This window comes from Anastrepha ludens, chromosome 2 (genome assembly GCF_028408465.1).
Source record: "Anastrepha ludens isolate Willacy chromosome 2, idAnaLude1.1, whole genome shotgun sequence".
NCBI classification, from domain to species: Eukaryota; Metazoa; Arthropoda; class Insecta; order Diptera; family Tephritidae; genus Anastrepha; species Anastrepha ludens.
Window position 1 is genome coordinate 159,151,642 of NC_071498.1, and position 114,445 is coordinate 159,266,086.

General features: G+C 36.2%; 3 protein-coding genes across 10 annotated transcripts; 2 read left to right on the top strand and 1 right to left on the bottom strand.

The window, feature by feature from the left end:
* The first annotated feature begins 1,521 nt into the window (after positions 1-1,521).
* Positions 1,522-86,145, top strand: LOC128855685 (bestrophin-1). 8 transcript variants are annotated; one of them, XM_054090806.1, is made up of 8 exons: positions 1,522-1,989; positions 49,688-49,960; positions 63,680-63,790; positions 67,006-67,747; positions 67,922-68,290; positions 74,306-74,954; positions 75,054-75,101; positions 84,994-86,145. In XM_054090806.1, exons 2-8 carry the CDS (start codon positions 49,890-49,892, stop codon positions 85,362-85,364), a joined length of 2,361 nt encoding a protein of 786 aa, XP_053946781.1. In that variant the 5' UTR covers positions 1,522-1,989; positions 49,688-49,889; the 3' UTR covers positions 85,365-86,145. The 8 variants fall into 8 exon arrangements, with proteins under 8 accessions (XP_053946781.1, XP_053946782.1, XP_053946786.1 ...); XM_054090807.1 differs by having other exon boundaries at positions 1,522-1,718; XM_054090812.1 differs by having other exon boundaries at positions 1,525-1,989; positions 67,922-68,164; positions 84,994-86,142.
* A 14,246-nt stretch (positions 86,146-100,391) lies between these two features.
* LOC128855687 (uncharacterized) lies at positions 100,392-101,852 on the bottom strand. Its single transcript, XM_054090814.1, has 5 exons — positions 101,653-101,852; positions 101,478-101,579; positions 101,367-101,405; positions 101,164-101,286; positions 100,392-101,095 (listed from the first exon to the last, which is right to left on the bottom strand). Exons 1-5 carry the CDS (start codon positions 101,714-101,716, stop codon positions 100,959-100,961), a joined length of 465 nt encoding a protein of 154 aa, XP_053946789.1. The 5' UTR covers positions 101,717-101,852; the 3' UTR covers positions 100,392-100,958.
* Positions 101,853-110,450: 8,598 nt separating this feature from the next.
* LOC128860225 (vacuolar protein sorting-associated protein 16B) lies at positions 110,451-112,464 on the top strand. The gene has a single exon (XM_054097589.1). The coding sequence runs from the start codon at positions 110,728-110,730 to the stop codon at positions 112,087-112,089; it is 1,362 nt and encodes a 453-aa protein (XP_053953564.1). The 5' UTR covers positions 110,451-110,727; the 3' UTR covers positions 112,090-112,464.
* The last annotated feature ends 1,981 nt before the right edge of the window (positions 112,465-114,445 follow it).

Genomic DNA, 114,445 nt, shown 5'->3' on the forward strand with positions numbered 1-114,445 from the left:
TTTATATTCAATTTTGTCAATTTTAAAATTACTATCATTACTAACAGAAATAGATGAAAGCGATAGCTGATGATTCGAAAATGTTGTTTTATCGCGAACCCAACGACCCAGATCAAGCGATTTAATGCCATTGACTGAAATTCTCCAAGAAAAACTAGTTTATATTAGGTTAGTACGACCAAAAGTATGACTAATAAATATTACTCAGTTTATTACCAAATTTCGTCAAAAAACAACGCGACATTTGATTGGATCTTGTGCCTTCACTCTCTATCACAATAAAAACGTGAATAATTTTCTAATGTAATTTTTTTTTTTCAAATTCCCAAATTTTTTGGACAACATTGAGTCCATTGTACTGCACTCGGGTTCCCTTTTTAATTTTCTTTAAACCTACCCGTCCTTCAAAAAAATTTGAGTAGATCTTAAGAGGCAAAGAAGCCAAGCTGGTCGCTTCTTAAGGGGTTATATACAGTGAGAAGGCCGAAAAAAGCGAATTTTCCAGAATTTTTTACTGAGATAACTTTTAAATTTATTGATCTAAAAATTTGTACGCATATTATGTTATCTTTTAACCGTACTTTAAGGCTTAGTATTAGTAAAAATATTTATTTGGAAAGGAGCTACAGCTGATCTCCGGGAGCTTCTCTTAAAAAATACATTTCGCGGTGAACACCATTTCTCTGAACTGGAACCTCTGAAATTAAAAAAAAAAACAGATTTCGTTAAAGTAATGTTAAATATAGTAATTAATCGAAGGAACAAGCAAAATAATTTTTTTTGTCAAAATGGCGGTTTCTCAAAAAAAAGTCGATTTTTGACCACAATTTCGGCCTTAAATTGTTTATAAAAAACAAAATTTATCGGTGAAAAAAAAATCCTTAATTAAATTTTCTCCGTGTATTCTTAAATATATGTACATTAAAAAAAAAAATAAAAAAAATCTGTTTTTTGAAAATTCTAACTGTATATAACCCCTTAATACATCAGTGCCAAAGACCTCAAGCCTGATTCGAGTGAAAGCTGGGCAGACGCACAGAAAGTGGTCCGCCGTCGCATCCTCCTCTCCACATGCTAGGCAGAGTGCCCTGTCTGCGATGCCCACCTTTTCCGTGTGATTTGCCCATAGAAAGTGGCCCATCATCAGTCCAACCAGCCGCCTATTGAAAAGTGTTAATTATTGACTTAAAATTACTAATTTCATTTTGGTTTTACTGCCTCTTTATTATGAGGAATGTTTTTTGTGATGGTATAAAAATAAGAACTATTTCAAAAGTAGATTTTGCGTTTATTAATAAAATTAAAAATAGCTTAGATATTCAAATCTATCTAAAAATCCATTAATTTATGCTTTTAAATATTGCCCTATAATCCAATTTATTACATAAATTGAAATATCAGCCACATTTTGGATAACTCCTTTTACTTATATTATATTATATTTTATATTCCAAATTGTAAACACAAAAACTTTATCAATAAATCTCACTCAGCCGCTCACGGGTTAAACACTCCATACACAGGCTTCCGCAATATTTCGCAAATGCTGCCTATTCAGTCAGCTGGCGTTGCCAATCGAGTGCGGATGCGAGTAGCGGTTTGGCAAAGTGCAAATTGTTTCGGTAGTAAATTTTTAGCGTTGTGTTTATAAGTGTCGTTTTTTTGGCGTTATTAAACCAGTTGTTTAAATTTGTAAATATTTAGTAGTGCTCCAAAATGTGAGTAGTTTAGTGAATTGATAAAAACTGTGCGAAAACATAAATAAGTTATTCAGTTGAGTAATACAATCAGTAAGAGAAGTAAAAAAAAATAGTAGAAAAAAAACGTCAGTCAGTCTGTGCTAAAGAATCACCAGCAACAAGCCAACATTTCTTGTTGTCGAAACGGGAGAGCTGAGGAGAGTCAAACAATGGCAACAACTACAAACAGTGCATTCACTCGACGCTGCTACCTCTGACGTTTGTTTGTTACCACTGATGCAGCTACCATGTGAGTGTACGAGCATGTGCGTGTGTGTGTTTTCTTTTGTTTTTGCGATTTTTGAACCTCTCACTGCGTTGTTATGTTTGGCATTAAACGCGTACAACTGATTCGATCACCTACCTACCTTAAGCATTGGATTTGTGCTGGATTAGCATAATACTCTACTTATACGCCAAATAATTCGTGTCGGAATAAGAATCTGATTTTGCTATGCAAACGGCTTATGGTCGTAATTGTGTGGTGTTTACTAATCAGAAAGTAAATGTGCTAAAAATGTGAAATCAACAACAAAAGACAACGTTTGAGATTTAGTTTGTTACTGGAAATAAAAGCAAACAAAAAAATCTCAAAGTAAAGTGAAAAGCTAACAAATCTAAGTAAAAATCAAACCGCGTGACTTCTATTATTTTATAAAGTACTTCTTTGTACGATATCTTAAATATTCTACTATTGACTTTTGGTGCCCATTTGCTTACTTCTATTTATTTACTCTATTTGTTGTGTGTTGCATGCGAACTTTAAGTATCACTTTGTTGTGCCCTCCATTTTCTCTTCCCTGCCAGCCGCGCGAGTCTGCTTGTCGCTGATTTTAAGTTCCTAGCTGGCTGTCGCTTAGCGTTTTGGCTTGAGTCGCGCGAATTGTGATTTTTATTGATTTTCGCCAACGTATTTATGGTGGTTATTTGTGCAAAAAACGCGTTCTAGTTTTTTTTTTTTCAATATGTGGATTTTTGTGCCTTCAGCAAAGTGCTCTGACTCTTTTCATAAATAATTAAATCTTCGCTTAGTGAGTTGCAATCCAACAGCGATACTTGAATGCAATGCAGTCATGAGTGGAATAATAGCCGGTGAGAGTGTTGTATATCCGGGGGAAGTAAAAAACAGTGGGAATCGAGTGACAAAAATCTGAGTATGTTATGTATCAAAGAATAGCAAGTAATTGTTTTGTGCGGGGAATTTCGATCCTTATAGCTGAGCCGGCTTCTGCATGACTAAGTGCAATCTAGGAGACTCTGTTTTCGAAACATCAAATGTTAAACGAGTTATTTCTACAAGTTGGCGTAAATTAATCGTTCAATTTGTTTTTGAATAACTTTCTTACTAAATAAAAAAAAATTATTTTGAGTGATGAAAATATGAAGCAGCAAATGCTCAGACTTCTTTGTACAAGGTAACGCCAATTTTTTTTGGAAGATTTTTTTTATTAATAAAAAAAAAATAATTTTGAGTGATGGAAATCTTTAGTTCGACATTTGCGCGCTCCATTTCTTGTATGTTGGTACACAGTTGTCTAGTTCAGAAGTGTCAAATAAAATTGGTGTACAAAGCCAGTTGCAAAAATTTGCGCCATCTTGTATAGTTCAGGATACTCCATTTCAAATATCCGCTGAAGCAGCAAATGCTCAGACTTCTTTGTATATACAAGGTAACGCCAATTAATCATACTATTTTTTTTAGAAGAATTTTTTTAGTAATAAAAATAATAATTTTGAGTGATGGAAATCTTTATTTTGATATTTGGACATTCCATTCCTTGTCTACACTGTAGCTGTCTAGTTCACAAGTGTCAAATACGATTGACGTACAACGACATTTATAAAAATTATAAAATTTTCAATAAGTTGATTAATTTTGGGCCAAATCTTAAGAGTTATTTATACAAAGTGACGCAAATTAATTGTCCAATTTGCTTAGGAAAAACTTTTTTAATAAAAAAAAAAATTATTTTGAGTGATGAAAATCTTCAATATATTACTTGTCTCTTTGTATATTGCAGCTGTCTAGTTCACAAGGGTCAAATACGATTGACGTACAACGACATTTGCAAAAATTATAAATCTTCCGATAGGGTGATACAGTTTGGCCGACCTGGTGCAATTCAGGGGAGTCCGTTTTCGAAACCCACTCAATCATCACATGTTCTTGCTAATAGCCATCGTAACTAAGGATGAGCATCAAGGTGCAAATACTGAATATCATTATTTTTCGTTAGCGCCGAAGAGTATAGAATTCTCAATGTTTTTTGAAGGGTACTAAGTAAAGTTCGCTTATTTCCTAAATATCGGCGAAGAATTTTTTTTTTTTTTTTGTGTAACAATCCCCAAAGTCAATGAAAAATTTCAGAAGTACTGCTTGAGAGGACTTTATTCTTCCAATGCTCTACAAAAAAAAAAGCAGATATTTTTAACAAGATTCCCTTTAAAATATAAAAAAACATGGAAACAACGAAGTTGGATTTAAAATACCGATTTTACATTCTTTATCTTACTGTAAAAACGCTGCTATTATAAGAAAATACCAAAAAAATAACTAATATCATTATTAGTTCTTAAATTTAGAAGAGAAAAGAAACAGTGGAAAGATATAGTCAAAAATAGCAGCTTAAGCTTTGTTACAATTTAGAATTTTGTATTAATATTTATTTAAACTTAAAAAATAATTACGTGAGTTTTCAGTTAATTATTTAACCTGTTAACCGGGGAATTAGCTATTGCTCAACTCGTTTCAGAATGGGGACTATTTTGATAAAATATTTTATAATTCAAATGTATTCAATATATAGGCATACCCACTTTAAGATTTAATAGATAAGAACAACGTAGAACGTAATGCGTTCAATATATTACGATTAATTTCCATGACGAAAAATTTCGTCATACCCAGTTAACAGGTTAAATAAACACCTTAATTATAAAACACCTAATTCTCTTTTACACGACAGATATGTTCCCAAAAAAAATTTTTTAAGACGAGAATGAAGTGAAAACTATATTAAACACTTTTTTTTAGAATTCACTTAAGAATTTATTTCGTGCTTACACTCATTTATTTATTTAATATGTGATATTATAAAAATAAATTCTGAAACGGCGAGAACAAAATCTACCCAGTCTTAGAGGTTTTTCCTGAGACTAATTTAAACGCTTCGTACATGTGGCGAAAAATCTCACTCTATTTGCTCTATGAGATTCAACAAAAATTCATAAAATATTGAAAATCGTATTAAAAAAAAAACAATAAGGGTATAAAAATTCGTGTAGAAGAGAATTAGTAGAATGTATATTCATATATAAAATATAAATAACCTTTTAACCTACTTTTAATTATATGAGCAGATATTTTAGAAGCTTTAAATTAGCTTTGGCCTACTCACTTTATTTCGAGCAGTTTTGTACTTTTTTGTTTTTAATTATAACTACTTACATATTAAAACTTATAATGAGTGAAAGCACTAGAGCTATCAACTTACGAGCAGTTTCTATAAGTCCTTCCGAGTGAGATTCATTGAAATTTTTGGGGCGTTCGAATTGAAATTCACTTCGAAAGAACCAACCTCTATAATTTATTTCAAACATTTCTTATATTGTATTTGAATAAATAAATAATTTTTTTTTCATAACTTTAATCTTATCTAAAAACAAACAGCAACACATTGCACATAGAATTGTTTAGATACTATCGTATTTAATAGAAGAACGGAAATTTTCGGCTGGTTAAGTGAAGTTCTAGAGTTAAACAATGCATTAATAGGCTAAGTCACAATTTATTGTATTTGACTTTGTAAATTGCAAAAACAAAATATATGCAATTTCAAGTACAATACTCACTTATTTTATAATTCCAAAAATCCAGGTAAGCCAATGTTTCTAGAACGTATTTGCGTTGGCAGTAAAATATACCTAATATAAGATTTATCAGTATTATGTTAAAAATAATTGCCTCAAACAGCTATCACGTACAATCTATCACGCACCCAAAACAAACAAAAATATTCATAAACTTTTTTTGGCGATTTGTAATGAAAATTTAATAGCAAAGGTCGTTAAACTTGAAAAATAACTACTTCTAAATATCATTAATACATCGAGTTATAAATACTTGAGAATGTCTGATTCCAACCTCCATAAATAAAAAACCTGCTCTTGTTGTGGATCATGAAATTTATTTACTTTACGGCAAATTTTATCGATGTCTGATTATGCGCTTAGTCAGAGCATAATCGGTGGATGCCTAAAGAGTGATTGAGAACTTCTGTTAAAGTACGTTCATATATACTATACAGTGATTAGCAAGAAATCCACAAAAATGTATCTACCCGTTCATATATGGTAGATTGGCTGGAAAATTGACAATCAGCTATAAAGACTATTTTGAAAGATTTTTCTTCATAAAAATTGGTTTGGTGGAATAATTTAGTGTTTGCTTAATTATTACTACTGATATGAAGAAAAGCCAGATATAGCAAGCAATAGTTAATTTCAAATTTTATTAGAATTTGATCTACAAACCTCGTTTCTTTGCTGGCGTCCATTTTTTTAAGTTTTTACTTTGACTTTATCGATAAGAAAAAAAGTTACTTTTTAATATAAGATTATTTTATAATCTCGGAGTTCGGGAAAGAAATTTTGTATTCGATTTTTATTTACCGACTGGGAATTAAGCTCGAAAAAGACTTTTTCATAATTTTATTCGATCGGCTAGTGCTATTTTTTTTTAATTGGCGTGCTAGAAAGTGGTGACCAATGTTTATTTTATTTTTTATTAATTTTTAATTATATAGAAAGGCAAACCAAAAAGAAAGATGGTACGAATGGAAACGCGAACCTACACGTAAACTACATATAATATTATAAATGTAACTACGAATCAGCTGAGTTGGAGATTTCGTGCATTCGCAATTGAATTTAGTAATAAATAAAATATTCACTAAAATATTTGGAATAATTCGATTTCAGTTAACTCGACTTTGGTGAAAATATTAACTGTCATTTCAACCCATCAATCACAATGATCGAACTAACTTCAGCTTACCAGACCTTAGTGGAAAATAAAATTATCGTACGGCCCTAAAAATGGCATTGGGTTATAGGTAAAAACGTTTTTACAATACTTTTTGCGAATATGAGTACTAACAACGTACTCATAATTCAGGTGTTTCAAATAGATACTGTTGTTAATACTTTTTTTTGAAAATTCTTTCATTAGTCGCACCTTGGCAGATAATGACAAACTTCCAGTTAATTTCAGTTATACAAAACGCTTCTCATAAAAATCATCTGCCGTTCAAAGGCGAAGTAGTTCTAACAACATACAGTGACTCACAGCTTATTTGATGCAGCCAAAAAAATTATTAAAATATAAAATATATTTTATGGTATTTTCATTACAGGAAAAAATCTTACTTTTTTATTGTTAAATAACATGTTTTATTTAATAACGGAAAATAACAAAAAGATATGCCAAATTTGAATAATTCAGTTACAGTTTTAAGGTCACAGCTTAAATGATGCACTAAATTAAAAGTATTCAAGAAACATAAAAACATTGATATTTCGATTTCATGATTACGGTTAATAACACAGGCCGACAAAATTTAACCAACATTCAGACCCAGAAACCAGACTATATATTTCCGAAGGTTTATGATGCGCTGAATCCAAATCTGGCCTCAGAATTGCTCTATTAGTTTGAGTTTTCGAGATATCCTAACCTAAAAGTGCAAAAAACCCCATTTTTGCCCATATTTGAGGTTATGTAGCCTTGCAGATGTTTTCTTTCACCAAAATTAAAGGATGGCATCTTTAAATACAATCCTTCTTTTTTCAAATGGCGTTTTGTTTGCTCAAATATTATTTTTTTTCACAGAGATATCGCATTTTGAAATTTTCATGTTTCGAAATTTTCCTACACCTGAAAATCGATTAAGATAACATAGACATGATATATTCGATTACTAATTTTCTTGAATTGAGTCTTATTTTTCTTAAAATTTTGTCTCACACCATAAGTGTGCTGACTCACCACATCCCTACACTATCTAACCTTTGGGTACCGAGTCACACACAGCCCTAACCCCTAGAAACCACCCCTATCATACCGCGAGCAGGCTAACCCACATAACCGCAAGCAGGCTTTCCCACAAACTCCAAATTTACATACTATTAATCCATATATTTCAGGCCCTCAAACCCAAGAAAATTAGTAAGCGACTATATCATGTCTATATTATCTTAATCGATTTTCAGGTGTAGGAAAATTTCGAAACATGAAAATTTCAAAATGCGATATCTCTGCGAAAAAAAATGATATTTGAGCAAACAAAACGCCATTTGAAAAAAGAAGGATTGTGTTTAAAGATGCCATCCTTTAATTTTGGTGAAAGAAAACATCTGCAAGGCTACATAACCTCAAATATGGGCAAAAATGGGGTTTTTTGCACTTTTAGGTTAGGATATCTCGAAAACTCAAACTAATAAATTAATTTTAGTTATCAATCCGAATTTTGCATGGACAGAGAAGCAGATATTAGTTTAAATTATTTCGGATACTTTTCCTTGTAGACTAGTGTAATTAGTGGGGTATCCTTTTTGATTCAGAAGAGCTTTTAATCGGGAATTCATAGATTCTAAAAGTTTTGCTGTATAATCGGAACTAATTTTATCCCATTCTTCCTGTAGTGCGCGTTTCAGATCAGAAGCATTAGAAATATTGTGGTTTCTAATTTTACTTTCCAGCTGTCCCAGATAAGCCAAGTTTTTACAATACCAGACGTATGCTTGGGTTCCTTGTCTTGGTAGAACCTAAACGAATCCCTAATGCCTATTTTATCCACACTTTGTACTAAATTATCTTTTAGCAGATCTAGATACATCTCTTTATTCATGTGGCCTTCGATAAATGTTAAATTTCATGCAACCCCATACCATCACACTGCCTCCGCCGTGTAGAGCGCAAATTACATGGTTGAAGCGCGGTGTTTGGTTTTCTCCAAACGCAGGACATCCCATCAGACCTGAAAAGGTTAAATTTACTTTGATCCGCAAAAACAGCGGACTTCCAGAACGAAATGTCTTTGTTCAAATGTTGTCTGAGACACTCTATTCTTTGTCTACTCTTACGAGCATTAATCAACGGCTTATTCCGGGCAGTCCTTCCATGAAAATTTTGTTCGCGCAGAACTCTACGAACAGTTCCAGGGTTACAGATCTTGCCTAAGTATTTTTCGACTTCGTTCGTTAGCTTTGGAGCGCTTAAAACGGGGTTTTCTTTAACTTTGCAAACGATTTACTTCCTATCTGCATCATTAAATATTTTATTTGGCGCAGATCTGCCCTTATTTTCAATCCTGTTTTCGTGGTGAAACCTTTCTATAATGTGCTGGACAGTTGAGGAACTAATAGCAACAATTTCTGCAATTTTTCGTTGGCTTTTGCCCTCTTTATAATAACGAATAACGTCTTCTTTTCAAGTGAGGTCCGTTTCCCCATATTAAATTATTTTTATTAAAATTTAATTTTTTCAAATTTTCTTTACAAACTTTTTTTGTGAATGACTTAAGACGCTAAGCTCAACAGCTAACAAAATACATTTCACCGTTATTTCATTCTCAGAGAAAATATAAAATGCACTGCATCATTTAAGCTGTGCGCATATTTTGATAAAAAACTGTTTGTTTCTATAATTTTTCAGCAAGCTTTGTTTTTGTGATTGTTCTTTCTGCAGTGGTAAACAGTACATGTACATATCTCATTGTAAGTCGTATACAATTTTTTTATTAAATTTAATAAACATCAAGTCTTTTTCTTTTTTCTAAAAAAGTATTACCTGCATCAAATAAGCTGTGAGTCACTGTGTATTAGGGCGGGTCGATTTAAAAATCGCTCATTGCTCTGTGAAAATCGTATTCTAGGGATCAAAATAAGAAATTTTACCGAAGGAACCATACCTCTAAAACGAATTCTGATGTCCCCCAATTTGGGTCGAACGAAAAATCCCACTTTGACCCATTTAGAGTGCGCCAATCGAGTCCAAATGTATGACCGACCCCCACTAACTTTGGACGGCCGATCCACCCATGCCAGTGGCACACCCCCTAGAACTCCCCTGGGGGGTTCCCCATACAATCATTTCAAAATATCACCATTTTTGGCCTTTACATGAGAAAAGAAACTAAAAAGTTCGACCCAAATTGGGGGACATCAGAATTCGTTTTAGAGGTATGGTTCCTTCGGCAAAGTTTCCTATTTTGATCCCTAGAATATGATTTTCACAGAGCAATAGCCTATTTTTTTGCCTCCCCAAAAATCGACCCGGCCTACTGTGTATGTATCAGGGCAGCTAACACCCATATTTGTTGCCTGGGTTCCATCTCTTACTGACAAAACTATCCAATAAGCAAATCAGTTGTTCACTAATCCGCGTAACAACCATCTGTCACACTGCAATGTTAATCAGAATTAACTGCGCCAGTAATCCCGATTAACACCGCCGTCTGTCTAGGCTAATAGCCGTTTATGCGTGTATTTATTGTATAATATATGGAAAATTTGATATGCCGTTCTCTCTTGCCGTTCACATTTTTCAATGATCACAAACTACTGTGCTACACATTTCCGCGGCAAAGTTCTTGTTCTTCGCTCCTCTGTTGTATGAGTCACTTGCACTGGCAATCGAAAGAGAAACAAAAAACAAGCCAATGCCCAACATAGAGAATTTGAGTGAGTTCTTAATGCTGCTACCTAAATAGACTCACTAATACATACCACCACCGACAGCTCAACATTAACAGCAAAAGTAATGCATGCAAGGCGTGCATACCTCCACTTGTCGGCATGCGGAACGATTTCATTTGCAATTCTGTGGACGCATTCCGAAAAATGTCAACGAGTTGCAGTGGGCAAAGTTACTTTACAGAGAAATACCTACTTTTAATTCAAAATGCAATTCAAAGCAATTAAAATAAATATATTGCGCTTAATCTATACAGGAAAAAACGAGTAGAACGCCTTAGCACACATTTCATTTTTAATGGCCCACAGCAGATAAAATCAGCAGCACTTGCTTCACTGCAATTTAGAAATAATTAAATGCTAAGATTAGCACAGTCGAAATTGACCAGTCTTCTTCAAGTAAATACATATCTACATCTTATTTCTGTACCTAAAAGTTAGATTTGCTACAAAAATTTGAATTATTTATTAGTTCTCCGAATCGCTTACAAATCACATATTAAAACCCACAAATTTGTGTGTATGAATTTGTTTATTCCAAAGTGTAAACGCAAATGGATTTAAGCCAAAAAGTAATGAAAATAAATGAAGAAAATAAGAAATACCTATGTACATACATACATATGTACATATGTACCTACATAGAAGCTTCAAAAAGAGCGCTAAAATTAGCACACGAAAAAATGCCAAATGCGCACGTAACCCAAGAAATGGGCAGCTAAAGCCGGTGTCGTAAATTGTCAAAATATATTAAAAATGCCAATAGCCCAGCGCCATGCCTATTAATTCATGCTGTATGCCATGAATATTATATTTCCTTGATAAGTGTATACATTCAAACATATATTTGGTCACATGAACCTGCTCATAAATCTCAATGCTGCACGAGCTAACTGCTGGGTTTGATTAAAAAGAAGCGATCACTATCGCGAGCTATTGCCCGCTATTACTGCGCGTATCTGATAAAATTTTGCATACTTTTGTAGAAAATCTTTTAAGGAAAAAGTTAACCCGCACAACTTGTACATATAAGGCGGCTAGGGTGTCTCAAAATTGTCTGAAATTGAGGCCTTGAAGTTCTAATTTTGATAAAAGATGAAACTAAAAGTGTAAAACTTTAGCCATGGAGAAGTCCACGCCAGGAATTTGTAAAAATTTTGCAGCGATTGACACGCCATAACTTATATAGTCCATAGCTAATCACCAACAACGCGGCACTGTTTGATATGAACAGTTCAAAAAGTTCCCGAAACAACTGCCAGGTGACGTTTTAAGGCAACTGATCTGAGTTCAGCTCGTTTTTTGTTAGGTTGTCACAGGTTGGTTGAGTTGCACTTAAATACATCTTTTACCGCAACTTTCCCAACGCCAGAAAATTGGGACAATGGGGTAATGGGGTAAACAGAAGTGGAGTTAGTATCTACACTGATGGTTCCAAGCTCAATGAATACGTAGGCGGAGGCTTTCATTCGGAGGAAGTTAGTGCCAGCATTTCCTTCTGGCTACAGGATCATTGTACCGTATTTCAAGCTGAAGTTCTGGCTATCAGGGGAAGTCTGTTGGTTTGAAAGAGAAATGTTCTCACCACAAGAGAAATAAATATATAAAGGGTTTTCCAATAACAGGTGTTATTTTGAAAAGCCCGCTATTTCAGTAGATGTCACTTTTGAAGCTGTCATTTTTGATATTTGACAAGTAGAAACTACGCCATTAATAAAAACGGAACGATACACGCTTAAACAACGCATTGAAATGATTAAAATTCACTATAAAAATGGGGAAAATTTGGCAGAGATGGTTCGTAAAACTTGAACATTTTTGGGACATCGCGAAGCACCTTGTCGGACCGCAATACAGAAATTGGTGAAAAAATTCGAGCTGTTGGGACAAGTTAGTGATGTGAAGAATAAAACGCGAGCACGTCGCTCAAGAACAGTCGAAAATATTGTTGTTGTAGCCGAAAGTGTTGAAGAAAACCCAGATTTGTCCATTCCTCGTCGTTCTTTGGAATTAGGCATTCCACAAACGTCATTACACCGTATTTTCCATAGAGATTTAGAGACTTGAGGCTTATTATGTCCAGTTAACACAAGAACTCGAACCGGCCGATCATCAACAACGTCGTTTCTTTGCTGATTGGGTCGTTGAAATGCATGAAAATGATCCGGAATTCCATTGAAAAATCATCTTGAGTGATGAGGGCCATTTCCATTTCAATGGAACAAGCAAAATTGTCTAATCTGGGGCTCAGAAAATCAAAGAGTTATTGTTGAAAAGCCTGTCTATCCTCATCGTGTGACTGTTTGGTGGGGTTTATGGTCCGTCAGAATCATTGGACCTTACTTTTTCGAAAATGAAGCAGGAGCAACAGTTAGGGCGAATGGATTGCGCTATCGAGATATGCTGAATGATTTTTTATGGCCGGAATTGGATGGTATTGATCTGGACAACGTTTATTTTCAACAAGACGGCGCTACGTGCCACGAAACCATTGATCTTTTACGGGAAAAGTTGCCGGATAACACCTCTTTTTAGAAAACCTTTTATTCAGATAGCCAATCGGCCCTGAAAGCTTTACAATCGCCTAATATGCATGAGACGTTTTGCCCGAACTACCACAGTGCTTTTCAATAAATCATAAATCTGCTCTGGGTACCGGGTCACAGAGACATAGAAGTAACTGTAAAGCAGATGAACTAGCGAGATTGGGTACCACATTACCAATCCAACCAGATAAAGTGAACATACCTATACCTCTAGCAACTTGTAAGCTACTAATAGACAAAAACACCATCAAATCTGCCAACGTGCTATGGACTGAATCCCTGAGCTGTGCAACAAATAGGATAACGTGGCTAGAATGGAACATGGGTCGCACAAACTGACTGTTGAAACTGAATAGGGGGAATGTGAGAAATCTTTTTGAAATTCTAACAAGGCATTGTCTTATAGGCAGGCATGCCATTAAACTGTGAGCACCCTATAACGGCTAGTGCAAAAGCTGTAAATACATTGCAGAAAAAGAGACTGTAGAACACTTTCTATGCCCCACATCCGCATTATAGCAGGTTCAATATTTTAAGAAAAAGCTTTTTGAATAATTTGGCAGAAGTAGCTGATTTAAAACTAACAAGAATTGAAGCCAGATGTTGGTTCAATGAGGACAGTGTAGAGTGAGGAGAGGGGATGGGCCTACAGCTAGCTTAGGTGTGACAATTGGCAACCACTATACCTTCCTACCTACCTAGGTTATCACATCTGTGATTAACATTCCTACCAAAGTTTTATCGCCATTGCTTGACATTTGTAAAAGTTACGCCGTTTGAGTAAATCTACTTCCGAACGTATTTTTGATTTTTTGTAGTTTTAAAAATGGATTTGAATTTGCAACAACGAGTTTGTATTAAATTTTGTGTTAAAAATGGGTTCAATGGTGTGGAAACCATAGAAATTTTGAGAAACTTTTACGTTAATGAAACTCTAAAAAAACAGCCGCTTACGAGTGGCATGAACGCGTCGGCAGAGATCGTGGTTCCATCGAGGATGACGAACGTATTTGCAGGCTATCGACATCGAAAACTGAAAACTGAAAATATCAATAAAGTGAAAGAAAAGTTGATCAATGACCGCAAATTAACATTCAGAGAGCTGGCAGTGGACTTAAACATTGTTTAGGGATCCGCTCAAAATATTATTTCAGACATAGTTAACGATTTTGGTTTCTGCAAAGTTATTCCCAAAGCATCTAAATTTCATGCAAAAAAGGGGCCACCTTAATATCGCCAAAGACATAATTTTCAAGGCTAAATACAACCCAACATTCATCAAATGCATCATTACTGGAGACGATACGTTGGTTCATGAGTACGACACGCAATCCAGACATCAAGTGAGTTAGTGAAGAGCTCCGAATGAACCAAAACCAAAAAATCACGTCGTTTTCAGTCAAAAAAGAAAGCGACGCTTGCGGTTTTTATGCCTTACAACGGTATGGTGCACCAAGAATTTTCGCCAGAAGGTTAGACAGTTAACAGAGACTATTATTTGGACGTTATGACGTTTACGTGAAGCAATTGCCAGAAAAGCAAGGATTTGTAAGAAAAGAACTCAGGTATTTTGCACCATGATTATGCACCGTTGCAAAGGGGAAACCATTATTCGTAAATTTTTGTCCAAGAATCGAATACCATCCAACAGTCATCGAATACAGCTGACATGATCCCCTGCGATTTTTTTCCCGGTTGATCGGGTCAGCTGAAAAAAAGTAATGGGCAAATCGAAGTCGACTCTAATGGCTACACTGAAAATATTATACCAGAAATGTTTCGAAAGCTGAATCAAACGCTGGCCTAAGTGCGTTGCAGTTGATGGCTAGTACTTTGAAGGCGATCATATCACTTTTGAGGAATAAAGTTGTACAAAATCTTAAATTTTCTGCATATATTCCGGGAACTTTTTGACATATATGTAATTGGCGCTTATTACCTTTGTTGGGTATTTAGCCGAGCTCTGCCTCCCATTTGTGGTGTGCGTCTTCATGTTTTCTGAGAAATGAAGTAACCTAGAGCTTTATACCACCTCGGTACAGTAATGATTTATAAGGATTGTCTACCGACGGGCAACCGCTATTAGAAAAAAACTTTTGCTATCATTTGCTGTTTCATGCACGAAAATTCGAATCTACGCACTTCCGAATACTAGTCACGCACCAACCCAATTCGGCTACGGCGGCCGCTAATTTCTTTTATTTAGTGTCTATTGGTTTTTTATAAAAGTTTACCTTATCTGGCATCAAAACTTGGGCAAGTACACAAGGCACAACAGATATCCATTTGCCGTTTGGAGTCGGCTTGAAACTGTAGGTCCGTCCATTTGTGGAACAACTGAAAGGAATATGCGTATACCGCAAATAGAAGAAGGAGCTGGGCCAAATACCTAACAGAAGTGACGCGCCAATTGTTTATTTATTTTTTTAATAAACGAAAATAAAATAGCCAAAAGTGGTCAAAATGCCGCACACTTATTTTATTGCCCATGAGTGTAAATATATGTATGTATATATAAATGTGTTCCACTGAGAAGTAAATATTATGTCATTAAGCGCATGGTGTTTCACATTCGTTCCAAACCATTTAATCTCATTTTATTGTATCTTGTGGACACTCGTACCCATTCAGTGTCACCACCACCTTCAACCGAATTTCTTGGCGTCTTTGATAACAAAGTAACGCCTTTCCTTTGCCCTGTTTTTGTTTTATTTTATCACCACACCGTTATCTAGTTTTTGATAATACGTCACTTTTGAGTTTGAAATGTTAATGAATATTAATCTTTTAAATGCGACTAATATTACTTTCAATTTATACCTTCTTGCCTATGTATGTGTATATGTATGTATGCATGTATGCGTAGATATGCGTGGTTTGTTTGTATTTTGTGAATTCCGATACCTTCCGCGAGAACTTCCGATACCTTGTGAGCATGTTTTGGAAGGTCTGCGTTTCTCTTATTTTTTCCCTTTTCTGCACTCACTAGATGGCGCTGGGCTTGCGATATTATAAAACGTTGTTTTTTTTGTTCTAATAGTCCGATTTGGGTTATGTTCAGAGAATACTACTAAAGGGTTTTCCAATGAGAGGTGTTATTCCCGTAAAAGATCAATGGCTTCGTTGCTTGTGTAGCACGTAGCATCGCCTTGTGGAAAATAAGCCTTGTCCAGTTCAATACCATCCAATTCCGGCTATAAAAAATCGCTAATCATCTCTCGATAGCGCAATCCATTCACCGTAACAGTTGCTATAGCTTTATTTTAAAAAAAGTAAGCTCCAATGACTCCGCCGGACCATAAACCGCACCAAACAGTCACACATTGAGAATAGAGAGGCTTTTCAACAATAGCTATTGGATTTTCTGAGCCTCTTGGAAATGAGCCTCATCACTCAAGATGATTTTTCGATGGAATTCCGGATCATTTTCATGCACTTCAACGACCCAATCAGACGTTGTTGATGATCGGCCGGCTTGAGTTCTTGTGTTAATTGGACTTTATAAGCCTTAAGACCCAAAACTTTATGCAAAATACGTTGTAATGACGTTTGTGGAATGCCTAATTCCAAAGAACGACGAGGAATTGACAAACCTAGGTTTTCTTCAACACTTTCGACTACAACAGCAATATTTTCGATTTTCGTCTGTTCTTGAGCGACGTGCACGGGTTTTATTCTTCACATCACTAACTTATCCCAACAGCTCGAATTTTTTCACCAATTTCTGTATTGCGGTCCGACAAGGTGATTCACGATGACCCAAAACTGTTAGAGTTTTACGAACCGTCTCTGCCAAATTTTCACCATTTTTTATAGTGGATTTTAATAATTTCAATGCGTTTTTTAAGCATGTATCGTTCCATTTTTATTAATGGCGTAGTTTCCACTTGTAAAATACTAAAAAATGACAGCTTCAAAAGTGACATCTACCGAAATAGCGGGCTATTCAAAATAACACCTGTTATTGGAAAACCCTTTATGTTGATTTACGTAAGCAGAAATACTTTTGCATAAAATTTACCCGCCATTATGTTAAAAAATCTCTGTTGAAACCGAAATGTCGGGTCAAGATCGTGGATTTCCACTGTTAAATTATACCATATATGTCTTACCAAATTTCTTACCATCACTACCTTAACATCAACTGTCATTTCGTGGTTTGACGACTCAATTTTCGTTTTATTACGCCCGAAATCAGCGACCTGGTTTGCTTCATGCCATTTTGAAAATTAAATATTAAATCAACAAATTTCCCACATGAGAAAAAAGACAAAGTCGAAACAGAAATATGGCAGATGTTAAGACACATTTAGTGGAATGTGTAGATGTGGAATAAGAGCATTAAATGGTGGTGACACATTTTTGTTATGGTACTGCTGAGTTGACACATTCGACCTTCAACAGACACTTCCCATTAATTGAAAATGTCTTACTTAAAAATCACAGCATTGAGTTAAGTGAACACAAAAAAATTGATTTGGAATACCAAGGAGGGATGACATTCAGCTTATTCAAGAATGCATAGGACATCTTTATCAAACAACGCATTTATTTGCTTCAGTCATGTAATGCTAAACGAAAAAAATTGGGGCGTAAAATCTGCTATGTACTATAAAAGTCAACTCCATTCACTATTTTACGTTGTTGCATAATATCCTTTTTTCATAAATATGTAAATATACGCGACTTTCCGCACGCCTACGCATATTTCATCCACTGTTTGGAATTTATTATTTTATACATATTTTGTACTTTGTTTTTTTTATCGTTCTGTCTACATTCGGAAGCTGTCGCCGTCAATTTCGTATTTCTCTGCCAGACTTAATGGATGTTGTAAAGTTTATTCTTAAGGTACCGTCAGACAGACTAACGAGAGTGCTTTCAGAAAGTCTGTCTAGGGAAAGAAATTTGGAAATTATTTCCAAAAAGTGATGTGAATTGCCTGGCGGTACTTATTGCCACATGCAACACTTTGTGGTAGTGCTTTTTGTGTGAGCGGACGATTTGTTATTCCACAACTGACACACTGGGTCGCTGCCGATGCTTTCTCCAGCCCATAGGCTGTTTTTGGAAAGCTTGGGGTTGCTTTTCAACTTAAATACGGCAATTTCGCTTATTGACGTAGCCATTAAGCTACATATGGGTCTTATCGCTGAACGAAATTCGGGTCGCAACATGCGGATCTCCGGCGAGTGTTTTAAGAGCACAACGATTGAAATTATGGCGCTTTGGAAGATCGGCCGGCTTAAAATTTTGCAAAAGCTGTATTTTAGAGGCTTTCGAACTAAAATCTTAATCGTAGAATCTGAATCTTAAAATAGTCCAAGTAGTGCCATAAGACAGCCCAAGTTGTTGAGATCGGCGACAACTCGATTCTTCCGGATCTCCGGCAAAACTCTCATTTATAGCTGCAATATTCTTTTCAGTTCGGATTGTACGTAGTCTAATCGATCGAGTATGATCCAGTAATGTAAAATTATTCACAATTTTGCCGATGGTTTGCTGAATAGTGCGTTCGGTAGGACGGTTATAAACACCAAAGTTGGCCTGAGCGCGCGATGAACACTTTTCACAGAGCATGGATTTTCTAATATTATAAAATTATTTTCCTAATATAATTTCGCAAAAACGTTTTAGAGGCGTAAGTATTTCCATGATGAAATGTCAATGAATACTGAAAAAAGTAATGTAATTAGTTTGGAAGTAGTCACGCGTGATCTGCCAAAACAACCCTATTGGAAAAAGTACCTCCAATCCGATCATCCTGCGACCGCCGTAGCCGAATGGGTTGGTGCGTGACTACCATTCGGAATTCACAAAGAGAACGTAGGCTCGAATCTCGGTAAAACACCAAAATTAAGAAAAACATTTTGGCAGGCAATGGCAAACCTCCGAATGTACTTCTGCCATGAAAAAGCTCCTCATTAAAATATCTACGGAGTCGGCTTAAAACTGTAGGTCCCTCCATTTGTGGAACAGCATCAAGACGCACACCACAAATAGAAAGAGGAGCTCAGCCAAACACCCAAAAAGGTGTACGCGCCAATTATATATACAGCTGTGTTCAAAAATATAGTAGTGCAGCACCTCACAACATTCATATTCATTTTGCGACATGTTAAACAGTGTTAAATGAACACGTGTTCATTTGTGTTCTAAGAATAGGATGCAAAGAAGAGAATAACCATTAAATCCGGTTAGTTTTACATTGGTTTGTGTAAGCTTTTGATGACTTTCGCGAAATGCACCGAAAAGTGGCTGTTTATAATTATAGTAGTGCTTGGTGTGAGTGGTTACAAACCAATTATAATAATTTATTAGTACAACAAAAAATTTCAATAGTAAGTGTAATGTAGTACTAAATGTTTTGGGGAATGATTTTCATTGGATTTGTAACAATTTTTTATTCTACTGTGCAGGGGAAAGAAATGCACGGCTGATAAAAGAGATCTGATAGTTAGCCTAAGGCAAAACGTACAAGGAAATTGAAAATATTGTTGGCTGCACACCTACAATGATATTTAATGCGATTCATTATAAAAAAAAACCAGAAAATCGAGGTAGAAAACGTCAAACATCCGCTCTCGGAAATAGACGGATTGTGCGCTTTAGCAAGATAAAAACGTCAGCATCATCTAAAGTTCTCAAAAATGAATTGAATCTCTTGGTCAGTGAGGTTTACAGTCCGTCATCGTCTAATTGAGCAAAATCTAAATGCCAGAAGTCATAAAAAAGTACTCCTTTTGACTTGCAAGCATGTGGAAGGACGGCTCAGATATGCAAATGGTCATCTGGTCTGTCCCGCAGAAAAGTGGCGAAACATATTGACGGACAGACGAAAGCAAAATTGTTTTATTTGGTGGAACAGGCTCTAGGCAGCATGTACAACGTCCACCAAACACCGAATATAATCCTAGGTACACAAAGAAGACAGTTAAGCATAGTGGCCTAAGTATAATGATATAGACTTGCTTTTCTTACAATGGCATTAGCCCTATCCATATGATAAATGGCATTATGGATAGACATAATACAAAATATAATGCTACCATATGCCAGTTGGGAAATGCCTATAAAATGAACATTTCAGTAAGACAACGATCCGAAACATACGAGCAAGCTTGTGAAAGATTGGCTTGCATCCGAAAATATCGATCATATGCTATGGCCACCTCAGACCCCAGATCTTAATCCGATCGAAAACTTATGGGGAGATGTTAAGCGGGTTATAGCAACTGCAAATGTTTCAAACAAAGCTTAGCTTTGGCAACAACTGATTTTGTCAAATTCACTGCGCACTGTGAGAAAAACTATCTCAAACTCAATGTGGTATTAATTCATCAGCAGATTGGTGCCTGATTGGCAAAGTGAAAACATTTAATTTTACCATAGCCTACCAAACTGTTGTATTTCCAGCAGCAGTATCAGCCTGTATGAATTCGCCTTGCCAAACTACTTGTCGGTTATTCAAACAGAAAGTAAAAGTGCTTGCCGGCAAAATGAATTAAAAAGGCACTTTTCTTGCCATGCGTGACTACGACTGCACCTTTAGACCTCTGGCAATTGCTTTGCTACAATTACACACAAATACATTTGCGTGCTTACCCCTCTCAACTTCAACTTTTGTGTTCTTGTGAGAGCACATTTCATATTGTTGTTACTGCTTGTAAGCATATGTATGAACATACACGTACACGTACAATACGTAATTACAATAGCAAACAAACAACAAAGCGAACGATAATAATTTCGGCTGACGCTTATCGTTAATAATACAACTTGTAATGTAATACAAAAACTATCGCAATAAAATTATAAAAAGTGGCATTTCACTTCTAAGTTCAATTTAATTTGTGATAATTGTTTTTAATTGTTATATAAATTCATACAGCCAGTGAAAAATACTTAAGAATGATACCCAGTTCTATCCTTACTTTATTATCTTATTTATTTATATGTACCTTATTTTATAAATTTAAAATGTTTTTCTCTTTGAAAAGTCACTCAAAAAATTTCGTGTTTTAACTATGGAAATGTAAAAAACTTATCTGGCTTTAAGCCAACCACAGATTTTTGTATCTTTAATTGGCTTAAGCGATTTTCATTAATTCAGGTAAACAAACGAATTTGTACTAGTAAATATTATTGTAGCTAATCTGAATGTACATAACCGCATTTGTGATAAGTGACACCGCTTCGCACGTGCAACATTTTAAAAGCAAAAAAAAAAATGCTACTCATATATTTATTAAATGGAAGTGTAGGCCGCAAAAATTATATAATATTATTTGCATGGAAACTCAGACTTAATTTAACATTTCTGGTTGAGCACCAATACTATTTAGCTAATTGTGAACCATTGCGCTCGGCTGGTCATAATACCATTGCTATAATTCTCATATACACCTCGTTGCAAAGATATAAATTATAAAATTTTTAAACACTCCATGACTTTTTTATAAAAATTTAGTGCATACTAAAACAAACTCCATGCAATGCATCGCTTCAAACTTAGTAGAAAATTTTTCAAAATTTCATGAAAACTTACAACTTTCTAACCAGAATTTGTAAAACTTTTCTAGGTACTCGGTTTTGTAGCCCATTGCATTTTAATAGTGCAAGTTTTCAGTGACTACAAAATACCGTTGATTTTAAACAATTTTGTTTTTTGTTTTTCGGTTAAAGCTGTATTCCACTGTGGGACACACTCAGGCCCATTGTGATGTTTCGCGAGGAACTTGTCCTTATCTCTCCTAAAACCAGTGCGAACTTTTCACTAAACTAAGATCTTCCAATTCATTAAAAAATTCCATAAAATCCCTAAAATAGTAAATCTACGCCTGGATAGAGCAGGACAATGGCCCAGAAGGTGCGAGATCGTGTTTCCCCTTCCTCATCTAGATAACTTCTACCGAAGTCAAGTGCTTACACAACCATCCTCTGGGCGTGCCAGCCGATTAGGCAACGCCCCTTTACAACTGAAATCAGAGTGCTAAGACTGTGCTTATTGCGGATTTCGGTTTAGTAGGGAGAGATTCTGTTGAGAGATCTTTGTTGAAGATCCCACAGTGTTGGAAGGTATTTACCCGAGATCGCTATTACTATATCATTGGCATATGACACTATCTTGCGTCCCTCAAGTTCCTGAAGAAGATTATTATTGAGGTTCCACAGATGTGGGGAGATTACCCCACTCTGTTGTGTACCCCTGATCGAAAATTTCTTCATGGATGTTTCGCCCAAATCTGCGCTTATCGTCCGCCCGATTAGCATTCGTTCTATAAACGAGATAAGCGCTCTGTTTACTCCCATTTCCGTTAGCGAGTTTGGTAATTGCTTCCGGATGTGTGTTTTTGAATGCACCCTCGATATCCAGAAAGACAGCAAGAGTGTATTCCTTATAGTGAAGTGACTTCTCAATTGTGTCGACTAGCGAGTAAGGCGTTGTTTCTACCGATTTGCGGGATCTCCATTGTGAACTATGGGATCAGTTCTACTGTCTTCATTGCAGAGACAACCTGAAAAGTGTGTCTGCATTAGTAATTCCAGTGTATCTTCACTCATTGATACAACTTTCCGGAGTTTACTGGTCTTGGAAGCGCATTCTATCTTTTGACAGAACGATATTACATTTTCTGTGTGTATTCTTAAATATATGTACATTAAGAAAATGAAAAAAAAAAATGTTTTTTTTTGAAAATTCTAACCGTGTATAACCTCTTCAATGAGTAAATAAATAAATAAATTGATAATAATAAAAACGTATTCCTTTTTTCATAAATCTCATCACAAATCTTAGAAGCAACTTGCCCTAAATATTTTTCAAACTAATCGCTTTACTCTATTGACTTTATTGTTATTGTTATTAATCGGATAAGCACTGAAAAACAAGTTTTAATACGGCAAAAATACTCCAAGCTTTACTTTCAAGGCAAAGGAAGAAAAACTAACAAAGCGTAGTCAATGAACTTTGAGGTAAAAATATTCCATTCAAAGATTTTAAAGTGACTTTAATGAGATAAAAAGTCAAGAACTTCAAAGTATCACTATTCGAAATAGATGCGTACACAACCATCGAAAAGTATGTTCCTCGGCTTCATGTGCAAGCAATCGATATTCGAAAAATCGCCACTAAACTACATACATACATAAATGCTCGCATTCAAAGACAAGAAATTCGTCGTCCTCATTCGAATGAGGTCAGATGTCAGCTGCTCAAATGAGTTGTTGAATTTTATAGAGCAATCTGGTGTGCCACAATTTCAAGTGCATCATTCATTAAGCACCAATCACCATTGAACGTTAAATTTTGCTGGATTGAGAAAATTAATTTTCCTTCATTACTTTGCATCCCTCAAAACCAACGGAAAAATTTACGCCATCAAAACAATTATATTTACACACATACATATTACATATACATACATACACACACACGCACAATATTTAATCTATTTATTTGTTCTCTAATGAGCCTCTCCATTTCAGGGTAACGCTAAACAAGCCGTGAACAAAGACAAAAAAAAAGAAAAACCAAAAAAAAAAAAACAACACAAAGTGTCTGCTAAACAAATGAAATCAGAACTTGAAATGAAAAGAACTCCGACTTACATGGACGGCTTAAAAATTGGCATGATGTCATGTTTTTAGTGCGAAAATTCATTGCACGTCAAGCAATATTTGTAACATACATACATACATATGTAGGCACAACAAAGCCGGCTTTTATAAACACACATACATTCCTTTTGATTTCTATTTCACTTTATTTCCTTTCTCTCCGCTTCAAAATTTGTATTCTCTTATTTGTTTTTGCCTTTAGGATAATTTGCGTTTTCGCCTTTGTCTCTTCTAGGTGCCATTGAGTCATTAATTACCACTCAAGCCATGTCTGGTAACGATTGTGATATTTTAGCTCTGCACAGTGGGATAGGCTTCATAAATTTGAAGGATAAAATAAAATTCTCTATGAAAATACGTGCTCTCTTCCTTCGATTCATTGAGATGAGAGCGTACAATCTAACGTTTGGTGGGAGTTTTTTTAAGAGCTTGAGAACTGAAAATGAAAATATATATAATTGGTGCCTGCACCTTTTTTGGGTGTTTGGCCAAATGAAAATACAAAACAAAAGTGTTGTTAGGATGAATTTTTTTTTTTTTTTTGTTTTTCAGGTTTGTCCGTTCCGCGTCGTTCTTTTGGAATTAGGCATTCCACAAACGTCATTACACCGTATTTTGCATAAGGATTTGGGTCTTAAGGCTTATAAAGTCCAGTTAACACAATAACTCAAATCGGCCGATCATCAACAACGTCGTGTCTTTGCTGATTGGGTCGTTGAAATGCATGAAATTCCATCGATAAATCGTCTTGAGTGATGAGGCCCATTTCCACCTCGGTGGCTTCATGAACAAGCAAACTTGTCGGATATGGGGCTCAGAAAATCCAACACTTATTGTTGAAAAGTCTCTTTATCCTCAACGTGTGACTGTTTGGTGAGGTTTATGGTCCGGCGGGCCTTACTTTTTCGAAAATAAAGCTGGAGCAACAGTTACGGTAAATGGATTGCGCTATCGAGAGATAATTAACGATTTTTTATGGCCTGAATTGGATGGTATTGATCCGGACAAGGCTTATTTTCCACGAGACGGTGCTATGTGCTACAAAAGCAACGAAACCATCGATCTTTTACGGGAAAAGTTTCCGGATAACACCTCTTATTGGAAAACCCTTCATATTAAAATTTGTTTGCTCCAAACCTCTAAATTATATTGATAATCTATAAAGCTGAGCGATGGCGAACTATCTCCTTATTACAATATATAGAATAAGTATTTTTAATAGACTCAATTATAATATATCATTGCATGCTTTCACTTTGTTCACATGATTTATTCATATTTTTTTAAAATAACTTATCTGTATGAATAAATAAATATGTCAGTAAGCGAATATTAATGCGTGTGTTTAATTAACGTCCGCAGCTGAACCATTAAATCGACGCGAACTTTAAAACATCTCTGCCTCATTGTACGCACGCACTGAGCGCATTGGGAGAGCTAATTTTACATTTCTCACCTTACTTGCGCTCTAATTGATCACAGCTCCATTCGGATGCTTTTTTTTGTTTTTGTTTTATTAACTTTCAATCAGCGACGTACTCTTTTATCCACTCGGTCTTATAAATGAAATGAGAATACATAGTATATGCGATTAACCACGTTTAGAATGTATGTATGTATGTGTGAATACAAACGTAGTTTTAGTAGTTTTTGTAGTTTTCCCACAGCAAGCACGCAATGAGGTCATCTTGGTACCGGAATCGACTATCGAATTGGCGGCAGCCAGCTTAGTAGACTCTAAGTAAGCTGAACACAATTTGAGACTACCCACATACATATATGTATATGTGAGTATACATACTTATGTATGTATATTGAAAGTTCTGAGTTGCCCTTTGATGCTTAAAATTACAATCACTTTATCTCAGCTGTTTGCCCACTGGCTGCGTAAGCAAATTATTTGCTTATTTATTTAATATACTTTTTTAATAAATAGAAATCACCACATTTCAGTTGATTAGAAAATTGAACTGAATGCCAACAAGCTAAGTATTTGATTAGCTGACATTTTATTGTCTGTAGTTAGCCCCAGATATAAAGTAATTTGTAAGTGCAGCTACTCATCACCAGCGCAGTGTAAAGTTGACCTCAATTTTATTATTTTTTATTTAAATTTTTTTCTTGCTTGGTTTTGTTGTGTCCGAGTTGACTTGTTTCATGTTGTAGTGCATGTCACCTTTTTGCACTTACAAGCATTTTTGCAATCCACTTTAGTCTGGATGTATATATGTATGCATATACTTGTATGCCCTGCAGGAAAATACACTTATCGGTGGTTCTTTTTTTTATAAGCAAATGGTGAATTATGCATGATTAGATTAACAAAACCAAAGCAAAACTGAGTCTTGTCGAGGAGGCCCTATGCTCCCAAGTGGGGTGGACAAAGAAAAAAAAGAAAAAAATGCTCTAAGAAGGAATTATGTATCAAGAGGTCCTCGTGGCATCAAATTTCCCATAGTTAGGAAGCAAATATGTTGTTTTAAATTTGACCACGGCTTAATTTTATCATATTTGAAAACCCACATTCCAACAGAGAGATCTTTTTTGACTCAAATCAGCAACCTCGTAAGAACTCACATTCAACTCACGAGATTATTTTGTACCTTATCTTTAGATATTCGCTCCAGGGTAGGTGCATATAAGTGCCTATAACATACACACCACCTGGTTCAAAAAGTTCCCGAAATATATTCAGAAAATTGAAAATAAAAGTTTATTCTTCAAAAGTGATATTATCGCTTTCAAAATGCTCGACATCAACTGCAACGCACCTATGCCCGCGTTTGAACCAGCTTTCGAAACATTTCTGGTACGCTATTTTCTATGTAGCCCTCAGAGCCATCTGCGATTTTTCTATCACTTCCATTCGACTGTTTCGGCTGTTAAAACGGGATCCCTGTAGTGGATTTTTGACTCGACCAAACAGAAAAATCTCACAGGGAGCCATATCAGGGTAATTCCATGGCTGTTGGATGGTATACGTTTCGTTTTTGGACACAAATTCACGATTGATGGTGGCACTGTGTGTAATCATGGGCATAATCCACGTGTCATAGCGCCCAAATATTAGTGCTTACTAACTGTTTGATCGTCTGACGAAAATTCGCGGTGTGCAATGCCGTTTTTTTATAACCTTGTTCACTTCGCTCAGGAGTAAAGGACCTCGACAAGTCTCTTCCATCATACACGGTTCTGGGCTGTTTTTTTTTGCCCTGCCCCTTGTGATGTCTACTAGCTCGCGCAACATTGACCTTCAACAAGTAATCTGTGGCCGACCGCGACCTCTGCTCCCTTGCGGGTTGCAGTCCAGTGCCCTTCTCGTGACGCTATCTGGTGGCTTTGTAAGCGTGTGACCTATCCATATCCACTTTCTGTATTTAATTTGCCATAGGATAGTCTCCTCATTTGTTGATTTCCACAGCGCCTCGTTGCTCATGGTATTCGGCCAGAATATTGTACAGATGATGCGAAGGTATTTGCTGACGTAAGATTGTAGCCTCTGGATGGTGGTGTTTGGGACCAGCCATGTTTCACTTCCGCAACCCAATACTGACCTCACACGTGAGCTGAATATTCGCAGTTTAGTGCATCTGGAGATTTACGAACTCGCCCATACTGTATGCATTCGCCCGAACGCCGTCCTTACTTTGACTCTTCATCTGAGTCTTCATCTTCTCTTCGGCGAAGCCCAGATCTTCGAGATGTCTAGTGAAACTTCATACGATGCTTCTTTTGGGCAGAATCAATTGGCTCATAACGTCGTCTAAGACAATGGTGACGAGAAGGGCCGTTAGAATCTATAAAAACCATGAGCATCGCTTTATTTTTTGGCTGCAAACGAAGTAGATTTTTTGGTTTTGGTTCAATAGGAGCTCTCCACTCACTCGTGTGATGTCTGGATTACGTGTCGTACCCATAAACCCACGTCTCATCTCCAGTAAAAATGCATTTGATGAGTGTTGGATTCGGCTTCAGCCTTGGAAAACATGTATTTTTCGATACGAACGCCCTCCCTTTTTTGCATGGAATTCAGGTCCTTTCCGACCAACTTTGCAGCAACTCAAATCATTAACTATGTCTAAAATAATTTCTTGAGTGGATCCCTAAGCAATGTTTAAGTCCTCTACCAGCTCGTTGACGCTTAATTTGAGGTTATTGAGCAACTTTTCTTTCACTTTATTGATGTTTTCAACAGTTTTCAATGTTGACGGTCTAACACTGTGTTCGTCATCCTCGATGGACCTACGGTTTCTTCTGATGCCGTCCTGCCCCTCGTAAACGATTGTTTTCTTTAGAGTATCATTAACGAAAAAGGGTCTCAATATTTATAAGGTTTTCACACCATTTAAACGATTTTTAACACAAAATTTAATACAAACTCGTTGTTGCGAATTCAAATCCATTTTTAAAACTGTAAAAAATCGAAAAGTAGATTTCGGGGGTATATTTACTTAAACGGCGTAACTTTTACAAATGTCAAGGAATGACGATAAAATTTTGGTAGGAATGTTAATCAGAGATGAGGCAACCTAACAAAAAAAAAACAAAAGAGTACTCAAATCAGTTGACTCAGAGCGTCACTTGGCGCCAGTTCCGGTAACTTTTTGCTCAAAGTGGTATATGCATCTATGTATCTGTATGAGTCGTTCCTACTTATTCCTATTTACCCTTCTGTCCGCATCCCTTTTATCTTTTTAAAACGAATGCAGCCGTCATTTCCTCATTGCAATGTAATTTACTTAATACAGTTTCATTTTCATTGTCAGCTGACTTGTTGTGGTTTGTGATATTCATCTGCCAACTCGTGATACTGCAATTTGCACAGTGAGCCAGCCATCACCGCTAATGCACGCGATGTCAATACGATTAAATATTTGTGGTAACGTGCAGTAGGTGGCTATGAGTGTGAGGATGTATTATAATATACAGGAAATTACATTGTGACCCGGTAGAAAAAACCTGAACTAAAGGAAGAAATTTGTGATTCATAAAGAACGAGTACAGAATGCAAAAGTGTCATATCCGAAAACTCTGTGCCCCAATTTCAAGGTCACTATTTGGGAGCGGAATGATTCCGATGCAGGATGGGAGGCCCATAGAGTAAAACCGAGAATGATAGAAACAAGGTTGCGCCCATCAAACGTCACGTCGCATTAGCTGAGTTGTACAGTGTTGCCAGCCATTTGCTCTTCGCAATAAATTTAGTGCTTTTTTATACCCAAAATGCGAAAATTTTTGAGTTTGGTGTTTGTCACTCTGAAAAGATTTTAGTGTTAATCAATATTTGTTGGTTCTTATAAAATTTGATATTTTGAAAGTGAAAATTTAATATTTTGCTCCTTTTAAGGTTACGTTAGAATATTAAATATTTTTCTCTGAACTCTTCTTAACATTGAAAACCGTTTTACACATTTTGAAAAGCTTTTGAATTTACTGAATGCGAATAAAAGCCATGGAGGTGTAATAGCTTCTTCCGGTCCTCAATCCTTAGTGGGACATAGGGCAAATACTGAAGAAACCATAACTACATTTTCAAAAAAACAGTACCTGATCTTGTTACATAACCTCAAATAAAGCAAAAAAGTCGTTGTCTTAACAAAAAACTCATAAATTAAATTGTACATAACCATAACACATTTATTTAAAAAAACGCACATTTTAAAAACAATTTGTCACTCATACAAAGTTCTTTAAGTAATTCAATAAAAATTTGGCATTTTATTTTCTTTAAATGGGTATTTTAGTGCGTTTTTATATCCAAAGCTAGGGAACACTGCAGTAGTAAAAGAGAGATTTGACTGCTGAAAAGAGAAGAACTCCCACATTAACCGCAATCGGAGGCAATGAGACCAGATGTTAAAGAAGTAAAGCTAAATAAAACTGAGGGAATTATTGAACTAATTTTGAAAAAAATTATATTTTATAATATTCTAAACATTACATTTTAATTAGAATAGGCTAGAAAAATGTCATAAAGAAAGAACTAAAACTCCGAGAGTAAATAACAAAAAAAAAAAAAAAATTAAATAAAGTTACGAAAATTGAATATGTCCATACTGGTGCTAATACGACGTCACTCATTGTCAAATTTGCTGAGAACAAAGTAACGGTATCACGATAGGCAGCATCTCATTATTCTTTCCATCATGGAGTAAAACCATCAAACCTTTTTATTCTCAGGTAAATATTTTTCCTATGGCCGTATTAAGTTTGCACTTTTTGGCTGAGTGTTTTTAAAATGAGGAGATTTTTATTGGAGTGAAATATGTATTTTGGGAAAATTTAGTAGTTTTGTGAATGATAATTTTTTAGAGCACTAGCTCTCTCATGAAAGGGTCGCTTAGACCCTCTTTTAGGAAACTCCAAATAAAATGTTCGCAAATGCCAAATGATCTACAGGTTTGAAATGTTCTAAAAAATTATTCGCAACAAAATTTCACTAGGAATATTCTCATACAAAATCTGTATCTTATATATAAAATAAAGTCAACTTTTTGTGTGTGTTCGCTAACCGGCCGTGTCTTTGCACCGAATTAAACCAAACTTACACACATTGTTAAGTAGGTATTGAAGATGGTTTACGTATAGTTTGGATGCCTATTGGTGGATAGGGCTCGAGATATAGGTCAAAACGTGGACCCGGCTAACCTTCAGATGTGTATGTACAATATGGGTATCAGATGGAAGCTGTTGGTGAATGCTTTAGTTCAGAGTATTTATCATGCCGCTCCGTGACTAGGGTCTCGAGATAGAGACCAACGCGTGGACCCTAGAATGTGTTTGTACAATATGGATATCAAATTGAAGCTGTTCATGAATGCTTTAGTACAGAGTATTTTTCATGCCGCTCCGTGACTAGGGTCTCGAGATAGAGACCAAAACGTGGAGCCTAGAATGTGTTTGTACAATATGGATATCAGATGGAAGCTGTTGGTGAATGCTTTAGTTCAGAGTATTTTTCATGCCGCTCCGTGACTAGGGTCTCGAGATAGAGATCAAAACGGGGAGCCTAGAATGTGTTTGTACAGTATGGATATCAAATTGAAGCTGTTGGTGAATGCTTTAGTACAGAGTATTTTTCATGCCGCTCCGTGACTGGGGTCTCAGATATAGGTCAAAACGTGGAGCCGGGTAACCTTTGGTTGTGTATACAATATGGGCATCAAATGAAAGCTGTCGATAAGTGCTTCAATACGGGGTAATTTTCATACCTATTGATGACTAGAGTCTCGAAATATATGCCAAAACGTGGAGCCGGGTAACCTTTGGTTGTGTATGTACAATATGGGCATCAAATGAAAGCTGTCGATAAGTGCTTTAATACGGGGTAATTTTCATACCTATTGATGACTAGGGTCTCGAAATATATGCCAAAACGTGGACCCGCCGTGTCTTTGCGCCGAATTAAACCAAACTTACACACATTGTTAACACTTGATGATCATGAAAAACGAAGATTTTTTTTAAATTTCAAATCAACGCAAATGAATAACTAAGAAACAATCGTCAAAAAGAAAAAAGGAATTTATTAGTTTTTCAATTGACAATCGCTCACGTGCTTATATTTTTCTTATACATTTAGGAATTTTCACGTGGTGAACTAGAATTAATTAATGTAAGTTTTCATCAAATTTAGTGGATTTATTTTTTCGGTTCATATGCGATAAACTACGTTGCACCATGAGTGAATCAAATGATAAAAAAAAAAAATAAAAAAACAAAAAATTTAATCCACAAAGTTTCAGAATACCATAATTACAATAATGTTTATTACAGTACAAATGCCAAGACAATCGCGTATTCATATTAGTCGCTCGACAAATAATAATAGGCGCATGAGAAATGCTCGGAATAACGCGACATCAGAAGAACGTCAAGAAGAAAATGAAGCAAATCGGCAACGAATGGCACGGTCCAGATCAAATCGATCAAGGGGCATCAATTTGAACAAAGCTGCTATGTAATGGAACTAGACTTGTAGTCAAACGATTGATGAATAATGTTATCGAAGAAACTATTTTAATTGGCAAATTCAAGAATGAAGACGTTCTAATACCGAGAATTCCAATGATTCCACCTGAATTGCCATTTGAATTCAAGCGTTTACAACTGCCCATTCGTTTAGAATTTGCAATAACTATCAATAAATCACAAGGGCAAACTTTAGAAATATGCGGGATGAATTTAGAAGAACCAGTATTCACCCATGGTCAACTATACGTTGGCTGTTCACGTGTTGGGAAGCCAACAGCATTATATATTTACTCAAAAACAAATAGAAAAGCAAAAAATATTGTTTATGCCAAAGCGCTTGAATAAAGAATAAAGAAATAAATAATATGAAAACCATATCTTTTCTGTTCTAAACCATATCTATTATATTTTAGTGTGCCCAGCGAAGCGGGCGGGGTTTGCTAGTACATGTATAAAATTTCACAGAAAATAAAAAAAGTTGAAATTTCGACTCAGGCTACATATTTTCCTTTTACACGCATTTTAACCCTTTTTTCCACATATTCTAAAACCTCACAGCCAAAAAGTTACAAACTTAATGCCATAACTTATGACCATAAAAACAAAATTTACATGAGAGTGCAAAAAGATTTGGAGGTTTTACGGCATGGGTCTGGGTCTTTCATCTTGAGTTGGAGACATTCCGACCCCAAAAATGCTATGGCTGAAAAATGAAAGCATAATGTAACAAATCTTATCTGTTGCCCGATCATTTACTGGTTCGAAACTCTATAAAATTTACATTTCGTAAGCGCTAAAGCAAAAGTATAATTTTTTTGAATATTTGTGAAGAGAATTAAAAGCGGAGATTGAACTATATCGACCTGTTCACATTTTATGTACGGTTTCGCACTGGTTTCCTCAAAGTTAAATAATTAGTTATCATTATTCCATTCATACGCCTGCTGATGTCCGTGAAATAATAAGAAAAAAAGACGCGAATTGGGGGCAAGTACAAGTCAATGTTCGCCATTAAATCCAAGTTTCAAATACTATAGCCCAGTGTTGGATAATTGGCCTTATTCGCAGCATCTGGTGCCGTGCGATTTCTGTTTGCTATCTAAAAGTGGCACTTGTTTCGAATAAACTGACAGAAAAAGATAATGCAAAATTGTTGCGAACAATGGCAGCTTCGCATGGCATAACGGGCAGGGTATCGCCAAATTGATCGTAAATTTTGATTTTGAATGAATTTGTATTAAATACAAAAAATTATTTTGAGCAATGGAAATGTTTATTTTGGCCTTTACGCACTCCATTCCATGTCTATTTATATACTGCAGCTGCCAAGCTCACAAGTGTCAATTATGACTGACGTACAACGCTATTTCCAAAAATTGTAAGTCTTCCGATGAGATGATTAATTTTGCGCCAATTTGTAATATGATTTTTTTCAAACTTAATTTGGCCTTAAAAAAATGATCTGAGAATTTATTTATTTATTTATATCAATAGTACAAAATAAGACTAAGGTATTTTACTAATACTTCAACATTAGTATATTTTTACACCAGTTCATTAACATATCAATCCAATATATGTAGCTTAACTATAATAATAAGAAGATAAGGCTTTGATAGTAGGAAAAGAAAAGAAGGATTTAGAAAGGAAAAAAACGAAGGTAGTAATTAGAGAATGTAGAGCGGAATTTAATCCCCTAATTTAATGGAATCAAACCCTTTTAAAGTAATTATAGACTTGTGCCCTGTAGTTAAATCTGTTAAAAGTATTTGTTTTACGTCATAAATGTCACACTTTAATTATGTTTGTAAAATTTTTTAATAAAAATATCAAAAATCAATAATCAAAAATCTTCCTCAACCAACTAACTAAGGAACGAGCTCGTTGTGAAGGCCACTAGTGTACTATATTAAAACAAATACCAGTCTAACGGTTAGACGCGATAGAAGTGAAACCTTCCGTAAAACGAACTGAGAGAGTATGAGACGAAAGCAGCATTAGGAGCGGGATAATTATAGGTTCATTATCATATTGCTATAAAGTTCATATTTTATGTTCTTCATTTTATTATTATTCATCCTCAATGTTTTCAATTTCAACAAATGATACGAGTGAATAGCTAAAATATGATACAAATGCTTTGGTTTCGATGTTGTCAACATATCTTTGAAATACCGCGTCAATTGTTGTTTTTGATCGTGTTGTCGATTCAGTGCGATTGTTACACATTTTTAAATTGAATGTTGTATTGAGAAAGTCAATTAAAGGAAGCGCTGTGTCCAATGCAAAATTTACATTAAAATCGCCACTTAAAATCATTGGAACTTTATCGTAATCTTTTCTAAGTATCCGCGATACTTCTGGTGTAGGCTTTATTAAATTTTCGTGAATGAATTCCGTGATGCTATTTATTGATTGATTCGGTGAAATATAAATTGCCACAATTAAAACTGTTTTTCCATTGCTCAATCTGGTTTCGCATGCACATATTTCTCCCACTTTAGAGAGCTGAACAGACAGTGATTCTAGTTGATGTACATTCAGATCTATCTGTGGAGTTACAATACGAGCACCGTCATTTTAATTGTGGTATATTGCAACACCGCCTGCAATTGCGGTAAATATTATATTTAAAAATGAAAATATTTACGAATATAAAAATACGGACGCAATACAGCACACGTGGTTGCTATTATGAGCGTCGTTACGCGTATATTACACAGACGTACTAACATACACACAAACATTCGTAGGACTCTTGGACTAAGCAAGTATTAGGTAGTGTAGTATAGGTATAGGTGCCTTCTCGCTCACCGTGTCTCCGTAATACGCAGGCGCGCACACATACGTACTAGCATACATACAAACATACATACGTATGACGCTTGAACTAAACACCAAAGCAAGTAATAGGCAGTGTAGTATACATACTAAAATACTCACTATACTAGCGTGGCTCAGCAGTACGCAGCCACACACATATACGTATATCAACATATAACGCTTCGTAGCCAAGAGTGTCGCTTTTTCGTTTCATCGAGTCTCAAATCACTCCCAACGATTCTAAAGAAGTTTTCACTTCAAAAAATAAAACTCGATATTAAATAACACTGTGCAGCAGCATCTTTGCGGGCGCAATAATTCCAACGCCGCATGAAAGGCCTCGACTCATATAGTAAAACTTTATGTGTGGACTTACAGATTATTTGTACAAAGATTGTGTTTGAGGGAACCACTTGTGAAATTTTATGGCAAATAATTTTCTTGAACATTTTAACCCTCTAGCGACCTTCAAAATGCCATTTTGTTAGAACTTTCCGAAAAAGGCGCTAAGCGACCCTTTCGACCCTAAAGTTTTACTATATGCATTTTAACAGCATATTTCTCTCCGATTCGTATTTTAACTCTATTTTTCATTTATTCTAAAAACGCTTAGAGAAAATATTGCAAGTTTAAAATGGGCATAATAAAGGAAACAATGCAAAATAATTTTAAGGCTTTACTATATAAGTGTGGCCCTAGATCTTTCGTCCAGAGTTGAAATTATTCCGGCCCCGGACGTCATGTGAAATTGTGGAACAAATTGTGGCTCAAATTATAGATTACATAACCAAATGAACTTTGAAAACGGACACTTTAAATATTTTGTTGTTGGTGGAGGTGTACATAACAAGGCATAGAATAACGATTACGTATTGGAGAACAATGACTATCTTGTTTTTGTTCACGTTTTATTTTATTTATATAAGTCAAATATACGACCATAGGTTATTTTTACAATGATTGACCGTAAGAATAGCTTACATATTTAAATCATCATTCAACCTAACATTGAATCCAAAGTCCGAATAAATCCACGGCAGACAGAACTCTGAAAAATATTCGACCAAAACTTTCACTGCTCGCTGATTTTAACTCTCCTGGTCTAGTCAGACTTTTTCGATTTTGGGCGTGAATTTAGCATATTTCTATTGTAGCTAATGACTTGAGCTTCCAGGTAGCTCCCTAAAATTTAATTTCTATCGATATAAGGAAATAAGCTTGCCAAAAGCATCCTCGAAAAGCACGAAAAAAGGCCAGACTCAGATGCCCAACCGATGGTTTTAAAAAAGGTCCCCCACGGAGGGTTGAACTGGAACTGAAATATTTGGCAATGTATGTATAAGTATTTAACACAATGTTCATTTGTATGCATATTGAATTTCAATTTCCCAGAATTTTATTTCTTCTGATATCGCAGCAATGCGCGAAGGATAGGGTAAAATTCACATACATGCATACAAGTGCATAACATGAATATCAGTTTAAATGAACTTGACCTGTATTTTCAAAGCGTTGGATAAATATGTACATACATATGTATGTATGTATGTATGTATATATGTATGTATACTAACACTCAAAAACAAACCGCAGGGCACCATTGCGTCATATAAATATGTACACATTTGTATGTATGTATATACGTACTTATATATTCTCATAAGCGGCATTACTGCATAGCAGATCAACGCCAGTTTTCGCATGCGTTTGTTCTTAAATTATAAAAACAACAACACTACAGACGCGAAAAAATACAATATTCCGACTACCTTTGGGGCATAAAACTGAAGCAAATGTGCGCAGATAAAGAAAAGTGAGAATTGATGCGTTCATAATTATATTTACATACATATATGTATGTATGTACGTATGAATATAAATTATATTATAGGTATGTATGTATGTATGTCTAAACCCATGTTCAATGAAAAAATTGCCGACTGGTCATATTTTGGAGGACGAGTACGAACGTATGACTGAATGTAAAACTGAAATAAGGAATACTTTATTGGCCAAAAAAAACTTTTTTCTTTTTTTCAACATTTTTAGTCTTCTTTTAGATCGCTACATTTAATCAAATGTTTCTCTAATTTGAGATGATCTTGAAAAAAAAATAAAGAGATTAAAAACATTATCATTCAAAAATGTTTATTATTTAAATTTGTTTAATTAAAAAAATGAAATAAAATAACATGAAAGAGAAACCAAAATTCAAGTAATTATTATTACTTTTGGGGACAAATAAAAAGAGTAGTCAAAACTATGATACAAAAATTTTTTGCTGAGTATATTTTGATTGGGCCTCAACAACTGCGTCATTACTATTATTTATGTTTTGCGATCTGGATAAAGCAGTGAAGCGAATGGGTTCGGAAGTAAAAAAGGGCGAAACGAAGCCCCCCAAAAACTACGCTTTATAAGTCTCTCATTAAACTCCTCCGCTTGTGTGGCGCAGAAGCACGAAAGATCACGACATTCACTGCGTTCCCACTACAGTTGGTTCTATGTTTTGCCGGATGACCCGGATTTATATCCGGCCAAGGACCGTCACTCCATCAGTATTCCCCGTGCAGGTTTGGGGAAGTTTATGCTGCTACAACAACAACAAAAACTACATTCAATGAGGTGGCCCTTTAACTAATCGAAAGGAAAACGCTGAGAATTATTATTTATCTTTGCGTCCAAGATGAAAATTTTTCATATATATTTTTTTAACTCAACCATTTTAATGCGAAAAAGGCGGCTGCCGTAGCCGAATGGGTTGGTGCGCGACTACCATTCAGAATTCAGAGAGAACGTAGGCTCGAATCTCGGTGTAAGACCAAAAATGAAAAAAAAAAAAAATTTTCTAATAGCGGTCGCCCCTCGGCAGGCAACGTCAAACTTCCGAGTGTATTTCTGCCATGAAAAAGCTCCTCATAAAAAATATCTGCCGTTCGGAGTCGGCTTAAAACTGTAGGTCCTTCCATTTATGGAACAACATCAAGACGCACATCACAAGTGGGAGGGGGAGAAGCTCGACCGAACACCCAAAAAGGGCATACGCGCCAATTATGTATATATATATCGGAAGATTTCTAATTTTTGCAAATGACGTCGCCAATCATATTTGACCCTTGTGAGCCAAGGCGAATTGAGTACTATAGGTTGCGTATTCCCAAAACAGTAACTTTATTTTTCGCGATTTTGACAAGTCAGACGTCAGTTCCCTTACCAAAACAAACGAACAGACTAAACAAGAGGAAGAGAAATTATATGTTTGTGAATGTGTTTGGTTGTTTCCATTGCTTTCATCTATTCTTCCTCTTCACAAGGAACTTATTCCCCTTTTCTTTTGTTTGTTTATTCATGAGCTCTGACGACACAGCGGCGCAACTATGTATTCTATTGTCCTTGCTTTTGAGCTAAACAGCTGTAGTATACAAAGAGACTAGAAATAGAGTGCGTAATAGCTGATGTAAGAAATAATTGTTTATTAAAAAAAATCTAATATTGAAATTTCTAAAACTGCTCCGAAATATCAAAACAATTCATGTAATCTTGAATGTGTTAGTGAAAACTAGCATTGCATTCAGTCTTTCTTGTTATTTTTTTCAAAAGTTTTATTATTTTTCATTCACAATAGATATTAACTGTCATATTTCGGCAGTGTTGCCTTCCAAAATTGAGCCAATCAGCTTAAATTATTTTAATTAAGTTTTGTTTTCAATCCGCACTAGCTAGACTTAATTATGGATATAATTCCGAATTAATATTGTAAGAAAGTTGTTAAAAATCAAAATTGGATGATTAATTTTGCGCCACCAATTGCAACAAGAACTATACAACTCGAAAAATGCAAAAGAAAAAGAAAAATCTTATATATAAAAATGAATGTTTGTCTGTATGTCATCGATGAACTGAAAAACTACTGGACCGATTATTATAAAAATTGGTATATAAAGGGTTTTTCAATTGGTGCGGGTCGATTTTGGCGCCCTGTGGCAGTCATTTTGTTTTGGTGACATCTATCAAATCTTTTGTTTATTATTCAGTTGTTTATGCCAAATCATCATGGTAAGTTACATGATTAAACAGAACGTTCAAATGATAAAACTTTATTATCAAAATGAGTGTTCATTAACGCAAACGTTGCGCGCATTGCGCCCATTATTCGGTAGACGTGGTGGCCCTTCAAAGTCGACACTTCAACGTTTGGTGGCCAAATTTCAGACGACCGGGTCAGTAAACAATCAGCCAACACCCGTACGTTCAAGGAACGCAAGATCAGCAGAGAACATTGCCGCGGTCCGTGAAAGTGTACAGCAGAACCCGAGGCAGTCTATTCCTCGCCGTGCACAAGAACTTGACCTTTCGCAGACTTCAACTTGGCGAATTTTGCGTTGGGACTTGGGTCTACACCCGAACAAGATCCAACTGACCCAGGAGCTCAAAGTTGATGACCATAGACAACGCCGTTTGTTCGCTGACTGGGCTTTGAATCGTTTGGAAGAGAACCCCAGTTTTGGGCGAAAAATCATCTTTAGTGACGAGGCGCATTTTTGGATCAATGGCTGTGTTAACAAACAAAATTGCCGTATATGGGACGACACCAATCCACACGAGGTTCACCAGGTGATAATGCATCCTCAAAAAGTTACCGTTTGGTGTGGATTTTGGGCCGGCGGCGTCATTGGTCCGTACTTTTTTGAAAACGACGTTGGTGAGGCGGTCACCGTCAACAGCGAGCACTACTCAACGATGATAACCAATTTCTTATGGCCCATATTGAACCATATGGACCTAGACGACATGTGGTTCCAGCAGAACGACGCTACGTGCCACACAGCAAACGCCACGATTGACGATTTCAACATCTACCCGCCCTTATTGAAAAACCCATTATATGTATTTTTCTACGGAGAAGGTTTGTAGAATATGCTCATTGATGCCACTCGCCACCAGGTGACGCTGCAGACTAGCAACTTCTGCCCCGTTCAACCGATTGTCATAAAAATTAGTATGACCATGTATTTTTACACAGAGAAAACCAACATGCAACATCAGCAAAAACTCTGGAATAGGAAATGAACTCCAAACGTGTCAAATTATCATATGGGACGAATGTACAATGTCTCACAAGAGACAAGCATTGGAAGCGCTTAATCGTACACTGTGAGATTTGAGAGGAAACAGACGGATCTTCGGTGGCGCACTCATTTTATTGTCTGGTGATTTTCACCACCCGCTGTTGAACTTAATGCATATCTTAAATCATCAATTCTATGGCGTCATTTACAGAAATTGATTTTGAAAACTAACATGCGTGTACAACTACAACGGGACGCATCGGCTAGAATTTTTGCAAAACAATTATTGGTTATTGGAAATGGGCGAATGGAAATTGATGAATCTACACAATGTATCACCCTGCCAGCAAACTTCTGTAAGATCACAGAAAGCATCGACGAATTAGTGCAAAAAGTTTTCCCAAACATTGCACAAAACTTCAAAAACCATCAGTGGCAGCCAAAAACATCGATGTCAATACTATCACCTTCACCATTCAGCATGGAATACCCAGTGAAATGATAACATATGTATAAGTCCATCGACACTGTGGAGAATCAAGACGAGGTTGTCAACTATCCAACTGAATTCTTGAACTCGCTTGATTTGCCTGACATGCCGCCGCACGTTCTTAGATTGAAAATTGGCGTACCCATTATTCTCCTTCGAAACATAAATTCACCACGACTTTGCAACAGAACCAGACTCTCAGTCAAGAAAATGTGGATCAATGTTATCGAGGCAACAATTTTGACTGGAAAATTCAAAGGTGAAGACGTACTGTTGCCACGTATCCCAATGATCCCGACAGATATGCCATTCGAATTCAAACATTTACAGTTCCCGGTGCGACTCGCTTTCGCAATAACTATTAACAAAGCACAAGGACAATCGTTCCAAGTGTGTGGATTAAATTTGGAGAATCCAGGCTTCTCACATGGACAGCTCTATGTGGTTTGCTCACGTGTTGAAAAACCTTCTGATTTATTCGTCTACGCCCCAGATGGAAACACAAGAAATATTGTGTATCCAACAGCACTTCAGTAAACATCGAATTGAAACTAATCTTTCTAATGTCACAATTAGTTGAATATTTGTGTACTGATTTTTCTTTAAAGTTATTTTTCTTAAATTTATTTTAGTTGTTGGCGTAGCAAGGCGCGCCGGGTACAGCTAGTATTTCATAAAAATTTCGAAATATCGACAAAAATTCTGAATAAGCAGTTTTGTAGCCAATTAAATTTAGTTTCTTTTGCTATGTAGTTTAAAGGAGCTAACATTTCGGGTTGATTTCTGAATTTATATTATGTTTTTTTTTTTGGTTTTTTTTGGTTGACAGTGTTATACATTTTCTTCGATATAACGAATGTTACACATTTTTTTTAAATGGAGAAAATGCACAAGATCGCCTGCAAAAAAATTTAAAATCAAAGCAATTGTTTAGTCAATTGAAACTTGCATTTTTTTATACCAAAATTAAATGGGCTAAAAAACAGCATGCCTAAAAATCTTTTAATTATTATTTTTTATTTTAATTTTGCGCAAAGTTTGAAACTTTAAGTTACATGGCTTTTGCTTTGGCATAAACAATATTTTTTTAATAAAAAATAAATAGTTCAAAGACTGCAACTGCTGTTATTGCGAACACAAGTGTAGTTACCATTAAAGTATTTTCCATTCGCTTACTTAAATAAAAATCGAACCATATTCTTATATATATTTAAGTATAATTCCCTTTAACTCCGGTTGGCACGTAGGGCCAGAATAAATTATAAAAGGGCAATAAATAACTGATTCATTAATTATTGGAAATTAGAACAATTAAACAAATTTTTTTTTTTAATAAGAAAATATGAATTGTTTATCTCTAATTGTGTGTGGTAGAGACAAAAATATGTGGTAAATCTACTTTGGCATATATTTTTAATTAAATGATATACACACACATATATAGACATAAATGTGTTAATGAAAAAACAAATAAAATAAGAAAAAGATAGCAAAACCAGTTAGATTAATTTCAATTGCAAATTATTCTCGAAGTCAAGTACTGTCTTTAGGTTTTTATTGCTTCGAAGACTTGCGATAACTGTTTTAGCGCCATAAAAAATCTCGCAAACAGTTTTATGAGCTTCACGATTGCAATGACAATTTGCTTAGCATTAACTGTTTACCTAATTTTGGCGACGTGACAGAGATTTTCGCTCATTTTGAAAGGAAAACCCCCATTACCGTGATACTTTTAAACCGGTCAGGTGATATCAGCAGCCAGGGAGGAGTCAAATTCGTGGTGATAAACTGTCGAAAAAAATGTTAAGTGTGTGATAATGCCATTTATTGCTGCTGTTAACCAATACTATTTCGGAACTGAATTTCGGAGTTGGTGGCGGTAGTTTTTTCCTGTTAAATTTTTTGCACAGCGAAATGCGTGTTTACATAGGCTGTTAAGTAAAAGCTGCGCTTGAAAAAATTGCTTCCTAATTTCCTTAACTGGTGCAAAATTAATCATCCAATTTTGTTTTTGAATAACATTTTTACTAAATAAAAACAAAATTATGTTGACTATTAGAAATCTTTATTTTGACCTTTACTGCAGCTGCCACGCTCACAAGTGTCAGATATGATTGACGTACGACGCCATTTGCAAAAATTATAAATCTTCCAAGAGGGTGACAAATTTTGTGTCACCTTGATTTTTCATGATGAGTTTTCCACTCGTTTAGAAATGCTTTGTATGCTATGAAATGCTCCCCTTCACTTCAGTAGTGCATTCCCTACACCATTCTAATTTATTAATTAAAATTAATAATTTATTTGTTGAAATTAAAATGCAGCATCTCACAAATGATAAGACATGGGGAACTATAGCAATACCTTGAGCGCTAATTGAGCATTGAATTCATTTCATTTTTCATGTCACTTTTTTCCCGTAAAAATTTATTAATATTTATTAAAAACTTTATGAATTCGCATGTAACATGGAATAATGCTTTTATTTATTTGTATTATTTTGTCTATTACTTCTGACAGCCACGCTGACGCATGCTACAATACAAACACGAACAAACAATACTCATATATGTATTTATATGTATGTATGTATGTAGACGTAACTAATAATTCATGTCATTTATATGGGTAGACCGACCTTTAGCTGCACCCACGCGAGCACAACGTCAAGTAGAGTAATAAAAGCGCGTTGTTGACATTCGATTTTTTATATTTTTATTTTCTTTTTTTCAATTAAACTCATTCAAAAATAAAGTGTATGGCAAACCATTTAAAAATTGCAATACTTTTAATAATATTTTTTCTAATATGAATTGACTAAATTAGGTTCTATGCGTTTGAAAAGTAACTCATCAACAGCACCTCTAACACCTATTTATAAAATTTCAACACAAAACAACAACACAAAAAAAAAGCTATTGAAAAGTCTAACTGAACTGAACCGAACTGAACTTTCTATGCGACGCGCTTTTCAACTTCAAATAAAAAGTATTTGCTTTGTTGATACCAAGCAGGGGAAAATAGTGGAATTGCTCTTTCGTCGTTCCCACGTCTGTCGGTTCTGCGTTACCCGAACGACTCGAACTTAACCGGCCGAGGATTGTCACTCTAGCAACACTCTCCGTACATGTATGGAGAATGTTTATGCTGCTATAAGAACAACAAAAGGAATTGCAGTCCCTTAAAATTCACTCGTGGTCAATATAATAAATATAGTATATTTTGACTAGTTTTCACTACCTTTCATTTTTTAATTTTCACTAATTTTTCATAAAACTGTAATTTATTCTACAAAAATATCTAAATTTTTTTATGAAAACATAGTTTACTCAACAATTTTCATTAAAATTTGAAACTTTTTAATCAGGTAGACAGTTTTATAGCCCATCCACTGTGTCATGTTTGGTTTGGCTCAAAATTCTCCTTGATTTTTGGTCATTCTTGTTCTTGGCGGCGTTGCACATTGTCTCCATATAGCGAATGCACAACATGTTTTTTATATGAAGAGAGCTCGTAACGGGAGACAGTTCGAGACACTTCAGATTTGAACAATAGTGCTCGAGGGCTGTATTTTATATTAGTTTGGGGGAAAATGAACCCTTTTTTGCGTAAAATTTTTACGCACATGGCTTAAAACGGTCTTATGGCCGGTGTTTAGCTCCTGGATGATGCTACGACTATTAATATGCCGATCAACTTCGTTTATTTCTGTAATTTTAAACATTTTCAACATTTTCTTTAAAATCAAAAATACCTGAACGGAATCAATGAATCCAAAATTGCACGTAATTAGCTATGACAGTACCGGCATCATAAAAAATTTGTCCAGAGCACAGGAAATAAGTGTGTACATAACACTGATACGTCCATGATATTCATCAGTTGCTGTGCCTCGAAAGGCGAGCCATAAGGAAAATATATGTCCGGTTAAAACAATAGATGACATCTACCACATGCAACAACGGAATCGAAGAAATTCTTCACAGACCAACCGTAATACGTTTTATTAAAGCCCAACGGATTGGATGGTTTGGGCACGTGCTGCGCATGCCGAAAGAGCGAAACGCTAGGAAAGCTTTTAATTCAACCCCCATTGGCACCCCAAATGACATCAAATCAGATCTTAAGGAAACGAACGTACACAACTGGAGAGATGAATCCGTAGATAGAATAAAGTGGAGAAAAATTGTTGACGAAGCTATGATCCACGACAGTAAACAAAACTTTTACATTCGATATGTGTCAGTCCTCAGAAACTTCTCTAACGGTGATTCGACGGTTGGCCAATACCATTTTCTTCACTTTATCAATTTTTTCGTCTGTTGTGGAAGTGCTCGGGCGTCCGGCGCGCTTTTCGTCGTTCACATCTTCCCGGCCTTCTGAGAACATTTGGTACCACTGATAAACGTTGCTATGACACGGTCAACATTCGGAATGCATCCGCGCACTTAATTTCGTTTTTCACACAAAATTTGATACAGGTTCTTTGTTCCATCTTTTTGAAAAGGTAAGAATCGAACACAAGTGCAAGCAAAGCAGCTGTCATTAACTGAACATTCAAAATGGCCGAACTCGTCGGCATGAGTGAGAGACTTGAGTACCAACATATCGCCACAAAGAAATCAAAATTCAAATATACGTAACCCGCGAAAATTCAAAATTCGCGATACTTTTTGAACACACCTCGTATACTAATTGCAATTATAATTATTTTAATTGAATTAAATTCAAATTTTAAGGAGTTAAGAGTAGTCAGAATTTTCAAAATATTAGTTTTTTCATTTTGCATTTTCTTAAAGTGTAATATCTTAAAAACGTTGTGTGAAAATTTGAAGTGAATCCGACAAATAACAATGGGCGCTCGGGCTCTCGATAGCAAACCTTTAAATGCGTTTTTCTCAAAACTCCTGATTACTGTAACTTAAAACCCGCTTCGTAAATTTCGATTAAATTTGTACTGCTTTTGAAAAACATAAAAAACTCGTGCTTCATCGAAGGATTTTTTTTTTCAAAATTTCGATTTTCTTTAAACAATTAATTGTTGCTTTTTTTCTCGGAAATCAGAAAAATATTTCCTGAGGCCGTCATATTGTTAGTTTTGAAAAAAAAACTTTGATCAGGCACAAGATTATCTATTAACAAAACTAATTTCTTTGTCCGATTGATTTTAGATGAATTTCTAAGGGCTTGCGATGATCACCGCAAGGGACTTCTGGAGAAACTGGCTCCACACAAACAGCGATAATTTTTACAATTATTAATTTTTTGTTTTTGATATTTTGCTAAAGTCAAGCCGAAACATGATCTATTAATGCCATGTTTTTATTTTTGCAAAATAAAGCAATTGACTAGCTAAAAAATATTTTTTGAAAATTATCACTTTTTCGGGCCTCTGATTACCCCTATCCCTTTAATTAAATTAAATTATCATTTTTAATGGCATCACTACATCACTAATCAATCTATGCCAAGGCGAGTTGAGTACTGAAGGTGGCGTTTTTCCAAAAGAGTTACTTAATTTTGCACGATTTTGACAAGTATGACGTCAGGCTCTTCTCCAATACAAAAAAACGAGCAAAACAAACAAAAGTAGGAAAAATTACATGTTTGTGAAAATTCAGTGAATGGTTTGGTAATTTTGTGATTTGAGAGATTTAAACTAAGCAAAATTGTGTTAACAAAAGCGTTTTAAATTGTGAAAGCAAAAATGAATATATCGCACCCTAAATACAAAAGGGTCACAACTCAAAATGTACCATTTGCTCAAATATGAACGAGACGTTATCAATAAAACGGTCCGCGGATGACATATGGCAAAAATAAATTTTTTGTTTTTTGGTAGGACTGTTATAAGCTTACATGGCAAATTTCAGCGTGATATGTCACATAGTTTGTTTTCTGTGCTACTGTAAACAAGTCAAGCTCGAGTGTGGAAAATTTTGAGTTGTGACCCTTTTGTATTTAGGGTGCGATATGGTAAAGCCTTCAAATGCAGTTTTTTGCGTTTTTATACGTATGACGTCGTGACAAGAGTGATTGTGTGTGTACGAATTCTTGTATTGGTTGTTGTTGTTGTGGCAGTATAAACACTTCTCATGCATGCACGGGGAAAAGCTGTTGGAGTGGCAATACTTGGCCGGATATAAATCCGCGTCGTTCCGGTAACGTAGAACCGATTGTCGTGGGAACGCTCTTGTATTGGTAGTATCTGTTGTTTTCGCCTACTCTTCCTCTTCACAAACAAGTAATTCCCCTTCCTTTTGTTTGTTTATTCATGTAGCGTGACGACACAGCGAATTCGGAAGACGCAACCTGGTATTATATCATCCTTGGCTCTATGGAAAGATTTATATTTTTTGTAAATGGCGTCGTACGTAGATCATATTTCACACTTTTGAATTAGACAGCTGCAGTATACAAACAGGCATGCAATGGAACACATAAAGGTCAAAATTAAGATTTCCATCAATCAAAATAATTTTTTATTACTTAGTGAAAAAGTTGAGCAAAAACCAAATCAGATGACTAATTTTGCGCCGCCTAGTAGCTCAGTTTTGCGATTGTAGATTTTTGTGGATATAATTTGGCGACGTCTACAATTGCAGACCTACAGCCAAAATGCCATCTAAATAATTGCATTCATAAGAAAGTTTGTATTTTAATATTTGGCATAGGCTACCTGTCGTCTGTCGTTTGCCATCGTCAATGTGTATTTTTATGTACGATTACTTGTTGCCTTTGTTTACGAACAATGCAACGCCAAAATGAGCCTCATGAATTTGTGTTTACTATTTGAAAAATATGCGAGTACAAGTACCCGGTTCCATATTTGAATATTGAATATTCGCTGTTCCTTGCATACTAATTTATAAATGCGACTATAAAGTGAAAATTATCAGGTTCAATAATCTATTTTTTATTGGGATATGAATTGCCTCTCCACTTATATGACAATCTATTTTATACACACAAATGGAATGCCTCTCTAAATTTATATTTTTGTATACTTGTAGGTATTTTGTCATAGCCGTGCAAATAATTTTAAGTGTATTTCTTGCCATTTATATTCATATATACAAACATACACACACCTTTGTCATTACGCTTGAGTGGGAAACTTAGTTAAAATCCGCCGCACAGTAGTGTGCAAATGTTGAGCATTTATTTTCATAGCCAAGAAATGTAGCCTACTTGCATCCTTCATACATGTGAATTTTTTTTTTTTTTTAAATGAAAACCTTTTTGTAAGGTATTCTTGCCTCTAATTCGTACAAGTTTTGCCGTCGATTTTAAAATATATTAACTTCCGCTCAAACTAGAGACTGAAATTCCCAGCAAGGCATTTTAATCCATGTTATGATCCGTATTATTGACCTGAGTCAGAGACATGGCCACATAAGTTTAGTCCAATTTAGTCAAACGGCCCAACTTGAAAGATTAATCGTATTTTTCCGTCTTACTTTCGTTTTTCATCCAGAAAACACGTTAGGGCTTATTTTTGGGGGAGGACAAAAATAAAAGTATATTTATATATTTTTTATTTAATATTTATTTTACACAGAATACAGAAATTTAAATTCATTCAATTGCAGTCTTGTCATCTTCTTCTGGAACATCGTCAAAAATAAAATTCTGAATTATGTTCTGATAGTCTACCAAATCCATTTCCTGTTGAATCATTGATCCGAATCTCTCATGGCTTGCGATGTAGCAATTGTTAAATGAATACTTCTTGTCCAAGTAGCCTGCTCGTAGTGCATTGGAAACATCACTATCAGCTATTTTGTCGCATGAATTTTTTAACCAATTCACAACTTCTTGTAGGGCTGATTGTACAAAATTACCTCGCTGATTTCTCACCATTCCGCTTTCAATATATTCATTGATTTCCAACCGCAAATGATCCTTGAACGGCTTCTTTGTTGCAATATCAAGTGCCTGGAGATAACTAGTCATTCCTGTGGGTATCATTATTTGATCAATCTTCCTTTCAGTGGATTCGAAGGTAACTGCAAATGATGCAAACTGATGAGCTCGCAAGAGCTGGAGCTACGCAATCAAATGTTAGTAGCTTACCCACAATCCACATTGCGCTCTCAACATGTAAAATGATCATTGATCGAGAATTTCACAGCATTGCTGATCGGAGGTGGCGAGTGGAAACTACTTGCGTTACGACCAGACAAATCTGGACAGCTTACAATCTAAAACAGACAAAAACTCTTATAAGGCATATAATATCTCTTTTCACCGGCAACTGCCTTTTGGGTACTCATGCACGTCGGCTCGGGGTTTTTCAAAACGATCTGTGCAGATACTGCGAGGACGAAGATGAGGACGTATCGAGCAGGCATTTGCTGTGCAGTTGTCCCGGCCCAGCCAGAAGTCGACTCGCTCTTCTAGGCTCGGAAAATCGAATCTTTCATCAAATTCTCGAAACGAATTAATATCTTTGACCAAAATCTATAATAAAAATCTCGGTTAGGTGGGGAAATCATATAATCATTTATATAGGGTGTTTTTTTTAGAGGTTAGGTTTTCAAGTTGGCACTACTTTTTTCGTAGATGGTCTTTTTGACAGCTGTTACTTGATTTATGCTGTTTGGTTTGCCATTTCATAATGAATAGACTTGCACCTGAACAACGTTTGCAAATCGTGCAAATTTATTACGAAAATAATGGTTCGGTTTGCGCGACGCATCGAAGAGAATTTCGTTCAGCGATGAAGCTCACTTTTGGTTGAATGGGTATGTCAATAAGCACAATTGTCGCATTTGGAGCGAACATAATAAGCCATTGCTGAGACGCCGTTACTGGAGGCTGTGTTTCAGAAGTGCATACCTCTATATAATCGGTCGATTCCTATTTAATGCACGACTTCAAATATAAATTTTATAAATTAAAAAATTAAATATATTTACTTACATTCTTCAATTTAATCACCAATTTTTTCTAATTCAGAACTTTAACTCAATTCGCAAATTTTAATTCGTGCTTATTTTTACTTTGCCTCAGCTGTTTTTCTCACTTGCAAATTCTTTTTCCAAATTTACCCACAAAAACTTGCAACTTTCCCTCAGTTGAATGCCATTTTGCTCTCGCGCTTTCCCCTACTTTGCAAGTTGTTTGGGTACATGAACGCCAAAACTTTATATATTTATAGATTGTAGATATTTGTAAAGATCCAGCGGCTTCGTTGGCTGGGTCATGTCGTCCGAATGGATACAAACGCTCCGGCTTTGAAAGTATTCGATGCGGTACCAGCTGGTGGTAGCAGAGGAAGAGGAAGGCCTCCTCTGCGTTGGAAAGATCAGGTGGAGAAGGACTTGGCTTCACTTGGTGTGTCCAATTGGCGCCGGTTAGCACGAGAAAGAAACGACTGGCGCGCTTTGTTAATCTCGGCCAAAATCGCGTAAGCAGTTATCGCGCCAATTAAGAAGAAGAAGATATTTGTAATAATTATTACAAATTATTTCCTTAACGAACAGACCTTAAATAAATAAATATGCATATTAAAAATTGAAAGTGCCAGTTAAATTTGACAATCGCCCGTAATAAAATGAAAAAAAAAAATCATAATTGCTCAATCATAAATATTTTCATATTATTCACTAAAACAGAATATATACATATTACTTAGTATATTAATTCTCATATTACTTTTATTTTCAGTTATGCTGCCCCACTTGAAGAGGACTTTCACGCCAAACCAACAGCTCGCACTCATTGATATGCCGCCGAATGCACCTATTTTGTGACAAAACGAGTCAAATTTTAAATGCAACTGCAAAAAAAGCTCAAATAGTATATTCTAAAACGTAAATTAATATAAAATAACCAATTGCGATAATTAAGAAACCAGAAGTGCGAAAAAATGACAGTAACCTATACAGCAGAGGTGGCAACCTGTCGAGGTTTTGGCTGCTTTCTTAAATTACTGCGAAGGTAAGTGGCTGAAGTAAAAATGTGCACTTACGACATACATACAGATATGCACATATTTAGATGTTTTGCAATAATTCTAGTCTAAGTATGAATTATCACACCTCTATATACCATACACATACATACATACATTTAAAGGGAATATTAAAGTAATTAACACCCAGATGAATGCAAATACAAGTCAAGTCGGAGTCGAAAGTACTAACTAGTCGCGAAAATTTTCCATTACTTAATAAAGAAATTCATTGAAAAAATGAATGTAATGGAGAAATCAGTAATATAAGTGAGGGGGTTCCCATTGCAGTTCCTTTTAAAAGTGCGAATGAGTCAAGTTGCAAATAAATCATTCAAATTGCTACGAACGGAACAGGTGAAATCAATCAATGCCACCTGTAAGCTTTCGTTTTCGATTCCACATAGGCTAACGTTGAAATTGAAATTTGAAAAGGTCGAGCCAAGGAGCACCAGGAGATTTGGCGGCTCCTAAAACACTCAGACTAAAAAGCCCATTGTATTTAAAGCTCTGGAAAGAGGGTAAATAGTAAAGGAGGGAAGGAGAAAAGTATCAGAGAAAGAGATAGGAGCGAATAGAGACAGAGATAGAGATAGTTAGTCCTGTGAGAATTTTCCAGATTCTTTGGCAAATCTGTAAATACCCTCAATTTTAGAGAACGAATATTACTCATTCTCACGACATCGAAACCCAAAATGCTCAGCTTTGCTCTAGCAAAGCACGACACTCACAGAGAAAGTGCTCAGTGCTATCCGCCTCCTCCACGACAGGCACATTGAGTCCTCAATGATTCCAATGGTGGTCATATGCTGATCCCATTGGTTGTGTCCTGTAATAATACCGACCATCAACCGAACGTCTTTCCTTCCAAGTTTCAGAAGAAAGTTTGACAGTTTTCTGTTCGGACTTGTCACAAAACACTTTGCAGTTCTGCAGCGATCTAATCCGGACCATCGCTCTTTATATATGTAGATTGCCTACATAAGCGCTGATCCAATTCATGATTCCTGCGGAACTTATCCCGATTGTTGGCTCTGGCCTTTGTGGGGGAACCGCTGATCTACGGTTGGCTAATTCATCCGCAATTTCGTTTTCTCGAACACCGGAGTGTCCCGGAACCCATATAAGTACAAGCCTGTTTTGCCTTGCGATAGCATTAAGCTTCTTCTTACATTCTTGAACAATCTTTGATGTTTGCTTCGCGTTCTCCAGAGCATTCAGTGCAGCTTGGCTGCTACTGAAAACTCCAATTTGTTTCCCGCTCCATCTCCTCTCAATTATCCATTCGGCTACTTTCAGAATGGCAAAAACTTCCGTTTGGAAAACAGTTGCCATTTCCCCCATAGCATAGTGATACGAGTACTTATTACTATCGTTTGAGTACCATCTGGCTCCAGACCCTATTTCATTCTTGGACCCATTGGCTGAATGGCACACGATTTGGAAGGCCTCTTTTTGCCCACTTTCTCGAGCAGCCGAGTGTGCACAAATCAACAACTTCACATACCCTCATAGATATCATTCCATAGAGTTGAGATCATGCAATCGTGGAGGATTATAATGTAAATTTATACGCTTCTGTTATAAACGGGCTGTGTCGTGGATTTTTCTACGTTGCCGTTTTGCATTGATACCAAGCAATGGCTCCCCTATGCGATTAATCGCCAGGGTGTGAAGGTCCACGGATCGCTGATCAGCGCACCTTATTAGTTTGACGCGGGATTGAAACTATCCCGCATCCGAGCAATTCGACGGAGGTCCTGGATTCTCTTTCGGGATGTTCCTGTACACCTTCCACAGACGTCTGTTTATCAGGTCCGAGTTTTCTTGAGAGATCGCACCATTGTGGGAACTACAATCAATCACCGCCCGTATGTAGCTTTCTTTCGCTATTTCCGCGACTTCTTTGCCGTGACATAAATCGTCTGAGTAGCGAGCACCTAGGTTCTTTTGGTTACAACCGATACCCCTTCACTCGATCTTTTGCGCATGCCTTGCGCAGAGTCTATTTTGACCGGGAGAGGGTTCGTTAATAAAGGCTTCATCCCGCGAGTCTTCATCCTGCGAGTCTGACTGTTACTCAGTCCTTCCAGGATCCTGAAGGCGGATCGCCTAGTACAATAGTACCTTTCTGAAGCACTTATTTGCGTCTGCGGGTGGGTACTACCCAGGGCAGTGATAGTATCAGAAGGGCAGGCACCAGGAACTATTGGCTGAACTATGTGGTCCGATGCTGCCGACGTTGCTCTGGGTGTTTCTCCTCCCAGAGTTCCCGTGTCACCTGGAGTGACAGGGACAGCAAGATCCGCTTGTCTTTTGACTGGGAAGATCTTGCTTCCCAAGAGTTGTGTTAGGAGAACGGGTCTACTGCTGGCACCAGACGTAGATGGAGTGTCGTCCCCAACTTGTCTTATGACAGTGTTGGGATTGTTACTATGGTGGCCAGTAAGACGCCTCGCTGCCGTAGAGGCAGAGAACTAGGCCATGGCTTAGCCACAGGCTTCTTTGTGTGAAACGTCTTTTTTGTAGAAAGACATAACCTTCCCGAGGGATTGGGTCTTGATTTTGTTGTGGCATGGTTTTCCGAGGCTAGAATTTTTTTATTCATTTCATATTTCATAATCAACCGCGCTGCTCGACGTGACGAGCGTGGTGGACTACGTTTTTTAGGGGGGTGGGATAGGGGAAACGTCGACTATGGCAGTCCTCTCTGCCATGGCAAGGTCATTCTATCTCCTGAGGTGACCCAGTTTCGGGAGGGCGCCGTTAGAATACTGCCGGATACCTCTGACTGCAAACCATCCATTGGGCACGGTGACGCGTAACACCCTGGATTAGGGGGGGGCAAGGGAAGGAAATGATGGGATACCAGGCTAAGGAGTAACAGTGCGATCTTCGATACGGTAATCTCCGCATGGTGATTGAAGGGACAATGCAGTTCAGCGAATGGATGGTTAGCCAATACCCATAGGGTATACCTCATTCCCGCGGCAAGGGGACCAACTTGATTAGGAACGATTCTCTTATCATTATTAAATTACGACTTCGTTGTAATTCGTAGATGTAGATTTAAGATAAGTAGGTACACACAAGAAAAAAGGACTAAAGCAAAAACAAAAAAAAGCAAAAGGGCAAAAAAAAAGAAACAGACAAAACACCCAATACAAAACACAAATAAGGAACAAAAACAAAAACTGTGAAACAAAAAAAGAGATAAAAAGCCAAAAAAAAAAAACAGACAAAAAACCAAATACAAAACACAAACAAGAAGCAAAACCAAAAGCTGTGAAAAAAAGAGATAAAAATGGGCATACCGGTATATGTGTATGTATGTGTGTATAAGAATAATACATAAATGTGAAGCACTTGTATGATGTAATTGGTGAGTAAGATAATTCCCGATAATAATATAAATATTCTGTCACGCTCTGCATTGATCAACAACCACTTAACATCTGCAATAAATTACTATACATACATACATATGTACGTACTCGCATATATGGGATTTACACTCACCAAATGTACTCAGTGAGTATTTTCGTTGTTTATTAGCCCTTACAAGAATAATTAAGATAAATCGATAAGATCGATCAAATCTTCAAATATTGGTATTTACACAGCAATTGGGGTTACTCGTGTTTTATGCTTTTATTATTTTTATTACACTCAAAAAAGGTGCTAATTGAATTCGGCGAATGTGGCAATTTTCTTTTTAAACTTGGGATATATGTGTGTACATACATACATACATAATAAAAATAAGTAATTTATTGTTATTGTGTAGAAACTTTGTAGCCGAAACAGGTTTTTGAAAGCACAAAATTCATACTTACATACATACATACGATAGATAGAGAGGGAGACTGTAAAAAGGCTGTATAAGTATAAGTGAGCTGAGTATTGGAGTCCAGAATTATTGCTTTTTACGATCAAGAGTAAAATCTCCAGCTTTGTTCTACCAAAGCAAAGTGATTAAGCTCTACGGCTACAACATACAAGGGAAGTGCATGTGCATGTATGTATGTTTGCAGGCACGCAACCAGGATTTTTTGGGAGAGGTTTTATGTAAAATATTCTCAATGTGCTAAGTGAAAAGCAAGAATAAAAAAAGTTGTAGTGAAAACAAAAAGGAGAAGAAGTCAAGACTAAGAAATAAGAAATACCTTCATTTCTCGTATGAAAAAAAAAATTAAAAAAAAAACAATTGGAGTGAAGACAAACTGAGAAATAAAGGCATTTAATCGTATGAAAAAAATTTAAAAAGGTTTAAGGTTAAGGCATTTAGTCGTATGACTAAGTCAAAACTAAGAAATAAAGGCAGTTAATCGTATGAAAAAAAAAAAAATTATAAAAAAAGCTTTACTGGAGTCAAAACTAAGGAATAAAGGCTGTTAGTCATATGAAAAATAAAATTTATAAAAAAGTTTTAGTGAGGACAAAACTAAGAAATAAAGGCATTAAATCGTATGAAAAAAAAAAATATAAAAAACGTTTTAGTGAAGTCAAAACTAAGAAATAAAGGCACTAAATCGTATGAAAAAAAAAAATTTATAAAAAAAGCTTTACTGAAGTCAAAACTAAGAAATAAAGGCATTTAGTCGAATGAAAAAAAAGATTGGTAAAAAAAGTTTTAATGAATTCAAAACTAAGGGATGAAGGCATTTATTCGATTGAAAAAAAAATGTATAAAAAAAGTTTTAGTGAAGACAAACTAAGAAATACAGTCGTATGAAAAAAAATGCAGTCGTATGAAAAAAAAATTATAAAAAACGTTTTAGTGAAGCCAAAACTAAGGTATGAAGGCATTTAGTCGTATGAAAAAAACAATTTTTTTTTTAAGTTTTAGACAAGACAATCTATGAAATAAAGGCATTTACTCGTATGAAAAAAAATTTATAAAAAACGTTTTAGTGAAGTCAAAACTAAGAAAAAAAGGCATTTAGTCATATGAAAAAAAAATTTATAAACAAAAGTTTTAATGAAGTCAAGACTAAGGCATGAAGGCATTTATTCGATTGAAAAAAAATGTATAAAAAAAGTTTTAGTGAAGACACTCTAAGAAATACAGTCGTATGAAAAAAAAATGTAGTCGTATGAAAAAAGAATTTATAAAAAACGTTTTAGTAAGATCAAAACTAAGGGATGAAGGCATTTAGTCGTATGAAAAAAATGTATGAAAAAAGTTTTATGTAGTGAAGACACACTAAGAAATAAAGTCGTATGAAAAAATAATTTATAAAAAACGTTTCAGTGAATTCAAAACGAAAAAATAAAGGTATTTAATCGTATGAAAAGAAAAATAATTAACGTAGTCGTATGAACACAAAAAAATTATAAAAAAAAGTTTTAGTGAGGTCAAAACTAAGAAATAAAGGCCTTTAGTCGTATGAAAATATAAAAAAAACATGATTTGATTTGGGCTCGTCGTTTGTTTTCAACAAATTTTTCTAAAACTCCTTGCACTGCGGGAATTTGAGTCTCTATAGATAATAAAGATGTGTTGTCACGTTCAACTGCTCTTGTGACGTAATACTTATACTTTATAATTACACTTCACCTGACTTGATCAAGTCCAAATATTTTCCTTTTATTTTTGTGTCTAATTTCCATTCAGAGTCATCAAAAAACTTTCTTTTGCTTTTAAATAATTTGATTATGTTCTAAGAAAAGTGAACTCCATCTGGTATTGCTTGGGACCAAAAGGTCTATGGGTGGCTTAATGCCAACCAGGCTTACCTAACCTAGGAAAAGTGATAGCTAAAACCCCCACTCTCGATAGTAGTTGTATATTTAAGCCTATTTTATCCCGAAAAATTATAATTTTATATTACCTTGACTTAGACCGCTGAGGAAAATGTTAAGATAAAATTTAAAAAAATGTTGAGATAAAATTTAAAAAAAATTTTCCATTAAAAAATATTTTTTTTTTAATTTTATTAAATTTTTTAACTTAACAACGTCTATGACCACCATTCTCTACAATTACTAATATACAAAAATTCAATTTGTAATCGAGCCTTAAATCCATTCATGGTATTTTAAAGAAATCGTGGATCAAACCAATTTAAATGCATGAATGAACAAAATATTATCTCTTCAAAATGTTTTTCATTCTCATACATATTTTCTTTCATTCTTGCTAATAGTCATGGTAAGAATTGTCTACTCGCTCTAAAATGAAGCGAACGGTGCTTTTCAAGTTCTCCGCCGCTAATCTTTACCCCTTTCCGAATCCAAGGCTGTTGTACTTTTATGCGTTGTAGACCAAATACTCTCAAAGCACAAACGGTAGAGCTACTATTGTATGCTCGGTGTTGTTTATGAATATACATATGTACATACTATATGCGAGACTGAATAAGCAGGAGAAATCTGGTGAATAATTTCCCAAATCAAAGCCTGGTAGATTTAATTCAGGTTCCTCTTAAGAAAATATGAGCTTAAATGGGATGCTGAGGGGTGTAATAAATTCACCCCGATGGAGAAATAAGTTTCAAACTTACTCACGAGGCAAATATTGGACTATGCATGAATCCAATTTGTAGAAGAACCAAACGTACTCGACCCGAATATCCGCGAAAGAATAACAAAATAAAAAGTAAAGCTGCAAAGCGCATTACTGCTTTTTTGAGGTGCTTTACTTTTCCACACAAATAATTATTAATAAATCTGTAGGAATGGCCTTTGATGTGATTAGTTTAACGCATAACAGGGTTTGCTCATTTCTCATTTTAATTTTTTTTTTTTGAACCGAGCCGGTTGATTCTAACAGACATTCTATGGCGACATGGTAAAAATATTTCAAAGGTGCGCTCTTTAACAAACCGTTATTCGGCTCTGAGTGAATTTGGCAGAATTAACTGATGGGCTAAAGTTACTTGAGGTGTGTATGCAAAACAGCTGAGATTGTATTGGTGATGTACGAAAAACACCAACCAATGAAATTTCGATGTCGTCTGAACTACGACTGACTGGACGAGTGTGTGAATATGCGTGAAACTATAGTACAGATTTAGGCTGGCGAGTCCCCAAGTGCCGTGACAGCCATCCCAAGTTCCCCTCACAATTTTCTTTTTCACCTTAGCTAAATAGTTAAAGTGATAATCTATCATCTTTGCTATGGTGCTGCTACTTGGGCACTACATTTTTCACCCCCTATGATGGGTTAGTCTAACCACCTCTTGCTTTTGCTGACTCGACCTCTTAAATCGACGTACTTCTCCCATGATGGAAAGAATAATGAGATAGCGCCTATTGTGGTTCCGTTACTTTGCTCTCAGCGAATTTAACAACGAGTTACGTGATTTTAGCTCCAGTATGGCCAGATTACCATTTTCGTAACTTGATTTAGCATTTTTTATTTGTTATTTAGTCTCGGAGTTTTAGTTCTTTCTTCATGACATTTTTCTAGCCTGTTATAATTAGAATGTAATGTAATTTTGTAAAATATACATTTTTTAATAATTAGTTAAATAACTTACTAAGTTTTATTAAGCTTCTCTTTTTTTTAACATCTGGTGACATTGCCCGCGATTGCAGGTATTGTTGGTGTTCTTCTGCTTTCGGCAGTCAAATCTCTCTCTCGCTACTGCAGTGTTACCCAGCTTTGGATATAAAAACGCACTAAAATGCCCATTCAAAGAAAATAAAACAACAAATTTTTATTGAATCACTTAAAGAACTTTGTATGCGTGACAAATTGTCTTTAAAGTGTGCGTTTTTTTAATAAATCTGTTATGGCAATGTACAATTTAATTTATGAGTTTTTTTTGTTAAGCGAGACTCTTTTGTCAAGGGAACGACTTATTTCCTATATTTCAGGTCATGTAACAAAATAAAGTACTCTTTTTGTAAAAATGTCAGTATGGTTTTTTAGTATTTTTTGGTATTTTGTGGCATATTCTTACAATGAATAGACCTCTTGATGCTCTATGTCCCACTAATGATAGATGGCCGGAAGAAACGATTACACCTTTATGGTTTTTATTCGTATTCAGTAAATTCAAACGCTTTTTAAAATGTGTAAACAGGTTTTCAATGTTAAGAAGAGTTGAGAGAAGAACATTTAATATTCTTGCATAACCTTAAAAGGAGCAAAAAATTAAATTCACACTTTCTAAATATCAAATTTTATAAGAACCAACTAATTTTCATTAGCACTAAAATCTTCTCAGAGTGGCCTTTTTTAACCTTCTTTTGTATAATAATACAGTTTTTTTTTAACTTAAAATAGCACTAAATTTATTGCGAAGAGCAAATGGTTGGCAATACTGCATATTGGATAAACGTGACGTCACGTACTCTCTGATGGGCGCAATCTTTTTTCTATCATTCTTGTATTTCTCCGCCAGGCGCATTGCGTTCATTTACATTATGCTTTATTATTGTTGTTTCAAATTAAAATCCGTTTTTAAAGGTTCTTGATATATCTCGTTCATTTTATGTTTCGAAGTTAAGGTTTACTCCTCGCACAGGAGCAGACCATTGAGCGCGTCATCTGAATGAGTCCATCACTTAAGTTAAGAACAAAGAGCCAAAAATACTGCCTCTAATTCTCCAAGGCGCAACAACCAATATTCATTTAATACTCTTCAATATTGCTTCTGCTTTATGAAATGCGATTCCCCATAGTCGTCTTGGCTCTGTTAAGGCTTTGGAAGTATCCAGTACATTTGCAACCATTTCTCAGCCCTCCAGTTGAACTTAACTTAACATAAATATTTTTAAAGTCAAGTATTAAGGTAGATGAACAATGCAGCTAAGATGATTTTGACCGGCACGAGTATGATAATTTTATAACTATGAAGTCACCGACACAATTTTGTATTTATAATCAAACGTTATCAAAGCTTTTTAATTTTAATATTTTTAAAAAGGAAACATTGCATAGATTAACTACACATTAGTGCGATTTAAACACAAAATACCAGATGTAATTCCCTGCATTATAGGCTTGAAATTCAAGCTTTAAGTAAATTTAGACATCAGTGAAAATTCTTAATGACATGAAAGGAAATGCAAAAATCCCATATAAAAAGTCGTGAGCAAAGGCTTATAATTTATTGTCAATAGATTTTTCTTTTTTTTGTTTTTTTTCTGAATTTTTTCATACTGTAAGTATATCGTGCATATTCTGTAGTGACCCAATTTTTTAAATTTGATTCTTACTTTCATAATATTATATAATTATAATCTCTAAATTTCAGAGAATTGTAAATAAATCCAGACAGCAAATAAATAAACAATTATTTTTTATCACGAAATTTTTGATAACGATAAGCGTCTATCTGCACCCAATTCTCGTCAATTGATTATAAACTACTTTTAAATTAACGAAAAGGAGCATTATGTACGTACGTACATAAATACATGCATATGTGCGTATATGAGAGTCAAAGCCTCTCTTAGTATTTTCAGTACCTACATACATACATACATTGTTTCTATAAAATAAACACCCGCGAGATCTACCGCTATCCACGATGTACAGAATACGAGTACAGTGATGTAGGCAGCAACAGACCGTTCACCGGCTCTCAATCATTTACATAGAGGGAATCTGCTGATTTGTTTGAGGGTTTGTGACGGCGGCTTGCTTAGGAAAAAACTGATGTTTTGTTGGTGATAGGGGAAAAGTCAACACAGCCATCACCTCTGTTACTTTGTTGCCGTTGGACGAGTGTATGAATAAATGAGTGTGTCAAATGAGTGGAGAGAATTGTGTTGCGGGGACATGCTGGCATTACGCATGAAAGAGTTTTTGAAATGTGTTTCCATCAATTTTGGATGATGAAATTCTTCAAGTAACCTTTATAGAAGCCTTGAAAATTCCTAAGGCTATTCGGATCTGAAAGCACCCACCCTGGCGGTTCCATTCATATAGTAAATATGTATGTAAGTATGTACATTTGGAACATTTAAAAATTCAACACTTTGATTGCAAAAGCTGTAGGAATTAAGAGAATGAGAATGAATGAAAAAACTTCCTCGTCCACAGCACCTATGACTTGCACATATTTCGGCATTATCTGCAAATTCTTAATATCTAACCTCGACATTATCTATCACGCTAAGCGTGAAATGTGTCATAATCTGGTAAATATAATGGAGACAGACATATGTACATATGGATATAAAAATGTTGGTTTAAAACTTGGTGATATGAGTGGTGTTATCAAACAAATTTGTTTGTTAATTAAACGCTCACTTCTGACATGTGTTGTTGTTATAAAAATAATATACCAAATTTTGTTTATTGTGCTATTATTTTGGAGAGTAGACAACTTTAACATACATACATATACATATACATACAAACATATGCAAATACCGGTATGTCTTTCACTTTGACGGATCTGCGTGTATATCGTAACCCGGTTGATTATTTGTTTATACTCACAGTCAACTAAAATCTTATCAACTTTAATTACTTGAATGAAGTTTTTTTTTTTATTTTATGAATAAAAATAACCGCTGACAAAACTTCCCATTGACAGTTGTGATATGGCGCACTTGAAATTCCTAATTAATATTACAATTAGTTTTTTTTTTCGTAGAATTTAATTGCTCACTCTCTTGAAAAACCCAAGATCAAAGTTGAATATAAACAAATAATAAGCAATATCCGGTTTCACTGAGAAAATATTTTAAAATTTTAATACAATAATTAAATGTAAAGTTTATCAGTAGAGAGAGGAAGAGGAAGAAATTTTGAAGCCTCAAAATATTAAGGGGCTAATTTCATCTTCTAAGTATGTAGATCAACATTTTTACGCAAAATTCCCCTTAATATTGATTGAGAGCTTCTTAATACCATATCTATGAGCAGCATGGCATCAATTGACTGTGCTTATTTTGAACCGCAGCTGCGATGTGAGTATTTGCGGTACTGCGGCCGGTGCGTTGTACCGCTACCACACGAGCATTCAAGGACACTGTTCCGTAGTCGGCTGAGGAAATGATGAAACCAAGCTTTTATGAGAGTCTGGGTTGTACACGAAAAATTTTGCAGGCTGGCAATTTTCGACTTTTTTTCGATTTGAACTTGGTGCCCGCGGAGTACTAAAGGGTGGTTAAGTTTCAAGGGCCGATGTTGATTTTGAATAAAATACAATTTTTTTAGGAAATTATTGTCATTTCTGTTTATTATGATAATATTGGTATAGCTCAATTACGTACGGAACAAAATATTGGCCAAATAGCCACCGCTGCCTCGGCGGCACAACTCCATCCGATGGTCCAAATTTTCGATGACGCTGAGGCATAATTGAGGTTCTATACCGTTAATCTGCCGAATTATCTCATCCTTTAGCTCTTGAATATTAAGATTACTGTTTTTTTTTGTGTGTTCCGGCTTTACAACCTCTTCAAACATTGTATTTATAAAAACAGTTTATCTTCATTTTAACATTATATGCTAGCATCACTGTCAATATGTAATATTTGTGAGCTTCTCTCTCTTTCTTTTATGTTCCTACAATTCACTTTCATATTATCAACCGAACAGTGAAGTTGTGTACTTTACTTAATCTCGGCCACTAAGGTCACTAAATTTTAATCTACCAACTACAGTATGCTTAAATATTGGAGACACGGTGATTTTCATATCATCATCATCATCATCGTCATTTCCTATATCTCCTGGGAGAGCATAGGACCGCGGTGAAATATCTAAATCGCCTCTGCCTCCTTCAAAACGGTGCGGCGTCAGAATGTTTTAGGTCTTACCCTTTTTCGGCTGCCTCGGGATTCCAGCCGTGAGTGCATTTCCCCAGGAGGATTCCGTAAAGTATGCCCAATACAGCCTGTGTTGCTGTTGAATACCTCTGATAGTGTAGCAGTCCATAGCTGAAGTTTTCGTAATTGGCTTCATTTAAAGCAATTTGGTGGAATTTTACAGTCTGCAAACCTCGGAGTAATACTAGACAGTAAATTGCTGTGGAAGCACAATGTGGAGGTAGGGGTGAAAAAGACCAGTAATGCGTTGTACGCATGTAAAAGAATGCTGAGCGTTACTTGGGGTCTATCACCCTGCCTGATGCATTGGTGCTACACGGCACTAGTTAGACCGATATTGCTGTATGGGGCCTTAGTATGGTGGACTGCGACAAGAAAACTGACATACTTAAGGCCGCTAGAAAGGATTCAACGACTCGCTGCTCTGTGCATAATAAGAGTGGCGGTGCTGGAAATGATACTCAGCAGGCCACCTACTATTGACCTTATGGCGGAAAACCTGGCATCGAAGTCCGCAAGGAGGTTGGTGGCTGCTGGAATATTCATTTGTAGAACCTTCGGACACAGCTCAATAGGAAAGTGGAGTTCAAGTTGCACAGACTACATGACCCCGTACTTTAATTGGGAGAGAAAGTTTCGCACTACAACTGAGGAGGAGGAATGGCATAAAGGCATGAAGCCTGGCCATAGAACTTTTCACATCTATAGAGACGGCTCTAAAACTTTAGACGGAGAGGGAGCGGGTATTTACTGCACAAAACTAGGGATACGGCAGCCTATCAAGCTGCCAAACCACAGCAATATTTTCCAAGCGGAAATTTTTGCTGTGGGGAAAGCCGCGGAGCTAGCCTACGCAAGAACAAGAAAGAACTCAACAATTAATATATATGTGGACAGTCAATCAGCAATAAAAGCAATAAGCTCATATTGTATTAAGTCCAAAAATGTTCGACGGAGCAGGGAGGCCATAGAAAGGCTAGCCGCAAACAGTAGACTGCATATCTATTGGGCACATTGTCACAAAGGGATTATGGTCGGTCTCCATCTGGTATCGCTAGGGACCAAAAGGTCTATGCGTGGCTTGTTGCCAACCAGGCTAACCTAACCTAACCTTACAGTCTGCAAGCGCTTTCCAGATGCAGTTTCTGTAGATGCTGTCGGATACCGTAATAAAGTCAATAAATGCCAATTGTAACGAAATTTGATTTATTTGCTCAATAATAATCCGCAGATTGTTAATTTGATCAATGCAGGAGCGATCGGCTTTAAAACTAAAGCGTCGCAGTATACAAACAGACAAGCAATGGAACGCGTATAGGTCAAACAAAAAATTTCCATCACCCAAAATATTTTTTTTGTTCATTTACAATATTAAAAAAATTTATTCAAAAACAAAATGATTAATTAATTTCTATTAATGATGATTAATTTTGCGCCATTTCGTATAGCCTCGCGCACGATCTTCAAGTTTACCCATACCCGATGGACTCTTGATAGGGATTTGGCTATCCAAGCAGATGATTAGCTCTTTTGTTCAGGTTAAACAAAATATTCATGAAAATGGGACAATTAGTTTTACGCCACATTAAAAAAAACTGTCCAAAATATTCCGACTTGAAAAACATTGTAAATAGTAAAAGAAAAAATCATCATGTACACATTTAAGCTCACAACTGTATACATAACTTTACATTCATCAAATAAGCACAACTGACGCTATCTGACACTACCTCGTCCTAAGTACTTTTATGTAAGAATAAACAAACACTCAGGCACTTATTCTCTAAACTTGGTGAGACGTGCTCATCTACTTAATTACGAACTTAGACTATCTAGATATGGATATAGAAATGTGCATATGTGTGCATTATAAGTACATATGTATGTATATGATAATATTAAAGTAGTACCAGGAAAATTTATAATTGCGTTGCTATTAAGAAACTCGCTGTTTTTTTCATTCACAGATGGCGCGGCAGTATCTATAAGTTGGTGTGGCTCGATCTCATCGCATTTCTCTTTCTCTACTACGTACTTAGTATAGTGTATCGTTTTGTTTTAAATGAGTACCAGAAGCAGTAAGTATGCTTTCCCACGTATAATTATAGTCTCTTTTCACTTGGGTATTTATTTCAAAACTAAAAACGCAAATGTTAATTAAAATTTTTGTATACCGTCGAAGTGTCGTTTGAAGCGTATACTACAACATAGTATTATTTTTGTTGGTTTTTGAATCGAAAAGAGAAAAGAATGGTTTAAGAATAGAAAAAGTTGTAAACTACTTTTTTAATATTTTTGGTTTTGTCCCTCGATGCTGTTAGGTTGGATTAGGTTGGAAATTATTCTTCTGTCAATTTGTTTTTGATCTGACGTAATAATATTATTGGCGAATATTAGAAGATTAAACAGCGAACTTAAAAACTATATTTAAATAAATAAAAAAATAAAAAAAAAAATGTAATGTAAAATTTAAATAAATAGGAAGTTAAAAAAAAATTTAAATAAATGGAAAATTAAAAAAATTATATTTAATTTAAAATTTTAATAAATGCGAAATGGAAAAAAAAATTTAATATAAATGAGAGAGAGAGAGTGAGAGAGAAAGAGAGAATATATATCTAAATAAGTTTGCAGATAATACAAATAGACAAAATTTACAAAAAAGGGGCAAGGGTCAACCGGTGTAGGTAAACGTCGGACACAAACCGTGGCAACAACGCGCACTACTCCGAGCGTTTATCTCGCTCCGCACAACCGCAGCGATTCCAATACCAATAAATCCGCCGCCGGAATGGATAGCACTTTATAGTACGCACAAGCACTAGCCGGGAAACTTAAATAAGCGCCAAAAAGTCGGCACCAAAAAAACAAACGCCCAAAAAATTGAGACCAAAAAACGCCCCAAACAGTAAGCACCAAGGAAATATAACGTCAAAAAGTAGGCACCAAAAATATATTTCCTACAAGTTTGCACCAACAAATAAGCGCCAAAAAGTAGGCAGTGTTATTTCTCACTAGAAATTAGCAGCCAAAAGGAAAAACTCAGTAAAAATAGCCCAAAATGTATCTAAGATATACATATATAAAGTATAGCTCTCTCTCTCCTTTCCTCAACGTTATATCTTTTTTCTTTCGCGCGGAACGAAAATTCCTCAAACTTTAATCTCCATTTTCGCTGGTCCATCGACGCCTAAGAAGTTTCACTTCAACAATGTCCAACGTACTTTGTATAGTATATAAGAAAATGCGTGACACTGTGACAAAAAGAAAAAATTATCAAAAATTAGAGACATTTTGTGGGGCTGGAAAACTACATACCAAAAATTATTCTAGAAATTCTGTTTAAAAAATTTGAAATTTATGTAAAAATTTGAAGAATTTTTATAATTTTTGCACAAAGCTTGAATAAACTTTTTGTACCGTTTTTCTTGTATAAAGAATTAAACTTGTATACAAAATTAATAGACAAAAAATGAATAGACACCAAATAAATAAAAGAAAAATGGCTGAAAGAGGTAAAAATGACGCACACCTATCAAGTTCCACAATTTTATGCTGCCTCCAAATCGTTTTCATTGCAAAAAACGAATGTCAACTACTGCGATCAATACCTCACATTAACACCTTTAAATCATCAGTATACTACTGTGGGCAAAAAGTAAGGTGAATTTATTTGTCAAACTTCGCGGGATTAAAATTTCGCTCTAGTTATTTTTTTCATGAGTTGGCAGCACTGTTAGTAACATCTGGGCCAACTTTCATGTGAATGTCAATATCAGTAATACTCGTATATTTACGCTTGTGTTTACCAAACGACCAAGAGTGCATTTTTCGATTTTTACAATGTCTGATTTGATTGAGCAGAGAAGTGCCATCAGATTTTGTTTGCGGAATGAAACTTCGGCTGCGGAAACGTTTAGCATGTTGCAGAAGGCATTTGGTGATTCGACCATGTCGCAGAAAAATGTTTATAAGTGGTACAAAGACTTCAAAGAGGGTCGAGAACGTGTTGATGACTTGGAGCGCTCCGGACGACCATCGACGTCAACAGATGACCAACACGTCAATAAAGTGAAGGAGTTAGTGCTCAAAAATCGTCGGTTGACTGTTAAAGACCTTACTGATATGATCGGAATATTAGAAGGATCTGTGAAAACCATTTTGAAAGACCATTTGGGCCTACGAGACGTCAAATCTCGTTTGGTACCGAAAACTCTCAATTTCTTGGAAAAAGTCGTCGCGTTGATGTGTGTGAAACAATGCTTTCAGACTATCAGGACAAGCTCAAATGCAACATTACGGGACATGAGACTTGGATTTATGCTTACGACCCTGAACTAACCGACCAATCAAGAGAATATCGTGCTAAAGGCGAGGCCAGACCGAAAAGAGCACGTCAAAGTCGTTGAAAAATTAAGGTCATGATGACAGTTTTTTTTCGATTTTCGTGGTGTGGTGCACTATGAATTCCTTCCACCTGGCCAAACTGTTAATAAGGATATTTATTTGAGCGTTTACGTGAAGCAATTCGTCTAAAAAGACCAGAATTATGGGCCATCAACTCTTGGTTTTTGCATCACGATAATGCACCGTCTCACACTGCACTCGATCTTCGTGACCATTTCGCCAAAAATTCCACGCATATCGTTCCGCAACCACCGTATTCACCTGATTTGGCTCCGTGTGACTTCTGGCTATTCCCAAAACTCAAGAGACCACTCCGAGGAACGCGTTTCGAGTCGATTGAGAAGATAAAAGCTGAATCGAAGAAGGTGCTGATGGCTATACCGGAAATGGACTATTTGGCATGTTTCGGGGATTGGAAAAATCGTTGGCATACTCGTAAGTGTATTTCATCAAGAGGGGATTATTTTGAAGGGGATGAAATTGATTTACAAGAATAAATAAAGATTTTTCATTTTACAACCAAATTCACTTTACTTTTTGCCCACAGTATATTACTAAAGCGAACACAAAAATATTATGAGCAGCACATCTCTTTTACGAGGGCGGAAACCTAATATATATAAAAATGTTGTTCAATGCCTCTGTCGTATATCTTTGAATACTTATTTAGTTGCGGCTCGTGAGAAACCGTAAATTTCGAAAGCTGGCTTGGGCTATCAAGGAGCTTGGCCACCCCTGTTCTACCCTATGGTTATGTGTCTAATTCGCACTCAACTTCACTCAAGAAATAAATACCTACTTAATACTTTGCTTTCAAAATATTTCATCGAAAATATTTAATTTTTCTTTTTTCACTTTTTCATAAATTTCTCGCCAAACTACGCAGAGTATTCGAGGGCGTTGCAAAATATTGCTACAACTACAGTGATCTTATACCGCTGTCGTTTGTGCTGGGTTTCTATGTATCGATAGTGATGACACGTTGGTGGAACCAATACACCAGCATACCATGGCCCGATCCGATTGCCGTTTTCGTTAGCGCCAATGTGCACGGGCAGGACGAACGCGGACGTGTGATGCGTCGCACAATTATGCGATATGTCTGCCTCTGCTTGACGATGGTGCTGATCAATGTGTCGCCGCGTGTTAAAAAACGCTTCCCAGGCCTGACACATCTCGTCGATGCCGGTCTCTTGAATGACAACGAGAAGTCGATTATCGAAAGTATGAATAAGGGTTTTCCGCGGCACTCCAAACATTGGCTACCCATCGTATGGGCGGCAAGTATTGTAACGCGGGCCCGCAAGGAGGGGCGTATACGTGACGATTTTGCGGTGAAAACGATTATCGACGAGTTGAATAAGTTTCGTGGTCAATGCGGTTTACTAATATCGTACGATACGATTAGTGTGCCGCTTGTGTACACGCAAGTGGTGACATTGGCGGTATATTCGTTTTTTCTCTGCTCGGTTATGGGTCAACAATGGACAGAGGATAAGGAGGCTTTCCAAAAGATTGACTTATATTTTCCAGTATTTACAACGCTACAATTTTTCTTCTACATGGGTTGGCTGAAAGTGGCTGAATCGCTGATAAATCCTTTCGGTGAAGATGACGATGACTTTGAGGTGCGTTGAAAGTTTTTTATTTATTTATTTATTTATTATATTAATATATATTTTTTTTGTATATTTATTTATTTATTTATTTTTTTTGATTCTACTTATATTAGTTTGTTCTTCTTTCTATGCATGCAACATTTCATTATTATCGTTCTTGCTATTTCTCGTATGCGCGTACAGGTCAACTGGATGGTGGATCGCAATCTGCAGGTGTCCTACCTAATAGTCGACGAAATGCATCACGATCATCCGGAACTAATCAAAGATCAGTACTGGGATGAGGTATTCCCCAATGAATTGCCATATACCGTGGCGTCAGAACGTTTCCGCGAGGAGCATCCCGAACCATCAACCGCTAAAATCGAGGTGTCGAACAAGGCGGCAATGCCAACGACGCTGTCCAGCGTACGCATCGACGAAATGGTTGGTAACAAAGGGTCAACCAGGCATTTGTTACAAGGCCAAACCCAAAATCCTGATCAAACCCAAGCACAGACACCAATGCAAGCAGTTAATTATAAATTTCCCGAAATGTCACAAGAAGAGGAGGTTAGAATCAGAATTCGTGCGTGCATTCAAAAGCACCGCTGTTTGTTCTGCAACAACAAGCGCAATAATTACCACAATTACAACTACATCTACAACTTTAACTTCATCTACAACTACTTTTACGATAATATTAAATGCAATTCGATATGCAAAATAACCAATTGGCTTCAATTACACCTTCTTGCATAAGTAGTTTGTCGTCCTAGCGAAATTACCAGTCCGAGTGCCCGTACCACCCGCACTGCAAATGGGTGGCAAACTAACGTCTTTGTCTAACTACTTGTGCACGTACTAATGCAACAGACTGTTATACATACATACATACAATACATATAAACCATATATATATATCTATCTGAAGTTAATAATCGAAATAACTGATAATTGGCCTTACTGACGCTGACGGTGATTGGTGTGCACTTCCCATAGTTACATTGTTCTTATGGTATTGGTGTTTATACAGATATATTTTATGGTTACAATAGGCCAGTTGCAGTCCAGCCATATTTACATTTCGATTACCTAAAAATTATTAATTTTAAAATTTTTTTATATACTGCAATTTGGTGACTGGTATTGTAACTTAAATGCATATCTACTATTTAGAAACATATTTAAGACTATTTCTAACATTTTGTTTTTCGCATTCCTATTAACTTCTTTTTGGAGCTGTTCGTGCACAGCATGACAAAATTTACTTCTTCAACATTCTTTCACTATATTTTATACTATGTAAATTATCTAAAACCCGCTGCTATAAATTTTACTTTTAAATTATAAAATCTCCAATGGGAATTATCTATATTTACATGCATTTACCATTCACATACATATTTTGTTTACAACAACATAGAAAAGAGTATCTACAAACTCAGCCTCGAAACTAACCTTTGATTCTAATTGTTTCTTCTTCTAGAGCTGTACAATCGCTTGAATTATCTAACCGCATATTTGCCAATGAAATATTTACATACACAATCAAAATTATAGAGGCTAAGCAGATTTGAGTGCATGAGATGACATATTTTATTTTACAACTACACTTACAAGTTGTATTCTAATGAGCGAAGTTCTCTTTAAAAATAAGAACAACAATTTATTTTATTCAGCCATTTCTCCTTCTGAGTCAATGCAGCGATTCACAAAGCCGTGAAAATGGCTTCTAGAGAAAGTTGAAGTTGAGAAACGTTGAAAGTTCTACAAACAAAAACAAGTTCAATGTCTTTCATTAGTTTATACTTTATTTTACAGCTACACTTACAAGTTGTATTCTAATGAGCGAAGTTCTCTTTAAAAATAAGAACAACAATTTATTTTATTCAACCATTTCCCCTTCCGACTCAATGCAGCGACTCACAAAGCCTTGAGAATGGCTTCTAGAGAAGCGGCTGAAATTTCTACAAACAAAAACATTGAACCTGCTTTTCATTGGTTTGTTCTTTATTGAAAAGAATCAACTTTCATATTAATGGTGAAATATAACTTCATTCAAATGAATTGTCTCGACTGGTGCTACAATAGCCTATCTGTTACACCAATTTTCCAAAGCTAAGTTAATATATCTGAACCCAATTCACAAATTCAATTAAGAGACTCACTTTGAAATCGCATTAAGGGAGTTATGTTCATATACAGAGTTTGATTGAAAAGTAATGAGCCTTCCCGCGCGGAGCGTCTGCCAAGCGATCAACCGAATCGGCTGGTGGGGGAAAATGATCGTTGGACCTTCCCCTTCCACTAGAAACCGGTCCAAGTTCGCTGGCAACAGCGGTGCAGACAACATCGCTCCGCGCGTGAAAGCTGTTTTAAAAGTGTGTTGGGATTTTGCAGTGGCGAAAATTCAACGATCGTTGGAGCAACGTTACTCGATAAAATTTTGCGTAAAGTTAAACAAAACGAGTACCGAAAACATTGGGCTACTCAAGGAGGCTTACAGGGACGTTCAAGGAAGGCCGGGAGGACGTCGAAGATAAACAGCGATCTGGAAGGCCTTCGACGACGCAAACAGACGAAGATTTGAACCGCCTTCCTCTGCACATCTGCATTTACCAAGATCGGGGGTTCCGGTGCTTCCCCACCCTCCCTACAGCCCAGACCTGTCCCCTCCGGACTTCTTCTTGTTCCCGCGCCTGAAAAGAAACCTGAAGGGGAGGCGTTTCGACTCCATCGAGGCGATCCAAAAAACTGTGACAGCCGAATTGAACGCGATTCCGGCGGATGAGTTTAAAAAATGTTTCCTGCAGTGGAAGGACCGCTACCAGCGGTGTATTGACGCTCAAGGATCCTATTTTGATGAATATTAGTTGTATAAACCAAAAGGTTTAATAAAACTGCTTAAAAAAAAATAAGGCTCATTACTTTTCAATCAAACCCTGTACTGTGTGTCATTTTGAAAAATAGTATTTCGAGCGAAAATTGTATGAAGTTTTGAAATGCTTTACACTTGCAGTTGAGATCAAGGCGCGAGTGGAAGAATATTTTCCAATGAATATTTTTCTAAGTACTATTATTTATGTCTCATATTTTTAAAAAAGTCATAGCCTACTAATAACAAATTATTTTTTAAATTAAAATTTAAAATATAAATGTTTTTTAATTCTACAGTGGAGCGTCCTAATACGAGGGTTGCTATATTAATATACATTCTGTCAAAAAAGTATCGGAAAGTGTTCAATAAAACGCAAAATAATTGTTAAATCACCAAATTTTATTTTGTCGCCTTCAAAATAGACTCCATTCGAAGCAATACACAAATTCCAATGATAAGTCCAGTCATCAAAGCACCTTTTAAAATGCGTTTGAAGAGATCTTCTTCAGCTCCTTCAGCGAATTCTCCTTAATTACCTCTAACGACTTCTCGGCATGCGCGGAGTGGCAATTTAAATTTTGGGAAAAGTAAAAAGCCATAGAGGGCTAAATCTGGTGAATACCGTGGTTGTTCGATGCTATTTGTCGAGTTTTTGGTCCAAAACGCGGTCACAATATGAGCCTTGTGAGACGGTGCATTATCATGGTGCAAGATCCATGAGTTTTCTTTACACAGATTGGGCCGTTTCCCACGCACGTTCTCTCTCAAACGTCGCTTCACTTCCAAATAATATTCTTTATTCACCGTAGAACCATTTATAATGAATACCGAGTGCACAACACCATGATAATCATAGAAAACGAGTAGCCTGACTTTTACTCTTGACCGACTTTGGCGTTGTTTTTTGGGTTTCGCCATTCAGTCGCTTCTTGACTGGTTTTGCATGTCAAACTCATCACCTCATCACCTGTTATGATGCGCTGGGTAAATGTTGGGTCCGAATTCACTTGCTCAAGCATGTCTTCAGCCACCTTCTTCCGATGAATTTTTTGAAAGAAATTCAACTATCTTGGAACGAGTCGTGCAGCCAAGCGTCTCATGCCCAATTGATGGTGTAAAGTGTTGCGAATTGATTCGTGAGACGCGCTAAAGTCACCATCTACCTCCCTCGAACTTAAATGATGGTTTTCCTTGACTGTGTCAACGTTTTCATCCGTTGAAAACGTTGATGGGCGACCAGTTCGGGGCAAATCTTCTACGACTTCTGGGCCATCTGTAAACGCTTTATACCACTCACCATAGAGCACACTCACCTAGGCTTTCTGCAACATTTTCAACTATTCGGCACACAAAATCTCGTTCAAAACATAAAATTAAAGACAAATTCTTTGTTCGATATTTTTATCCATAGTGAAAATCGCAGAGCCCGCCTGCGGTTGACTGATATAGTTAAACGCCAAAAACAAGCTAATTGACAGATCACGCTCTCCCCCTGCGACACTATAGAGGAAGGTTGTACCAACATTCCAGCAAAAAAAAATTTAGACGTTATACATATGCGCGCTTTTTAAATGAACAATTCGCGATATTTTTTTGACAGAATTTATATCTGTCCTAACAATAGAAAATTAATACGGCAGTTGCCCCATGATGAACAATACACTTTAGCACTCGTTTGAACCAATTTTCGAAACCTTTTGTCCAGCCGCGTTGCTGGTGCGTTTTTAAATTGTGTGGCATCCAATGCGTACACAGCTTTACCACAAGCTGATCATGCAAAATCTCATGCTGCTCGTCATGCTAATGTCCACAGATTCTACGGATTCTCACGATATGTGGCATGACGGCCTTGCACAATCATCTGGCACAACAACCGATTTTGGTCGAACTTCCCGGAATTCGTCGGTGAGCGACCGCAAGAAAATGCATTGCATTAAAGTTTGGTGCTTTCTCGGCTTATAATGATTTCAGTTTATAGTTGCATTCTTGTCTTGTTAATCCACTTCGAAAATGGTGAAAAATAATCAGACGAAAATGCTCTCGTTTTAATTCCATTTTTTCGGCGGAGATGAATTTTTAAAGCTTTTAATATGGCTCAGATTAAAATACGTTCTGAGTGCGTTTATGGTAAAATATGTCAAACCTTCCGATGGAAATATCAAATGGCGACTGATAACGCTAGAATTGCCCAAGGTCAGAAATATAAATAGCAACCCTCGTAAATATGAGTAGTTTAATTTCGTATATTCATTTTAATTAAAGTGCACTAGAAGTGCCCAAGCTCAGAAATATAAATAGCCACCCTCGTAAATATGAGTTTTTATTTGCGTATTTTAATTTTATATATTCATTTCAATTAAAGTGCACTAGAAGTGCCCAAGGCCAGAAATATAAATATCCGCCCTCGTAAATATGAGTGTGTATTTGTTTTTTTATTTTCATATATGACTTTAATTAAAGTGCCCTAGAAGTGCACAAGGCTAGAAATATAAATAGCAACCCTCGTAAATATGAATAATTTAATTTCGTATATTAATTTTAATTGAAGTGCCCTTGAAGTGGCCATGGTCAGAAATATAAATAGCAACCCTCGTAAACATGAATGCTTATTTGCTTTTATTATTTTCGTATATTCATTTTAATTAATGGGCTGTAGAAGTACCCAAAGTCAGAAATATAAATAGCAACCCTCGTAAATATGAGTTTATTTGTGTATTTTAATTTCGTATATTCATTATAATTAATGGGCCCTAGGAGTAGTCAAGTTCAGAAATATAAATAGGCACCCTAGTAAATATGAGTATTTATTTGCATATTTTAATTTCGTATTTCCATTTTAATTAAAGTGCCCTTGAAGTGGCCAAAGTCAGAAATATAAATAGCCACCCTCGTAAATATGAGTTTATTTGCGTTTTTTAATTTCGTATATTCATTTTAATTAAAGGGGTCTAAAAGTGCCCAAGGCCAGAAATATAAATAGCCACCCTCGTAAATATGAGTTTATTTGCGTTTTTTAATTTCGTATATTCATTTTAATTAAAGGGCCCTAAAAGTGCCCAAGGTCAGAAATATAAATAGGCACCCTCGTAAATATGAGTATTTATTTGTATAGTTTAATTTCGTATATTCATTTTTATTATAGAGCACTAGAAGTGTTCAAGCTCAGAAATATAAATAGCCACCCACGTAAATATAAGTTCTTATTTGCGTATTTTAATTTTGTATACTCATTTTAATGGAAATGGCCAAGTTAAGAAATATAAATAGCCACCCTCGTAAATATGAGTATTTATTAGCGTATTTTAATTTAGTAAATTAATTTAAATTTATTTTTATTTATGCCACTATGGATTTTCATTAAAAACAAGCTACAAAAAAACTATAAATGCACTCAAATCGAATTAAGCTTGAATTTACTGCCTTTCACTGCACCCTTGCGCAAACGCACCCACAATTATACAATGACAGCTTTTTAAGGTCCAGGATCTCACTTTAACTGCACGCACCTCACAACTATGTGGCTCTCTTTTCACGGATTTATATATTAACTGCACGCACTCTTACTATCTGCACCACGTCTATAAGGATTGGCTATTTTCCACAATGCTTTGGGTATTTTATTTTTGGCACCTCTGTCGCCAATACGCATATTTGTGTCTACACGCATACTAACAAACGATTTTAATCTATTCGTTCACACATTACAGGCTGATGATGCCAGTGGCATACATTTCACAGCCGGCAATGGCAAGGTACGACAAGGATCCTCTCCCAGCCTCGCCAGCCTAAGTGGCACTTTGTCGCGTGTGAATACAGTTGCCTCAGCGCTAAAGCGTTTTCTTAGTCGTGAAGAGCGTCCCGGCTCGACGACACCCGTCGATGAGGGTACACAGAAAAATCGTTTTCCCGGTAGTGCCAGTTCCGCCAGTCTTACCGGCAATTTAATTATGAAACCACCCGGTAGTGTACGCATCACCGATCAGGTCATCGAAGAAGTGGACGAACAAGCGACCATCACGTCACAGCGCGCCAATGAACAGGCACGTCCGAATGTGCGCGACATTTTCTTGCAGGATCTCAACAATCAAGGTTCATCGGTGGCAAGCAGTGTGCCACAACGTTCCAACCCGATGGATATTCCGCCCAGACCGACTTCATACATGCGCACGCAGTCCACTTACGAGCCAATGCTTTTCCCACCGGGCGGTGTGGAGGCTTTGTTGAGCTCATCAGCGCCAACGAATGGCAGTCCACTCATTTCCCAGACGGTTCCGAATACGCCAGTGGGGGATCCATCGAGCACCAAGTCACTTTTCGATCAGCAATTAAATGCGCTGAAGGACAGCCGCGAAACGGGTAAGTCTGAGGATTTCATATTTATTTTGTGCCTCGATCTTTTTAAACAAACAAAAAATTTCATTTATCCATTTTTTGTTACGCAATGAAAAACTTTAGAACGTCCCGCCGAAATGCAGCAGGTTTTCAGATGGTTTTTATCGACTGGTAAAATTTGTGTTCAAATTTATGTTATTTTTGCTGAAATTCGTTATTGAGTATTGTTCCTTTCTATGAATAGAGTGAAAAGTTTTAGTTGCTTGTTCTCCCAACTTTTATTGGCATGTTTTGATTTTGGATTTTTTCTTTTTTTGTATTAATTTGTTGCGTACTGCGCTCAATTGCATAGAAAATAGCGGAAAATATGTTTAAGTATGCGTTTTATGCCAATAAAAAAATTTTTATATAATATTAACCCCGATTGGCCCCTCTGTACACACTAATCCTAATAAGATGTGCTTAGCTGCCACTAGCTTTTGGTATTGTACTGTGAAACACTTCCATGTATAAATTCTTGCCTACAGAACTAATATTATTTATTATCGATTTATGTGGTGACACAATTTTCCTACACTGGGGTTCAACGGTGAAACAAGTACGCTGTAGCATCCCTACTATTTGAATATTCCACACAAAAATATTTTAAAATTATCAGAAAAAAATTAATGGTTAATTACATGTACTCTATATACATTGCTATTTGATACAATTTTTGCTTTTTTTTTGTTTTTTAATAAACCAAACTTTTTTGTCTAATAATTTCGTTACCATCAAACTATTGGGTTGACAACTAAATAATAGCGGATTTTTTTTAGAAAATCGAAGACAATTTTTCCATGGAACTAAATAACTTTATTCTGTAATGTATTGCCCATTTTGATCTGTGATATTTTGCCATCTTTCAGGCAGCATCAAAATCCCACGTTCATAAAACTTCTGGTTTTTATTAGCAAAAAACTGAGTCTGGTACAACTTGACATCATCATTATTGAAATTTTTACCATTCAAGGAATTTTGTAAAGATCGAAACCAAAAATAATCAGATGGTTCAAGGTCAAGACTATAAGGGGAATGTGGCAAAACATCCCAACCAAGCTCCAATAATTTTTGCGGAGTGGCCAAAAATGTGTGTGCCCTTGCATTGTCGTGATGGAATACAATACCTTTTCGATTTGTCAATTCGGGCCACTTTTCTTCAACTGTATTATTTAATTTCGTTAGTTGTTCAATGTAGACATCAGAATTGATCGTTCGGTTGGGTGGTCATTTGTAATCCTACCAAACTGATAACAAAACCTTCTTTTGATGAATATCAGCTTTTTATGTTGTTTGGGTTAGTTCAGCTGGCCTGCTTCACGATCTTTTCCACTTGATATTGGTGTAAGCAACCCAGCCAGTTACCAGTCGTTTTAAAACTGGATCATTTTCATTACGTTTCTTTAGCAAATCGCAGCTGTTAATGCGCTTCTTTCAGTTCATGAAGAACTCATGCATCGAGCATTTGAACATAGCCAAGTTGTTTTAAGTGATTTTCAATGCATGTATGCGATACATGGGTTGGCCGTCGTAGCCGAATGGGTTGGTGCGTGATTACCATTCGGAATTCACAGAGAGGTCGTTGGTTCGAATCTCGGTGAAAGCAAAATTAATAAAAACATTTTTCTAATAGCGGTCGCCGATATAGCGGTCCGAGTGTATTTCTGCCATGAAAAAGCTCCTCATAAAAATACCTGCCGTTCGGAGTCGGCTTGAAACTATAGGTCCCTCCATTTGTGGAACAACATCAAGACGCACACCACAAATAGGAGGAGGAGCTCGGCCAAACACCTAACAGAAGAGTACGCGCCAATTATTTATTTTTTTTTTTATGCGATACATGAAGCTTCTCTGCAATCTCACGTGTTGTACTGTGACGATCCGAATCGATTATTGCTTTGATTAGGGTAGGGTGTCATCAACTTCAACTGGACGTCCAGAGCGTTTTTCATCTTTGAGTGAAAACTCACCAGAACGAAATTTGGCAAACCTATTTTGACACTGCCATAACTTTTTATGAGCCTGCGATGCGGTTTTCCCTTTGCGTACATAAAAAAGCAAAATATGACGAAAATGTTCCTTTTGATTCTCCATTTTTCAACGTCAAACGAAAACTATGCAACCGATCAAAAAACTTTTTTTACTGTTTAACAGCTGAATTGCCAACTATCAAATAACAAAATGTGTTTTACACTTGTACTATGTCTGCAAACCTAAAAATTCAACTGTAGCCGACTATGAATGAAATCCGCAATTACTTAGTTGCCAGCCCAATAATTCAAGTCTAAGTTTGGGGCATCATTCTCTTTAATTTTGGTTTCATTTCTCTTATTTGTGGTCTCAGGATATTTGTTATTTTGTAGTCACTAAAACCAGAACGAAAAGACACTGATAATCAGATCCTTCAGATCTGCGAAACAAAATGCTCCAAGCTCCCAAATAAAGTCTAACGAGACTTCTTCAGTCCAACCTCTGCAGATTGTAGGATCAACTGGACAATTTTTTAAAATGTTCTAAGTTTGGTTTGAGCCGATTCGATACTGATTCGTTTATTATACGGCTAACAACAGACTGCCAACCAGAGCTGTAGGAGCTTTACGACCACATAGACATAGCAGCTTCGGTAGTCTAGCGTCAGTGCACTAGCCTGCCTTTCCAGAGGTTGCGGGATCGAATTCCACGTAAAGCACGGTCCTCGCACTTTTCCAAATTGATCTACTTTTCCTGTATCCAAAAAAAAAAACTCATTCATCGACCCCAAAAACTTATCCTTTCCATTCTTACTCCCGCACAATAATCAGCGCATTATTTGCATTGTGACTGCTAAAACAAGCAAAATCAGTGACATTGCATGAGTGGCGCTAACAAGAGGAAGCGGGCAATCGCGGTAATAGCGCAGACCCACCAAAAATTTAGCGAAACCATCTGTGCGATCCTTCTGCCAGAAAAATGTGAAACACAGATGGCGCTCCCAGCAGTAAGAAGGTGTTTTCCTAAGCAACGACAGGTTGGTTGGCATTCCCACAGCTCAAGACTGATAGCGGCAGGCTAATCACCTATCCTGTCAGAAGTCAAAATAGATTAACGAAACCAACGCAAGACTGAGTCTTGTCGAGGCCTTATGCTCCCGAAAGGAGTGAACAAGGAAAAAAAGTGCATAGTGCATCGAAAACAGATCCTTTATTCCAGCGTTTTCGTTGGTAAGGACATAATGAATACAAACGGCTCTGAAAGTATTCGATGCGGTACCAGCTGGTGGTGGTAGCAGAGTCAGAGGAAGGCCTGCTATGCGTTAGAAAGATCAGGTGGAGAAGTATTTGGTTTCACTTGGTGTGTCCAACGAGAAAGAAACTCGGCCAAAATCGTGTAAGCGGTTATCGCGCCAATTAAGCAAAGAAGAATTCCTTAGCTTGCCTCATCTAACACATCCCTTGGATGGCATTTCTTATTTGCGAATAGGCTTTTCAGCCAACCGAGCAAAGACATCTTCCGCACTAGGTAGAAGTGGCAGCCGGTCTCTAAACCAACTCACTTAGACCGTTGTCGCTCCATTGTGATCTTCCACACTAAGAGACCGGAAATTTTTGGCAGAAATATAGGATAGAAACGATGGCTCCCAATAGATATTTTGTTTTGAGGACATCTTCATATAGCACATCACGGGCCTACTCGTATTACAAGACAGAGGCGCTTCTCATGCAATATAGTGAAGTCATTGACTAGAGTTTGGTTAATCCCAAAGCCGAATAGGATGTGACCTGATTTTGGCATCATCTTTCAAACCTTTTTCATTAATTTAACTTCATTTATTATAAAGAAATTATTCAAAACTCAAATAAATGGTGATCTTCGAAATTCCTCAACTCTTTGAGCTATGTTACATTGGGTATTAAGATTAAATTTTATTTAAAGTTTTAAATTGTATATAAAGTAGACATTTTTATTTTATTGTTAGAGTTGAATATGTTTCTGTACTTTTGTAGTATTAAAAAAAACTTTGATGGAATTTTTACTTTTACTTCATTATAATTTTAGATTTGACTTTCTCATATTTTATTTTTAATAGTGGACCTAACCGTCTATATGTATGAATTTTGTTTGATACGAGTATTCCTGTACCTATCTTTATCTCTTTCTACTATCCGGTCAACCTTGCTCCGCAAATTATTGAAGTGAAACGTCTTAGGCGTCGATGGACGATCGAGAATGGAGAGAAAAATGTCAAGGCCATGCAACGTTTTGAACATTTCCGTTCCGCGAGAGAAAAAAAGAGATAACGTAGAGGAAAAGGAGAGAGAGGGAGCTATACCTTATGTATATTTTTGATACACTTTAGGCTATTTTTCCTGAGTTTTTCCTACACCGGTAGACTCTTCTCCGTTTTTTGTAAATTTTGTCTATTTGTATTCTCTACAAATGTTGTGAATTTATTTAGATAAATATTCTCTCTCTCCCTCTTTCTCTCATTCTCTCTCGGGTCTCTCCCTCTTTCTTTGTCTGCCTTGAAAGTTTCACTTCTGTTATGTGTACTACGCTACACGCACTTTTTTAAGACAGTTGGTGATCCCTTAAATGCTGTAGAATAGTCATTAGTAAATTAGGCAGTCCTGGTATTGACTTCATCCAAATATATTTGTACTCGTATTTTTGAGCATTTCACAACTCGTGCATTTTAGAGAAGAGAGATTAAGTTTCTTGTTATAGTGGCAACATAAAACCTCAAGTTGTTATTTCGAAAACATTGTTTTAGTAACAGTTCTTGACAATGTAAAGGGTGATCCGATTTAAAGTCGACTTTACTTTATGGTTGTGAAACGTGGAATGCGACGTCAGCTGACACAAGCTCAATTCTCAAAATATGCTGGCCAAATATTATCTCGAATCCTGACTTATGAGCCAGAACCCAGCAGAGGCCAACACTATTAAAGAACCGCAAGAGAAAATGGGACTGGATTGGCCAACTGGATTGTAAATCAACAAAACTGTCAAATGCCGAGTGAGGCGGAACACCTCCTAATTCAAAGCTGAAATTTCAGCAGAAGCATTGACTGAGCCCCCAAGAAGCCGCAGACGTGCAAGACCAGCGAATACCTGGAGACAACTGCTGGAGTCAGAAAACCGAGCCATGCAGCTTAGCTCGAATGAAGTTAAGAGATTGACGCAAAACAGATCCGAATAGCAGAAATTCGTTGTGGCCCTATGTTCCACACTGGAACTCTAGGAATTTACGATGATAATGAAACAAAAGCTTATTTTTGAAAACAAAGTTGCTATTTATATTTATGGTCTTGGACAGTTCTAGTGTTACCAGGCGCCATTTGACATTTGCATTGGCAGGTTTAACATCTTTTACTATAAACGCCTTCAGAACGTTTTAATGCGATTTTTATTTCCTTGACAATAAATTGTCGGAACTAGGGCGGAGTGCGATTAGTTTTCATAATTTTTGAGAACACAAAAATGCATCGATGAACTAAAATCATTATACGCGAAAGAATCAACATCCTTTAGCATTGTAAACAAATGATGCACTGAATTTTCTGTTGATCGCTGATTGCCCTCCAATAAATTCCGGGAAGGTCGTTCGTAATCAGATGTTGCGTCAGAAACAAACGATGCTGTGCACGAAGTGATTGAGTAAAGTCGTCATGATACATATTCTGAGATTGAGGAAGAAATGTTTCGGGAGCTGTGCTGCAGTTAATGGGGAGTACTTTGAAGGCGATAATATCATTTTTGAGGAATAAACTACAATCTGTGTCAGATAAAAGGAACTGCGATTATTCATGAAGTCTGATATAAAAGATAATAGGACTATGAATAAGTTCGTGCGGTTTTTTTTCGAAATTTGAAACTTTATTGACGTAAAATGGTTACAAATTTAATATTCAAAATATTGTCCATCGCTTACTACTACTTTTTCCCATCTTTCTGGCAATTCACGGATTCCCTTTGTGAAAAATTCGGTCGGTTTTGCCGCAATCCACGAATCGATCCATTTTTTGACTTCATCGTAATTACGGAAGTGCTGGTCAGCCAGGCCATGTTGCATCGATCGGAAGAGATAGTAATCGGATGGCGCAAGGTCTGGACTATACAGCGGGTGGGGTAGGACATCCCATTTGAGCGTTTCTAAGTATGTTTTGACCACTTGTGCAACATGTGGCCGAGCATTGTCATGTTGCAAAATAACTTTGTCGTGTCTATCGGCGTATTGCGGCCGTTTTTCTCGCAGTGCTCGGCTCAAACGCATCAATTGTCGTCGGTAGACATCCCCCGTAATCGTTTCATTCGGTTTCAGTAGCTCATAATACACAACACCCAGCTGGTCCCACCAGATACACAGCATAACCTTCAGGCCATGAATATTCTGCGCCGACGTCGATGTTGAAGCATGGCCAGGGTATCCATACGTTGCCCGACGTTTTGGATTGTCGTAATGGACCCACTTTTCATCGCCAGTCACAATTCGATGCAAAAAACCCTTTCTTTTGTGCCGTTGAAGCAGTTGTTCGCATGCCATAAAACGGCGTTCAACGTCTCTTGGCTTCAATTCATACGGCACCCAATGGCCTACCTTTCGGATCATTCCCATGGCTTTTAAACGTTTGGAAATGATTGATTGATCAACTCCCAAAGTTTTTGCAACCTCTTCTTGCGTTTGAGCCGGATCTTGATCGAGCAATTCCTCCAATTCGGTATCCATGAACTTTGGCGGCGCACCCTCGCGTTCTTCGTCTTCCAAGCCAAAATCACCACTTTTAAAGCGTGCAAACCACTTCTGGCACGTTCGCTCAGATAGAGCATGCTCACCATAAACTTCCACCAAGATACGATGACTTTCGGCTGCTTTTTTCTTCATATTAAAATAATGAAGAAGAATTCCCCGCAAAAACACATTATTTGGCACGAAATTCGACATTTTCAAGTGTGGTAAAAATATTGTTGTTTACGCTTCAAATAAAAAACTTATACTGACGTTTGTGCCTTACGACAGTAGCTCTCCAATGAATGTTTGGAAATGTGGATCGATGGAATAATAATCAAGTTACGCCATCTGTTGTAAAACCGCACGAACTTATAAATAGACCTATTATATATTTATATATTGTATATATATATAATTGGCGCGTACACCTTTTTTGGGTGTGCGTCTTGATATTGTTCCACAAATAGAGAAACCTACAGTTTCAAGCCGACACCGAACGGTAGATATTTTTTTTTTTAGGAGCTTATAGCCTGGCATCTTCTTCATGCTGTCGAATGCGTGCATAAAAATACCGCCTCAAAACGCTTCGCGTACTTCTCACTCATTTTTGTTTGGTTGCGTTCACGGGAAAGTTTCGCACGACACTAACCTGAATTAGAGCTGGCGTTGTAGCCCTTGAGTGGGACTATTACGCAGCAAAAAGCAGAACAAAATATATCTCGAAGTGACAAGAAAAAAAACAGTTATTTTCTTCTGACAAAGACTGTAGTCCCATGTTTTAAATTTTCTTTAGTTTTCACATAATTCGTGTGAACAGGCGGATTGCCTTACAGTGGGACAACACTTCAGGTTAATTTGCCTAAAGAAAGGCGTTTGATTTTTCCACTGAAGAAAGGCGTTAATGCAATTTTTCTAAAAGTACAGCTTACTACGATATATATTGGCTCACATTTTTTCGTAATCGAAGAATAAATTACCTTCTGAATCCCTAGAAACAGTGCCCATCATATTTCTAGTCGAATTTTGACTTTAGAAGCTTCTTATGCGGCGCTATACCTCATTTAACCTTCCGTTGGACACCTTTTTTAAAACCTTCGGTTGGGCACCCGAGTCTGGCCTTTTTTTCTTCCTGTTCGAGGACTCTTTTTAAAAGATTATATCCATAAATTGATAGAAAATTAAATTTTAGGATGCTACCTGGAAGCTCAAGTCAGTAGCTATAATAGAAATTTGGTAAATTCACGTCCAAAGTCGAAAGATTCTTTCCAGAAGTCATTATGATGAACTCTAATATAATTTCCAGGAACAAATCGGTTCATAAATTTATAGCCACTCCCCCCAAATCTCTGTAAATTCAGAAACTCACGTTGGAACTCGACGGCAACACAAGTGATGACTACGGCAATCCATGAAAAGGATCATGGAGGATATTCAGAACAGTCGAGTTTCCTATGGTTTTCTTTCCTTGCCCCGTCCATCGCATCTCTTGGATGGCAGTGATGTCAGCCTTTACTCTCACGAGGACATCAACCAGCCGGGCAGAGGCACCCTCCCCATTAAGGGACCGGACATTCCAGGTGCATGCCCTCAAATCATAGTCCTTAGTTCGTTTGCAGGGGTCGTCATCAGTATAGGGAGGTCTCATCCGAGGCTTTTTTAAAGTTTTCATTGGGGGCGATTTTTAAGTGGCGGGTCCCAAACCCAACGCACAACCAGCTATCCTGGAATGTTTCGCCTTCTCACTTTAGCTCACTCCCGAACGGGTGTTCGGAAGCTACCCAGAGGATACGTGGGCTAATCCCGGCCGTTGTGAGCTGCTTGAACCATATGTAGAAGAATCGTCCTGGCCACTCCCAAGTGAATGGCGATCAGTAACTTTCCCCACTTGCGTGGACTTCTACACATGGAACCATCCTCCACTCCAACCACTGTTACAATCATTTTTCCTCATGCGTAACTTCCAGAACAAGTTTTTCTACTTTTTCAATCAGTTTTTTGCCTTTTCTGCCTTTCCATTTGGACGACTTGAGCATTAATCGAGCTAGAGCATTGATCCAAAGGCTAAAGAATCAATTTCAATAAAACTTCGTACTTACTTATAAAGGGTTTTTCAATAAGAGGTGTTATTCCCGTAAAAGTTCAATGGTTGCGTTGCTTGTCTGGCACGTAGCGCCGTCTTGTTGAAAACCAACGTTGTTCAGATCAATACCATCCAATTCCGGCTATAAAAAAATCATTAATTATCTCTCGATAGCGCAATCCATTCATCGTAACTGTTGCTCCAGCTTTATTTTCGAAAAAGTAAGGCCCAATGACTTCGCCGGACCATAAACCCCACCAAACAGTCACACATTGAGAATAGAGAGGCTTTTCAATAATAGCTATTGGATTTTCTGAGCCTCTTGGAAATGAGCCTCATCACTCAAGATGATTTTTCGATGGAATTCCGGATCATTTTAATGCATTTTAACAACCCAATCAGCAAAGACACGACGTCGTTGATGAGCCTTAAGATCCAAATCTTTATGCAAAATACTTTGTAATGACGTTTGTGGAATGCCTAATTCCAAAGAAGGACGAGGAATGGACAAACCTGGATTTTCTTCAACACTATCGGCTACTACAGCAATATTTTCGGCTGTTCTTGAGCAACGTGCACGGGTTTTATTCTTCACATCACTAACTTGCCCCAACAGCTCGAATTTGTTCACCAATTTCTGTATTGCGGTCCGATAAGGTGCTTCACGATGACCCAAAAATGTTCGAGTTTTACCAACCGTCTCTGCCAAATTTAAATTTAATGCGTTGTTTAAGCGGGTATCGTTCCTTTTTTGATAATGGCGTAGTTTCTAATTGCCAAATTTCAAAAAATGACAGCTCCAAAAGTGACATCTACCGAAATAGCGGGGTATTCAAAATAACACCTGTTATTGTAAAATCCTTTATATGTAGTTAAGTCGCCAAGTAGGTCAACTAGAGCTAATTGAAAAAAAAAATATCTCGCTTCTTCACCTCGTAACCCCCACTTTACTTTTTGAAAGACCCTCATATTTTTAAAACTCAGTTTATTTTATAAAATGGGCGTAATTATACTTGTTGAGGCATATACTCATACATATAAGTATTTTTGTGGACACATGTATTTACTTCGGTTTTGAATTGCTCAAAAATATCGAACTTAAACCACTTACTTTAATTGCATGGTATTTAAAAACAAAACCTAATATTATTTTCCAATTACAAGTAGTTCCATTGCTCGATTATATTTTGTATATCAGCCAAATTCACTCATTCGCATTCTCATTTATTTCACAGTCGATGACATGGAAATCAAATCGACAACAGATGCGCCAGGCGCTGAGGATGAGGGCGACGATTTCGACAAATTGAAAGCCACGCGCGAAAAGGAACGTTTCCAGCGTCAACAACAGAAGATGGCGCGTACAATTAGTACAGCACCCGGCGTAGAGGGTGGACCCACGGTTGTGCCTGTAGTAGCGGCTGCAATAATTCCGGCTACTGTTATGCCCACGCCGGCCGCACCAGCACCAGCGCCAGCGCAACCACCGTCCGATGTACCAGCCAGTGCAGATCAATTGACAAATAACGCGGCGAACGCAAGTGCGGAACCACTCACAACCTCAGCGGCAACAGCTTCACCGGATGCAAAAGAGGCTAACACTTAAATGTGACTTAGTGAGGGAACAAATTTCGTTCATAGAAGGGGTCGTTTTATAATGTAGGCAAAAAAAGTGTAGTTTGTATTCTTTTTTTTTTCGTCTTTTATACAGATTTAAGTAGCTAACTTTGCGCTAAATTTGTTTATAGATTTTTTAATATGCTCATTTATCAGCGTTATCGAATTTGCAACAATTAAGATTAAGGTATCTTAAATCCCGAAAGTAGGTAAGTGGCAAAGTGTAGCGTACTTGAGAGCAAAGTAGAGCGTAGCATACTTTTGAGTGCAATGTAAACTAACAGAAGCCATGTACGGGCGGACATAAATAAGTATTTCAGCTGGCAATGCATATCTGAAAATGGATTTTGTTTTGTCTTTTAGTATTTTCTTCTTGTATTCTTTTTTTGTATTTTTTTCATATTTTTGTTTTGTATTTTTTCATATTTTTTTGTATTTTTTGTTTCCTTTTTTTGTCTGTTTTTTGTATAAGCAAATACAAATAATGCGAGTGAGAAATGTGACTTATCTGTTCCAATACTATATGCGTATGTATGTATGTGCAGTCGTCAACGTCAAAAAAGTGTACACCATATATCGACAAGTTTTGTCTACTTATTTATTTATTTATTTTTTAATTTTCATTAATTTTATAATTATAAAAATATATTTCATACTACTATAAAAACCATATAATGCGAAGTGTCAAACTTTGCACAAAATTTAAAAAAATCGGCACATTTTCATCAAATTTTAAACTTTTTAGAATTTCTAAAAAAATGTCAAGTATTCAATTTTATAGAAATTAAAAGAATTTTATGCAAACATATTTTACAAATTTTCATCAAAATTTTGAAATATTTAATCTTAATTTATTTATTTTATTTTTACAAGAGTTACAATTATAAATATTAATCTTAATTAAAAATAAAAAAATCATGTATCCAATTTTATAGAATTTTGTGCAAATGTTTTTTACAAATTTTCATTTAAATTTTTACATTTTTAATCTTAATTTATATAAAAAATTTCAGGTATGCAATTTTATAGAAATTAATAAAATTTTATGCAAACCAATTTTTCAAATTTTCATCAAAATTTTGAAATTTGTAATCTTAATTAAAAAAAAAGCATGTATGCAATTGTATAGAAATTTATAGAATTTTACGCCAAAATTTTTAAAAATTTCCATTTAAATTTTGACATTTTTAATCTTAATTTTTATAAAAAATTTCAGGTATGCAATTTTATAGAAATTAATAAAATTTTATGCAAACCAATTTTTCAAATTTTCATCAAAATTTTGAAATTTGTAATCTTAATTAAAAAAAAAAAGCATGTATGCAATTGTATAGAAATTTTTCTAGAATTTTATGCAAATTTTTTACAAATTTTCATTTAATTTTTGAGATTATTAGTCTAAATTTTTAGAAAAATGTCGGGTATGCAGTTTTAATGCCCATTAAATTCTGGTATAGAAAATGCAAATTTCAAGTAGGTCAAAAATCACACTAATTTTTGAGAATTTTTTTCAGTTGCGGTCTGGTGCACTTTTTCCATTTAGCGCCTACTTCAAATTTTTTTATATGGAAGAAAATACAAAACACCATCCGCAGAAAAAATTGTCAAAAATCAACGCGACTTTTGAACTACGTGAAACTTGAACTTTAAGCAAAAGAATACTAAAATTACAATTTTTAGATAATTTTTGGCTATGCAGTTTTATAGCCCATTAAATTTTGATATAACAAAGTGTAAGTTTGAAGTGCCTGAAAAATTGCGTTAATTTTTAATACTTTTTTTTTTGCGGGCTTTTTCTTCATTGTCAACGAAATAAATATCAAAGATCAACGCAATTCTGTGGCCGCCTAAATCTTTCACTCCTAATTCTATGGTTATAAAACTGAATAATGAAATTTTGCTGGAAATTTACCGAATTTTAACAAATTGTATACAAAGTTGGCAACTTTTCTTTATGTGGTGCTGGTTGTAGTGTGAGCTATACTTTTATAAAAAAATTATTGAAATTATAAAATAAATAAATAAAAAGTCGTATACACTTTCTTTTGACGCAGTCGGTATATATAAGTACACCTGTGTTCACAATAATAGCAGCGCGACATATTGCAAAGTCTTGACTGTTTATTTATTTTTTGTTAGAATTCATTTTATATTTTTTAATAGAAATATTGTCTAATCTTCTACGAAAACCATCTACATCCAAGTTTCAGACTTTGTGCAAATAAAAAAAAAATAGAAAAGTTTACATCAAACGTCACACTTTTTAAATAGAATTTTTTAACAAATTTCGGGTATGCAGTTTTGTAGCTCATTAAATTTTGGTATAGAAAGCAGCTCAAAAATCATAGGTACTGATGTTTGAGGACTTTTTTCAATCGTGGTTTTAACGCCTACTCCAAATCTTTTTATATGGAAGAAAATACTCAACAACGGCAGCCGAAAAAATTGTCAAAACTCAATCGATTTTTGAATTACTTAAAACTTGCACTTAATACAAAAGAGTACTAAATATACAAAAATAAATATTTTTAGAAAAATTCTGCTACGCAATTTTATAGAAATTTATAGAATTTTATTTTATTTATTTAATTTTCATCTAAATTTGAACATTTTTAATAAGAATTATTAAGAAATTTTCGGGTGTGCAATTTTGTAGCGCATTAAATTTTGTTATAAAGAAGTGTATGTGTAAGTTTGAAGTGCCCGTGTTGGTTTAAGACAATTTTTTTTTGCTGGTGCTCTTGGGCATTTTGTTCTTATAAACAAATTTCGCACTGAATGGTTGAAAATGCTTAGCATCGTAACATAAAAAAAAATCAAAAATCAACGCGACTCTTTAGCTACCTAAACCTTGAACTTTATTATACTAAATTCAATGGGCTTTGAAACTGCATAGCCGAAATTTATCTAAAAGCATTTTTTAGCATTCTTTTGTAAAACGCGCAAATATCAAGTGATTCAAAAATCGCTTGATTTTTTAAAATTTTTTCATATTACAATATATAAAAAAAAAAGTTAAGTAGTCGCTAAATGGAGAAAATTCACAAAACAGCGATTGAAAAAGCTTCTCTAAAATCAGTGTTGCTTTTGGCCTACTTAAAATTTGCACTTTTTATAATAAATTCGATGGGCTTTAAAACTGCATGCCCGAATTTTTTCTAAACATTTAGGTTAAATATTTCAAAATTTAGATGAAAATTTGTAAATTTATAAATTTCTATAAAATTGTATGCTTGAAATTTTTTAGAAATTCTGATTAAAACCTGCATACTCAAAAAGTTTCTCAAAATTAAAATTAAAAATTTCAAAGTTTTTCGATTTTTTTTTTAATTTGCAAAAAGTATCAGGTTTTTAAATTTAGATGAAAATTTTATAAATTTCTATAAAATTGTATACCTGACATATTTTTTAGAAATTCTGATTTAAAACTGCATACTCAAAATTCAGAAAAAAAAATTCAAAATTTGGATGAAGATTTATTGAATTGTTTTTTTAGATGAAAATTTATTGAATTTCAAAGTTTTAAGTTTCAAATTTAGATGAAAATTTGTAAAATTTCTGTAAAATTGCATACTTGAATATTTTTAGAAATTCTGTTTAAAAACTGCATACGCAAAATTTGTCTCAAAATTAAAATTAAAAATTTTAAAATTTAGATAAAAAATTGTTGATTTTTTTTTTTTTTAATTTGCACAAGTTTTAGCTTAAAGTTTCAAATTTAGATGAAAATTTATAAATTTCTATTAAATTGTTTTCTTGACATTTCTTTAGAAATTCTGATTTGAAACTGCATACTCACAATTCAGAAAAAAAATCAATACTTAGATGAAGAATTATTGATTTTTTTAGATAAAAATTTATTGAATTTGTTTTAATTTGCACAAGTTTCAAATTTAGATGAAAATTTGTAAAATTAGGTAAATTTCTATAAAATTGCATACAAGAAATTTTTTAAAAACTTCTGCGTACTCACAATTTTTCTCAAAATTTAAATTAAAAATCTCCAAAATTAGATGAAAATTTGTTGTTTTGTTTTCTTAATTTGCACAAAATTTCAATAAAGTTTCGAATTTAGATGAAAATTTGTGAAATTTCTATAAAGTTGTATGCTTGAAGTTTTTTTAGAAAAACTGTATAGCAAAATTTTTCACAAAATTAAAATTAAAAGTTTCAAAATTTAGAAGAAAATTTGTTGAATTTTTTTTTTAATTTGCACAAAGTTTAAAGTTTTGAATTTAGATGAAAATTTTAAAAATTTCTCTAAAATTGCATATATGAATTTTTTTTAGAAGTTAAAATTAAAAATTTCAAAATTTAGATGAAAATTTGTTGATTTTTTTTTTTAATTTGCACAAAATTTAAAGTTTCAAATTTAGATGAAAGTTTTTAAAATTTCTATAAAATTGCATGCTTGAATTTTTTTAGAAATTCTGTTTAAAAACTGCGTACTCAAAATTTTTCTCAAAATTAAAATTAAAAATTTCAAAACATAGATAAAAATTTGTTGCATTTTTATTTTCAATTAGCACAAAGTTTCAAGTTTTAAATTGAAGACTCTAAACTTTTCTCAAAATTAAAATTAAAAATTAAAAAAATTAGATGAAAATTTGTTGATTTGTTTTTTTTCTTTTAAATTTGCACAAAGTTTCAAGTTTTGAATTTAGATGAAAATTTGTGAAATTTCTATAAAATTGTTTTCTTGACATTTCTTTAGAAATTCTGATTAAAAACTGCATACTCAAAATTCAGAAAAAAAATTCAAAACTTAGATGAAGAATTATTGACTTTTTTAGATAAAAATTTATTGAATTTTTTTTAATTTGCACAAGTTCCAAATTTAGATGAAAATTTGGAAAAATTTTGTAAATTTCTATAAAATTGCATAGTTGAATATTTTAATAAATTCTAAATAAAAACTGGGCGCTCACAAATTTTCTCAAAATTAAAATTAAAAATTTCAAAATTTAGGTGAAAGTTCTTTGACTATTTTTTTTTTAATTTGCACAAAGTTTCAAGTTTCGAATTTAGATGAAAATTTGTAAAAATTCTATAAAATTGCATACTTGATTTTTTTTAGAAATTCTGTTTAAAAACTGTATCCTCAAAACTTTACCCAAAATTAAATTCAAAATTTGAAAATTTAGATGAAAATTATGTTATGTTATTTTTTTTAGGTTTCAAGTTTCAAATGTTGATCAAAATTTGTAAAATTTCTATAAAATTGCATATTTGAATATTTTTATAAATCCTGATTAAAAACTGCATACTCAAAATTTTGCCCAAAATTTAAATCAAATTTTCAAAATTTAGATGAAAATTTGTTAATTTTTTTTTTTTTTTAATTTGCACAAAGTCTCAAGTTTCGAATTTAGATGAAAATTCGTGAAATTTTATAAATTTCTGTAAAATTTCCTACTGAATTTTTTTTAGAAATTCTGTTTAAAAACTGCATACGCAAAATTGTCTCAAAATTAAAATTAAAAATTTCAAAATTTAGGTAAAAATTTGTTGAATTTTTTTTTTAATTTGCACAAAATTTAAAGTTTCAAATTTAGATGAAAATTCGTGAAATTTTATAAATTTCTATAAAATTGTACGCTTGAAATTTTTTTAGAAAAACTGTATAGCAAAATTTTTCTCGAAAATTTCCAACATCAGATGAAAATTTGTTGATTTTTTATTTTTAATTAGCACAAAGTTTCAAGCTTTAAATTAAGGACTCAAAAATTTTCTCAAAATTAAAATTAAAAATTTCAAAATTTAGGTGAAAGTTCTTCGATTTCTTTTTAATTTGCACAAAGTTTCAAGTTTCGAGTTTAGATGAAAATTTTTAAAATTTCTATAAAATTGCATACTTGAATTTTTTTAGAAATTCTGTTTAAAAACTGTATAGCAAAATTTTTCTCAAAATTAAAATTGAAAATTTCCAACATCAGATAAAAATTTGTTGATTTTTTATTTTTAATTAGCTTAATTAGCTCAAAAATTTTCTCAAAATTAAAATAAAAAATTTGAAAGTTTAGATGAAAATTTGTTGATTTTTGTTTTTTTTTTTTTTAATTTGCACAAAGTTCCAAGCGCTAATTTATAAGGTTTTTGTAGCAAAACGAACTGTCAAAAAACTGTCAAAATTAAATAGGAAACAAAAAAATGGTCAAAGCTTGTCAATAAGCCTTAGTGCTGTAGTTGCTTGGCGCAGTGTACCATAAATGCAGTTTATACCCTTCACAATGTCCTCCGTTTTATAGTTTAATCGTTTATCTCGTTTCGAAATTAGTACTACCGGATATTATTGGTGCTTCACTTTAAGTGGCATTAAGCTCAGACTATTTGCTGAATCGAAAAATATGACAAATAACTTTTATAGCACTTAAGCTAACAACAAATACACGGGTAGAGGGGGCTTTGCTGAATATTATAGTTGTATGGAGAATTTCAAGTGATAAATCAAAAGACGTGAAATATTTTTTGGGAATATACAAATATGATTTTTAAATCAGCCGCATACGTATACAAAAACAAAATATACATAAACATAAGCAACTTAAAGTCTATAAATATAAATAAGCAATTATTATTGACGGTATTAGCCAGCGATAGCACATTATTATAGAAATTTTCGGCAAATAAGCAATTTTGTAAAGTTTTATTTAAGCGAAGAAATTTAATTTAAGCAGTAAGAAAAATAGCAGCTGAGACGCAGTAATCATAATTTCGCTATTTTAATATATTTAATTATATTTAAAGTCCATAGGCAGGCATACAAAAAATATACTAATAAATTTTAGTAATTTATCCTACGTATAATTAAAATTAGAAATCTCTTTAGTTAGTACTCGTAATTAAAAAATGTATAATTACAAACACCCAAATTGGTTAAGTTAATAGATTTACTTACTTACACTTGTACGTAATTGAGCTTAAGCTATTTTATGTAAGAAAAAACGCTAACGGTTTTGTATAAAATGAGCTAAAATCAAATAAAGTTACTTAAAAATTACTTGTTTTTTGGAAATAACTAACGCATGGGCTGAAAAGTCCCGGGCCTAACACATAAATGACACTAGTTTTATGGCATTCATCTCTTTTTCTATTAGTACTAACCTTAAAAAGAACAGATTAGAGTTTTTAGTGACTGTCAGGCTACACTGAAGGCTCTGGAGAACGCAAAGCAAACCTCAAAGATTCTTCAGGAATGTAAGAAGAAGCTTAATTCTGTCGCAAGACAAATCAGGCTTGTGCTTATATGGGTTTCAGAACACTCCGGTGTTCAAGGAAACGAAATTGCCGATGAATTGGCCAACCGTGGATCAGCGATTCCCCCACAAGGGCCAGAGCCAATAATCGGAATCGGTTCTGCAGGAATCATGAATTGGATCAGTAGGCAATCTACATAAAGAGCGATGGTCCGGTCTAGAACGTTGCAGAACTGCAAAGTGTTTTGTGACAAGTACGAACAGAAAACTGTCAAACTTTCTACTAAAACTTGGAAGGAAAGACGTTCGGTTGATGGTCGGTATCATTACAGGACACAACCCATGAGGCCAGCAGATGAGCACCATGGGAATCATTAAGGACCCAATGGGCCTGTCGTGCTTGGAGGAGGCGGATAGCACTGAGCACTTTCTCTGTGAGTGTCCTGCCTTTGCTAGAGCACGGCTACGAGTTTTGGGTTCCGATGTCGTGAGAATGAGTAATATTCGTGCTCTAAAACTGGAGGATATTTACAGATTTGCCAAAGAATCTGGAAAATTCTCACAGGACTAACTATCTCTATCTCTGTTTTAATTCTTTCCTATCTCTTTCAGTGATACTTTTCTCCTTCCCTCCTTTACTATTTACCCTCTTTCCAGAGCTTTAAATACAATGAGCTTTTTAGCCTGAGTGTTTTAGGAGCCACCAAATCTCCTGGTACTCCTTGGCTCGACCTTTTCAAATTTCAATTTTCCCTATATTATAGCTTCTACAGCCCATTAACTAGATAGAGAGCGGTCCGCGCGCTCCTGACCTCAAACTTTAAACTCACTTATCTCGAAACTGACTTATCGATAAACAGATGGCTCAAAACTGGACAACAAAGTAGGTGGTGGGGTTTACTCCGATAAACTCGGAGTATGCCAATCATTTCGCCTACCTGATCATTGCAGTGTATTTCAGGCGGAAGTCACTGCCATAAAAGAGGAACTTACAGAAATAAAAACGAGAGTATTATCCACAAATGAAGTCATCATTTACTCGAACAGTCAAGCGGCAATAAAAGAGCTTAAATCAGAAACGTACTCGTCAAAAACAGTTCTAGAATGTTTTAAACTACTAAATAACGTATCTAAGTGCTACAAAGTGCACCTTATATAGGGTGCCAGGCCACAGGAATATAGCAGGAAACTGCAAGCCGGATGAACTTGCACGAACCGGTACAACGCTCGATCTCGAACCGGATAAGGCGCTGATACCCATGCCTATAGTCACTTGTAAATTACTTATAGACAGGGAAACCATCAAAAAGGTAAATACAATCTGGCAAAACCTCACAACTGGAACTGGAAGAGCGGTCGATCGAAGATCTTGCTAAGATTTAACAGATAAACTATAAGAAAAATGATAGGTGTATTAACTGGTCATTGTCTAATAGGCAGCCACGCTAGAAGGTTAGGACTCCCGCACTTCGATTTCTGAAGAAGCTGTCTTAATACAGAAGAAGTGGAAACAGTCAGACACCTTTTATGTGAGTGTGAAAGCCTAGCTATGAGAAGGCTGCGTACTCTTGATACAGCATTTTTAACCGATGTAGCGGGCATAGCCCATCTGAAACTAACGAAGCTGTGCTCGTTTATTAAAGCTACCGGATGGTTTGAAAAGGAACACGTAGGGTAAGGATAAGCTCCAGTGGTATCACAATGGACCTGCGAAAGGTCGAAATGTGTCTTTATGACAACCACCCTACCTACCTACCTACCATTCTCGAAACTACTTTTTCCCGCCTGGTGTTAATATGTTGTTCACAACATCAATGGCTATCGCCCGTACTAGAATTATATTATTTTTGTTTTTCAATAATTTGGTTTTTTTTATTAAAAAACTGAAAAACAAACCCGATTTTTAGAGTTTCAAATTCATAACCCGCCCATTTTGGCAATTTTTTATAATCTAGTACGGGTCATAGCATTCAATAACATTCTCGCTAAACAACTTGGATACTACAGTCTATACAGATGGCTCTTAAATGGATTGTGGTGTTAGATCTGGCATATATTCTCATAGACTTAAAATTGAAAAATCTGTGCGTCTCCCTAATACCAGCAATGTCTTCCAAGCGGAAGTACTGGCAATTGGGGAAGCCTGTAGGCTACTAATCGCAAATTTCTCTTTGAAGGGCAATATTTCTACTCTTTCGGATAGCCAAGCTGCAATCCAGGCGTTCGGTTCGGCTACTACAACCTCTAAAGTGGAGTAACAAAGTAGGAATAGCCTCACCGCCTTGAGTGAACACCATAAAGTTACCTTAAGGGGGTAGTATGGTTAATTCGGTGTAAAACAAGCATATTTTTCGAAATTTTTTTTGTCGACACAGTTGATTTATTCAAAATTTTAAAATTACTTCATTATAAAGTCATATTTAAAGAATATTGTGTGAAATTTTCATTGATTTTTATGAAGAAATGAGTTGGTGGCAGCGAATCTTCGCGGACGTCTCATAAAAAAGTTTTATTGCGGTGTCCTTCAGAACTCATTACTGGATCAACTAAAATCAAAAAACCAAATTGATTTCATCAGCTAATAAAGTTTCGCAGGTAACAACGTCGAATTTTTTTTTTTTTTTTTTTTTTTTAATTTTTTAAAGCGCTTTGAAGTCAAAACACCGATTTTTCATAAAAAAAACTTGAAAACTTTGTTGTTTTAAAATATGACAAAATTTAAAAAAAAAAAAAAATCGACGTCATTACCTCGTGAATAAAGTAAAGAAACAAAAAAACCAAATTTGAAAAGAATTGGTGCAGTAGATATGAATCTACAGTGGACACCGACCGTAAAAAAGGCAAGTGTGAGAAAAACGCGTTTAAAGATTTTCGGCAGCGTGAAATCCGGTTGGAGAGGTAGATACTTAATCCTTTGTGTCTTTGTCAATTTTACTCTAATGCACTTCAAACTTTCACACAATAATCTTAAGATGTTATAGAATAATTAAAAAAAAAAAAAAAAAAAAAATGAAAAAAAAAAAAATACCATACTACCCCCTTAATCTGGGTCTCGGAACATCGGAACATTGAAGGTAATGAAAAAGCAGATTAACTGGCAAGAGGAGGATCTGCCATGAGTAACGTTCTTGCACAATCGGTATTCACACCAATAGGTGCAGTCAAGAATGCAATTTCCCAAAAATATCCGTAGAAGGAAAGACCAGACGAAATGCAAAATCAGCAGAACGTTATGACCCACCTACAACCTCAAGCAATCGTCGACATTAATAAGCATGAAACGACGGGACGCCTGGAGACCTGGACGCAGTCATAACTGGCTTTTGATCTATCATAGAACAAGCCTCCAAAATGGGCATCCCTCACAACACATACTGTCATAGGGACCGGAGAAACCGGAGAGGAAGGGAACAATATTCCACTTCCTCTGTGAATGCCCTGCCCTATGGAAGGACAGAATGTTAAACCCGGGCCAACCGCTGTTCGAGAATCTCGAACAACTGTCTGGAAGTCAACAACCTAATAAGGTTCTTAAACCGCACAGACTGATTATAGTCATGCTGTAAATAACTGGTAAATAAGTTGATAGCGAGGATGTGGCAACAAAATGGCGCGGAAGCGCTATTTGGATCTTGGAATCACCACTTTAACCAACCAACCAACGGCACATAGCTACAGTCATACTTTTTATTCATTTCTTTGGTTTTTGTGTTTCAGATAAATAGAAGAGCCAAAATGGACAACACCGTCCAGGTCCATTTTTTCGGGAGACTCAACTTTAGCGAAATTTTTTAAATTATTAAAATCAATTTTTTTTTTTTCAGTTTAGTATATAAAAGAAGTAAAAGAATGCAACGCGCTTTCCACATCTTTATTTAATCTCTTTCTTCACTATGCGATAAAAAACGAAGTGAAGTTTGGAAACCTTTTTAGTCGCTCAGGAATAACAATCGCGTACGCGGATAATATCGCAATAGTGGCAAGGAACAAAGGATATCTCATTGAAACCTTCTGTAATATTGAATTTCGTGCAAAATCAGTAGGCCTTAGAATAAATGAAGGCAAAACTAAATATCTGAAGGTCTCCCGCAGCGAAGAAAGACGAAGTCAAGAAAACATCCAAATCGGGACATTAATCTTTGAAGGTGTTCAACACTTCAAATATTTGGGAATGTTAATAAAAACAAGTGCTACTTTGGACTAAGTAGGCAACTGAGCAGTAAAGTCCTCTCTCGACGAACAAAACTAACACTCTACAAGACTCTCATCATGCCCGTCCTAACGTATGGCGCAGAAGTGTGGACGATGACAACATTCGATGAAGCGACGCTTGGAGTGTTCGAGAGAAAGATTCTGCGTAACATTTTTGGACCTTTGCACGTTGGCAATGGCGAATATCGCAGACGATGGAACGATGAGCTGTATTAGCTTTACGACGACATAGACATAACGCAGCGAATAAAGATCCAGCGGCTTCGTTGGCTGGGTCATGTCGTCCGAATGGATACAAACGCTCCGGCTTTGAAAGTATTCGATGCGGTACCAGCTGGTGGTAGCAGAGGAAGGGGGCGGCCTCCTCTGCGTTGGAAAGATCAGGTGGAGAAGGACTTGGCTTCACTTGGTGTGTCCAACTGGCGCCGGTTAGCACGAGAAAGAAACGACTGGCGCGCTTTGCTAAACTCGGCCAAAATCGCGTAAGCGGTTATAGCGCCAATTAAGAAGAAGAAGAATAAAAAATGACCACAGTAGTTACGACACAATACAAGACAGAATAATGGCAGCAAACAAAGCATATTACGCCCACACAAAATTGCTGAAGTCCAAACTGTTCACACGTGAATGTAAACTCCGCCTCTACCAGTCAATAATACTACCGATGCTGTCCTATGGCCGCGAGTGCTGGAGGTTTTTAAGTTACAGTGATCACCTGTTAAAAACCATAGTTTTGAGAAAAACGCATTTAAAGTTTTGCTACCTGCTCTCAAACGCTCCGGAGCGCCCGAGCGCCCTTTGTTAATTGTTGAATAACTCGAAAAGTGTTTGTCGGATTCACTGCAAATTTTCACACAAATTTTTAAGATTTTATACTTTAAGAAAATTAAAAAAAAATTTATTTTTTTTCGAAAATTCTGACTACCCCTAGCCCCTTAAAGCATAAAACATTAGAGATAATTATAGACATATACTAGGTTGTTCAGTAAGTTTTGCGTTCGATAAGAAAAGCAAAATTTTATGGCCGGAAATGCACTTTATTCTTGAGTATAGTCTCTCAAAACATCAATACACTTGTCCCAACGAGATTCCAATTTATGAATTCGCTAGGGGTCAAATCTGGTGAAACGGTGGATGCTTCCACAATTCCAACTATAATTCATAGCTTTTAGTGATTGTCAAAATGCTCTTGTGATACGGTACATGGTCCTCATGAAAAATATTGTATTTTTTTTGCAAACTGGCTCTTCTTTTACGAATTTGTTTCTTCAGCTGGTCTAAAAGCTTACAATAATATTCAGAATTTATTATTTTATCAGTTTGCAAGTAATCCACAAACAAAATTCCTTTCGCAATCCAAAAAACTGACGCTAACACCTTTTTGGCCGACTTCTGCACGCGAACTCGTTTCGGAACCAGGCTCATACCACTCTTTAGTCTCTTGTTTTGATTTTGGATTATGCTGATAGATTCAAGTCCCATCCATAGTGATGAATCGACGCACAAAATCCACTTTATCCTTTCGAAAGCGCTCTAAATCTTGCTTTTGTTTTTGTTAAAGGTAAGGTAAATACGAAATATTATCGGGAAAGTATTCTGGAGGTTGCTTTGAAGCCGTGGGCAGAAAATAATTTCAGTGGCAGACCATGGACGTTTCAACAGGACTCGACACCGTCTCACAAAGCTCGAGTGAATCAAGAATGGCTAAAAAAGAACGTTCCCAATTTCATAACGTCCACACAATGGCTCTCAAATCCACCAGACGCGAATCCGATGGATTATTCTCTTTGCACCAGTTTGGAGAGCAAGAACCGAGCTAAAAGATGCACCAAACTCGAGGTGCTGAAAAAAGCCTTTGTTTGCGAGTGGGCCAAAATACCTGCAAGTCACATTCGGGCAGCTTGCGATCCATTTCTGGACCGTCTCGAGGCCTTAGTCAAAGCAAAAGGTGGTCTTATCGAGCAAAAGTAAAGTTATTTTTCATTTTGTATTATTTCCACACATTTTTTACTTTGAATTGAATAAAAATAATTTTCCAAACTAAATTTATGACCTTTTTAATTGGTTACACGTCGAGTGCCGGACCCTGTATAGCCTGCAATAGGGGGGTTGGTCAATTTGAATTTTTGATAATTTTTTCTATCACGTAGTTGAAAATCAAGTCGAAACTTGTTTCTCTATTCCGATCATATTTTTTGTTTCAATTCTGCAATGACATATTAGGTGCGCAACTAAGTGCTCGCTGTTTTTTCGATGCAAATACAACTTTATTCTGAAAACATGGTTACAAGTGAATCATTAAAGTATTGCCCATCGCTGGCTACTACTTTCCCCATCTTTCTAGTAGATCTCGTTTACCGTCGCGGTAAAACTGTTCATCTTTTGAGGCTATACACGGATCAAACCATTTTTCGATGTCTTCATATGAATGGAACTGCTGGTCAGCTAGACCATGTGTCATCGATCAGAACAGGTGATAATCGGACGCGCAATATCTGGAGAATATAGCGGGTGGGGTAGGATTTCCCATTTCAGTGCTTCCAGGTAGATTTTAACGGGTTTGGCAACGTGAGGCCGAGCGTTGTCATGCTGTAGAATAACTTTTTCATGCCTCTCCGCGTATTGCCGCCGCTTCTCGCGCAGTGCTCGGCTCAAGCGCACCAATTGAAGTCGATACCGATACCCAGTGATGGTTTCGCTTGGTTTGAACAGTTCATAATAAATAACACCAACTTGGTCCCACCAAATACATACCATAACCTTCGTAGCGTGAATATTCGGCCGAGGCGATGACCTAGAAGCATGACCGGGCAGTCCCCATGACTTTCTTTTCTTTGGATTGCTGTAACGAATCCATTTTTCATCACCTGTCACGATGCGATGAAGAAAACCCTTCCTTTTTTGCCGCCGGAGCAGTTGTTCACAGGCAACAAAACGACGTTCAACATCCATTGGTTTTAACTCATAAGGAACCCAAGTCCCCCAGTCCCCTTTTTCTGAATCATTCTCAAACCATGCAATCGTTTGGAAGTAGATTGGCTCCTAATACTGAAGCAAGCTCTTCTTGCGTTTGTCACGGATCCTCATTGAGCAAAGCCTCCAATTCAGCGTCTTCGAAGTTTCTTGGCCTTCCTTCACGCGAACGGTCATCAATATCAACAATCATTGTCTTTGAAGCGACGGAACCAATCTCGGCACGTTGTTTCACTTAAAGCAGCATCTCCATAAACTTTTTGTAGCTCTCGATGCGCTTCAGCCGCCGTTTTTTTCGAATGAAAGAGAAAAATCAACACTTCCCCCAAATGACGATTATTCGGCACAAAATCAGACATTTTCACAAAGCCAAAAGTATATGATACCAAAACAAAATCACTAATGTGTCGAAGCAGTTTGTTTACCATATGTCTAAGCTTGGTTTATGACGTTTAGGTTATGTTAGAATCAACTAGAACACACTGCTGGCGGCATCTATTGACAAACAGCGGGAACTTACTTGCGCACCTAATATAAAATAAATAAACCCAAAATTTGTCCTGATCTCAACCTGGAAATTGTGATCACACCTACCATCTCCAACTACCACTTATTCTATTAAAACACTCTTCTGCTTCAATGGGCATTAAGGTTATTATTATTATTTCTATATCATCTATTTTTATTAATGCCATTTAATTTTAAAACATATAGCACAACCAGCATTAAACCTCTTTATACTTAGCGAAGTATATAGTTTTCTTTCAAAAGAACAAGAAAATCTGTGTTTTTTTTTTTTGTTATATATGCGCCAATACTTTCATTATGGCTCCACGACACAACGTTTTACAAGTCCAAAAACAATAATCAGTACATTAAAATTTGCAAGAAATGTTAAAACATAAAAGACGAGGACAACATTTTACGCACATCAACATAATTGAAAGCCATCAGCTTTCGTGAAAAGCGTGAGTCTGTTGTGAAATAATTAAAATTAATAGAATAAAGAAAGTTATGCCTTTAGTTCAGTTAAATTTGACCGCCAGTTCAGTGTGAAGAGCACAGAAAACATTTATATGCACAATGAACTCCATTCAGAAGCGAAATTTTTGCAAAATTTTACATCTTGGAAAACTACTTCCAATGTGCCTACGAATTGCAAATATATTTTTTTTTTTTTTTTGGGGAGGGGAGATTGTTCATTAACGAAGAGGTTTTTGTCTATTTACTAGTCCTTTGAGATCATTTCGATATTGTAGTGTGAAGCTCAGCAGACCGCGAGTGTTATTTAGGACGACTCTATTATGAAAATCCTTGCTGCATCTTGTATAATCACAATCTGTAAATAAAAGCATCGGTAAAAATATATATAGAAAAGTTATTATAGTTGAATTAGAATTGCATTACCAATTTCATTACAATTTTCTGAGTCATGAAGATCGTCTTCAGAATCCGCGATACTCTCGTCGTCGTCAGAGTAAAATTCTATGTCGTCAGAGTAAAATTCTATGTCGTCAGGCTCTGTGGGATCTATATATCAAAAATTAAATGCGTCCGTCTTAAATAATGAAAACATTTGCAATCAAATAAAACGTAATTATATTACTTACCGTAAGACATGCCCAAGCATCCCCTTATATCTTCAACATCTTTAGCGGAAGCAAATATAACAAAAATTATTTTTTAGATATTTAACCTAAACGTATTGAATCATATAGTACCTGAGTTAAGCACAGGGTCGTAACCAACTGGTGCTGCTGATTGCCTAGACTTTTCTGCCTGGCGTTCCATCAAGTAAAGTCTATATTCGTGGTTAACGGGATCTAAAAGCACATGCAAAATTAAAAATATATTTATAGTAGATATTTGCAGATTTAAAACTCATTTTATACTAACCAATTTGGAGGCACTTAATAGGGACTGCTTCACCATTAATTTCCAATGTGGTTAAAGCAGACATGGTGGCAAATATTTAATTATAGTAAAAGAAGAGTTTAAATTAGACAGAACCACTAACGTCCAACGGCCTATTCTGGTTGAAAGGAAAATGACACTGAAAGGCAAACTGCCCGTTCATTTTGCATTTACACTGAAACGGTTTTCTTGCGGTTTTCCCTTTTTGTTGTAAGAAACAGAAAACGGCTTTCTATTTATTATACCCTCACGCACTAGTGTACACAAGGAGTTACATACCTCCAGAATTTTCAAAACATTGATTTTCTTTTACTGATTATTATTCTTTATAGTTTTAGGCGTATTTCTGTGGAAGTGGATTGTAAAAATTCCCCATCGATATAAAGTTATGGTAGAGAGTTTGATGCGCACAGGTAGCTGTCCTTCGTTTGAGGCAGCTGGCCGTTACTACTCGTTTTTCTCGCAAATACTTTTTCCGGCACGGTCATGCAATAACTCATACTTTAATATTTTTGGGAAATATTTATTGTAGTATAATGTCTATTGCTTAAAAAAATGTTAAAAGGGGGGGAGAGAGGGGTGTATCCCCATCTTAAAACTGTAAACCGCGCCCTCCGGAGGTTTATAGTTTTTAAGTAATTTAATGTTAAAGTCCTGTAATTTAGCGAAAAGTTGGTGTTGCCATACACCTGAAATAAAAACGAAGTTCGTATGCAGATATGTTCAGTGGAGGGTTGATTGTAAAATTGAAGTATTTTTTTCTGTAATTTAAAATTGAGAAATATTTTTGAAAATAAAAACATACAACTCATCGAAACTTAAAAACAATGATATTAAGCGTATCACAAAAAATATATTAATAAAGTAATTAAAAGCCAAAAATTACGGTTTATAAGTGTATCGTATTGCTTCGATGAGTTTTACAAACAGGTTTTCTCCACAAAAATTCGATTATCATGTCTGTAAAACAAATAGGGAGGTCGTAGTTGTCTTTTTTAAAAAACTCGTTTCAAAAAAATAACCCTCATCAGTCCAACTCCGGCTACCCAATACACAGTATTTTTGCATAGAACTTCTTTCCGCGGGGGGCGGGCCTTCGGCCGCGCTTAAAAAAAATAACCCTCATCAGTCCAACTCCGGGTACGCAATCCACTGTATTTTTGCGTAGAACTCAGTTCCGTGTTAAAACCATTAAACCCAAAATTAAAACGTCATATGCATGTACTATAACTACACAACTTCGAAGTTGTGCCAGAATTTATTTATCTTGGCACCGCCGTTAACAGCAACAACAATATCAGCCTGGAGATCAAACGGAGAATCACTCTTGCTAATAGGTGTTACTATGGGCTAAGTAAGCAATTGAGTAGTCGTGTTGCTTTATGGCGTAGAGGCATGGGTAGTGTCACAAAGCGATGCAGCCGCTCTTGGGGTGTTCGAGAGATAAGTTCTTCGTAAGATCTTCGGTCCTGTGCGCGTTGGCGAAGACTATCGTTCAAGAATGAACCACGAGCTGTATGAGCTCTACGCCGACATTGACGTAGTTCAACGCATCGCCATCCAACGCCTGCGTTGGCTAGGGCATGTCGTGCGTATGGATGAAGAAGCTCCACAAAGAAGGTGTTCGAGGGCGAAGTCCAAGGGAGCCGACGCAGAGGAAGACCATTGCTCCGGTGGAAAGACCAGGTGGAGGAAACCCTATGCTCGCTTGGTATACAGAATTGGAGAAGGCGCGCGCGGAGCAGAGGCGCCTGGAGAGAGCTAGTGAGGTCGGCCGTAACTCGGTAACGGGTTGTTATGGCCACCTAAGTAAGTAAGTATGCATGTGTGTAGTAAGGAGATACAATGACCCCCTTCCCCATTATTAACACAAAACTCAAATACTTCATATTTGTTCATATTTTTGTTTTCATTTGAAGGCATCCGGCAACACCATAGAGTTGTCATTCCAATCTTCTTCTTATTCGCGTTTAAAATTTGAAAGTGATTGTATGGACAAATGAAATTTTAATGAAAATAATTCGAATATAAGGATAAAAATAAGTAAAAACACGAGTGAGTGTATATTTAGTTTTTTTTTTTTTTTTTTTTTTTTATTACAAACATAGATACAATATAAAATACATAACAATGTTTGTTGGCACTGCAACTAGTTACAGATAAACTAACGAGCAGTACAATTTTGGTAACATAAATAAAATTTTGTGAAGAGATTTTCATAGTCCCTTCCTTAAGTTAACAGCCATCATGCCAGATCATGTGGTTTAATTCGATGCAGTCGTCGAGTTAGGCCTGAGGTGTTGAGCAGATTGCTAGCTTCCTCGTTCACGTGCCTTTGAAGCCTATGGGAGTGGGCTTCTGCTTGTTTTTTAATTTCTTCAGCGACCGTAGGGATATTAAGGTCACGATGAATATCCTTATTGCGAACGAACCAAGGTGCGTTGAGAATATCTCGAAGGATTTTATTCTGGAGTCGTTGAAGTATATTTATATTACTTTGACTGGCGCAACCCCATAATTGCGCGCCATAGGACCACACTGGTTTTATAATTTGTTTATATATCGCTATTTTGTTATATATGGATAGCTTTGATCTTCGTCCAATTAGCCATTTAATTTGTATTACCTTCAGATGGATTTCATGCCGTTTAAGTTTTATATGCTCCTTCCATCGAAGCTTAGCATCAAGCGTCATGCCAAGGTATTTTGCAGTGTTTGCATGTGGTATTGCGGCACCTAGCAGCATTATTGGATAATGATTCACTTTTTTGTTGGTGAAGTTTACATGTATTGACTTGGTATTGTTCAATTTTATGCGCCAAGTTTTCGTCCATTCTTCAATAGCGTTTGTTGCAATTTGAAGTTTGGTTGCAGCTTCTTCAGCACTTTTTCCAATTGCTAGGATGGCAGTGTCGTCGGCGAAAGTGGCGATCAAGCTATTCGAGGGTATCGGCAAGTCTCTGGTGTATAAAAGGTATAAGAGCGGACCAAGAATGCTTCCTTGCGGCACACCAGCATTTATTTCTTCAAGGTCAGAGTATTCATTTCCTTGTTTAACGCGAAAGTAGCGTTCACTCAGATACGACTTTAGGAGGGCGCAAAAACCGCTTGGAAGGCAGGTATTTAATTTTGTTATTTAAACCGTCATGCCAAACCTTGTCGAAAGCTTGTGCGACGTCCAAGAATACTGCTGAACACACGTTATTCTGTTCAAAAGAGTTTTCAATTTCGGCTGTGATTCTATGCACCTGATCGATGGTTGAGTGCTTACACCGAAAGCCAAATTGATGCGAAGGTAACAAATCTTTAGAGTCGATAATTGGCGTCAACCGATTGAGGATGAGCTTTTCAAATAGCTTACCAATTTGAGGCAGCAACGAGATTGGTCTGTACGAGGAAACAAGATGTAGATCTTTTCCCGGTTTCGGAATCATTATCATTTCCGCAACTTTCCACAGGGTTGGAACATAGTGAAGCTGAATTGAATGATTAAATAACTTTACTAATTTAACCAAACTTATGTAGGGTAACTTTTTTAAAACCTCAGCTGTAATTAAATCGAATCCGGGCGCTTTTTTATCTTTTAGTTGTTTTATTTCCCTTTTGAGTTCTTTTATAGTAATGAATGAAATAGGAGTGTTTTCATCTACAGTATGAGTATACAAATTGTCAGATTGATTTTCGTTGGGTTGGAAAGTTTCTGTTAAGTGTTTTGCAAAAGCTACTGCCTTGTCTTTGTCACTTTTTGCCCATGTATTATTATCTCTTTTGATTGGAGGAACATGACAATTTGGTCTTTTCAAATATTTAGTACACTTCCAAAGTGAGTAGTCACCTTTTTTATCAGATCTCAAGCTTGAAAGGTATTGATTTATTGATTCATTTTTAATACAATTTATTTCATTATTTAATTCTTGTGATGCTTTGTTGAGCTTGGTTTTGTCACTAGGGGAACGAGTATGTTGCCATTTTCGCTGTAATTTTCTTTTGTTTGTGATGAGCTGCTTAATTTCTTTGGGGTAGTTAGCTCCATTTGTTACCCTTTTGAAATTGGGTGTACTCATCCAGGCAGCTTTCTGGATTTCTTGGACAAACCTTTGAACTTCTTCTTCTAGTTGATCTTTGGTGGTTACTAAGAAGTCATTTTGTTGAATGTTTTGAAGAATTTTTGCAAAGGATTTCCAGTCAGTATTTTTATTATTGAGCGTCGGTTTACTTTCTTTCTCGATTATTGTTTCACTGATAGTTAAGAATATTGGTGAATGATCAGAATTGAGATCAGAACCTTCGGCTATTTGAATAAAATTCGTTGACAGTTTTTTTACAATGAAAAAGTCGATCAGGTCCGGAGTTTTATTGACATCAGTTGGCCAATATGTTGGTTTCGCCGTAGAAATGAAGTCACATCCAGTTTCTCGCGCTGCTTTGTACAACTCACGTCCTTTCACTGTGGTTAAACGTGATCCCCAATAAACATTTTTTGCGTTAAAATCTCCACCAATTACGAACTTAAATTTGTGCATGTTGATGAGTTTCTTGTATTCTTCTGAAGATATATTGTATCTTGGTGGACAATATATGGCAGTGATTGAAAGTGGTTGGTTTTTTGTTTGGATTGTTACAGTTGTGGCTTGGAATATTTCTGTACTTAAATTGAAATCATCGTACTGCTCAATATTTTTCTTAATAATTACGGCACTACCACCCCTTGGACAGTTGCTTGGGTGTGTAGTGTGGTAGATATTATAATGCTTGAATTCAATGTGCGATTGTTTGGTAAAGTGCGTTTCAGAAATAAGACAGACGTCAATATGTTCTAATTCTAATAAAATTTGTAATTCATTTTTGTGATTTTTTAAGCCGTTCGCATTCCATGCCATAATTCTCAGCATATCAGTCATTGTGTTTGTTACCTTTGGACAGTATTTGTTTTTCAAGATCATTTAACCGTTTATGGAGGCTTTTGTTGAAATCTTCTTGATTATTCAATTTGAGAAGTATTTGGGCAAGAATCTGGTCATTGTTTGTTATTTTGTTTGATATCGCAATCTTCTTATCTTCTTTGAGAATTTCAGCAAAAGATGTATATTTGTCATATTTTAAAACAACAAAGTTTTCAAGTTTTTTTTATGAAAAATCGGTGTTTTGACTTCAAAGCGCTTTAAAAAATTTAAAAAAAAAAAAAAAAAAAAAAAAATTCGACGTTGTTACCTGCGAAACTTTATTAGCTGATGAAATCAATTTGGTTTTTTGATTTTAGTTGATCCAGTAATGAGTTCTGAGGGACACCGCAATAAAACTTTTTTATGAGACGTCCGCGAAGATTCGCTGCCACCAACTCATTTCTTCATAAAAATCAATGAAAATTTCACACAATATTCTTTAAATATGACTTTATAATGAAGTAATTTTAAAATTTTGAATAAATCAACTGTGTCGACAAAAAAAATTTCGAAAAATATGCTTGTTTTACACCGAATTAACCATACTACCCCCTTAAATAGAAGAAAATACCCGACGACTCAGCGAAAAAAATTTTGAAAATTCAACGGGAATTTTGGGCCAATTCAAACTTGCATTTTGACTGGTACCTACATACATACATATTTTAGAGACCAGATGAAAACAACACTACTCTTTATATGCTAAGACTAAACTTCCGCTGGTCCGTTTGATGTTTGACAGACAAATTAAGTTTTACCAAAATGTACGTGGTTATACTTCTTATATATTAAGTTCAGTCCGAACGAAATATAGTATTTCCTTTCTTGTTGAAGTGAAACTTCTGAGGCGTCGATGGACGAGCGAGAATAGAGAGTAAAATTTCAAGGCCGTGCAACGTTTTGGGCATTTTCGTTCCGCGAGAGAGAAAAAAAAATGTATCGTAGAGGAAAAAGAGAGAGAGAGAGAGCTACGCCTTATAATATATATCTTAGATACACTTTAGGCTATTCAGGTCTCCCTTTGGGCGGTCCTTCGTCTTTTCTCCTACTCCTACGCTTATCCTCTAGTCTAAGTCGTACAATGTTACTCGTATTGTAGGAGCCAGAGAGAACCACGTATACATTATGTACAAGGCGTTAGAATATAACAGAGAGAGAAAGAAAGTGACGAGTAAACGTACAGCACTAACGCTAAATTACTATAGTAGAGCGAAAGAAAGCAACATATTGTTAGAATAGGATAGATAGTTTTGCGCATGGGCGTGCCTTGTCTATGCACGTTATAGTGTTAGACGCTATATATGCGCACGGCTCTAATGCCACGCTAATACATTGGAGCGAGAGAGAGGACATGTGCGCAAGGCTCTAACGCCGTGCTAATACATCGGAGCGAGAGAGAGCAACGTATAGTTAGAATACGACAGATCGTATTGTGCACGCTGTGGCAGTACGCGTTGGCGACAGACGCTATATATACGCAGTTGATATACCACGTGTATTGTTGTAAATTTTGTCTATTTTTTTTCTCTGTAAATGTTGTGCATTTATTTAGATACATATTCTTTCTCTCTCTCTCATTCTCTCTCGGGTCTCTCCCTCTTTTTTTGTCTGCCTTGAAAGTTTCAATTCTGTTATGTGTACTACGCTACACGCACTTTGTTTTTTCTATTGTAGCAGCATGAGAACTACGGATATCGATAACTATGGCTTGGGAACTGAGAATGGCAAACACCTTTGTCCTTTTTGTTGAGTAATATCCTAGACGGACGGCAGCGTTAATTGAGATTAACGACTTAATTCGGAATTAAGTGCAACTAATGCGGATTGAAAACTAGACTCAATTCTCATAATTGAAGCTGATTAGGAAAATTTTATTGGCATCATTGCCGAAAAACGACAGTTAATACCTATTTTTCTTCTTCTTAATTGGCGCGATAACCGCTTACGCGATTTGGCCGAGTTTAACAAAGCGCGCCAGTCGCTTCTTTCTCGTGCGAACCGGCGCCAGTTTGACACACTAAATGAAACCAACTCCTTCTTCACCTGATATTTCCAACGCAGAGGGCATTTCTCTTCCTCTGCTACCATCAGCTGATACCGTATCGAATACTCTCAGAGCCGGAGCGTTTGTATACATTCGGACGGCATGACCCAGCCAGCGTAGCCGCTGGATCTTTATTCGCTGCGCTATGTCTATGTCGTCGTAAAGCTCATACAGCTCATCGTTCCATCACCTGCGATATTCGTTGTTGCCAACGTGCAAAGGTCTAAAAATCTTGCGTAGAATCTTTCTCTCAAATACTCCAAGCGTCGCTTCATCGGATGTTGCCATCGTCCAAGCTTCTGCGCCATACGTTAGGACGGGCATGATGAGGGAACACTTCTCGAACCTGTTAAACAGTGACAGCTGCGCAATTCACAGAGAATGTGAAGATCCCGATACCCCAATCGTTGACGACGGAATTGTCGTTCCTGACCCGACCATGACGAGGTGAGAATAGCGATAACGCGGTTAAAGAACAACAAAGCCGCGGGCGCCGACGGACTGCCAGCTGAACTATTCAAACATCAGTTCCTATGCAAAATATGGTCGGATGAAAGCATGCCTGCCAATTGAAATTTAAGTGTGATCTGCCCCATCCATAAGAAGGGCGATCCTGCAATTTGTGCCAATTACCGCGGGATTAGTCTTCTAAATATCGCCTATAAGGTTCTAGCGAGCGTATTGTGTGAAAGGCAGAAGCCCACCGTCAACCAACTGATTGGACCTTATCAGTGTGGCTTTAGACCTGGAAAGTCTACCATCGACCAAATATTCACAATACGCCAAATCTTGGAAAAGGCCCACGAAAGGAGAGTCGACACACATCATCTTTTCGTCGACTTCAAATCTGCATCCGACAGTACGAAAAGGAGTTACTTGTATGCCGCGATGTCTGAATTTGGTATGCCTACAAAACTAACACGGCTTTGCTCAACACCAGCAGCGCCGTCAGAATTGGGACGGACCTCTCCGAGCCGTTTGATACCAAACGAGGTTTCACACAGGGTGACTCGCTGTCGTGTGACTTCTTTAACTTGATGTTGGAGAGCATCGTACGAGCCGCAGAACTTAATCGCTCAGGCAATTGTTGGCGTATGCCGATGATATCGAAATCAGTTAGTTCTGCCTTCTTCAAACTGGATAAAGAGGCAAAGCGAATGGGTCTAGTGGTGAGCGAGGACAAAAAGACACCCACGTCACTGTTTACAGTTATAATTTCGAGGCTGTAAAAGGTTTCGTGTATTTAGGAACCAGCATTAACACCGAAATGCAACGTAGAATCTCTCTTGCCAACAAGTGCTACTTTGAACTAAGTAGGCAATTGAGTAAAGTCCTCTCCCGACGAACAAATCTAACAATCTACAAGGCTCTCATTATGCCCGTTAATACCTATGGTAAATAAAAATAATGAAACTTCTAAAGAGAAGAACAAGAAGAAAGACTGGATGCAGGCTAGATTGCACTAAATTTTCCAAATTTCATCGACTGTTTTAATATTTTGGAGCTGATGGGAAATTGTAATTTAAGATATTTTTTTAAGTAAATAATTATTTCAAGAAAGTGTGTCAAATAAATTGGTTAATATGCTTTAAAATTCTTTTGGCAACGTTCTGTACAATAACTAGGAAACTCGCTTCTGTGAAACATTTTGAAGCAGAGAAAATAGGACCGTATTGCAAATATAAATGCCGATACCTCCATATATATCGGAAGCCTACAATCGGATCGGTCTCTTTCGATGTATCGAAAAGTTAACATCGAAGTTTCTGATGCATCGAAGTGTTTTAGAAGAGGAAGAGAAAATAAACAAAAGAAAAAGAGAAGAAGATTTAATCAAAAGTACACTTCCAAGTGTACAGCTTTTCTTTTCTTAAATTAGTTGTATTAATCATATTTTGTTTTATTTTTATTCGTTTTTGGCGAACGGCGTCCATGCCATGCAACTGTGACTTTATTTGCATTATACCTTTTGCGGCAAAGTCATTTCTCTTCAGCAGTCGGTTGGCCGTCAGAAAACAGCTGATCAAAAAGAAATTCGTTTAAACATAAAAATCTGGGATAATAAAGAATATGGACCAATTTGATAGTGAAAGCTATTGGAAATCTTCTTCCAGCAGAGGATTCAGTTTTGACGATGAAGATGATGTACGGGGCGTAACGGTGGCGGGCAGCAATATGAATGTGACCAATATTCTTAATGATTACGACACTATCTCGGAGGCGAGTTTCGACAACAGTGCCACCAGTAGCGCACTAAATTTATCTATAAAATCTGTAATCTCTGAAGAATCATTGAAGATGCTGTTGCAAGAACAAACATTAGACGACCGTATAGTGTCAAAAGGCGTTGCGCCAGAGGAAGAATTGCGTTTGCTGCGCAGGCAAATACAGACTACATTTTACAATCCCTCCCCGGAAGCAACGGCAGCTAGACTTCTGCTTGGCAAATGTGCACCGTTGGAAGTGTTCAAATCGTTGCACGAAAAAGAACATCTCTTGGATGCAGTATTGAAATGCGGGGGTGGCGATGCCGTTATTGGCGTGCTACTCTTTCTCAAGAAGACGCTAAATCGCTCAAACTTTTTTAAAATTCTCGAACAAAGACCATCGGCGTTACAATACTACGTGAGTTACTTGGAGGAATGTCAAGGCACGGAAGCTATTGAAGTGCTACAACATTTCGGCAAGCACCAGGAAGCATCGCTGTTACAATTCAAAGTAGCTATGGCTTGCAACGATTTGCAGCAACGCAAACGAAAGTTACAACTGCTGATCGATGAGTACAGCGGTGACAGGGGTGTGGTCAGCGTTTATTTGCAACAATTTCAGGCTGCATTAAAGTTGCTGGAGTTCGTAGAAAAAGAGCGTAATAGCCTCGACAACGCAGTGAATATGAATTCCACACCCATTGAAGTGTTGTATCAATGCTGTCGCAAGCACAACAACTGGAAAGATCAAGACATAACGCGCACCATATCACCATTTCGACTGAGTGCCGAACTACAAATCTCACCGGCCCAATTTGAGTGGACTACCTTGAATGAACGCGGAAATTCGCAGGCGTACGCTGATCTGGAAAGTGTGTTCGAGCGTGTACCAGCTTGGCTTCCCATGAAACAAAAGCAATTCCACATTAGTTTCGCACTAGAATTGGCAATATTGCGATTATACGCGCTGCAAGCTCCCACAAGCGTATTGTATATGTTTTTAAAGAAAATGAGCAACTCAGCGGAGAAATTGGAGCTGGCACAGCGTGTTAAGTGCGTGCGTGCAGAAATTGATGCACTCGCGGCAATGAAGGATGTAAGTCGCTTGACACAACTAAAGAGTTCATTGCCACAGCGATCGGAAGAGCAGTTCTACTGCGAAAATGCACTGAAGGTGCTGCAAACGAAACGCTGGACTACGGATAATATTAAGCTGAAACTTTAGAGGGGCAGCCATTCAAATTTAAGTATTATGCGTTGGCGAATATTTTCCGATTTTTTATGTACATTAGATTAGATTAGCCATTGTACATACATATGTACATAGACACATACATGTATGCTGTAAAATGCATAATGTTTAGTTAGTTTTTAGAATTTTTTTGAAATGAAAATAGTTGTTAGCTTCGGTCGTTTTTTAAGCTAAAGCAATAAATTTGATATTACGTATATATAGGTATATACCTATATACATAAATTTTAGAAATAAAATGTAGCTATGAACCTTTTTATCCCTGTATATAGCAATGCTTAATTACTAATGGGACTTACGCGAATGCTGTGAGGTTCCAGAAACGCTGCAAACAATATTGCGGAAGAAAAGCAAAAAAATATAAAGGTCATTGCATAGTCATTACCACAACAACGCTCCAACAATAGCAAATACCAGAAATTTCTCTATAAAAGCGATTAAGATGAAAAATTGGTGTAATCGATTGCCAAGATTTGTTTTCTATTCTAGGGCTGCGTCCGATCGTCTCAAATATTTGAGGTTACTCTTTTGCACCGGCCTGATGGAGAAAACGGAGTTAAGTACTTCATGTCCTCAATCTTATCTGGGAAAGTAATTGTTGTTGTTGTAGCAGCTGAATTTTAATAATAATTGCCTACATTCGATTGAAAAATGTTGGTTTCCGACGTTATATATCTGCAGTTAGGGAACGGAAAACGAATGAAGCGTAAGTTAGTACCTTAAATGTACCAGAATTTGTCAATCCTCTTAGTACCGGTCCGTTAAGTGGCGGTCAACGAATAATAGCTGCTGTAGTCTAAAAGAGATCGACTACATCGGATCGAAAGATCCAGCGGCTACGTTGGCTGGGCCATGTCGTCCGAATGGATACAAACGCTCCGGCTTTGAAAGTATTCGAAGCGGAACTATCTGGTGGTAGCAGAGGAAGAGAAAGCCCTCCTCTGCGTTGGAAAGATCAGGTGGAGAAGGACTGGGCTTCACTTGGTTTGTCCAATTGGCGCCGATTAGCACGAGAAAGAAACGACTGGCGCGCTTTGTTAAACTCGGCCAAAATCGCGCAAGCTGCTATCACGCCAATTAAGAAGAAGAAGAAGTCTAAAAGAGATGGTGGAAGTAATACCTAACTGAAGACGACGACCACCGTACTGGTCGTTTCCACGGTAGTCGGTTCTACGTTACCGAAACGACCCGGATTTATATACGGCCAAGGATTGCCACTCCAGCAGCATTCCCCGTATGTAAGTATGGGGAATGTTTATGCCGCTACAACAACAATAACAACCACCACTGGTACTGTTAACAAACAAACAAACCACCGCAGGTTTTACCCTTGCAGACACCTGCTTAAGCCAAAGCCGCCTCCTAGGCGCGTCAGGAGACACCTTTTAAACCTTACCGACGAGATCCAGGACAAAACTGACAGAAATCTACTGGACCAGACAGTATTTAGCAGTCATTAAACGACATTCACCGGGAGACCGTCACCACCTTCTTAAGCTCCCGCCCTGTGAATGCCGTAATCGGAGACCAACCACCACCTATTGCAGATGAAGAGCTCCAGCTTTCCCGTGAGACACGCGTAACGCTGGCACAACTACGTTCTGGATATTGTATCAAGTTAAACTCCTACTTATCCAGAATTGACCCCGACATACCAAACATATGTCCGGCACGTGAATATACTCCGCACGACACTAACCACCTCTTTACATGTCCTCTCAAACCTACTCATCTAACACCCCTCTCGCTCTGGACCCAACCTGTCGAAACAGCATGATTCCTCGGCTTACCTTTAGATGAGCCAGACGAAGATGACCGGTGTTATAACCTACACTGACGGGGCTTGTATTACTGTTAAAACAACAACAACCACGACAGTCGGTTCTACATAACCGGAACGACCCGGATTTATATCCGTCCAAAGACTGTCATTTCAGTAGCACTCCCAGTACACGTACGGGCAATGTTTTTTTGCTGCTTCAACAGCAGCAATCAACGATGAGTTGAAGAGTGGTCCCACTGCTGAAACCTAGGAAGCCCGCCAACCACGGGAAGTCTTACCTCCCGATACCTCTCCTTTTCCCAGTAGTGAAAGCCCTAGAAGCCATCCCACTCTCGGTCTTCACAGACATCTGACCCCAATTACACATCAGTACGGCGTCCACAGCACTTAACACCTTAAACACGCATGTATATCGCGGACTTAAACAAAATCGCCCCCGAACGAACGGTTCTAGTAATGTACTTTTCGAAGGCTTTAGCCATCTAACACTGCTAGATGATATTGAATAATCTATTCACTTACCGGAGGTGCCGAAGAGAACGTCCG

Bases quoted from the DNA above. Each gene is read 5' to 3' on its own strand.
- LOC128855685 (XM_054090806.1), top strand. From the start codon at position 49,890: ATGACAGTAACCTATACAGCAGAGGTGGCAACCTGTCGAGGTTTTGGC. The intron at 49,961-63,679 runs GTAAGTGGCTGA...TTTCATTCACAG, and splicing joins TTTCTTAAATTACTGCGAAG to ATGGCGCGGCAGTATCTATA. The intron at 75,102-84,993 runs GTAAAATTTGTG...TTTATTTCACAG, and splicing joins CAGATGGTTTTTATCGACTG to TCGATGACATGGAAATCAAA.
- LOC128855687 (XM_054090814.1), bottom strand. From the start codon at position 101,716: ATGTCTGCTTTAACCACATTGGAAATTAATGGTGAAGCAGTCCCTATT. The intron at 101,287-101,366 runs GTAAGTAATATA...TTTGATATATAG, and splicing joins ATGCTTGGGCATGTCTTACG to ATCCCACAGAGCCTGACGAC. The intron at 101,096-101,163 runs GTAATGCAATTC...TTTTATTTACAG, and splicing joins AGAAAATTGTAATGAAATTG to ATTGTGATTATACAAGATGC.
- LOC128860225 (XM_054097589.1), top strand. From the start codon at position 110,728: ATGGACCAATTTGATAGTGAAAGCTATTGGAAATCTTCTTCCAGCAGA.